This window comes from Patella vulgata, chromosome 6, assembly GCF_932274485.2.
Source record: "Patella vulgata chromosome 6, xgPatVulg1.2, whole genome shotgun sequence".
In the NCBI taxonomy this organism is placed as follows: Eukaryota; Metazoa; Mollusca; class Gastropoda; family Patellidae; genus Patella; species Patella vulgata.
In genome coordinates this window covers 62,570,973-62,715,151 of record NC_065884.2, presented here as the reverse complement: position 1 = coordinate 62,715,151, position 144,179 = coordinate 62,570,973, and the positions used below count along the sequence as shown (strand labels likewise).

The 144,179-nt window shown below is 36.5% G+C and overlaps 6 protein-coding genes across 11 annotated transcripts in view; 1 reads left to right on the top strand and 5 right to left on the bottom strand.

Moving 5' to 3' along the window:
• Positions 1-5,211, top strand: part of LOC126824466 (uncharacterized) — a 5,495-nt gene extending 284 nt beyond the window's left edge. Inside the window, exons 2-8 of the mRNA XM_050553697.2 lie at positions 589-646; positions 825-891; positions 1,494-1,649; positions 2,336-2,394; positions 3,248-3,353; positions 4,109-4,168; positions 4,796-5,211. Coding sequence (XP_050409654.2) covers positions 589-646; positions 825-891; positions 1,494-1,649; positions 2,336-2,394; positions 3,248-3,353; positions 4,109-4,168; positions 4,796-4,943 — 654 coding nt within the window. The 3' untranslated portion in view covers positions 4,944-5,211. The remainder of the gene's footprint in view (positions 1-588; positions 647-824; positions 892-1,493; positions 1,650-2,335; positions 2,395-3,247; positions 3,354-4,108; positions 4,169-4,795) is intronic.
• Positions 5,212-10,882: 5,671 nt separating this feature from the next.
• On the bottom strand, positions 10,883-20,884 carry LOC126824465 (syndetin; the record flags this gene model as incomplete). Its single annotated transcript, XM_056101801.1, has 12 exons — positions 10,883-11,320; positions 12,703-12,793; positions 13,514-13,612; positions 13,956-14,077; positions 15,248-15,406; positions 15,787-15,883; positions 16,672-16,769; positions 17,100-17,222; positions 18,207-18,322; positions 19,507-19,601; positions 20,267-20,367; positions 20,870-20,884. Coding segments are annotated over 12 exons (1,230 nt in total), but the record flags the coding sequence as incomplete, so codon positions are not given.
• A 13,716-nt stretch (positions 20,885-34,600) lies between these two features.
• On the bottom strand, positions 34,601-50,695 carry LOC126825638 (lysosomal aspartic protease). Of its 2 annotated transcripts, XM_050555366.2 has the most exons (10): positions 50,537-50,694; positions 48,666-48,822; positions 47,906-48,029; positions 47,048-47,166; positions 44,809-45,008; positions 43,884-44,006; positions 43,306-43,453; positions 42,883-42,981; positions 40,669-40,853; positions 37,387-37,540 (listed from the first exon to the last, which is right to left on the bottom strand). In XM_050555366.2, exons 1-9 carry the CDS (start codon positions 50,596-50,598, stop codon positions 40,680-40,682), a joined length of 1,206 nt encoding a protein of 401 aa, XP_050411323.1. In that variant the 5' UTR covers positions 50,599-50,694; the 3' UTR covers positions 37,387-37,540; positions 40,669-40,679. The 2 variants fall into 2 exon arrangements, with proteins under 2 accessions (XP_050411324.1, XP_050411323.1); XM_050555367.2 differs by lacking the exon at positions 40,669-40,853 and having other exon boundaries at positions 34,601-37,540; positions 50,537-50,695.
• Positions 50,696-56,186: 5,491 nt separating this feature from the next.
• Positions 56,187-88,061, bottom strand: LOC126825623 (uncharacterized protein DDB_G0283697). 5 transcript variants are annotated; one of them, XM_050555323.2, is made up of 27 exons: positions 87,523-88,061; positions 86,485-86,576; positions 86,056-86,202; positions 83,950-85,444; positions 83,190-83,326; positions 82,678-82,830; positions 82,135-82,326; positions 79,415-81,897; positions 78,145-78,271; positions 75,765-75,944; positions 74,884-74,946; positions 74,575-74,649; positions 73,778-73,918; positions 73,001-73,180; positions 71,849-71,938; positions 71,254-71,346; positions 68,557-68,649; positions 68,158-68,232; positions 65,893-65,979; positions 65,124-65,306; positions 64,509-64,544; positions 63,573-63,656; positions 62,861-62,944; positions 61,443-61,502; positions 60,893-60,943; positions 60,059-60,139; positions 56,187-59,198 (listed from the first exon to the last, which is right to left on the bottom strand). In XM_050555323.2, the coding sequence occupies exons 1-27, from the start codon at positions 87,803-87,805 to the stop codon at positions 58,962-58,964; spliced, it is 7,002 nt and encodes a 2,333-aa protein (XP_050411280.2). In that variant the 5' UTR covers positions 87,806-88,061; the 3' UTR covers positions 56,187-58,961. The 5 variants fall into 5 exon arrangements, with proteins under 5 accessions (XP_050411280.2, XP_050411281.2, XP_050411282.2 ...); XM_050555324.2 differs by lacking the exon at positions 63,573-63,656; XM_050555325.2 differs by lacking the exon at positions 65,893-65,979.
• Positions 88,062-89,147: 1,086 nt separating this feature from the next.
• LOC130013153 (uncharacterized) lies at positions 89,148-91,391 on the bottom strand. Its single transcript, XM_056101787.1, has 5 exons — positions 90,532-91,391; positions 90,177-90,289; positions 89,885-90,031; positions 89,307-89,392; positions 89,148-89,160 (listed from the first exon to the last, which is right to left on the bottom strand). The coding sequence occupies exons 1-5, from the start codon at positions 91,382-91,384 to the stop codon at positions 89,148-89,150; spliced, it is 1,212 nt and encodes a 403-aa protein (XP_055957762.1). The 5' UTR covers positions 91,385-91,391.
• A 2,943-nt stretch (positions 91,392-94,334) lies between these two features.
• LOC126824464 (uncharacterized) lies at positions 94,335-97,617 on the bottom strand. Its single transcript, XM_056101785.1, has 3 exons — positions 95,479-97,617; positions 94,814-94,905; positions 94,335-94,355 (listed from the first exon to the last, which is right to left on the bottom strand). Exons 1-3 carry the CDS (start codon positions 97,574-97,576, stop codon positions 94,335-94,337), a joined length of 2,211 nt encoding a protein of 736 aa, XP_055957760.1. The 5' UTR covers positions 97,577-97,617.
• Between the last annotated feature and the right edge of the window lie 46,562 nt (positions 97,618-144,179).

The window sequence follows — 144,179 nt, the reverse complement described above, 5'->3', positions numbered from 1 at the left end:
GGTCGAGAAAGTACCTCGGGAATTCCAGCGTGGTTTCCTATTTTCTGTGTATGGTGCGGAGGACCTGGCAAGGAATAGCAACATTTCTTCTGTTAGTGTTTAACGTCCGCTTCCACCTATGGTGATATCGCAGACGGATTCTCGTTTTTTATTATGCTTAGCCGACGCGCAGTGGCCTTTCCTGTGGGAGGAAATCTAAGTACCCGGAGTAAACCCTCGAGGTCGAGAAGGCGCCCCTATCTCCAAATCACATACGCTCACATCGGGGATCGAAACCACGCCCGCAAGCCAGTGGCGACCGGCCAGCTAGACGTCGGAGCGTGACATTAGCACCCCGCCCCCATCCCCCCAATAGCAACATTGACAACTAATCTATTTATATACCCATTGAAGTCTCGTGCATAACGTAACCAACGTCACGTGTCTAAACGTCAATCGTTACGAAACGTGAATATGACATACATGTAATTGTAAATAGCTTGCTAATATATAAAGCAACTCATAACTTTTAATAAGTCATTTTGAATATCACAGGCTAATCAGTTTGCAGAAATTCAAATAATTATAAAATACATTCACTGAATATAGGGGAAGAATGTGATATCACACGCCGATCCTGTTAGAAAAGTTCTTGAAGGACCCAAACGTAAGTATATCTATTTTTGTAATATTTTTGTTTTTATGTTAGATGGTTTGTTGTTGGGTTATGTGCATCGGAATGCTTGACCTTCAAAATCGGCTAGAAAATAGACTCACCCAGTGATATCTTAATAACCTGAATTCAGATCCCACCAAGCATGGCATTAATCTGTTTTATTTTACAGCTTTTAAATTTTTCAAGAATTATTTTGGTGGAAGAGAGGTTAGAACCTTTGACTTCAAGTGGCTCAGGTAGAACTATAGAAATAGAAATTAAATATATATTCACTCCAGCATAATTAGGTCAAAGGTTGACTCTTTAAACTCTTTAAACTTTTATCCAAATGTATCTAATGGCCAAAAGTAAGACGTTAAACCCCATTTCATTCAATCATTTCTAATGGCCAGGGGATATCAAATTTTGAACCCAAATTCCCTTTAGGTCCACTCATGGAAAAACTTATCTTTAGTTTATTCGTATGTCTCGCTGACCAGGAGGTTCGGGGTTCGATGTTGATGATGGGTGAGAAAGTTACCCAGGTTTCTCCAGTCTCTATCATAAGGATTCTTCAGTCTTGTTTCTTCTCCTTTTTAGTGGTGTAGGAGGTAGAGCCTGGCAAGTAACCCAAGTTCCGCGTACACATGGAATTGTAGGTAACATAACCCTTGTCAACTGGAATTCGATGAAGAGTAGGCTGTCAGGGCAAAATCTCCTTTATAGCACACAGTAAAGCGTATCCTCGTCTTCGTTATCCCGGTTGGTTCAGAGAATTTGGATCTTAAACCCCGTTCATCCCATTCCATATATTCCATAATATTGTATAGCTCATTGTTTTATATTTTGTTATTTAAAGGGCTGTACATACAGAAGGGTTTACAGGAGCTCATGTTGATAATGTATATATGGGTAGAGGAAGTAAGGAACTGTTGACTATGTGGACACCTTTTGGTGATATTACAGCGGATATGGGGGTTCTAGCTATGTGTGAGGGTTCACATAGATTACCTAGGTGAATTAATTATAACAACACTCCACTCTAGATACTTGCTCCATTAAAAAAAAAACCAATTCTCTACACCCTAGCAGCCCCTGCCCCTTCGATTCTCTCCAATCTGGCCGCTTATACCATCGTATAACTTATACCTCCATACCGCACACCCTTTCCTCCCCACCCTTTGCATTTACTTTATTCCCGCCCCTTCAATCCACTCCACCCTAGCAGCCGCCGAGTGATACTTTATCCATCTGTTTAACGATTTATAGTTTCACAATCAACTGCTATTTTATCAATCTATTTAATTTTCATGAGCTAAATATTAATTTTTGGGTTGAATATAAAATATTGCCTTGAATATAGTTATATACCGTAGTTTATAAGTTGTCGTAACGTCACATAAGATATTGAGTTAAAATATAAGTTGTCTTAACGTCATAGAATAATATAGAGTTAAAGATGCATTATGTAAACGTTAAATCTGTTTAATGCAGATCTTTCGGTTGATTACAAGTTGTAACGTTATACACAATATAGAGTTAAATAGTTAAATATAAGTTCTCGTAACATCATAGACTATATGGATATACAGTTAACGATAAGTTGTCGTAGCATAGAGTTATAAGTCGTCCGAAACTTAAATATAAATTATGAGCTAAATATCATAAACTTTGATGTAACCAATTTGCGGTTGTTTTCAGTTTTGCCAAATTTCAGGAGAAATACGGTAACTTGGATGTAGAAGCCGTTGGTTTAAAAGGTATTGAATTATGGGTTATAATTAATTTTTGCAGTTTTTAATTTGGTTAAATTAAACCAACATTTTGTTCGGTTTTGTTTTTCGTTTTTACTCCACTTCATCTTCACCTTAGCTGTATAGGAAGCGTTAAGTAGTACGCAGATTGGGATAGGTCGACTTACGATATGTCTACCAATCAAACTGTGATAAATAAAATTCTTCGAAATCTTACTAAAGGCTTTGTAATAGTTGTAAGGCATTATAATAGTTGTCTAGCAAAGACTAATTACGCACCATTTTTGAAACATGTTTTCAGATATTAATGGAGCGACCAGTCGACGACCACCTTTGGATATAAACAAATGTATGCTTATAGAGCTCGGCTCCTCCTCACTAATCAAAATAGGCACATCTGTCCAATCCAATTCAATTCTTTATCTGTATCTGAATCAAAGAAAATGAAACGAAATGTCCTTTTACGTCTTCCCTTCCTTCATCAACCGGCTTAATAAAGACGGGCATATATATATATGCAGTATATGCCGGGGACGGGGAGGGGAGGGGACGGGAGGGGGGGGGGTAATCTTGCCCGGACAGCGACACTTTCGCCTGCACTTCGTGAAGACGGTAACTCGGGAGTTTGTCCCATCCGAACATATTGTAATTGTTTCTGGCCAGGCCATCCGAACTGCACCAATTATTTTAGGGGGAGTGAGATTAACCTCCAGTTTAGTAAGCCATCTTCTTACCTCCCGAGCCACCACGATGGCTCCCGAAATGATTTCTTTTAGTAATTGCCTGGTGGCGAATCTTGTCTTTAAGGCGTCTAAAACAATGTAAATATTTAATATTATATATTTGCCTATATTTAAAGGAACTGGGTGGTTTACCTGTGATCCGTATGAAATAACCGATAAATTCGGTGGGCAATGGAAAACGACAAATTTTCAAGCCGGCGATGTTATGATTTTTTCTATGAGGTATGGAATTTGGTATGCTATTATCAGGAAAAGGGGCGTATTAGATAATATTTGAAAATTAGTCATGGTCATGGTCATATTACTAACAGTATTAAATAACCCGACAGTCTTATTAATTAAGATACAGATTTAAATTTCATTCTATGTATGGATTAAACGCTTACAAATATGGCAATAGCCCTCCCTTAAATTTTATTATGTATTTAAAGTCTAGGTAATTTTTCATATTATAATTTAGACCAGCGTGTACCCCACGGTAGATGATTGGGCAAAATGGCCAGGGACGACTTCGTGGGTCTTAAGTGTATTTAAAACTTAAATATATATTATTTTATAAACTTAGTTTTGCTGTCTCGGAATTTTGTTTTTATCAGCACAACGTGAAGACTTGCTGGTGGAAGACCGAAGTGTGATAAGGGATCATAATTGAACTTTGGCGTAGTCATTTATATTGAAGTTTCGTTTTGTTTTGTCTTAAATCACTTAATATAGGTAACTCCCAGATTTTCTGTACACAGCTCGCAGAGCTCGGCTAAATAGATAGCACCCCCCCCCCACACACACACACACACACATGAAACAAAGGGGTGTTTATTTAAAACTCTTCCAGAGACAATTAAAACAAATTTGAACGATAAAAATCCGAAACGAAACGAAATGGATTAATAACCTGTTTGCGGCACCAAAATAAACCAGCGTTGGTTTAAATTAGATTGAATGCAAAATATAAAACCGTTTATTTTGTTAATCTTTAGAACTGTTCATATGTCCACGGTGAATTTGACGAATTTTGCTAGAATCAGCTGTGACACAAGGTCAGTGTTTCTTTTTTTTTTTTTACAATGTTCCACCTTTAAGCTGTTGACCACCACATTTCCCTGGTATTTTCAACATGGTCGATACCTAAAGTGAAAATGTTTTTTGAATGAAGACAAAGCAAATGTTTAAATGAATTGTAAAGGGATTTAATGTCGTACTTTTCCGCACCAACCGGGGAAATGAAGATCGACATACGGCATACAGCGTGCTGTCAGGGAAATTGTGCCAAGGCAGTGGCATTTTGCATACTCTTCGTCGAACTCTTTTTTTCGTCCTATCCGAACTTCACGTTTGGGGATTTTAGTGGTGCAAAAGGGGGGCCTGGCATACAGGTGCCAAGTCGTTTGGGCGATACGAAAAATCGAGATCTCGTGTATACATTGACGTGCATTTAAAAGAACCCTTGGCAATTGGAATTCTACGAAAGATCGACAAAAACGCTTAGGTCAAGCCGGGCAAACTTTGTCTCATATAGAACATTGCCCGGCGCAAGCCTATCTTTATTAGGCCGTCTGATGCCAATGCATAATTTTATTTATCCACGGTTTTGAAGCAGTTGCATCATGGCTTGGGGAATTACTTTTATTGATCTTAATCGGTCTTTCTCGTTGTTCTGTAACTAGATGGCAGCCATTAGATGACGTGGCAGATCCTAGATATATTGGTGATTTCCAGACGCCTGGTACTAAATTTGGTTTATACAGCACAGATGAGAGTAAAACAAACAATGGTAATACAATGGAACATTACAGAATTAAATGGGGATTTTAAAGATGAATCATCCATTTCTTCCTGAAAAAATGGCCTAATTATTGAAAATCGAGATATTGACCCACTTTGATTCATGTATTTTGGCCTTGCGTTTGTTACAAGTTCGTGGTGACAGCTTGAGGAACGAGATTTCGTGGGCACACAAAACAAAACCCCAATATTTATCCATAATTATCTGAGCACAAAGATAATTTTGATTTAAAAAGACATTAATGTTTTGTAGGTCTTTGTCGTTCGGTGACGAGATTTGACTACATGGTGACACCATGAATGTTTAGATTACACCATGTGCTCCAATCTATATCGTTGAGATATAAACGTTTCAACCGTCGAACGCGTTAACTGTCCAGATCGATGGACAGTTACGTTTGATTCTTAGCGAAGGACAGACCGATAGACAGTTAAAACGTTTGTATCACAACGATTGACTAACCGATGGACAGTTACAACGTGTATATGTTAGCATGGACTGACCGATTGATAGTTAAAACGTTTATATCTTAGCGATCGACTGACCGATTGATACCTAATCGTTTATATCAGGGCCGGATTAAGACCTATAGAGGCCCAAAGTACATAAAAGATGCTAGTGTGCCCCCATAAATATGTAATTCAAAATATGAACAATATTAAACCACAAACAACCGCCAAGCACGTGATTAGAGTTTTTCTGAGATTTTATACACGTCATTATTAATATTGACAAAACAGGTAACAGTATGAAAAGACAAAAACAACGAAAAACTGATTGAAAGTTCTCAATTAATTTCTAATTTAAATATTTGAAATCTGTCATCTAACAAAGCAGATACTTGCGGTGGCCCCATTACTATGATACCCTAAGCACGTGCTTATTTTGCCGGACCTGTGGCTTGTTTCACGAAATTTTAACCAAGATAAAATCCAAATTTTAGTAATTTGATTGGATAATATTCGATTGATTTTAGTGCTTAGCCAATCAAAATTGAAATATCTACTAAAATTTGGATTTATTTTTAGTTAAAATTTCGTGAAACAGGGCCCTGCACTGGTTTATATTTTAGCGATGGATTGACTAATTGATAGTTAAAACGTTTATGTATCAACGGTCGATTGACTGCCCTATTGCTTCAGCGTGTATATCTCAACGGTCGATTGACTGATTGACAGCTATAACGTTTATTACACAGAGATCGGCTGACCCATTGGTCTCATATTTTGCATACAATATAATCTAAATATTCCGGGTGTAACTGTTAAAGGAGCGAAATCGCTAACATTTGGTACCTAGAAATTCAAAAAAGTGGGTCGCAACGCATATAATACTGTAATATGAATGTATATAAACTGATTTACATTTAATGGTTTCCGTTTTTACTCCAATTTCAAATCAGTTATGTTCGGCGAAATAAGTCAGCAATCTCAATCGAGTGCAAATTTCTAGCGTCTAGTTATTCTAGTCTACATAACTCCATTTGATTTGGTGCAATGTGTCTAGCCTCGTCCCTCGAGTCTCTCAATATAACTGGGGCTGAAGCGCATTATGGTACACGATTCGTGTGCCAATGTTAAAAAAATTATTTTATCTTAAATATCGGATATCAGAAGCTCATCTTTTCCCGGTAGGTTTACATCATCAATGTTGATTTAAATTGACCAATAATTCTTGTTTTCGATGTCGAAGATTTTGGAGGATTTTGAGTTACGGACTTAGGTCCTTTAAGTCAAATCTCATCACAACGAAAACTATTATTTTACTGACAAGTAAAGTCCTCCAAAGCGTTATTGCCTTTTAAATAAAATGTTGACTTTTTGGTCATGTGAATTAAATTAAATGACGGGGATAACATCCGGTGTTCAATTAACCAACATTTTGTTCTATATTTTGTTGAAGAGTTATTTTACTGTATTGCCCATTAGTGACACACTATTTGTTATAGCAATGTATTGTCCATTAGTGACATACTATTTGTTATAGCAATGTATTGTCCATTAGTGACACTATTTATTTGTTATTGTACTGTATTGCCCATTAGTGACACTATTTGTTATTGTACTGTTTTGCCCATTAGTGACAATACCGTACTGTGTTGTCCATTAGTGACACTATTTGTTATTGTACTGTATTGCCCATTAGTGACACACTACTTGTTTCTGTATTTGTTGATGTAAAAATGTATTAGAATATACGTCATGTTGTAAATCAAATTTATCTTGGAATAAAACATTATTTTACAAATTATTTTAATACCTATATGGTTCATTGTACACTTTAGTGAGCACTCTTCTTGTTATGTCCATGTGTTCACTTAATGTCTAAAGCCACATCTGGCTGCATTGCATCACGTCTTAAAATATTAGATTACGTAAAATGCTTAAGGTCGTTTTCGGTGACAAAATTCTATTAATTTTAAAACAGTTCATTTGACACTGAATAACCAGTACCCCGAAATCAGTTAAAACAGCCCTTAAACACTAGTCAAATTCCATTCTGCGAATCAATCCCATAATTGGCAACCAATGGAACATGCTGAATAATATAAATACTGGAGGAATTATAAATAATGTTTGATTTATAATAATTTATTATTTATACTATATATATCTGAGCTTTCTATAGTCTTTATACAATTATAATATACATACATGATCTATATAAAATATACATCTAGAATACATTCATACACAGGTCACAGTTTTATGTAATACAATTACGATTGATTCCAGGTGTCGACCAGGCAATAATACAATTACTGCTTATTATTTAGCTACTATTCTACTATTGAATTCTCTAGCCTTTATCAAGTAATTACTATTTATTACTGAGAGTGACGTTTCAATTAGGATCTTCTAGTATTTATCAAGCTATTACTGTTTATTACTGAGCGATGTTTTGACATGGATTCTCAAGAATTTATGAAGCAATTACTGTTTATTACTAGGAGACGTTTTGACATGGCTTCTCTAGTCATTATCAAGCAATTGCTGTTTTGAGAATTAGAGATACCTAGTTGAAAGGTCACTCAGTAATAAACAACAATTGCTTGATAAGGACTAAAGTTCGAAGCTTAGTCAAACATCGCTCAGTGATAAACAGTAATTGCTTGATGAAGACTAGTGAAGCCTAGTCGAAACGTTCCTCAGTAAGAAACTGTAATTGTAGTCCATAGAATTTTGTCCCCTATATTTCCAGTACTTCAATCAAGTTCAATCACTAAACATCACAGAAACAATTTATAACATAATACACTCAATCATACTATTATCTACACCACATACATTACAAAATAACTTTAAACCTGCTCTTAAACACAAAATCGGATGATATTATTTAAAATTAATTTTCTCTCTTATATATATACATGTAGATCCAGTATCCAATGAAAATGACAACTGGTGTGATTTTTCATTTTGACTAGAGAGAAAAACAAACTAGTAGTGTTCAGTGGATGAAGGGATTACACTAATTAATTGCCTATCTTTTTAAAAGGCATCTTTAATTGCAATCAAATTGTTCATCAGTTTGCATAAGCAGAAACTATACCCCAAATTTCCTCCCCCATCCTCAATTATCAGATGCAGAGTTATTGTGTCCCCAAGGCTTAGGCTAAGCAGAAATTGTTCATTATCGAACTCAGTCAAGGCATTCAACCAATGAACAACTGTGCCAACTTTCAACATTTTTGCTCAATTAGAAGCAGAGCTATTGTGTCCAAAAAGAAAGTGACAGCCATTTTAATGGTCCCCAGCTCTCTTCAAAAAAAATATGACATGATTGGTGATGTGAGTGGGTTGATAGGAATAATTCACACCTTATTATAATATTTGTATATACAATAATTAATTAATTAATATCGAGGGGATGTTACTATATAACTATATACAATTATAATATATTCCATTCAATCATGCTATTACTTTATATACAATACACATCACAACTTTTATACTTAAATATATAATATATTATCCTATTTAATTTTACCAACTTCTATACAACTTCATTACATACATACAAAACAGTTTCTAGATCGGACCATTTATATACTACCATGGAGATTTCTATGGCCTATACATTATAAAGCACAATTACACAGCCATTGTATTCCATGAAATTGTGTTTGTGTATTTTTCCAGTTTGATTATTAAACATTTTTCAGTACTAATTATATTCCATGAACTTGTCCTGTGTATTTCTACTTCTATTACTAAAGCCGTGGACACACTGGATGAATTCTTCGGCATCGAATTGCAGCCGAATGAGTGGACACACTTGTCGAATTCTCTGCCTGATTCAGCAGTAGATTGCATCACCTATCAAGTCACATGATTAAACATGGCAGCGACCATGTCTTCAAACAATCATGTGACTTCTCGACATTAGTGGTGATTCTCTATGAATTCTAAATATTGATAGCGAATACTTCCTCGAACCTCGAACCGGACACACTTGGCCAAATATATCAAACATGTTTGATTTGGCCAAATGGCACTGGACACACTAGGCAAATTTCGGCGCTGAACGATTAGGTTAGTGTGTCCACTGCTTAAATGCCTCTGACATTACCCATATGATTCTCCAAGCTAGGGTAAACTGTCTTCATTTGTACAGGTAATAGCGATTAGGAATGTATTAGTGGACAGAATCTGAAATCCCTACAAAGATTTTGTTAAAAAATTTGTTTCTGGTACTTGATGGCTGGAATTAAACGATATGTATACATACACTCAGGGCAGAGGGGTTGCTAGTTGAAGGATCTGAGCATGGAACCCTCAACTTGAATGCTCCGGTTAACATAAATTTGAAGATACATGATACATGTATAATATAAAAAAACAGAGAGAGGGAGAGAGAGAGAGTTTAAGTCCACTCACCACAAACTAGGTCATTTCAGGACTAACATATGGTTCAATTTAATTTCAATAATTTTCTTGAGTGTAAGTGGGTTTGACAGTGGGAGGAAACCGGAGGACCCGGAGAAAACCTATGAGGTTGGACAGGCAACCCAACTCCTTGTCACGATGTATAATATACACTTTAACATGCATAATATATGTCTCAGAAAAGTTCTAGATTTTGGAATAACATAATATAATTAATTTTTTTTTTTGATTTTTCATTCTGGTCCTACCATTTTCAAATAAGTCTATTTCTTAGTGTGTCAAATAAACAATATATGCACTAACAGTATTATATCAGATAACATGAACATGGCTCAAAACAAAACAATAACAAAAACAGTTTTAAAATATAGATTAGTCAAAGCATAATTATATTTTTTATAAACAAACTCCAAATTAACTTGGTCCCTTATACAACAAGGTATAAAAAATCACCTCGAATATTTTATCTTCACTTAAGGTTAGCTGCATGATCACAATAAGTCAAAGTGGGTGGGCACCCGTTTTAGGCCAATCAAACAAATTGAATAGGCCCCCCTCAGTTTTAGGCCCATCAAACAAATTGAGTAGGAACCCCTCAAAAAAATGTAAAACTTTGGAATTGAGATTTTAATGTTTGTAGCTTTGCTACAGCCATGGAAAATTGCGTGATCAGTTTTATTACATGTAAATTATTCAGATTATCAAATATGATTTATTAAAAGCAGTATGATGTATTGACCTTTGAACTCTATAGAGCTTTTTGTCCACAAGATATGTGGTGATATGTAGAAACTAGCACAAAAATAGCCTTTAAGATGTAATTCGTTTGTGGCTATAGTTTACATATATAGCTCAGTAGAATAGGTCTATACTGTCTATATAGCTCAATAAAATAGGTCTAAAATGTCTATATACCTCAATAGAATAGGTCTATAATGTACATATAGCTATACAGCTCAATAGAATAGATTTATAGCGTTTATATACCTTAATAGAATAGTTCTATAATGTCTATATACCTCAATAGGTCTATACTGTCTATATAGCTCAATAGAATAGGTCTAAAATGTCTATATACCTGAATAGAATAGGTCTATAATGTACATATAGCTATACAGCTCAATAAATAGATTTATAGCGTTTATATACCTCAATAGAATAGTTCTATAATGTCTATATACCTCAATAGATCTATACTGTCTATATAGCTCAATAGAATAGATCTATAACGTACATATATAGCTCAATAGAAAAGATCTATACTGTCTATATAGCTCAATGGAATAGATCTATATCATATAGCTCAATAGAATAGTTCTATAATGTCTATAAAGCTCAACAGAATAGATCTATGACATACATCTATATAAAGTAATGAACTATAATTATATATTGGGATACTATCTTCTAGTTTTATCTATATCTTCTATAATTCCTGATAATTTCTGTCGAGCTTTACGATTCAGATGATCTACTGTATTCACCAGGGCTAACAACTGCTTTGCTGAATATTCCTAAAAACAAGAAAAAACATAAAGACTTATTAGCTACAGTAAACAAGAAAACTTTGTGTGGGGGCGAAACGAATGTGTGACCAACACTTATATGTCACATTAATTGTATAGAACATGTACGAAAAACCAATTGACCCAAGGGCTTTAACTGCTCATTTGTTAAGAATATGTGTGCATAGGTTAAATAAAATGAAATGGAGTTTAGTGTCCTACAGTTCTGCACTGACTGGGCTAATGACCCAAGGACTTTAACTGCTCATTTGTTAAGAATATGTGTGCATTGGTTAAATGAAATGAAATGAAATGGGGTTTAGTGTCCTACTGTTCTGCACTGACTGGGCTAATGAAGACATATGCCATGCAGTGTCTTATGAGAGAAATTTTGCCCAGGCACTACAGTCTACTCTTATTTTGAATTCCAACTGTCAAGGGTTCTTTTACGTGCACGATGATGAAGTTTCTCAGGAATCAAACACGCCACCGCCAGGTTAGCGAGCCAACGTCTTACTCACTGAGCCTTCATTGCTTCCGCGTGCATCGGGAGTAAGGATATAAACCAAGGATCCTGTTTCAAAATATTGCCCTTGTCAGACATTTTTAGTTGGGGTTAATAAAGTCCAGAATGAGGTCACCAGAAGTCATTGTCAGCTTCAGGAAAAGGGACAATAAGCTTCCATTCCTTTTATATACTTCAACCACAAAATATTTTTATGTTATATTATAAACAACTAAAACATTGACATAGTAATGTGATCTTACTGAGAACGAATCCAGACAAACATCCCCCTATCAACAAACAGTTCACAGCTATTCATATGCTTCATCAAGAGGTTTGGGGCAGTAGAGAGAACAGAAGTTTCAGGGCAGTAGAGGGAACAGGGGTTTCTGGGCAGTAGAGGGAACAGGAGTTTCAGGGCAGTAGAGGGAACAGGGGTTTCTGGGCAGTAGAGGGAACAGGGGTTTCTGGGCAGTAGAGGGAACAGGAGTTTCAGGGCAGTAGAGGGAACAGGGGTTTCTGGGCAGTAGAGGGAACAGGAGTTTCAGGGCAGTAGAGGGAACAGGGGTTTCTGGGCAGTAGAGGGAACAGGAGTTTCAGGGCAGTAGAGGGAACATGAGTGTCGGGGCAGTAGAGATAACAGGAGTTTTGGGGCGGTAGAGATAATAGGAGTTTCAAGTCAATACAGATAACAGGAGTTTCGGGGCGGTAGAGAAAACAGGAGTTTCGGGACTTTAGGCCCCAGGGCAGTAGAGGAAACAGGAGTTTAGGGGCAGCACAGGGAACAGGGATTTTGGGTGGTTAAGGAAATCATACAGCTTTAACTTCTATTTGTTTCTTCGTTGATTAATTAATGGTCAAACGTGATAATAACTGACCAACCTACCTTATGATCTTGTATCCAGGACTCCAGCTGACTTTCAGGTAAATAATAAGCTTTAATATACGTCTCCACAAATTCTCTCTCTGGTATAGGTCTACAAATAACAAAGATATAAAATTACTTTAAAACAAGTTTGACATGCTCTTGAACAACCCTGTGGTGATGAACAGTTGATTCTACTGACAAATGGCTGATTCAGTCATGAATGGTTGGTTCTAATCCCAATTTGGGTTGGACTAGCTCTAGAACAACTCTGTGGTGATGAACAGTTGATTCTAGTGACAAATGGCTGATTCAGTCATGAATGTTTGGTTCTAATGACAAATGGCTAATCTGGGTCATAAACAGTTGATTCTAGTTGATTTGGGCCATTAATGGTTGATTCTAGTTGATATGGGTCATGGATGCTTGATTCAGGTCTTGAACGGTAGTTTTCCAGTGACAAACAAACTATCCACAAGAAGAAAAGAAGGCGCATGGTGAACTGAATTAGACCCTTGTGAGTGTGGATTAGAATTCGACCCTGCATCGTGCAATCACCACAAAGTAATCACTCAATTAATAAGTAATGTTGACTTAAGATCATAAATCAGAGTATTGGAAAAATAAAACAACCATTTCTGGTCACACCCAAGGAATATAATTATATGACTGATCTAGGAGACTTGTAAACGAACACACCCATGAGATATTTTTGGCCTTGTACCTATTCATTGACTAATGAAATAGGGTTTAACATCCTGCATTTCTGCCACAATCAGGCTAACAAAGACGGAAACTTGATTAGTACTAAAAAAATCAGAAGTCAACTCACTTGATATCAATAATTTGATCCACTTTTATAAGAAATTGTTGAAAATCCAACTGCATTAAAGCTCTGCCTTCATTACTACATTTCTTAGCATTAGAATATCTAAAAAACAAAAACAAAAAAACAATATTACCATATCTAAAATCATTTCAGAATATTCAAAATATCTAAAATATAACATTAAATATCTAAAAAAAATAACATCAGAATATCTAAAAAACCTACCATTTGAATATCTAAAAAAAAAACCAACATTAGAATATTTTAAAATTTAGTTTAACATCCACTGGTAGGTTATTTTGTGATGAACATATCAGTATTCTATACTTCAATTATGTAATTGTACATATAGGTGTCGAAAGAAACTTGAAAATCTAAATAAACCCAATCTGTAGTGGCGTAGACATAGTATTTTATAAATGTCTATATTATAACGATTACTTACCCTTCTACAAAGACTCTGTTAGCTAATCGTATACAATGTTCCCATAAAACATCTTTTACAACTTTAGGTACTGGCACTCTTCCTTCAATCTCCAATAATTTATTATTAAAGTTTATAAAGTTCTATAAATTATACAAAATATAAATATTACTTAGGGTATCACATAAATATAAGTCAATTGATAACATAAGTAAAATTCCTGTTAACAATGTTAGGCAAAACACATATATTTTTAAGTAATGTCTCTCTATGACATCTTAAGTAATGTATCTTTGAGACATCTGACCTAAAGTAGTGTGTCTTTGAGACAGACCTAACGTAATGTGTCTTTAAGACATTGGACCTTAAGTAAGATGTCTGAGCTTACGTAATGTGCCTGTAAGTCATGATTCTCTATGACATCTGACCTTAAGTAATGTATCTTTTTGACATCTGACCTAAAGTAATGTGTCTTTCAGACATCCAAGCTCAAGTAATGTGCCTGTAAGATGTCTGACCTGTCTGTATCTGTTAGTTGTCTGACAGTAAGTGCAACATCCTACCATTAACTAAGTAATTTATTAATGTGAGTAATGTAACAATGAGACATCCTATTGAAAGTAATGCATCAATGTCAACCCGACTATAAAGCAGTGATCAGTGACTCGGCCTACCATATGCAATGTATCTAATCAAGTAATGACATCCTGTCTTAAGTAATGGTTCAATGTGAAATTCTAAAGTTAAGTAATGTATCAGTGGCACACACTACCATAAGTAATGTGTCATTAGCACACTCTACAATAAATAATGTATCAATGTGACATCCTACCTAATATAATGTGTTTATGTGTTATAATTAATCATGTTAAGTAATGTATCAGTGTGACACCTCACTCTGAGTAATGTATCAATGTATGTATGTCACATTAACACCAATAAGGAATGTATCTATATGTGACATCCCATTTTAAGTAATGTATCTATATGTGATATCCCATTTTAAGAAATGTATCTAAATGTGGCATCCAATTTTAAGTACTGTATCTACATGTGACATCCTATTTTATGTACTGTATCTATGTGTGATATCCCATTTTAATTAATGTATCTATGTGGCACCATACCTTAAGTAATGTATCTATGTGGATCCTATTTTAAGTAATGTATCAATGTGGCATCCTACTTTAAGTAATATATCTATATGTAACATCACATTTTAAGTAATGTATCTATATGTGACATCCTTTTTAAGTAATGTATCTATATGTGATATCCTACCTTAGGTAATGTAATTATATGTGATATCCTACCTTAAGTAATGTATCTACATATGAATTATGTTGTGACATGATATCTTTTATATCCCACTTAACAGTGTTCATCTGTTGTAGAATAGAGTCGTAATCTACAGATCGTAGAGAAACATGTTTATATACAGGGCGACGTAATTCTACAGCTATCTTCACAGTCTGAAAGGAAAAACAAAGATTTCAACGATTTAACCCAATAAAGACAATACTTTCAATTAAAGGTGCTGATCGTCATTTGGCCTCTTTTTAATTCGTTGTTATTTTGGTTTTGCTTTCTTAGTAAAATAGTCAATATGAGTAGCTTATGCTTTAGCATGGAATAAGCTGTGAAAAATAAGAAATTGTCCCCAAATATGCAAATGATCATTAGAGATTTTTCAAAAAAAAACAAACCATAGCAAACATTTGAACGGTTTCAATTCAACATACTCTCAATTCACAATACATGCACTCAAATCAGATTTGTAGCACAATAAAATTTTCGTCCAGGTAACCATCTGATATCAAAACAATAAAGACATAAAAACCCATGAAATTACCTGTGTGTAAAATTGTTGTAAAAAAGCTTTTTTATTTACTGGTATCATACTCTCTAAGAATGGCTGTAAAAATTCTAGTTGTTCAGATAAAAATACCCTGTTAATAAAAAAGTTTAATTATCTTTAAAAATCAGATTTTTTAAACTGAATTCCTTAAAATATTTGAAAAAACAATGTTTTGAGAATTACAATTGGTAGATTTTTATCACTGTGAAACTGATGCTGGTCGTTTACAAATTTAAAATTTTCCAATTAAATCATATAAGTGATCATTACTCTCACCAAATGTTAGAAATTATAGGGTAGTCATCATCAATCTCAATTAATGTTTACTAATAGGAGAGTATATCATTCAATAGCCACGATCTTAAAACCTAAGTGAAATAACAACTATTTAATGACTACTGTTCAATTAGTGAACATATTTGCATTAGTAAAAATCAACTGCCCCAAAGTGAACGATATCAACTTTACAGTGTAATACACCCATGTATGTGGTTGGTAAACAGGGATGCTATTTTACCTGTATATTAAAGACATGTCCTACGCTATTTTCCAAACATCTGACCAAGAATATGCCCAATCGGACATCAAGATATGGTAAATAATATTCAATATTTCAAAATTAATTGACTGTACTGAGTACAAAACTACTACTCATCCCAATTATCGTTGATAATTGGCTGGATCAATTAGGTAATTAAGTGATCAACGTATATTGTCATCGACTAGTCAAACGAAACATGCTTGTACTCACTTTAAAGCGCTGAGTTTATAACCGAACAGATCTTATCGTGTGTGTAGGTAATGAGAATTATCAAGAGAAAATTTTAATTGGTTTCAAACAAAAGGATCTTGTATTAATGTTCTATGAAAAAGACTTACAGAGATTCCACAGCTACGATCCTCTCAGGTAAACCATATAATCCCTTTACATCGTCTAAATTTACACAAGGGGAGATAACTGCTGGACAAATTTTATCCTGAAACAAAACAAATATACATTTTGCCATTCAATGCCTGATCTTAGAAACAGTTCTTAATTCAGAAAATAGACAAGTAGGATGGAATGGAATATGAAATGAAATGGGGTTTAACGTCCTACTGTTTATCTCAGAACTGGGCTAATGAAGACGGGAATGAAATGTGAGTGAGGTGAAAGTGACCCTTAAGTGTCAAGGCAGTGCAGTGAGTCGGGGCAGTTCCAACTTCCACTGCTGCTGTCCCTCTTCTTTAAACCATGTGAACTGTTCTTCATGTACATTTTATTACTCAATTAACCACAAAAGTTGTGACTTAGTCACAATACGTACTCTCAGATCTTCCGTTTCACCAGGTATTGCTCCAGGGTTTGGTGGTGGTGCTATCATGTTGTCATAGATGCGATATAATGTGATACGAAGACGATTATTCAAAGATTTGTCGATGTTTGCACCCTGTAAAAATAAAGTTTTAGAAACAATTACAATCTGGATGTCCCAATCAAGATTGACAGCTAACGAATAAACTAAAAATCAGTTGTTTCTTTCCAAATGTCAGGCACTAATGGACAAGTACCCGATAATCTGATTAAAATACAGATCTCTATTTCGTTTCGTATTTTTATACTATCGATGGCCTAGACTACATGAAGATCTGACCGGTTGTAGTGGAAGGTCACATAAGGGGTCATACCCAGCGGCTTTTGACCCTATGACATCAGACATTTGATTAACCAATCACCGTTGCTGTTCCTAGTGGAATACCCACAGTTCCATGCACAGCACACCAAGAACTTGCCGTAACAGACCGTTTTATTTGCTAATCCCTCACATCAACCAGAACACGGGTTATATAACAACCTCCAGATCCTAGTGTAGTAATGACAAGTAAAACGAAATTTTGAACTATAAAAACAAAACGAAATAGGATCTGTGTTTTAATCAGATTGAGTACCTGTCATACTGGGGTTTAACATCAACTCGACACATACTAGGTCATTTTGATACTAACATTTTATTTCATTAATTTGATCTTGCACATCCGGGTCTTGAACTGTGAGAGGAAACCGGAGGTCCCGGAAAAATCCAACAAGGTTGAAAAGGCGACCCTAATCCTTGTCATGTACAAGCAGGGAATCGAAACACAGCACTTGACTCTATCTAGCAGGCACATCATTTGAATTTTGAGCTGGACATGTATTATAAATATCAACAAAAAACCCTGCAACTTAACAAATCTGTGGCAGACAAAATAACAGCCACTAGAGGAACTGTGCCAGACAATGTCTGAAGTTGTATCTGCCAATGTCTGTGACAAGCGCTCTATTTAATTCCAGGTTTACTTATAATGGTCAAAACTTCTGTCTACAATATATTATTAATTACCATAACTTTCAATGTATCATCCGTGCCTCTATGATAAACAGTACAGGTACTTACCTCACCGCCAAAGAAGGAGAAAATAGTGAAAAGGTAAAAATCAAACAGTTGAGCAAGACAAGTTATGACATCAAATGATATTGGTCGTAGTACGGTCATCATCTTTAAATATTTACCTGCAATAAACAAAAATCAGATTAACAACAGGTAAATTCTGTTTAAATTAGGACATACAAAAAATATATTCTGTTTCTCAGACAATCCTTACCAAAAAAATGTATCTGATGCAGGAAGGAAGTTTTTATATTTTGTCAAAGGATCAAGTCACTACTGGGCTAAATGAATTCTCACATCACATTTCATGACACTACATTTATCTCATCACATGTTTTATAGGAATGTATGAATATCTAGTGCCAGTCATGAATGTCAGGGTTGCGTACGCTTCAAATTTTTGCTTCCTGTAACTTGAGGAAAATTATCTACATGAGATAATCAATGAGATTGTTTTTATTTTTTATGTTTTGAAATAAAAACAGGTTATGCGACCCTTTTTAAGCGACAGGGAGTAATAATAATAATAGTGAGTTCTTATATAGCGTTCAGATCCATTAAAGTTAATGCTCAAGACGCATTTAGCTCTCAGCTTACCACAAGATAAAAACACAGCTAATGTTAACAACTAATAAGCAGTCGAAAAAAAAGATGAGTCTTTAATTGCTTCTTAAAACAGCTAAGCGATTGTGAAATCTTTAAAGTTACAATTTCATATTTTCCAAGAAAGTCAAAACATAATTATTTCTATGTCTTTTACTCAATAGATTGTCAACTCTCTATTATACGATCATAGGTTATCTTTCTTACACTTAAAAATCTTTACACCGGAAATAATAACACAGTTACCTCCCTTGTTTTCCTATTCTCCACCATGGAATAGCTATCTTCAAACGTTTGAATTTGAAGTTGAAAATGATATTTTTGCCAATTTCTCAACTGGCAATAGTGAATTATAGGATTAATAGGATTATTCTTTAACAAGGTAGGACTGTTTATAGATACCATCTATTTTAGGGCTTTATTTTAATACATTTTAAAAATATAGTTTAAAAATATGAAATTGTAACTTTAAGGTCAAGTGTAATGAATTCCATAGGTTTGGTACAGTGTATGAGAAGCGTCTATGAACGAATGTCTTAAGCCTATAGTTGGGTACTACCAGAGGTAGTTCATGTTGGGACCTAAAGATCTGAGGAGTAAAATATATTTTTGTATGGCTTTATATTACTTATCAGATGAAATATGTCGTTTTTATCTGGGATCCAATACAGTTTAAGTTTTATATTAAAATTAAACAATTTACCCATAACCCGTAAAACATTAAGTGTTGTGTTGGTAACAATAGGAGCTTGTTTCTGACCCCGACTTCGATTCCTGGAAATACGTCTTTTGATTTGTCTGGAAATGAATAACAAAATATTAGATCGAGAATTAAGAGAAAAAAAAAGAGATTTAAATTGATAAAAGTGTCTGGCAGAATTAGCACCAAACTCTACCAAAGATTACTGTTAATTAATTAGTGAGTGCAAAACATAAATTCATTCGGTGCATGAAATTAAACTTTGAAATCATATGAAATATAAAATAAAATGTGGTTTAACGTCCTACTATTCTGCACCACCATGCAATCTGATTAAAACACAGATCTTTTTTCGTTTCTTATAGTTCAAAAAAACCCGCGTTCTGGATGATGTGAGGGATTAGCCAATGAAACGATCTGTTACGTGAGTTTTTGGCGTGAGGTGCACAAAACTGTGGGTAACCCACTACAACCATCAACGCTGATTGATTAAACAAATGTCTGACGTCATAGGGTCAATAGCCACCCGTATGACATCTGACGCAACCTACCACTACAACCGGTCAGATCTTCATGTAGTGGAGGTCATCAAAAGTATAAAAAAAATGAAACGAAACATAGATCTGTATTTTAATCAGATTGAACACCATGGAGTGTGCTTAGGGAAATGTAGTCAGGATATCAGCAAATCACACTGTCAAGGGTTGTTTCACATGCACAACGCACCCCCACCCCCCTCTCCAACCTTTATAGAAGATATTACCTATGAGTATGAGTATCGGCTAGCTCGTCAATATATTCTTGTTTTAATTCATCTGGAACATCACTGTCACTGTCACTATCATCATAACCATCTTCTTTCTCCTATAAACACAAAAAAACAACACATTCAAAGCAAGATCATCAAACTCCATATCATCAAAACTTTATCATCAGACCCCATAATCATCAAAACTTCAAAACTTTATCATCAGACCCATCCTAGTCATCAAACCCCTATCATCAAAACCTTATCATCAAATCTACTGTCATTAAACAACTACCATCAAACCCGCTATCATCAAACCCCCTATCATTAAACCCCTTTTCATCAAAAATCATCATATTGACCTTCTGAACCAAACTTAGTTTGTGTTCTGAAAGCTAAATTATGATCATTTGAACAATGACCATTTCAGTATTTTTTAGCAACATTCTGTGGAATAATCTCCCATCAGGCACTTTTATGATCTCTTACTTGTATGCCAGGGCGTATATGCATTGACCCCAATTTTTTATTACATCCGAATGACTAGACAGTTTTCCTTGGCAAGCCCAGCATCCCACTCCACTGACTTTTTAATGTGATATGCTGATATATATTTACCCCAGTCCCAGCAAACACATCTTATATTTACCCTAGTCCCAGCAAACACATCGTATATTTACCCCAGTCCCAGCAAACACATCTTATATTTACCCCAGTCCCAGCAAACACATCTTACATTTACCCCAGTCCCAGCAATATTTACCCCAGTCCCAGCAAACACATCTTATATTTACCCCAGTCCCGGCAAACACATCTTATATTTACCCCAGTCCCAGCAAACACGTCTTATATTTACCCCAGTCCCAGCAAACACATCTTCTTTCTCCTCCTCATCAGGTTGAATATCAAATGGATTTCCTTCATCTAAATACTCCATGAAATATCCTCCATTTTTATTCTCTGTTGACTCCTGGTTACCTTGGTTACCCTGAGATTTGACTTCTGTTGCTTTACCTGACTGCCAGTTCTTCATAAAACGGAATTCCTGAAATAAATAACGAACATTTAATGACCACTCAAACGATCTTTTGCCACACTGATAAGCAGTGAATATTCGGTAGGCCACTACAATCACTGATAAGGATGACATTGATGCGACTTAATGAGACACAAATATTGACTTTTTTCCTCTGACAAATTAAATTCTAAAACATTTTTTTTATGTATTAAAAAAATAAATCACTGATAAGGATGACATCTATGCGACTTAATGAGCCCCAAATATTAACTTTTTTCCTCCGACAAATTGAATTCTAAAACATTTTTTTTTATGTATTAGAAAAATAAATAAAGATCTTTGAAGTATTTGTAGGTAAAAATTATTTCCTATTTAGAGTAAGTGGGTATTAAAATGAGTAAAAGGCACCATTCTGCCCGAACCAGTAATGTCTTATGTATGTAAACAATGCACGCGCTAATGAGCCAATGACTGACACTGACGCCGCATGATGTGATGTCACGTGTCGAAGACAGTCATCTTTTACAGAAATATTAGAAAACTATCGTAATCAGATTAATCTTTTGCATGAACAATGAACTGCAGTTAGTATCTCGTCCTGGAGGAAATGTCTTGGACACGATAATCCAGTCTGACATTATCTCTGATATGAACTGGACCCATTCTCAGGACATTGGTTATTGAATGTGATTACGGGTAACAAGCTAACTTAATTGGGATAAAATTATGTTTTATGAAAAAAGCACTACATGCAACCTTTTCCGTAATTCTAAAAATTCTAAATATCTGTCAGATGTTTGACAATAGGTGTTAAACATAATTTTTGTCTTATAATTATTTATTACTGAAAAAATTATTTATATATGTTATTGTTACAGCTACACTAAGTCTAAGAAGATCATTAATAAGCAGTAAGTTTAACTGACTCCGACCTGATATTTGATCTGGCCAATGAAGAGATGTTTTGTATCGGGCAAAACTGGTTTAAACCAATCACAGTGTAGCTGAAGTTACACTTCAAAGGGTACAGAGAGTAAAAGTGGATGTGCAGTAGTTAGATTTTTATGTTGCCATAAAAAATTAAAACTGGAACAAAATATAGATCTAATTTTAAAAAGATTGTCTCTTCATTGGCTGAGAGCAAACATTTAGCCAATAAAAAGGGTACATTCTTAAAATATTTATGAAAAAAAAAAGTCCACCCCCTCACCATTAGTTGTAGAATGTTAAAGCTTGATTTAACCGGGCATAATTCCCATCCTTCATTTTCCACAAAAACCCGTAACTCATCTAATCGGGCTCTGAAAATATAATCAAAAACACATAATCAAATATAATCAATAACACATAACTTGTCTAATCAAGCTCTGAAAATATAATCAAAACTATATATATGTTGTATAATTGGGCTCTGAAAATATAATAGGACTGATCTAAGCAGTATACAGGGTCTTTTTAGTTTAGAGATATATATGAACGAAATGGATTGTTGTGCCTTTAATGAAATTTAAATTTAATACACTTATAAACTAGTTGATATACCTGTGGTGATTTTTAAAATAATTCAAACTTTGTTGTTTTAGTGAATCTTGTAAACCTTCAGATTTGCTGCCACAAAATTGTTCCCCAATTTCTATCATTCTGAAAAAAAACCCCATAAAAACATAAAGCATACCATAAACTGATTTTAGGGACATTTATAGCACTTGCCAAAATATTGACAGAGTTATAAGGCAATCTGGAAAAAACAATCTGGAGAACAAATCTAATACACGAATATATCTATCTAACTTAAATTGTCTCACCTGCCCAAAATATCTAATTTAATTTGACTCACCTTCCAAGTATATCTAATTTAAATTTAAATTGACACACCTACACACTATATCTAATTCAAATTTAATTTGACTCACCTACACACTATATCTAATTTAATTTGTCTCACCTGCCCACTATGTCTAATTTAAATCATTTCGCCTCTGCATCATATCTATTTCAAATTGTCTCCCTTACACATTATATCTAATTTAAATCATCTCACCTGCCAACTATATCTAATACACGTATAAATTCATCTAATTTAAATTCTGATAAATCTGTGCCGAGTATATAAGTTTTAACTTTCTGTTGGACATCCTGCCAGATACGCCCTCGACCATATTCTAATTTTTGCATCACGTAACGGCGATTAAACGTTATTTCTACGTCACTTTCATCACTTCCTCCTGGAATAAAAAAATACAAAAAGGGTTATATAAGTAGATTTACACAGTAAAGTGTTTAACAGACTTTGTTTTTACCCAAAATATTTATACCATTTAGTGAAATGAAATGAAAAAGAGTTTAAAGTCCCACTCTTCTGGTCTAGTCGTTTGGATGGGACGAAATACCGAGGATCTGTGTATACATTGGTCTAGTCGTTTGGATGGGTCGAAATACCGAGGGTCTGTGTATACATTGGCATGCACGTAAAAGATCCCTTAGCAGTTGGAATTCGATATAAGAGTAGGCCTTAGTGCCACTGCACGGGCAAAATTTTCCTCATAGCACACTATATGGAGTATGCCCATTTTCATTAGCCCAGTCGGAGCAGAACAGTAGGACGTTAAACCCCATTTCACTTCATTTATTTCCTACTTTTCTGCATCAATCAGATTAGTAAGACAGAAATACGCCATATTATGTGCTTTGATTAAAATTTCACCATTACAGTGGCTCAATGGCCAGACAAGGGATCTTTCATATGGACTACAAATTTATACAATTGGCATTGTTTTTCAATGCAAAGGATGTAAGCAAGTGCAGTACCCGCTGAGCCACCATGGCCCCACACACCATAAGACCACCCTTACCCACCTGGTTTTCCTGGGTCGACATCTTCGTCATTTGTTTCGTGCCACTGTATAGTTTTATAATAACTTCTCATCACTTCCCATAATGCTTTGCATAAATCTATTAAACATGGAATAAAACTATCCATAGTTAAATTCTGAAAGAAAAAAAAAATCGTAAGTACAGTTGACGGTGAGATTTGTATATTCCCCATTTTAAAGGGAGGTAACTATATTAAAAAATTCTGGTTTAAAGTGTCCAGTAGACTTACTTATCTAGTGATTAACTTTGATGAGTGTTATCGACAATTATAAATTGTAAATTAAGTGACCATTGATTACTCAGCCTAATTTTTAAAGTTTTTTTTATGTTTATTCTTTTGTGGTTGATAATCATCCTGAAAACTACATCTAGCATTAAATAAATGAGAAAGAATTGACTGACATTATACACCATGGAAATGACTGAAATTATACTCCATGGAATTGACTGAAATTATACTCCATGGAAATGATTGTGAAATTATACTCCATGGAAATGACTGAAATTATACTCCATGGACACGACTGAAATTACACTCCATAGAAATGACTGAAATTATACTCCATGGAAATGGGATATGGAAAAAGCAGTATTTATTAGAACTACGTAAGAATCTATGCTTTTGTCAGTAACAGTTTAGCTTTGTAACCAGAGAATCAGTATTTATGATGTTTGTGACAAATGATTTAGACACAAAAACCCTCCATGAAATAAAAACACAAAAATTAGATTTCCAGCATTACAATTTTATGAAGGGTTTTCTGAAAACCAGATCATTTTCTTGACATGGGCTTATATAACCTGCTATTTTAAGCTCTTACCTTACATAAATCTAAATATTGACGTTTCTGAAAGTTGGTCTGTGTATCACCTGAGCATAGTTCTACGTAACCAAGGACGATGATAAAAGCAGTATTGTGGATGGCGCTGGCAAAGTGCATGTGTAGTTGATCCATGGCCGTCTGTATTACAGAACAAAGAGATTCAGTAAATCATTTCATCAACATAAAAAATGGCTTTAGCAACCTAAAATATGGCATCATCAAAATAAAATATGGCTTCACTAAATTAAAATCTTTCCTCAGATGTTTCTCTTTACCCCTGGGGGGAAGCAGACGTTAAGCCCTACAAAATTGAACAAACTAGATGTTTTTCTATTTAAAGACAAATTGATATCTGATACTTTGAAATAAACATATATCTTCAAATACAGATAATTCTGTCAAAGCAGCGCCAAAATAAATAAGCTACAATTTGATTTTTTTTTACTTCTAAAATTTCATGTGGCTTTGTACTTCTTTACTGTAGTTTTTAAAATGGCTTGTGCCACAAGCTTCTGGTCTAACTTTTAAACTTTTAAACAAGAGGCCTCCAAGATTTATATAGTCTAGAGCAGTGATTCTCAGGCAGTGTGCTGCGGCACACATGTGTGCCAGGAGATCTTCCTAAATGTGCCGCGTAATTTTGAACGGCACACTAAGAAAATGCAAAAAAACATGTGATCCAAATTGAGTATTCATTGGTGTTTATAGCTATGTTTTTCTATATTTAGTTTGAGTCTTTCTATGTGTCTATGACTAGTCTCTGTCTACGGTTGTATGCCGCCAAATATTTTTCATATAAATTTAGCCATTTTTTCACAAGTCCCAATGTGTGCCGTTGGCTAAAAAAGAGTGAGAACCAACTGGCCTACAGCCTCACCGAGTCCAAATTCAACATTTTACACAGGCAAATGTAATCAATCAAAGCAGTTATAACAAACAATGAATAAATAACTTCATATAAAGCTTCAATGTATTTCCAAAATGGCAGATAATAAAGCTAACGAACCTGTGTTTTGCCGAGTAAATGATAGGCCTTCTGTACCTTGTTGTAATGTACAACATCAAACCCACTACATGTTTTAGATAAAGCTACATCTAACTGTTCTTCTATCATCTCTAATGTATCTTGTAACTTAGAATTTAATTCACTGATAAAACATAAAATAAATGTTATTTATATTCACTATGTTTATATGTGTGATGCCAAGGTGGAGGATTTTGTAAGGATATGTAGTACTATCGTACTTCTTTTCTTGTTGTGTTTGTTTGTAATAACACTACAGCATCAATGGTTTTACAACTTTATTGCTAAGCTGTAATGGCTTTGAAGGTTCCTCGTTCTCAATAATAATGGCTGCTTAGAACACCCTAATTTATACCCCATAATTTCTGCAGGTCTTAGATAGCCTTGACGTTAATTTCCATCCCAAATATGGAATAAACCTCTTTATTTCACACGACTAAAGGAGGACACATTACCTTATTTGGTCTACCAACAATAGGTCAATTAACAGACAGAATTTGATGGATATCTTGACAATGGTTATGATTTTACCAAAATATCACTGTTTTTTATGTATAACTATATATTCACGTTCATTAAGTACGTGTGATTTGACTCTATAGACAGAGTGAAGCAACAATTTTTCAAAAAACCAAAATTGTCTTAAGGACCAAAGTGTTATAGATAGTGGTGTTCTCACCTAAACTTGGAATAGCAACTTTCAAGTTCTTTCACTAGTTCTTTAAATGTGCGATACTAAGTTAAAGAATTTCGCCACCATAGTGGTGTTCTCACCTAAACTTCGAATATCAACTTTCAAGGAATAGAAACCACGCCACCTTGACTCAATGACTGACCTCTTTTTTTCCCCATCTGAAAGCTTAGATACACTTTCCTTGTCGGTCTTGCTGGCACCAACCCTGATACGTGGCAAATGGGTTTGGATAATACCAAAGAATGAAGATTTCTTCTCAACTTAATATCAAACAATCTAGCTGATAAAGTGGAAATGGGCTTGGAAAGTCTCAAAGATTCTCAATTTCTTCTTAACCCAACCTTGGATTCCTCCCCTAGACATTCTAATTGAGAGTCCAGGAGCCATATTCATGAATAATTAAACTAAAATATTTGACGAAATCATCATTTTCATTGGCGGATAATTAAAATTCTAATACAAATTTTAGCTTTTAACCAATGAAAATGAAGCATTCTTAAAATATTTCAGTTTAAGTATTCATGAATACGACCCCAGTGTGATTATTTCAAGTCTACAACTGATTCTACAAGACTTTTTACCTGATACATCTGTAATGTCTGAATGTACTCGCAGCTTTCTGACATTCTAAGCAAAGTTGAATAGCACCACAATAATCTTCCTCTTCCATTAGTTCACGTAATCGTAAGTCTGTTCTTTGCTGCAAAAAAATACAAATAATTATAATACATTGTGAAGTAAATACTGTAGCCTTATTCTGAAAATCATACACGCAAGTGTCATATAAACACCTACCAGAGTTTTAATAGTATGGAGAGATTACAGTAGACTTACCACAGTTTAAATGATATGGAGAGATTACAGTAGACCTACCAGGGTTTTAATGGTATGGAGAGATTACAGTAGACCTACCAGAGTTTTAATGGTTTGGAGAGATTGCAGAACACTTACCAGAGTTTTAATGGTATGGAGAGATTTCAGCAGACCAAATAATTGATGACGTTTTCTATAATTAGCTAGTAGACCTAAACTTGCTGTCGTAAATATCTCTTTACCCCGTAAAACTTCTCTGGAAGAAAATACAGATTAACTATCAAGAAATGTTAAGTTACATGTTAATCTATATTTTAAAAAAATAAATGGAACAGGGTTTTCAACACCAAAAGGGTTAATGAATACAAGCGTACACAGTGTGTTATGAGGGATATATTTGGCCTAACAGCGGCACTATAATCAAAGTTTATTTCAATTTTTATCTGTCAGGGGATCTTTTACATGCCACCAATGGTAATAATGACCTATACGAATTACTAGACACTTTTCCTTGACATGTTCTGAGTCGTGCACCAATGAAAGACACAGAGAGAGAAATGGGGTTTAATGTCCACTCGTCATTTCGGGACTAACACCTGGTTCAATTTTATTTCAATAATTTGCTTGCACATAGGGGTCTTTAGCAGTGGAAGGAAACCGGAGGACCCGGAGAAAACCCATGAGGTTGGACAGGTGCACCAATGAAACCAAGTTGGTCCATTCAAATATCCCCTCCTAACTGTAACTTTGTTTGACAAGGGATGATAATTATATACTATCGATTCTAACCTTCGACCGCTAGCACAGACGACACTAGCAGCGTGTAAACATCTCTCTAATTCCATTACACGCTGTAACTCGGCTGCGTATGCTGGATGATTCTGTAAAATCAACTCAGATACTTTCTTAGAAACCTGAAATAACAAAAATATACAAACTACCTGCAAAATACAAATCATAATAGGTAAAGTCTTTTGACACATGGGCAATACCAAGGTGCTCATAGACAGACCGACAAATGATGGACCTATTTTCGTAATTCTCAAATAATAATTAACTTCTATTGTTCTACTACCACCAGACATTCATCATTAATTATCAACACAACACTCAGTATAATCCTCCATTTCACTGGTTGTTCAGTTGGAAATAGCAGCCATGTTAGAAATTCCGGTTGGGAAATGTAATGGGGTTTAAAGTCCTACTGTTCTGCTCCGAGTGGGATAATGAAGACGGGCATACATCCTACAGTGTCCTCCTACAACGGAAATTCAGAATGGACAAAGGCGGTATGTCCTACTCTTATGGCCAAGGGATTGTTTATGAGCATGCCAATGTGTACATGAGTTCTCAGTTTTTAGCTCCATCCAAACGACCTACTCTTATGCCCTCGGTCCTGCACCACTGACAAGGAGGAACCATGCCGGAAAATCCTGATGAAATTTATCAACCAACGCAGGAATCGAACACAGGGCCTCCAGGTTAGCAAGCCAACATCTTACTCACTGAGCCATCGTGGCTCCCAATCCGATGGGATCCAGAGCACTTTCAGTCAATTTTAAAGAACGAAATGACACGAAACAGGGTTTAATGTCCCACTTTTCTACGAGTCTAATAAATACTGACCATTTTAAGAGACACATGGAATCCATGATTAGAATGCCATACAATATCCTAAAACAAGTAGTATACACATATCAATGAATACAGTTTCTTATACAGAGCCTATTCTGACATCAGAAGTGATCTCTTGTATAAAATCATACCGTCCAAAATATATCTAATTCTTATTTTACAAATATATGAAAGATCATAATCTAATGAACTTACAGCCTGTAATTGTTTTCGTAATCGGACTCTATCTCCATCAATATCTCCTAGATTCAATACCTCAGGTAATTTCTGAAACACAAGGAGAGAAATGTAAGCAAATACTTGTGGGCCAAATATAAAGCCATCATTAATCACAAATTTAAATAGAGTTTCTGACTCTGAACCTCCATATTTATTGCAACTCCTGATTTGGGTCAAATACAGTATCTTGGAATTCTTTTCAGAATTATGATTAAAATCTCAAAACTGGACAAACTGTCAAAGATGTATTCTTACAAACCACATTGATTTTACGAGGTTGTATTATATGAGGAATCACAGAAAATAATACAGAAGGTGCTAAACTTTTTTCTTTGTGTATACTAGCACAACGGTTCCAATACCAGGGGTTAAATTTGCTTATAGTTGAGAAGAAAGTAAGTGAAATAACATTGTTATCTGCTATCATTATATGAACTTGAAATAATAAAGGTAACAACATAATTTTAAAAATTTCCTCTTGTCATTTAGCTTTATCATGGTAGAAGTGTAAACTAAAATTACTGAACAACACCAGTGTAGGTAAACAGGACAAAAGATCTACCGGTAGTTAGAAATCCTTTCATTTCAAGCATACATTATGTCCGTCTGAATTGCCAAAAGTCTGAACACAAATATGCCCAATTGGATATCAAGATATGGTCAAGCAAAATCAAAAGTCCAGAAAAAGTCTAAAAATATCGAATGGACTAATTTGGGTTATTGTTAATAATAGGCGGGATTAATAACGTGATCAAAGCAATAACCCATATACACAAACTTTGACTGACTACCGTACTTAACCCACATTATGTTGCTACTAATTGTGTGATTTCCTTATTATATTAATCCTGAACACATTTCTACATGTGTAGTTGAAAATTTGACAAGTAGATACTATAGGAAATGCTCGGTAAATATATATTTGATAACCCACCTCTAGTTCATATTGGCTTGTATCAACAGTTTCATCTTTATAATAAATATCTTCTATCGTTTCTATAATCTCTTCTTGTTCATGGGGATTACTAGGTTGCTCAGGCTACAAAAATAAATAGGAATATACATGTAAGATACACAGAGAATAGATTGGGTGCATGCATATATTGTGGTTTATGTAATAAACGTAGTGTCTCACATGACCAACATGACCAGCAGTATTACATGTACCAGTTGATAATAGTCTTTTTCAGGTTTTAATAAGATCCAACTTGTTTACTAAATTTAAGAAGCTCCGCTCAAAGTTCAATAATCATCCTTATCATACTTTTGTACAATCCTACTGCTTATTTTTAGTCGAGCACAGCTCAACGATCCAATGCTGGTTTTCCTACTAATGTCAAAAATTGATGATGATGATTAATGCAGGACTTACCTTAAATTTAGCAACAGCAATTTCTCCTACTAATAATTCAGTACTGATTGTTTCTTCAACAGGTGATGTTAAACTGTCCTGTAAAATATAAACACAAATATGTACGAATACACAACATTAGTGGGTGTGAAACAGACTGATAATAGGGGCAAATAGCTAACAAATGATATGTGAGGAAGGAATGTACTATAGTAGGATTGTCAAAAACAAATCCACATGTATATAACAAGATATTATATCAAAAACGGTTTTCTGCAATAGATGTACATACCGCAACACGTACTGCAATACAAAATATGGTATAGCGGTACCGATATTTTCACTTCTTTTTAAAAATGATTTGACTGTATGGAAAGACAATTTATTTTATTTACTTCAGTAAAATTTATACAATAGTATTGATTTTAGTCATTTTTTTGAGTTCCAAAGTCCTATCTGGCATAAATCATACTGGCATTAACTAAGCAAAAACCTATCAAAGTTTTCTTCAAGACAATGATTAATTATTGTCATTTTTATTCATTCAATTTCTTCAGCTCATATATTTCCATTTCAAGGCAAAAAAATTTTCAGCACTGTCGAGATGGCAATCATCATACAGAAATGAAAAGTATCATTTTACTCAACTTAAATAAAGGGGCATTATGGAAGATTAGAAAAAGAGCTAGCAGTTCTAAATAAATATAAAGAGTGTGAAATTATAAGCTAATCGTATATAAAAACAATCACATCAAATTTATTTCAATGTATTAGCTACATGTAGCCTACATTCTCTAAGATAACTTTTCCGTAAGTAGGCCAACAACCCTGTTTCTTTTTTTATCATAAATCATATCTTTAGTATCAGAATGTACATGTAGGCTATAGCTTACATTATATAGATGCTCTCCATGAAATACAAGGATTATCATAAAATAACTGTCTGTAGGGCTACACGTACATGTACTGCCACAAAGCTAATTCAATGCAATGCAATGAGTAATGACATGTCAGACTCCATGTTGAGATCAAAATCAATGTATTGTAAAAATAAATAATAATCCATCAAGATTCCAGAATGGCATAAAACATAAGATGTTCTTCAAACATGCAATATCTGGTCATCAGGGCAATCATCATGATAGTACAGAGTTTGATCAAACTGTCACAAATCTAATGCAAATTTATAGATTAGACTAATTGTCTAATTAATTAGTGATCAAACTCAAAGTAAAGATAGGCAAATAAATAATACATCAAAATTATATATATATGATTTCATTTCAACAGATGTATATTGACACTTTATTTCAATCAAATAAAAGATTTAAATAAAACCTCGACGAACCTGCTTTCCTATTAAATTACGTAGTTTTTGTTTTATATCCATTTTACTACGTTATTTGCATTTCCATTTATATTTGATTATAATTTTTGTCAACAGTCTTCCATCTTGAAAACAACGCCTCCTTCATTCCAGGGGAGATAATTAGTCTCCAGAATTTACCTTAAAATCTGTTTTTCTAATATATTGAGGATTTGAATATGTTTTTTTGTTTGACTATTGTTTCAGTCTATTTGTTGTTTACGGTACCCTCCCCCCCCCACCCCAATAGTCACTAATAAAGTTGAAGTTTAAGGGACTTATTATATGAAGCTTTCTATTAACAAGGGGGGAGTAACTCCATTTAAGAATTTGCAAAAATATCCAAAGTTCATGAATAAAGGATTAATTATATGCATATCATTTGGTAAATGATTTAAGAATGATTGGATTGGTGCTTACAACTGCTTAAAATTTTAATACCAGAGAATTTTTCATAGCTCTATGATTATTCAGCACATACTATAGGCACTAGCATACACCTCAGTTTGACAATAAATTTGTAATGTAATTTTAATTATTATTGTCTGAAGAGACCCATCTTTACAGGCATAAGTCAGATTACTTATATATATTTTCTAAGTCAAAAGTATGCACCCTACATTAATACTGTCAAGATTTCACATCCGCCTATAAAAGATCTTCCATGTATAAAGAAATAAATAGGGTTTAACATCCTACAGTTCTGCTCCAACTGGGGCAACGAAAGAAGGGCATACACCATACAGTGTGCTACGAGGGAAATTTTTACCGGGCAGCGGCACTATGACCTACTCTTATATCGAATTCCAACCATGGGTGTACAGGTCAATTTTTCGTGTGTGTGGCGGTGTGGGGCTGTATCATTTTTGCCCGAAAAATGAACCTACATAACTTTACCAGATAGGGCCCGAGCATATTTTCTGAATCTGCAGTTTGAGTTAGAGTTTGATTACATTCCTTAGAACTGTATCCTGTGTTTTGTTTGTGGCATCATGTCGACCCAAGTGGTCTGATGTGTGCACTTTAGATCATAAGATCTGTCATTGAGTCAAGTGGTGTGGTATCAATTCCAAGTTTGTATGTGGCAAGGAGTAGGGTTTTCTGATAAGTCATTCTGTTCTCTCCCACTGCTACAGACCCTTATAAAGTGAATTATTGAAATAAAATTGAACCATGTTAATCCCAAAATGTCAGTTTATGTCAAAAGGACATTAAATCCAATTTCTGGGATTTGGGGGGGGGGGGGGGTCCACACTTCACCTTGGTTTCAAATATTTCTCTTTATTTATGCATAGAATGTGATAATACGGCTTCAGAACAATGTCAACAAAAACTCTTGGAAAAAATATCTTTTGATTGATAGGATAATGATTTAGGTCAAGAGTACGGCTATACAGTTGTTAAAGGCCCAGAATTTGATTTTAATTAGGACTATACCCCAATTGGCCTGGGGCCCAAATTTGCCCGGACCCCAAATTCGATGGTCTAAAACATTCACAGGGTCATGCTGGTTAATTTGATACCACATGTGGGGGTGGGCGAAGCATGTTTGGCGAACATAAATACATCCACACTTTGATTTTGTTAAAACTTTGGTCATTTTGAGACTAACACTTGGTATCTTTCATTTTATCAGTTTATTATAACTGGTGTGACACATGGTATCTTTCATTTTAACGGTTTATTATAACTGGTGTGACACATGGTATCTTTCATTTTAACGGTTTATTATAACTGGTGTGACACATGGTATCTTCATTTTAACAGCTTATTATAACTGGTGTAACACATGGTATCTTTCATTTTAACGGTTTATTATAACTGGTGTGACACATGGTATCTTCATTTTAACAGCTTATTATAACTGGTGTAACACATGGTATCTTTCATTTTAACGGTTTATTATAACTGGTGTGACACATGGTATCCTTCATTTTAACGGTATATTATAACTGGTGTGACACATGGTATCTTTCATTTTAACGATATTTTATAACTTGTGTGACACATGGTATCTTCATTTTAACAGCTTATTATAACTGGTGTAACACATGGTATCTTTCATTTTAACGGTTTATTATAACTGGTGTAACACATGGTATCTTTCATTTTAACGGTTTATTATAACTGGTGTGACACATGGTATCTTCATTTTAACAGCTTATTATAACTGGTGTAACACATGGTATCTTTCATTTTAACAGCTTATTATAACTGGTGTAACACATGGTATCTTTCATTTTAACGGTTTATTATAACTGTTGTGACACATGGTATCCTTCATTTTAACGGTATATTATAACTGGTGTGACACATGGTATCTTTCATTTTAACGGTATATTATAACTGGTGTAACACATGGTATCTTTCATTTTAACGGTTTATTATAACTGGTGTATATTTTGGCAATTGATCTGCATATTTAAATCCACTTGTATCCATGCATATCCTTAAAATGTTGGGCTAATATTCTTATGCAAACAATACTTCCAAAGGCTTTAGCTTACAAATATAAGAGAAAATTCAACAAAAATATTTTTAAAATTTATTAACCAAATAAGCTATAGTTCACTACGAAAACAAAACAAATAAGGGTCCTAAGGCCACACAAAATAAATGTCTTGTTTCTCGGGCAACTGACAGCTGAAACTGTAGGGAGGGAGGGCGGTTTCTTTTTTTTTTTTACTCATTGATGGTGCAAAATAAAATTTGGCTATTGCTGAAAATTGTTGGGGCGGGAGGGCGGTCTTTCTTTTTTTTTTTTTTTTAAATGAGAAAGTCATTACTTGTTTACGTTTTTGCTTTCCGTTATATTCAACTTTATTGTACATACTTAAAACATATCAAGTCTACTAAAACACTGAGACTGAACACTGACTGAAAGGAAAATAATTTTCCATATTTAATTCACATAATTGAAATTGGTTTAAAATAAAATTCCATACGACTATGTAATAGCCCTCCATAAAGACAACAATATTTTTAAAAACTAAGCCTCTTTCACCAGGTGTATCAAAAATAATAATCATGGTAAACAGTATTTAAAACTAAATCTAGTATCGCCGGTTTATTTATAATTATTTACCGAATTCCAACCAATGATTGTCACACCGTGTCATCGGTATTGGAGATTGCCGGAAATACTGTTTCTTGGGATATTCGGTGTGTTTCTCAGGATATTCGGTGTTCTATCCGGTGTTTATATTGAATGACTATTTAAATCTAACTAACAACTGGTCAGTAAAACCATCAAATCGGTAATCCAATTATTATTTTCCGGATTATCGAAACTACCGTAAATGTGCTAATAATGACCCAGATTCTAAGGTATGCATTATGACGACTATCGTCATCGTATCGTATTCTTAGCTATAATTAATTAACCTGTTCTACGGTTCATTATTTTATCAATAGGATTTTCCAAACAAGGACCGACTGAAGCCGGCAATAATGAGCCGATTACGATCGAATGATTGAAATATTGTCGCCAATGACTTTTAACACGAATCAAATTCTAGTTTATCAGGGGAGGTAATTAATATCACGTGATACAAAATGGAGGTTCTTTCGATATCAATAAAAAAGGCAAATCTACCAAACTTCGCCATTGTTCGGATAAAAAAGACAGCATGTTCATCTGAATCAGTTTTAATACATTTGAATAGATATACATGTATGGCGGATGTAGGTACATGCGGGATATTTTTTTTACGACTTGCTTGTCGATGTGCGGGCGGGCGTTACATATTTATTTTTTTTCATCAAGACTAATAAATAGACTGCACGCGCAACCAATTTTGCGTGCGGGCGGTGCCCGAGAAACAAGTTATTTTATTTGTGTTGCCTAAGATATTTTAATTTAAATCTTTAAATTAAATAATTTAAACAAGGATACTGATTATGTATGTATGTGAAATGTATTATAACAAGGAATGTTGACTACATTTAATATCTTGTGTTGTTGGGGAATTACCAGCTTTGGACAAGAAAACCTTAGAAAATAAAATGACCTTCTTCAGTCTCTGCACCAGCTGGAGTAATGAAGATTAGCATATGCCATGCAGCGAGTTATAAAGAAAATCATGCCCAACACTGGCATCGTAATTGTAATTTTTTTTCTATACAACCTTTTCGAAACTATTCACTAGACTAAAATTGATGAAAATAGAAAATCTATTCCTTTCTATAAATAAGTCATGTGAAAAGAACACTCAACTGATTGTTATAAAACAAGGCATGTGACAAGATGTATAGAAATAATAATAAGTACACATTGGTGTAGAAAGTTTTACTCATAAAAAAAAAAGTAATTTTCAATTTACCTAAATGACTACAAAGCACAACAAAAACACTTACAAATTTTAGTATAAACCAATTTTCGATGCAATTACCAAATGTAAACCTTTATTTTCATTTCAAAATATACAAATCTATATTCAACCCATCCTATTTACAATATTTCAAACATTCATTTAAATCATAAGGGCATAAACTGCATATTTCAACAAATTAGAAGCCTCAACAATTGTTTCAATGGCATTAAGCAATTGAGTTAGAAATACATAGACAAAGTTCTATGGAATACAGTTCCTGTTGATTACTAAGCGATAATTTGACTACAATTCTCTGGATTAATCGAGCAACGTTGACATTTTGCTCCGTAATAAACAGTAAATGATGTAGACAAGCGTCTTGATATTTTATCATTGCATTGCTTGAGAATCCTAGTTGAAACATAACTTTGTAGTACAGTAATTGTTTTCCAAAGAATTATGTTCTGTGTATCAATAGATAATCCGTCATGATCCGGTTCTTAGAAAAAAATTGAATCCAGTACGATTTAGGTTCAATATTTTTTTAAAGATTTTTTTACATAAGAAGCGGATATCTCTGTCAAAACAATTCCCCTTTAAATCATCTGAAATTAAAGTCAATGGAGATATAATCCACATAAAATGGACTACTGATATTTTTCCAGGAACCGGACCAATTTGGGCTAGAGTTCTTAAAATAATACTTCATAAGATACAATCAGTGCAATGGTTTCAGTATCGAGAACAACCATGCAGGATTTCATCAAACACGAATAACACGAAGTACCCATAAAAATATATTTAAATATACAAACATGGGAAGATATGGTTGTAGAAGATAAAACCCATGAGCTTATTTCCCGAAAATATTAACTTTTTTTTTATTGGCTAAGAACCATACTATACTAGGGTTTCATATATCAGCCAATGAAAAATCAGTATTTGTCAAGAAATAGACCTTCTATACTAATTGTAACCTTATTATTATTTGATTTAATTGAGTGAATTAGCCAATCCAACTCTGTTGTTGCCGAGATCAAATTCTGAATAAAATCTTCCCAAAAAGACATCACCGAGAATCCAGAGTGGGCCAAGAGGTGCTGGAACATCCAGTCCAATAAATCCACTTAAACAGATGGTAGTTCCAGACTGGGTAATCTAAAATACAAAAAATAGATTTTGTTAAATTTAAGGGACTTGAATCCTTTCCAATCTACAATAATTGTGAAATTTGAATCCCTAAATGGTTCAATTCCATTCAGTATTTACAAAAATATGATGAATTAAAAATGTTCACAACATTTGAAATCCTCTGTAGACGAAATGAACAAGCCAGTACCACCTTATAAGTGTTGAGCAAATCTTACGAGACTCTTTATAATCCGACAGAATTCATGCTAGGAGATGATCTACTGTTAGTATTTTGGTTTTGTTTTATTCATACCCGGTAACCAATTTGAGTACAATTAAGTGTGAAAAATTAGAAAATGTTCGAATAATACACATCAGCAATCTACATAATTAAAGCTGGGGATGATAATTTCAATTCCTTAAATCTTGTTGATTAATATTTTCATGAACATGTCAGCCCCATTAAGAGACATTTGTCAGATATTTCTGGATATTAAATGTTGTGAAAGATGCATTCTATCAAGAGTTTCACGAACACGTTTGTACACTAAAAATATTTCAGTTTGTTAAACTAAAAATATACTTTTAAAAAATATAAATATATTATTCCCATCATTCAATTACTGTAAAAAAGAAATAAAAAACCAAACCAAGATATTAATGCGTTAAAGCCAAGTCACACTTTAGAAAAACTCTATGGCATAGAAAAAGACCTATTCATTATATGTCCTGTGAATTGACAAGTACTTCTCTAAATGGTTGACATTAACTCAACCGAGAATAACCTACAGGATTTATCCTTGAGGAGTCTTGCAATGATTTGTCTTAAAGGGCCAATATACTGGTTGGTTCTGGCTTAAGGCTTTACGTCCGCGTTTACCTAGGGTGATATCGCAGACATGTGATTCCTATAAAACTTGCCAGGGAAATCGTATGGTAGGCTTAATCCAGCATGGGTAGAAGACATGAGATTGATTAGAAGGCATATTCGATTTCGTTTTCTTAAATAAAAGACACACTGCCTTTTGCAAGGTAGCTTCCAAGGTAAATTTCATCCAAAGCAGTTGTTCCAGAGTGAGAGAGAGAGAGATGGGGTTTAACATTCACTCAATACAAACTAGGTTCAATTGTATTTCAATGGGAGGAAACTGGAGCACCTGGAGAAAACCCACGAGGTTGGACAGGTGACCCAATCCTTGTCACATACAACCAGGGAATCGAAACCATGGCACTTGACTCAATGACAGGCCTTATGATGCAACGCGCACACGCTAACCATTCGGCCATCCACCCACCCCACCCCCATTTCAGGACTAACGTAATATGGAACATCTTAAATTACAATAATTCAATTGAACACAAAGGTTTTTATCATTTGGAAGAAAATGGAGGATCATTGTCCATGTAACATTCTCCCTTTGCAATGAAAATTACTGAATGTTAGTCTCAAAATAGCCAAAGTATTGTATTAATGACATGCTAAACCCCTTTCAATTCAATTTCTCTCTTAAACTGCAAAATTTCATTGAATTAGTAAGCTATTATATAAGCAATATACATATCTAAATAGTTAATAACCCTAAAGAAGCACTAAAGATAAAATAAACAAAAATATTAGTAAGCATAAATAACATCCAATATTGACAGTAAAGCATAAATAGAAAAACTAGATTAATCACAGAATCTGAATCATGCAAACATCTATTTCTGTAAGTCATACATTTACAGTAAATAAAATCCAATTATTTCAAGATTAGATTCCTATAAAATTATATTTGGATTCAACGGATCTTGAAGATGGGAGAATTGTAGATATTGTACATACGTCCAACGAGATCCAGTGGATATTAAGCAATATACATGTACCAAGTTTCATTAAAAATATAAACTTTATCACATTCACAAGCTATTTTTGATGTGTTCTGAATCCTCAATAATTCCATGGATATACCTCATATCTCATAGATAAGTTGTCAGGGATTTCAACTTTGGATATAGATTATTGATTTTAGAACCGAAAATTGTATATTTTACAAATGATCGTCAGAAAAAAATGTAGGACATCAGAAAATTTAACGAAGATGGCTGTTTGCTATCGGTTTGGATGCTGTATCTCAAAAGAAATTTCCTAGGAAACATTTGTTGAGGTGAAGCCCCACAAACAACCAATCTATTTTAATTTTTCTTAAATTATATATCTTGTATTTTCTGGCATTAAACTGACCGATGAGATTTCATAAAGATTACTTTAAACACATGGGAAACAAATCCGGACCAGAATGTCATTTGACTTGATGAAAATGAAATTGGATTTGATTTAACAGCTACTACACAACACAAAGTAGAAATACTGTATGTACTTTCTAGAAATCACCAGAAAGACTTAAACAAATAAAAGTATTTAAGGTTTACTGATGGCCATTTGAGGAATTTTTAATCTCTTGCAAACTACAATACTACACTATCTAAAAGGGGAGAGAGAGAGAGAAATGGGGTTTAACGCCCACTTGACACAAACTAGGTCATTTCGGGACTAACATATGGTTTAATTTTTTATTTCAAAAATTCGCTTGCGCATAGGGGTCTTTAGCAGTGGGAGGAAACCGGAGGACCCGGAGAAAACCCACGAGGTTGGACAGGCGACCCTACTCCTTGTCACGTACAACAGGGGAATCGAAACCCCGCCAGTTGACTCAATGACAGATCATATGATACAGCGTGTGCATGCTAACCATTCGGCCATCCAACACCCCCCCCCCCCCCATCTAAAAGGAATATCAGTCCAAAATAGTTCAATTCCGTTCAGTATTCATAAAGATACGATACATTAAAAATTTGTGAAAATTCTGTATCCTCTGTAGACGATATGAAAGGGATCTAATCATCACTAAAATCTTTTGATGGGCCTCTTTTAAATCAGATTCAATCCAAGCCATGACATTATCTACAATTGTTAATTTCGATTTTATTTTCATAAATTTGAGTATATTTTAGTGTGGATCAAGCTGTGTAAAAATTGATATTTTCCCAAAAATGACAAACAGCGACTTTAAGTTGGTAAATCTAAATAAAGATATGAAATAAAAGATATTAGTAGAAGTAAAGCCGTGCCAAGTTAAATAGAGCAAGAACATGCACAGTCTGTAAAGAACAACCTATTATATAACTAATGGTTGATGGTGGTTGTGTTGGCAAAACCAACTCGGTTATTAGCCTTGTCAAATTCTGTATAGAAGGGACCAATGAAGACATCCCCTAAAATCCATAATGGACCGAGAGGGGCTGGCACATCAAGTCCGATAAAACCACTCAGACAAATAGTTTGGCCAAATTCAGTTATCTGAAATCAAGCAAATCTTTATTTAAGCAGGTAGAAATAAATCACAGAGCCTTTGTTAACAAAAACTTTTAATCATCCCAAAACTGTTATCTTACTTAGTTACCAATGGTTTCCACAGTGAGATGCTATTGTCAAAACAAGTGTTATCTTACTTAGTTACCATTGGTTACCACAGTAAGATGCTATCTAACTTAGTTACCAATGGTTGCCACAGCGAGATGCTATTGTCAAAACAAGTGTTATCTTACTTAGTTACCATTGGTTACCACAGTGAGATGCTATCTTACTTAGTTACCAATGGTTGCCACAGCGAGATGCTATTGTCAAAACAGGTGTTATCTTACTTAGTTACCATTGGTTACCACAGGGAGATGCTATTATCAAAACAAGAGTTATCTTACTTAGTTACCATTGGTACATAGTTACCATTGGTTGCCATGTAATGAGATGTTATTGTCAAAACAAGTGTTATCTTTCTTAGTTACCATTGGCAATCAGATTAAAATACAGATATTTTTTTTTTTTACTTTTGCAGGCCTCAACTACATGAAGATCCGACTGGTTGTAGTGGAATGGTTGCACCCCATGGGTCGTATGAGCGACTTTTAACCCTATGAAATCAGTCACTTGATTAACCAATCCACGTTAGTATCCCAAGTGGCTATTTGGAAATAAAGCTTTTACTCATGTTTTGTTCCACTGCGAATGTCTACCTACGGTTCCGCAGGCCACATGATAAGAATACAAATCAACAGACCACTGGATTAGTGAACACTTTACATCAGAGGGTTATTTAACAACTCTGCCAGATCCTGGTGTTGTGAAGACAAGGAACATGAAATAACCCAAACAAAATAGGATCTGTGTTTTAATCAGATTGTTACCATTGGTTACCATAAGTGTTATCTTACTTAGTTTCAATTGCTATTGTGAAAACATAGTGCAATTAATATTCTTTGTATTAAGAAGCTTCCATTTAGTTAACTTCATGGTACAAAAAATTGAAACGTTGTACTCCGACTGGGCTAATGAAGACGGGAATATACCATACAGTGTGCTATGAGGGAAATTTTGCCCAGGCAGTGGCACTATGGCCTACTCTTAAATCGAATTCCTACTGCCAAGGGATCTTTAACATGCATGCCAATGTATACATGGGACCTCGTTTTTTTGCCCCATCCAAATGACTAGACAGCTGTCTTTGTCAGGCCCTCCACCCTGCACCACTGACAAGGGGAAAGCACGTCGGAAATTCATGGTACATCAAGGAAAGGTAACACAGTATAAGTACCAAGATCATTTGAGTGGAAGCAAACTTACTATTATTATATTATTATTAATATTATAAAATCATTTAAATGGTGCAATTTTTCACAAAATGTTTTCAGATGCGCTGAACAATATATATTACTGGAAATAAGGCAAGTGTTACAGACAATTTCAGGCATCAATTCAGTCTGAGTCACGTATAAACCCTCAGGTGATGCAGATTTGTCATTTTTCTGTGTTTTAAGTACATGTCCAGTTAACAAGTCAATACTGTTGCTGATCTGCTTCGCCTTAAACCCAAAATATAGATGAAACTCTTGCTCAGTGTTAGAAGCAGAGTTATTGTGTTCCAAAGTATAGAGAAATTGAACTTAGTCAAGGGATTGATGTAATGAAACAAGTGTTATCTTTCTTAGCTACCATTGGCAATCAGTCAAAGTTATTGTGTTCCAAAACGATGGATAGATTGCTGCTTAATATACGCAGAAAATGATCAACATCGCACTCAGTCCTGATATTCATCCAATGACTATCTACACAAAGTCTGTCCCAAAATGTATAACGGATAGACAGAAAACCCATTTAATAATTCCCTGCTTTCTTTGAAAGACGGGAGACAAAAATGTTCATTAGGCTACACAATGACACAGTGGTATCCAAGAACTAGAATATTTTTTTTATGTGGCCATATTACCTGTTATTTAAATTATTTACAGCCTTGTGAGTGACAAGACTAAAGCCGACTTGTAAAATTACTTACCCTGAGAACGTAATCTCTTCCCTGTAGTGTGAAAGGTTTCCCTCCTAACATAAATGTCACTGGAGGTAATGATGGAATCTTACTGCAGTCAATCATATACTGAAATTACAAAAAACATAATAAATAACAAGTTATTAACATCTTGCAACCATCTGTCTTTTGTTTTTTCATTGACTGAACAGATGGGCTAAAAATCAAATCATTAGCAAAATCTTTAATAATGGTAAGATGTTACAAACTAGTCCATTATTAACAGCATAATTAATGAAAAATCTGGACTTGAAAACGATCAGAAATGTTGAAATATTGCATTACAATTCAATTCTAAATGATTGATCATTGTATGGCCAAATGCCATTCAAGGATCTTACTACAGGTTACTGAATTACTCTTTAAGCGTCAATATAGTTATCCTTATCTTACCTCTCCCTTCGCCAATGGTGTGGCTCCAATGGCTGCCTGTAGTTTCGTCACTTCCGCTGATGGTCCAGCAAGTAGAGAAGTTCCTGTATCAGCGATGGCAGAACATCCTCCACTACAGAATGATGAAGTTTTACCATCAATCATAATTCTAAAATGAAATGAAATAGAGTTTAACGTCCTACTGTTCTGCTTCAACTGGCTAATAAGGACAGGCATATACGACATATAGTGTGCTATGTGGGACATTATGGCCAACTCTTATATCGAATTCTAAACTGTCAAGGGATCTTTTACGTGCACACCAATGTGTAAACGGGACCTTGGTTTTTCATTTCATATGAACAATTATATGTTGTCCATTGTCGAGGGAAAGTCATGATGAACTTCCTCAGCCAACACGGGTATCGAAAACGGGACCTCCAGGTAATCGAGCCAACTCCTTACTCACTGAGCCATCGTGGCTCCTAATAGAATTTCTACAAAAAAACAACAAATCCAAAGAATAAAATAATTTATGTCTTTTTACACAAAAACCTATCTTGGTATTCCAAGCCATCAGTCACATAATTACAACTTACCCGTCCATTTTGAACTGCCAATAGCCTTGTTTTGTAACAGGGAGATAAGTAAAACTACCGTTGTAATGTTTAGGATCACTTCCACCAAATATCAATTCACCTCCTTCTTTACCTGCTGGATTTCTGGTAAAATATTAAAAAAAACCCATAGAATTGAAATTTGGTACATCAGTTTTTCGGAATACTCGTCATCAGATTTTAGCTGCCAAACCACCGTTAACTTTGATTACCAATTGGTGACTAATCCAAGCGACTAAAATCCACTATCCTCGTCCCTCGTCAACCTTGCTGGCATTATTCTTTTCCCAATTTGCTACTTTTCAGTCACAGTATATAAAGATTGGCACCATAGGTGGGAGAGAGAGATGAGGTTTAGCTATTCGGCACAAACTAGGCCATTTTGGGACAAACACATGGTTCAATTTTATTTCAATAATTTGCTTGCGAGTAGGGGTCTTTAGCTGTGGGAGGAAACCGGAGGACCCAGAAAAACCCCACGAGGTTGGACAGACGACCCTACTCCTTGTCACGTACAACCAGGGAATCGAAACCACGCCATTCGGTCATCCAACTTCCCCACCATAGGTGGACAAATCTCTCAATAACATATCACAGATTCAATGTATTTGTTCACCTCACATTAAAGACACATTATGTAAGGTTTAAACAAAGAGCTAGCCATTCATGCTATAATAGTTCGAAAATAGATAATGTAAAATGAGTAATTTGAAAATTTCATTCAAATTACTCTACTGCGAGCGAAGATATTAGCCTTTGAAGGTTTGACAAGACGTGTGCAAATATTGACTAGGAGGTTCTGGTGCTTTAAGGGAAATAAGTCATGAGAGTCATCCCCCTTAAGTAAAATTCAGTATCCATGGAAACGGTCATCTCAAGATTACATGAGAATGATTAACAGACATACCTGTCCAAGTAAAAGGAGAATACAGGTGCCTCCACAAGTTTTTGTTGAACCATATTATAAAACACTGGAACAACACGATCAACCGATATCGTATCATAACCGAGACCAAGAATACCGTCAAATTTAGCGGCAACAAAAGTTATGCCAGGTTGAGATGTTGCTTCAGCGAAAGTCTGGTTCTTCACGGTTAAATCTCCTATCTAAAAAGACATCATCAAAAAATGCTATTGAGGCTCATGTGTAATTCCTCATAAAAAAATATAGTAAAGATGTTTCTCAGAAATTTTCTTTTAATTAAAATATAAGTGAGTGTTTTATTTTTTTAATAAATAAACCCTTCAATACTTAAACCTTCCAAAACTGATAAAAACTACCAAACCCTCTAGCGTACCAATCCGTCCGATTCTTTGGGTTTGAGGTGATTGTGGCCGCAAAAGTTTCAAGTGGTTTTGAAAATGAGCTACAAAATTTTTCATGAAACTGGGGTAGTCAAGATCTTCATGTAAATTTACATGTTCCAAATGCTAAAGGGTTAAAATCAGATGAAAAGGTAGACTACAGAATCTTCCGATGTCAAAAACGAGCAGTGTGGGGAAGCATTTCGTTTTGGTACTAACATAATTATAGTACAGTAGAATCTGCATTAAGCAGCCACCCAAAGGAATTTTCACAACTGACCGCTTAACGGGAGTGGCCTCTTAATAAAATCTCATTGCTTTTTGTGCTGACATAAATATTAAATTAAATATTACGCTTGGAAGCGGTAAATTTGGCCGTCGCTGAATCTTGCGCCGAACGAAAATTCTTTACTCAAATCTCGGACATAACTTAACGGGAGTGGCCTTTAAATAAAATCTTGGTGCTTTTTGTGCTGACATAAATTAAATATTACGCTTGAATGCATTGGAAGCGGTTAATTTGACCGTCACTGAATCTTGCGCCGAACGAAAATTCTTTACTCAAATCTCGGACATAACTTCAGTAAACTTGACATTTTGTACCAACCTTCGATACTACTGTCTACCATTGTGATGCATTCCATAATATTTATCCATTTTTGTGAAGAAAATCGATGAATTCATTTTATTTTATCAAAAAAGCACATGAACAAAAAAAACATCGCTAATTTCATCACCTATTTACAGGGGGTGTAACTCTACGTAATATTATAGGAGGCTCTAAGAGAGATACTAGATGATCGTGACAAAACTCGGTACTTTTATTTTATTCAATCAGTATCAAATAATGTGTCGTTACGCGTGAAAACAATGATCAGGTTAGTCGTTTCATAAAACAAAAGATTAATTAACAGATAATCCCGGGTTGATTGTTATTTTTACATTTCTTTTTACCTGATCAGTGGGGGTCCATTTAATTAACTACTACTCACAGGATTAGCGGGAGTGTTACAAAGAACGACAAGATGATATCATTCAACAATGGCCGTTGAATGGGCTATGTTTTGTTGAATTTATTAGTAAAATAGTGACCGCTGGCCGCGTTAGAGGAGTGACCGTTGAATAAAGAGATGAAACAACAGAATTTCTACGGGGGAAATTTATCGTGACCGCTTACAAGGAGATGTCACTGAATAGGAGTGGCTGCTCATACAGATTCTACTGTATATCGTTATTTGGCATTCTTCTACAGTGGTGAGAAATGGGGTTTAACGTCCTACTGTTCTGCTCCTATGTTGGGCTAATGAAGACGGACATACGCCATACAGTGTGCTATGAGTGAAATTTTGCCCGGGCAGCGGCACTATCGCCTACTCTTATATCGATTTCCAACTGCCAAGGGATCTTTTACGTGCATTCCAATGTATACACGGGACCTCAGTTTTTGTGTCATCCGAAGGACTAGACAGCTGTCCTTGTCAGGCCCTCTGTCCTGCATCACTGACAAGGGGGAACCACTTCTACAGTGGAAGGACACACGAGGTTGGGTAGGGTTAGATCTATTTGATAAGGCGAACTTCTAGTTTGGTCAAAGGTCATGAGATTTAAACAGGGCTAGCACTAGTCCTAACCCTAACCCTGGACCTAGCCCCAATGCTTACCCTAACCCTAACCTACACCCTTGCTAACAATCATGTGTCCTAACCTTATTTACATCTCAGTGACCTTGAAGAAAATTGAGCTGGCCTTAACAAATAGATATAGCCGGTTGGGTAGTAAACTCTACTTTTAGTCTAGATCATTGGCCTCCCCTGACCTATGAAACTTTGGAGGCTACTTACTGTAACATAATCAGTACTGAGGAAACCTTTCAAAGATCCTGTACCATACTGGATTTCAAATGTGGTACCATTAGCCCGATAGGACGTTGACTTGGTGCTATCATATTTATTATGTAATACTGAAATTAAACATAGAATGCTAGAAATATTTTCACAACATTTGGAAGGTTAAAGATACAATATGGGAGATTAGATAAAGAGCTGTCAGTTCTCACTATAATAGTTAAAAACTAGATCATGTAAAGGGAATTTGCTGAAAATTTTCAGTCAAATTGATCCTCCCTGAACCGAGTATTTAGCGATTGAATTTTGGGCCTAGCCTCGATCATCATTACTAAAGTCGGTACGATAAAAAACATAGTCTCGATTATCCATTATTTGATTTAATCAGAAGCAGCAGACTGCGTTCTAATCCAGTAAATATCACAGGCTAGCAATGCCATTAATAATTTATATAACATTTCAGGCATAAAGAAAGACCTGAAATAGGCAGATTTAGCTCTTGCATAATGTATGTTTAATGAGTTGAAGCAATCAATGCCATTAATCCAAACTACAATATTGTGGAAGTAGAATATTTTAACAGGAATAGAAGGAGAGGGGTTTAATATAAGCTATGCCTGTTCCCCAATCCCTATTCAGATACAAATCTTAAATAAAAATATTGCTTATAAAAAAAACAATAATAGCAAGCAAGGAGGAGAGAGAGAGAAATGGGGTTTAACGTCCACTCAACTCAAACTAGGTCATTTTGGGACAAACATATGGTTCAATTTAATTTCAATAATTCACTTGTGCTTAGGGGTCTTTAGCAGTGGGGGGAAACCAGTTGTGTTTTGTTAATCATGTAAAACTTACAACATGCAATGTCTGTAATGTGACATTTTTTGGATGGAACCCATAAGTTTGATGACCCGGTGTCAAAAACCACTTTAAAGCTCTGTTGAGGAGTTCCAATACCAATAACACCATAGTATTGAGCCTGAAATTACAAAATGAACGTTCATTATATCTAGAAATAACAGGATATTGACAGCCCGGGAAATAATGACCCTTAGTTGCACCTTACAAAATATCAGGCATCAATGGACTCGACGGGAAATAGTTGCACCTGAGAAAATATCTGACACCACTGGAATAGTATCAAGACATTTTGAACTTTGTGTTTGACGGATATCAACAAAATAAATAAAAACACAGAAATAAAACAAATCCGTGCTGGATAGAATGACAGGCACTAGCGGTACTGTGTCTGACAATGTCTGCAACAGGTGCCAGATTTACAGTCTTGGTCGCAGTCTACTGGTGCAGTTTGTAAGACAGCACCTTATCAGGCTAGAAGACTGGGAGTTTTGGCGATACAATCTGTGGATTAACAAGAGAGAACCACATTGGAAAATCCTTATCAAACACAAATGTGTAAACGGGATCTTGGTTTTTTTATCTCATATCCATTGTCGAGAGAAAGTCATTATGAACTTCCTCGGCGAACGCAGGTATCGTACACGGGACCTCCAGGTAAACGAGCCAACATCTTACTCACTGAGCCACTACAGCTCCTTACTCTATGGTCATATACTTTGACCCAAATCAAACAGATTTCACTTATTTAACTTACATCAAGATAATTTGAGAGAGGTTCTGGATCGGGTCCACCAATTTTCATATTAACAACACCAGCATTTTTATACTCATACTTTCTCTCCAGATTTTTTATGTTAACTTTCAAATCTTCTAGAGTCCGACGTACTGATTTAAACTTGTGTAGAGGCACTCTGAAATAAGGGTTATGTTCTAAATAGTAATTTTATTTATCAATATTACATAGCAAAGAACAGTACAAAAAAATATGGGTGATATTAATTCCATTGATCAATAAAGTAGGAATACAGTAGCCTTCAATATTATTACTAAGTACAATGTACAGTACAAAATATAAAATTGGGGTTATATATGTATCATAATATATAAAACCGCTTCTCAAAACAATCATAACTTTTTTTTCTTTGTCAAATTTCCTAAGTGTCATGACCACATAATTAAAAAAAACTAGTCTGAAACTAGAGTATTCAGTGGAGATAAAGGCTGGTTCAAAATTTTACTTGATTAATTCGCTTGCGTGTAGGTTTCTTTACCTGTAGGAGGAAACCGGAGGACCCGGAGAAAACTCATGAGGTAGGACAGGCGACCCTATTTCTTGTCCATGACAGGCCTTGTGCGATTTCACGTCCACGCATTTGACCACTAGACGGTAGACCCACCCCCACCCCACATGGGTGATGTGAGGGATTAGCTAATTAAATGGTTTGTTGAGTCAAATTCTTATTTCATGGAACTGTGAGTCGATATTTGCTGCGATAGAAAGCTAAGTTGCATTTCCGAATTCCTATATGAAACATTGATGCTGATTGGTTAATCGACTGACTGATATCATAGGGTCAAACATCGCTTAATTTGACCCCTGACAAGACCTTATCTTACGTAGTTCGGATGTTAGATGTTACATCCTCAGAATTTTTTTTTGATTAACAAATGACTAAATGATGCCGTGTCTTGCAATGCCTGGCTCTGCATCAGGAACGACTGACCAGAAAAAACCAGTGGATGTCCGCAGACGCAGAGATCAAATCTGGGACCTGAATTATTGTATAAATGTGCCAGCATTTTACTCAATGTGCCACCAGGATAGCCTACTGTTACAATACATGTACATATTATCATATCGATATATTATGTACTATACATGTATATGTAGGTTAATGTTACTGACAAAAAGATAATATGATGTACGCCCTCACATTTAAAGGAGCTAAATCGCTAACATTTGGGACCTAGATAAACTGATTCACATTCAATGGTTTCCGTTTTTACTCCAATTTCAAATCAGTTATGTTCGGCAAAATAAGCCAGCAGTCTCAAGCGAGTGCAAATTTCTAGCGTCTGGTTATTCCAGTCTACATACGCCGTTTGATTTGGTGCAATGTGTCTAGCCTCGTCCCTCGAGTCTAGACTTGATACAACTGGGGCTGAAGCGCATTATGGTACACGATTCGTGTACCAATGGTAAAATGTTTATTTTGTCTTAAATATTGGATATCAAAAGCCCATCTTTTTCCGGTAAGATCACAACATCAATGTTGATTTAATTTGACAAATAAATCGTGTTTTCAATGTTGAAGATTTTGGATGATATTGAGTTAGAGACTTAGCTACTTTAACAGTTCATATTTGTCTATCCTACTGATTATAAAATGCCCGCACAACAACCTCAACGGCCTAGTTATCATATCGGTAACTTTTTTTGTTTTGTCATGTAGTGTCATGTTATGTCATGTATGACAATGTCGGTGATGTCCCACTACATCAGTACACAGGTCCAAGTCCCAGCAATGGTTGAGCTTTTTTGTTTGACATCGAAGGAAAACATTGTTTCTGTTTGCAGACCACTTTTAACGTGCAAAATCCCGAATAGTGTCATCCAATACTTACCTAATCAGTGCGTCTGACAGACAGACAGCAGCTAAAAACAAAGAAACATAAAGAAGATTCATATTGTCGACCTCCTCAATCAAAACTTTGTTACAAGTAAATCAACCTTTTATGTGACTAACGTCAGCCTTGCAATCTGGATATTCGTCATATGATCAATCACTTCTTCACGTGCCGACTACAATATCCATGTTGCCGGGCACATTTAGCCGGTTACAATGACCCACGTGATTTGTCATATGATTTTGTATCACGTGGTATATATAGATCAAACGATCTCATTTTGAAAATTTAATTCATTAAGATGCTAATTAGGTAAATGCACCGGAAAAATGATGAAATCGACAGGAAAAAAGGGTTAAATTAGAAGTTTACACAAGTTGAAATAAAAACAAATAAAGTTTTTATTAGATAGATTTTTACATAAAACACCCCTTTTCGGGCAGCATGTAAATTATACATTATGGTATGCATAATAAATACATTCAGAAAAATGGATGAAAAATACATAAAAAGTGGATGAAAAAACATAAAACAAATTAAGATGTGTTTTTTTCACGACCATGCAAAATTCGAAAAACGTGATAATTATATAAGGCTTCGGTCAGCGGATTTGAACGAAACTTTTCCAATTGAATCTTCTATGAGTATGTTGTACTAAAGTAGTTTTGTCTGAAAGTTTGTAACTGGTTTTTCCTTCTAAATAGACATTTTAATTAGGTCTAATTTTAGATACTACTTTTCTGTCTCTGTTTCCACAAAACCACGTGCGACAATCACTGATTTTATCATTTACTTGATAAAGACGAGAGTATCCTCGTCGAAACTCAGTAATTGTCTATCCATAAAATTGTACCATGTGTTAATATGTTCAGTTACTAAATGCCAATCAAAGATGAGTTTATCTTTGTTTTTTTTTATTATTTTTTTTTTATTGTACAAAATTACCATGAAGATTTATACAATTTTTTTGCAAAAGATTTTTTTACATTTTTCAAATTTGGGGCGTAATATGGTTATTTATATAGGGTTTGCCTCCGGAAACATAATAACTAGAGCGAAATCCGCATTACCCTACTAGGGTGTCAAAATCGGTGAAAGTGCATTATTTTCAGGTTCTATTATACTGATCAACAACTAAGAACGTTTGTTTGTCAATAGCGCCCAAAGTATTGAAAAAATAGACCAACAAGGCTATTCTATACATCATATCCACAATGGATAATTTAAATTTTGACTATAAGCGGCATAAAACCGACAATACACCTTAAACGGGATTAACTATTTGTAAAGCCCAAAGACAATGACACAAGAATAAACAGTTTTAAAAGAGCGTTCACAAGGTTCAATAAAGTGAAACAAGGGCCATAACTCTAGACGTAATAAACAGAAATTGCTGAAATTCAATAGGATTCTTCGTCTCACTAATTTAAATAATGCATATAATTTTCAGAAATATCGAATGATAACTTTTGACGTTAGAGCATTCACAAGGATCAATAAAGTGAAACAAGGGCCATAACTCTAGACGTAATAAACGGAAATTGCTGAAATTCAATAGGATTCTTCGTCTCACTAATTTAAATAATGCATATAATTTTCAGAAAGATCAAATGATAACTTTTGATGTTAGAGCATTCACAAGAATCAATAAAGTGAAACAAGGGCCATAACTCTAGTCGTAATAAACGTAAATTGCTGAAATTCAATAGGCTTTTTCGTGTCAGTAACCTAAATAATGCATATAAATTTCAGAAAGATCGGATGATAACTTTTCACGTTAGAGCGTTCACAAGGATCAATAAAGTGAAACAAGGGCCATAACTCTAGACGTAATAAACGGGAATTGCTGAAATTCAATAGGCTTCTTCGTTTCACCAATCTAAATAATGCATATAAATTTCAGAAAGATCGGATGATAACTTTTGACGTGAGAGCGTTCACAAGGATCAATAAAGTGAAACAAGGGCCATAACTCTAGACGTAATAAACGGAAATTGCCGAAATTCAATAGGGTTCTTCGTTTCAGTAATCTAAATAATGCATATAAATTTCAGAAAGATCGGATGATAACTTTTGGCGTTAGAGCGTTCACAATGTTCAATAAAGTGAAACAAGGGCCATAACTCTAGACGTAATAAACGGAAATTATTGAAATTAAATAGGCTTCTTCATCTCACTAATGTAAACAATATATATCAATTTTGAAACAATTGGATGATAACTTTTGGCGTTAGAGCGTTCACAAGAAATTGTGGACGATGGACGGACGGACGGACGGACCGACCGACGGACGGACGGGGGCGTCGGCAATATACGTCCACATTTCAATGTGGGCGTATAAAAATCACATTATTTTAGTTTGTTCTCTGTACATCTCTTGCAAAATGTGGGCGTTTCTTGCATGGTAACCGCTGGTTTAATTTTTGTAATTAATTAAAATTGGTATTTTCACTGAATCGAAAACTGAATGGAATCGAGTTCATATAGGACTGAAAAAATATTGTGGTTGGGCAAAATGGTTTTAGCAGTAACTAGAAATTCATGATCAGGTCTTTTTTTTCAATACCTCATTTATTTATTCATTCATTCATCATTCATTCATTCATTCATTCATTCACTCACCCATATGGGGGAGTGACCTAACGCGTGCGCTTTAGATCATAAGGTATATCATTGAGTCAAATGGCGTGGTTTCGATCCCAAGCTTGAACCTGACACCCTTGATATTCCTAGCATATGTGGGATTTTGTTTTATTTACTTTTGTATAATGTGTTGTTTCAGTTGATTTATGACGTATTTTATAAGATTAAAGTCAACAAACCATCAATTTGATTTCATCAATGTGGCTTGTCAGGTTTTTGCATGGAAAATTCGAAAAATATTATTTCAGAAATTCATATTTGCCCAAAATTTTCCGTAAGGTTTGCAGTTACACGACTGATTATTATCAGAATTTTTATACTATGCCTCTGTACACATCAAAATCACAAAACATCAAATAGAGATCATAGATTTGGATTTATACACCACAGACTTTAGTTGCATTTTTCTCAAATTGAATGTCATGTGGCTTATCAAGTTTATGCATGCTGCCACAGAATTGGTCGGTGTGAGGTTTTGCGACCCCAGCGACGACACTCTGCTTTCATTTAATGAAATTGAACAGGTTTAATTTCTCTTATTGCATAACAGATGCGAACCGTAGTAGGGCCTATGACAAAACATTATACTCATTGATTATTGGATATGGCGGCCATTTAGGACAGAGATTTAATAGAGAAAATAGTTTTCTGTGCGTAGAATGGATCTTGACCTAAACGACACAATAACCTTCAACTGTCTACTGGTAGATAAGATAATGCTCTATCGTATATAAGATTAAGATGTAGATTTACCGTATCTATCAAATACAAAGGTCATTAAATAACAATTATACACGTAGAAATAATTGTGGTTTGCGGCTGTTTGCTTATTGTGGAAGCCTGATAATATAAGCAGAGGAACCACCGATTGCCTTTTTAAGAGAGAGAGAGAGAGAGAGAGAGAGAGAGGGGGGGGAGGCGTGAGTGGGGGGGGGGGGGTATGAAAGTGTTGAGTTAGAGATTTGACTCCTTTAAGTGCTGTATCATAATCAGGGCCCGTGCGAGGTGGGGAGGGCTGATAGGGCAGCCGAGACACTTGATCAGGGACCCGGAGTCTAGAGGGGCCCAGAGGTATGCCAAGTAATGCTTTTAAAAAAATGTTGCTATAAATTAATAAAAAGAATACACTGTTACTTGGTCGTAAAATGAAAGAAAACCGGTGACTTTTATGAATGTTTGTACCTACTATAGTGACGTGGGTAGGATTAGAATCGAACTCTGACAGTCCGCTTATTTTGGAAAAATTGGTGAATTAAAAATGTAAGCGACCTGCCCGTGCATTTTCGCGCCGTACACATGAGTCCCTGTATTTAAAAACATGTTTCATTCTTATCTTATATTGCTAATTATCTTAATTCTAAGCTTGTTTGTATATATTATATATGTTCTATATTCTACTGTAACTTTAGTCTGATGATCGGCTCGCCCTAGCGATACCTATCTCGTTATTGTGACACTTGTTTATTAAAAGTACAATTTACCTATTTATCTGAGTTATCGATACAACCCCTCTAATACAGCACTACTACGGCACAGCAATACCGGCATGAATACACAATGACTATTGGGAACACTCGCGCCACGGCTGCAAGATGGGTCTCGCTGGCGATATCATCCTCGGTGGGAATGACAAGAATGAAATGAATGAAATGAAATGAGGTTTAGCACCCTACTGCTCTGCCCCGACTGGGCTAATAAAGACGGGCATACGCCATACAGTGTTTTATGAGGGAAATTTTGCCAGTTCCGCGGTCTTGCACCTCTAACAAGGGGAAATCACGCCGGAAAATCCCAATGAATTATCTCGGCCAACACCGGGAACGAACCTCCAGTCTAGTGAGCAAGCGTCTTACACTTTTATTTTCAACTGCTTTACAGGCGATGGTGTTTTAAATGCTGAAGAATTTGATGCATTTAATATAGCTCTTGCAACAGAGAACGCTAATTAAGTAAATGTTGTTTATACGATACAGGTAAATATGTTTCAATCATTACAGGTAGTGTGTTTAGTATTTCGGGTGGTAGGGAGCTACGGTGGCTCAGCGAGTAAGATATTGGCTTGCTAACGTGTAACGTGGAGGTGCCGTGTTCGATCCCTGTGTTTTCCGAGAAAGTGCATCAGGATTTTTCAGCGTGGTTCCCTCTTATCAGTGGTGCCTGGCAAAGGACAACGAATAGTCGTTTGGATGGGAAAATAAAACCGAGGTCCCATGTACACATTGACAGATATTACACCGTATGGCATATGCCCGTCTTCATTAAACCCCATTTCTTTCTGAATGTAAGAAAACCATAGACCCCGTTTTCTCATTTTTGATTAACATTAAATTTTATGTTTTTATTTCAGATTTGAACAAGATTAGATCATATATGAACAGCTGTCATATCAAATAAATTTATTGCAATTTGAATGCTTTTACTTGAATTCGTAACATGGGAGGTCAAACCTATCGGATAGGTTTAAATGAAATGAAATGGGGTTTAACGTCCTGTTGGTATGCACCGACTGGGCTAATAAAGACAGGTATATCCCATACAGTGTGCTATCCGGGAAATTTTACCTACTCTTATATCGAATTCCAACTAACAATATGAGTGCATACTCATATTTGTCCCATCCGAACGACTATAAATTGCCCTCTGTCCAGCTCCAATGACAGGGGGGTCCACTTTCTGCACTTAGGGGTCTTTAGCCGGGGTAGGAAACCGGTGAACTCGGAGAAAATCTACAAGGTTAGACAGGCTTTAGCAGAATACTTTAGAGAGATAGAAATGGGGTTTTGCATCCACTCAACCCACATTGGCCATTCGTGGACCTAGATGTATTTAGCAGTGGGAGTAAACTGGAGAACTTGGCGAAAATCCATGGGGTTAGGCAGGTGACCCTATATATAAGCTTGGGATTGAAATCATGCCAGATGACTCAATAACAAACCTTATGGTCTAATATCACATGTGTTAACCACGTGATGCTAATAAATAAACTCAAGACAAAGATTTCAAAGATGTTCTACATTTTTTTTATTTTAAAAAAAAATATGTTAACCTACAGCATAATTTAATTTTCACTAATAGAACAATAAATAATTATTATTTATAAAGTATGTCATTATTATATTCCAAACTATTCTACAATATATATATAAAAATAAATATTAGATAAAAGCTGATTATATATTAAAATTAATATGAGAAGCTCCTGGAAATCTTTCTCTAAGAGAAGATTCCTTTCGAAGTTGAATAAATATTAATATTAAAGGCCTAGCCAGTGAAAGATATAATATATTGAGTAAGTCATGAATATGTATAATATAGGAGAAAATGATTATGGTAGACGAATCCAGCAATTAAAGTTAAATTACATTCAATATTTACATGTAATATTAACTCATGAATATGTATAATATAGGAGGATATGATTATTCAAATTCGATGATTCAAGAAAATAAAAATTAAATATTTAAATCTAGTATTTACATATTAATATTTCACGAATAAATTAGTTTATCACAGATAAAGCTATCACATAAATCATTACATAGATCACAATAATAATACATTATTATGTATCACTGTTAATCTGATACCATTAGACCACACAAGTGATCATTACTTTAAACTAATGTTTAGTATTATACAAACTTTATAGTTGTACAGATATTATGGCTTGATTTTATGCTAAAAACAACTCTTACGACATATTTTATGCTTAAAAGCAAGCCTTGACATAAGGCACATGTTTACAGACTTTATCCGACACAACTTTTCACAAAACATATAATATTATAATAAAAAAGGTTGTGTGGTAATTTGTACCTGATAACGTCTACGACCGGTGCCTTATATCCAGGCTTGTATACATCGTGGAATAATTTGTACTTGACAAAGTCTGTGACAGGTGCCTTATATCCAAGCTTGCTGAAAGTCTTCCAATTTTTACTGCATGTATTTCATACATAAATACTTTACATAACAATTCTTGACCCTTTAACAGTTTCACGGCCAGCACACTGGGTTCCTGGGAATATGTTGGAAACTAGACGTAAAACAAGAGAATGTTGCTACGTTTTTATGTTGGCACGAAAATCCTGCTTATAGAACTTCTTGGAGAAACAAGACAACAAAATCCTGTTCCAGGACAGTCATTCCTCCAGGAAGAAGACCATAAAATTGTGATTCTCGATAGTCATTTTTCTAATAAGAAGACCACATAATCCTATTTCCACCGACATGAAACAACAAAAGACAACAAAAGAGATACCGTGGAAACTCCAATTTCTTAATAACGAAAGTGGAAAGAGATGCTATAAAAATAATAAACATTGCTCTTTAATGCCAAGAACATTTTGTTATAAACAACATTATATACATGAAAATAAAAAATAAAAAATAAAAATTTCATTCTTGAAAATAAACATAAGGCAAAGTTTCTGTACAGATCAGCACTTAATAACAATTTTAAAATCACCGACTAGTGGAAATCTGAAATCAGGAGACGGTATCTTGGTTCATCTTGGTTCAATATAACATTATTATACTAAACAGAAAAAAAATATGTCCCCAGTGGAAGTATTTGGTGGTTGCTCTTGGTTCAATATAACATTATTATACTAAACAGAAAAAGATATGTCACCAGTTGAAGTATTTGGTGGTTGCTCTTTTCAAATTGGTAAAACGATCTTTAAACTTCCAACACTTAATTTCAATCTGACTTGAAATAATATTTGTTTCAATTACATTATTAGACACTATTGTGTTTGGTGGATTTATCGTTTTATAAATGGGACATATTATTATTTGTTATTATTTATACAGCTCTCAATTGTATTGTGGGGGGGGGGGGGGGGATGGCCGAATGGTTTATCATAAGGCCTGTCATTGAGTCAACTTGTGTGATTTCGAATTCCCGGTTGTATGTGACAAGGAGTAGGGTCGCCTGTCCAACCTAGTGGATTTTTTCCGGGTCCTCCGGTTTCCGCCTTATTGAAATAAAATTGAACCATGTGTTAGTCCCGAAATGACCTAGTTTGTGTTGAGTGGACGTTAAACCCCATTTCTCTCTCTCTCTGTATTATAGGGAATGTATTAGGGTTTCAATAATCCAACTATATACTAAAACACTGCGTGTGCAATAAAAAGTGTGTAAACATTTATAAACTTTGATAATGATTGAACCTCTCAAAGCCAAAATTAAATGCTGGTTATATACAATTGTATACACTAATAATTATTATCATTACAATCAAGGAATTGGTGACTTTGGTGGACAGTGTGGGTTAATTTTATCAAAGTGCACATTATAACTAATCATAACAGACCATCGCTCCTATATTAGTATATAACAACTGAGTGATTATCTATAATATAAATACACAGGAAATGCATCACATAATCATCACAGTTAAAAGCTTTGACCATACATCAAAAGGCACAGTGAGTTTTGACAATGAGAGAAGTTTGTACCGAACTATGTCTGGGGAAAATTTTTGTGTCAAATATATCTAATAAATAGTTCCAATGAATATATTCTAAATAAAATATCTGCTTTCAACAAATTTTAACTCTTTAACAATGACAAACTGTTAACAACGGCTTCTGGTGTTCTTTATAGTATCAGTGCTATTGCCTCACATGTTAAGAAACACAACCTCTAATTGGCTGATAAATATGTAAATGATGAAAACTAGCCAAGAGAAGTAAAAGCTTTCCATAGTTAAAAAGTTATATTATTGTTCATCTATCGGTATTTGAAATCATCCATTGTTGTTTTTAAATGGTATTAGATTTCTACATCATTACTAGAAGTGGTAGGAAAAGCGTCATTTAATAATTTTTTCATCTTTTTCTTGGCGTCAACTTGCTGTTTTTTAAGTCGCTGAATTTCTTCAGCAAGGAAAGATTCGTTGACTAACACCCTGGCTTTAACAGTCGCTTCCTGTCGTCGTTGGAAGAGTAGACGTTTTCGATGGAATTCGTACAAAAGTAACAATTGGTCGTCTGTAAGATTCTGTACTTTCTTAAAATATAAAATATTTTAAAAACATGAATCTAGAAATGGAGGCTGATCACAGAAATCTTACAACATGGTATTTAACAAAATAAAATGAAATAAAATTGCAACCAGGGTTTTAATCCATTTTGATCAAAATATATTTCTTGATCATTTATTATGCAAAACTCAGTTCAGTATAAAGTACTAATTATATCATTCATGAAACTGGTCTAAAAAATAACGGGAATTCAACATAAACCAGGATTGAATTGCAAACTCAGTATAAAGAACCCTTCACAATTACGACCACATTATACATGTATCATTCATTCCACTAACTGGGGTATACGAAATTATCCCATCAATATAAAATGAAACGAAATGGAATGAAATGGCTTTAACATCCTATTGTTCTGCACCAACTAGGCTATGAAGACAAGTATGCTGTAAACGTATGCATGCTACTAGTGATACCGTTGATAAATTTTTAGCAGCAGTTCACAAAACAAAACGGTTCCTTGCATGTTTATTGACTGACAGTTAAGTTCTCAAGCTGGTCATTTTTACTACCTGTCAGTCAATGCTGGCAGATAGTACTGATACTAGAACCCTGCTACCAATAGATTAAGAGATTAGAGTATACACATGCTGTACTTTGTTCGGGGGTGGGGAGATTGCTTTGTGTTGTACCATTATAAATTAAATTTCATATTTCCATTTGTCTACGATTGTCTTGTTGCCAACAAACAAATCCAGCTCTGTCTTTGACACAGTCTCATAAAGTTGAGGTACTGGTCTTTATTTGGGAATTTATTTTTAATTTTACATTCATAGATTAAGAGAGAGTTTGGACAATAATTTCCGAAGTCAACAAAGTTACTTACATCAGGCATTGACTTTGCTGTTTTTCTGTTTAAATCTTTGTAACTCTTCAACATCTGGGCTTTTATCTCTGCATATAAATCCTTAAAAAGAGAGAGAAAAATTGTGCTTAAAAACGGATTTACTGTAAAGCTTTTTTAAATATCAGCTATGCAGTTGCCTCAAATTTATCAAAAAGTGGTGACCAGTGTTCAAGAAAGTAAACATGCCCTTGACTTTATTTAAAGCTAACTATCACTCAGTGAGTAAGATACTGATTCCATAACCAGGAGATTCCAGCTCGATTCCCCTTGCCTGTCGTGTAGGACAAAGGGGTCTGGCAAGGAACAATGTCTAGTCATTCGTATGGTAAAAAAAAAATCTTGTGTATGCATTGGAGTGCCCACAAAGAACCTTTGACAGTTCGAATTCAGTGAAGAGCAGCCAAAATCTCTCCATAGCCCATCTGAACAGAACAGCACTTATTAATTTAAATTAACACTCTTTGTGTATTAGTGGTGGTCGAGCGGTAGAACACTGACCCCTCAATGAGGATGATTGTTTGGTTGTGTGGGTGTGTGTGTGTGTGTAACTATAGAACGGAAAGTCACATATTGCTGATTATCGATAGGGTTCATGTTCTCAAGACTGCAATACTTCCACCAATTTCTAAAAAGATCTTTTAAGAACTATAGCCTCTACCCCTTTCACATGTTTTTGGAAAAGTGAGATAACCTTGGAACAGAAAGTCAAGGAACAATGAATATAAATACATTTCGTCCTATCTTGACCACAATATGTGTGGTTGATAACAATGAGCTCCAAATATTTGCACATCTGAGACTATATATTATTACCTGTGGCTTTTTAGTTTTTCTATTTTCATATAAAATAATCTCTTCTTCAGGCTGAAATTATAAAAAATAATATTTCAGTTAATCGCCAGTGTTGTACATGACAAAATATAAATTGGTTAGATCTCAGGGTCAGGGCTTTCACTTTCAAAATTTTGTCAGTAAAGTTTTGACGTATTTATATAACTCAAGACTAAAAAAATATGACTATTTCTGCTTTCTAGCATTAATTTTCACATCTTTTTAATACATTTAAATGCAGTTTTCACATAAAAACTACCTATTGTATTTCAAATACTTTGAAATTCTAATTTTCTGGCATTAAGATGACTGACAAATAAGTTTTCCAGTCACTTAAGTCTAGACTGGCAAATATTAATGAAACATGACCCTTGATGGAGACATATAGAGTTGATGACAAGTCTGAGAATATTTTGTGAAACCGGGGACTGGTTAGTGTGGTGTGGACATTAAACCTCTTTTTTCTCTCTCTATGAAAGTCCCTGCTGTCCAAATTAATAAAATGATATTTGTAATTTTAAATCACACTTACTTTCTGTTTTGATCGAGGATTGTTATTTTTTATTTTATCATCATCACTTTGACTCACAGTCTAAAATATAATATAATAGGCCTGATTATAATATTATTCATAGTATAAATAGTGGACCTAATGAAACTAGCAGTATTATCAACTGTGGGTTATTCACCAGACCACCATCTACTCTATGTCAAATTCCTGGAGCCACAGTGGCTAAGTTAGTAAGATGCTGCCTCGCTAGCCTGGAGGTCGTGGGTTTGCTCCCAGTGTTGGCCTAGAAAGTTCACCCGGATTTCCAGGCGTGGTTTCCCCTTGTCATTGGTGCAGTACGGAGGGCCTGACAAGGACAGCTGTCTAGTCTAGCTGTCTTGGATGAGATGAGAAACCGAGGTCCCCTGTAGACATTGCGTGCACTTAAACGACCCTGTGGCAGTTGGTATTTGCTAAAAGAGTAGGCTGTAGCGCCGCTGCCCTGGCAAAACTTCCCTCATAGCACACTGCATGGTTTATGCCTATTTTTATTAGCCCTGTCAGAGCAGAACAGTAGAACGTTTAACTCCATTTCATTTTTTTTTTTATTAAATTCCTGGTTAGGAGCAGGTGACATGTAATTATATTAAGACTGCCTGGTGACTACCATGTGATATATAATTATACTATACTATAAGGCTGACCTTAAAAATATCTTTGTTTCGCCAAACCCGACCCACAATCGAGGAGAAGGGTCGGTAGGTCGGGTTTTTTTTTCAGATTTTTTTTTAAAGAGCTAATTTGACAGCTTGATAATTTTCTGGGGGGGGGGGGGGGGAAACATTTGTCTTTTTTTATTGTCAAACAAATCAATGAGTATGACATCGGGATTTTTCGTGATGCACGACTCCGAGACTCGCACACGATTTGCCACGAACTCTAAGTGTGAAACCCCTTCAACACGTTTTTAACGATCGTGCGGGTTGTGCCTTCATTTTTCTCGAAAACGGATATTGAAAATATCTTCGTCATTTTTAAAACGACGCCCCACAGACATAGAGGCAGAATCATTTCGTGGGAATAGACGTGCTTTCGTCTGCAACCATTTTGTTGAGAAGCGACACCTATAACGCTTTCGTCTTGATCAACCAGTTTCAATAATGAATCAAACTATAGCCATAGTAAAGGGAAATAACTCTCGTGATATATTTCAGGTTGACACACAAAATAAAATAAAAAGATCGCGGAAAAGTGCAATAAAATAATTTAAGTCGGGGGTGGTTTTAGTTAGTCGGTCGCGTTAGGCGAAACAAAGATATTTTTAAGGTCAGCCTAAGATTACCTGATGACGAGCAGGTGACTTGTAATTATGTTAAAATTGTCTGATGATGACCATGTGACATGTCATATATTAAGATTACAGGTGACATAATAATTGTTAATACTGCCTGATTAATTACCTGATTAGGACTGCGTGGCGTAGATTCATGGCTACTGTCTCGCCTACGTTTATCATCAGGTCTTTGAGGTTTTTTTCTTTCATTCTTAAATAAAATATCAAAGAATACATTCACAGGTTGTAAAAAAAATGGGCCGTTTTAAATCCACGTCGTGACTTGATTTAGGGATGGTATTTTGATTATGTTTTCTTTATTAAATATTGGTTTTTAAAGGAATCTGCTTAGATTCACCATGAAGGGGAGATAGAAATGGAACCTGTTTTAAATCCAATTGAATCCAAGCCGTGACATTATTTAGGCATGGTATTTTGATTATGTTTTCTTTATTAAATATTAAGTAATAAGAGCACTGGTACATATTTTGATTATGTTTTCTTTATTAGATATTAAGTAATCAGAGTACTGGTACATATTTTCTGGCATAGTTCCCACTTGTTAGTGATGGAGGACAGTGGGCCTGGTAGGGGCTAACGTATAGTCATTCAGTTGTTCGGATGGGACGAAAAAAGCGAGGTACCATGTACACATTGGCGTCCCTGCAAAAGAAACCTTTGCAGTTGGAATTCAAGATAAGAGTGGACCATAGCGCCGCTGTCCAAGCAAATTTTTCCTCATAACACACTGTATGGCTTATGCCCGGCTTCACTAGCCCACTCGGAGCAGAACAGTAGGACGTTTAATACCATTTCATTTACAAACATCATCTATTTACCTGTTGATGTTTTAAAGACTCTGGTGAATTATCAGAATCATATACCTCATCATCAGAATATTCATTCCAGTTATCATCTTTTGGCTAATATAAAATAAATCAACAAACTAAAATATAAATAACCCATAAAACAAAACTAAAATAAAATAAAAAATAATCGGAACAAAAGTAAACAGAAAAATATAACTAATATCGAAAACAGAACCACTTAGCGAGAGAGAGAGAGATGGGGGTTTAACATCCCTTAACACAAACAAGGTGATTTCGGGACTAACATATGGTTCAATTTTATTTCAATAACACAATAACCCACAGCCTTGTATACCAAAAATGAAGTCAAATTTTAAAATTCGAGTAATTTCTAATTAGCAACAAGATATCCTGAACGGCTTATGAGATATGCTCTGAAAACAAAACAGAAAACGAAAGATCTAAGGATGGACCCTCTATAAGTTATGCCCCCATCAGACCGAGATGGAGTCCTTACTGCGCTGCTGCGACCGTACCGTGACCAGAAAATGCATAAGGTCGCCGGCAAACGTGAATACACCGCGAGAAAATGTCCCGAAAAATTACAAACTTGAAAAAAAAGCTTTGTTCTCACAGCTTTCCAGGCCAGATCACAGAACCTTGGTGTTTATTTTGAGCATGCTCAAAACAAACACCGTGGCTCAGCGATCATTGGCGACCATGGAGACCAAAGCACAGTAAGGACACTATCCCGGTCAGACGGGGGTATTACTTTGGCATGTGATAGTAAATTTAAAAAAAAGAAACCCAGAAATTAAAACAAACAGAACCTTTGCCACTCAAAATAAAGCAATAACATGATGATTTATAAGGGTTAGGAGTAGTCATGATTGTAATTCACAAGCACAGATAAAATTGTAATTTGTAAACTAACTAGTAAGGCAAAAAAATATAGTGAAAACATACCCTAGATCCATGTCTAGATTTTGATCTATCATCATCCTGAAAACAAAATTGATTTAAAGGCATTTAGTAATTTAATTAGAATCAATTCTATAGACTGAAGTTACTGAGCGCTGTTTAACCCTTTAGTACTTGGCCCATCAAAAAATGTCCGTAAATACTGCACCATAGACAGCCCAGGTCACGAAAACAGTGGTGGTGCCCGCCAGTAAGTAATATACATTTCTACAATACAGGAAGCAACTCATGTAACTTAGACGGTTGTAGGTGCTCTAAGGAACAGTACTTTCAAGTGGTTTTGAGCTATTCTGGGATATATGTATATGAAATATATCACCCTACTCTAATTTTCTACAAGGAACTATGCCAGGGATAATCAATATTTATATCTACTAATGGGTTAGAGAATCATTTCAAGGGATCTTTTAAGTGCATGGCAATGTGTACACAGGACCCTTACAAAAGAACTAGAGGCTGTTGCTTGCCAGGCCTTCTGTCCAATTTCGAAAATCTCTAACTTTCTTGGTTAACACCGGAATGAACACAAGACCTCCATGTGAAGGAGTCAATCAGTGCTTTATTCACGATGAATGAGGAGAAGACAACTATATATATCACCTGATATTTATCTCTGGACGTTGATCTATCAGAATAACTATCTTCACTATAATAATCATCACCATCATTATTTCTACCATTTCTACGTGATTCAGATATCTCACTGTCATCTTCTGAATTGGAATATGTCCTTTCATCTCTCCTTGGCTTTCTTCCATTGCTCTGTCTACTTTTTCCTTTATCCTGAGAAAGTCAAATCAACATAAAATATATGAAACATGTGCAAGAAAACGTGCAATAATGTAGCAGTGTGGTTTTGCTACTCAAAAAGAATAATAAATGTACATTTGTAGTGAGCCAAATCGATCCAAAAACATGCTCAAAGCGCAATTAAAAACAACATACACAATGATCCAAAAGTCTAATTCTCGTAACATGCCCCAAATAAGTGAGTCTTACCCTCTGATTTGAGGGGTGTCAAAGTCTCAATAAATGAGTTGAAATGAAGCGGATAGAAAATACTAAGATGGCTAATCAATTCAATGTGTCCTAATTGCTTCCCAAGATAGCTTTGAGCACAAAACACACAAAATTTTATTGCCTAAAGCAGAAAATAAAAAATTTTTTGGCAGTTTTGTGTCAAAGTTTGGACACAACCTAAATTGAATATAACAGTCAATCATGCAAAATCAAAAATTCTTTTTTCACCGTGAAGGATATAAAACTATGAATGGCTCTTTAAACAGGTAATCTTTAATATCCCCTGTGTGAATTACAGAAACGTGTGATAAATATATAAGTGACAAACGGTGAATTGTGAATTAAGTACCTTTTCTCTACTGCCATGCGATATTAGTTGACTACTTTCATTTTCACTTTCATTTTCACTCTCTGATAGAAAACTATCCTCAGAATACTGGCAATAACATAAATATATCAAACTTAATACATGCTGATGGTAGATTAATATTATATAGTTCTTCCACAGGGACTTGAAGTGATTAATAATACAGAGAAATATTGATTAAAGGTGACCAACCATTTATGTCCAATGTGTCATATATTATTCGTATGACTTCAGATGTACCTTATAATTTCAAAAGATTAAAGATACATATGTAAGATTTAGATTAAGAGCTGGCCGTTCTTGCTATAATAGTTAGTAAAATGAATATATTGAATGTTTTATTCAAATTATTTTATTCTGATTGAAGATATTAACCTTTGAACGTTTGACAAGAAGTATGCACTGATTGTAACCACCCTACTGCTTTTTCGAAGCTTAGCCTCAATTCACAATTTTTAAATTAAATCATTAAATGGCTGAACTGTTCCAATCTACATAAAATTGGACCTTCCGATGGCATCGGATCATGATTAAAATCTTGTCATATCAATAAATGTCTAATTAATAGTTTATATACCGGTAACATTTAAGGCCTAAAGAAACATCTGAGATAGGCAGATTTAGCTCTTGCATAATGTATGTTTAAATAAAGAAATAAAAAAGAACATAGATTGAAACTATGTGGTTGAAATGTCAGTTGACTGTAAAATACCATTTTGTTCAGTAATAGATAGGAGAAAATTACAGACAATAATTACACTGGGGTTTTTTTACATCATAATTGTCATGAGACCCAATGTGCCACTTGGACTGACCATCTCTGGAATGAATCAATAAATATTTTGTCCCTATCCCTATCTTTATTTTTTATTTTCTTTTTTATTAAAGTTGAGACTATACATCTGACTAATCTTTAGTACAAAGGAATCTGGTTAAAATTGACTGTGATGATACAAAGGATAAAACAATATGATGTTTCCCCATCTTTCAGTCAAAAGGTTAAAGGGGCATTATGGAAGATTAGATAAAGAGCTGTCAGTTCTCCCTATAACAAGATAATGGATTTAATCATCAATGAGCGTTAAGTGGCAGATCAGTTCAAATCCAGTAAATATCGCAGGCTAGCGATGACATCGAGAGTTGATTATGGTCTGGATAAGTTAATTAAAGATACATTCCCAGGTACAAACTCGGTGATTTGACTAAAAACATATTCAAACTAATTAATTTATCAAAATTTTGCTTCAAAACCTTCTCAAAACATTGCAATTGTCAGGGAATACACGGCTATAAAATCTTGATCAAAGGCGTCATGTTTGTGTCACGTGACACAACGGGTGCGATGTTGGAGGAGAATTCATTGCATACAAAAGACGATGTTGCCTTTATCGCTGACTATTTATTACAAATATCGAATCCTAATTAAATTCTCGGATTATCCACTGCCCGCCTCTTTTTCCATGATTTTTATCGCAGAAAGTGTTGTACGTCTAACTCTTCATAAAGTTTATCAATATGTACATCAAGCGCTTAATCTCCGCGTGCAACCTTCGACGTCACACGTGCAGACACTCCTAATCGTTGGGCTGTCGATTAGGGAAACCCGTACATTTTTGTCCTGTATGCGCTCCATGAGTGTTTTTCAGGGAATCCAGTATTTTTCTAGTAAGAGTGGATATTTCTACTTTCCATATTTACCAAAATTGCTATACTTTTATTAGAAATAACCACCCGATAAATACTTTTCTTGGAACGTAGCTTTAATGTCTAATTAATAATTTAGATAAACTTTCAGGCCTAAAGAAAGACCTGCAATAGGCAGATTTACCTCTTGCATTTTGTATGTTTAATAGTTTGACACAAGTTTCTGTCTATTATCAACCTAACAAGTCCCAGTGGATTATGAGTTTACCGATTAAAATAGATCGCAATGCATTCATGCTACCTGCAAGTTCTACTAATGTTTTAAATGCATAAGAATAATTTCTCTGAAATTATCTGAATTTTTTACTGAAATTTTCCGATAAGAATCATTCACTGAAATTTTCTGATAAGAATTGATCACTAAAATTTTCCGATAAGAATTTTCACTGAAATTTTCTGTTAAGAATTTTTCACTGAAATTTTCTGTTAAGAATTTTTCACTGAAATTTTCTGGTAAGAATTTTTCACGGAAATTATATAAGAAATTTAAAAATGCCCTAAAATAGTCAATTATAAAGCTCTAGTGTGTAATATTATAAATACCTGTTCGTCTGATTCATAGCTTCTAGGAGTTGATTTCTTACTTCCACTTGACCTGTAACTTTCTTCTTCTGAATACTGAAATCCAATTTAATATTCAACAGCAGAAATTCAGAGCTTTACTTATAATCTCACAGTAACAGAACATTCAGAGCTTTACTCATAATCTCACAGTAAAAGAACACTCAGAGCTTTACTCATAATCTCACAGAAAAAGAACACTCAGAGCTGTCCCAACTCATTTTATTAGCCAAAACAACAGCCTAAATCCAAGTAGCAATGGCTAATCCAAAACTTGTCTATTTCTTTTTCAAATAAAAATTTATTACGATAAAGAAATATTATCTAAATTTGATATCGGAAGCATCTTGGCCTGTCAATCAATATTATGGTATTACTTACATCGTTGTCATCGTCGTCATGGTGATCAGATTTACGTGGTGAAGATGTCTGACTACTTGATCGAGAACTTTCGTCTCTTTCTTCTGGTTCATTCTAAACAAATTCATACAATAAATTATAATAACAGCATTAGATAAAAAACAAAGGCCTACAGAAGATGGAGCTAAAGCTGCCGATTGTCATTTAAAGGATTTTGAAGAATCCCTTGCAAACGACAATGGCATATAGTAACTGGAAATTATCATATAAGAGAGAGAGAAATGGGGTTTAACGTCCACTTGACACAAACTATGTCATTTCAGGACTAACATATGGTTCAATTTTATTTCATTATTTTGATTGTGTGCAGGGGTCTTTAGCAGTTTGAGGAAACCTGAGGACTCAGAGAAATCCCACAGACGACCCTACTAATAATCATGTGCAAGCAGGGAATCTAAACCACACCAATTAACTCAATGACAGATCTTATGATTCAACGAGCATGCTGCACACATTAACCATTCGGCCACCCAACCCCCCAATCCTACTCCTCGCAATGTTCCGTTTGATTATACCTAATCCCACTAAACACTGCTTTAACGAAAGCAAATTTCTGTTCCAAGTTATGACTGGTCAATGGTACGATTAACAACCAATAGTTAACTGCGTTACAAAAGCATTAAGCTTAAAACAGAGCTCGAAATTAGACCAAATATGTTTACATAACGTTACGTCATGACTCACGATTTTATTATGCCCAATTAACCAGTGCATAGCAGGATATTGAAGAAAAACTAATTGCGTGACAAATGAGGCTATCAAATAGAAAACAATGTAAACAATACTGTTTGGAGACGAACATACTTTCACCGTTTTTAATACCTTAAATCGCTGTCCAAAGTTTTAGGGAAGACCCTGATTAAACGAAGAGCTGTCATGTTGCTGTACCTGGGATAGATTTGATTGAACGGGAAGAATAGACACACTCCCTCAAAAGATCAAGTATCAGAAGCCAATCCAACAATGACCAAAGAGGGATTTCTCGGGCCATTGCTTCTGGAATATGCCCCCCAATTATCAAACAAAACACTGCTATAGCACAATAATTCTGTTGTCAGTATTTATAAACATATGACGAAAGTTGAATCTCTAAAAGGAATATCAGTCCAAAGATAAGTTGCCAGGCAACGAAACATACGCCCACAGCAGCTATATTGTCCGAGCGGTCGACAAGGGTTGTCACATATTTATTCTTTTGTAGGTGATTAGGGGAATTTAATAGACAATTTCATACAGATGACATTATCATTTTCGTCGTTTGAGGGTTCACAAGGTTCTAAAAACTAAAACAAGGGCCGTAACTCTGGAAGTAATCTACAGAAATTGTTGAAATTCGACAGGCTTTTTCATTTTACTAATTCAAATAATGCATATAAATTTCATACAGATCGGATGATAACTTTTGTTGTTCGAACGTTCACAAGGTTCAACAAAGTAAAACAAGGGCCATTACTCTAGAAGTAATTAACGGATATTGCTGACATTCAATACGCTTCTTTATTTCACTAATTTAAATGATGCATATGAATTTGATACAGATTAGGTGATAACTTTTGCCGTTTAAGCGTTCACAAGATTTAACAAAGTGAAACAAGGGCCAAAACTCTAGATGTAATTAACGGAAATTTGCTGAAACTCAATAGGCTTGTTCGTTTTACTAATTTAAATGATACATATAAATTTCATACAGATCTGATAATAACTTTTGTCGTTAGAGCATTCACAAGATACAACAAAGTGAAACAAGGGCTACAACTCAGGGCATAATTAACGGAAATTGCTGAAATTCAATAGAATTCTTCGTTGAACTAATTTAAATGATGCATATCAATTTCAAACAGATCGGATGATAACTGTTGTCATTAGAGCGTTCACAAGATTCAACAAAGTGAAACAAGGGCCATAACTCTACATGTAATAAATGGAAATTGCTGAAATTCAACAGGCTTCTTTGTTTTACTAATTTAAATGATGCATATAAATTTCATACAGATCGAACAATAACTTTTGTGGTTAGAGCATTCACAAGGTACAACAAAGTGAAACAAGGGACATAACTCACAGCGTAATTAACGGAAATTGCTGAAATTCAATAGGCTTCTTCGTTTCACTGATTTAAATAATGCATATCAATTTAAATTTCATTTAAATGATGCATATAAATTTCATATAGATTGGTTGATAACTTTTGTCGTTAGAGAGTTCACAAGGTGCAAAAAAGTGAAACAAGGCACATAACTCCAGAAGAAATTAACAACATATATCAATTTCAAAACAATCAGATGATAAATGTAGTCCGTAGAGTGTTCACAAGAAATTGTGGACGACGGACGGACGGACGGACGGACGGACGGACCGACAGACGGGGGCGACGGCAATATACGAACACATTTCCATGTGGGCGTATAAAAATGGTTCAATTCAATTCAGCGTTTACAAATTGAAAATTTCGCAACATTTGGCATGCGCATCCTATTTAAAGAAGCTAGCTCCAACTACGTGTGCTGGGGAAAATTGATTGATTGCCCTTTTTTTCGCGTACCATTGATTTTTTAGTACATCTAGAGTGGATATTGTTTGATAAATGCAAATGACGATAAACATCTTTAATATCTGTAAATGAGTATAAAGATACATAGAACAAAAAAAATAACAAACCCTTTTCTGTCGTCGTGGTGATGGTGAGGGGGTTCTGTCAGGTGATTGTGGACTTCTTCGCCCTGACTGTGCATGATGTTCATCTTCCTTCTCCTAATACAAAATACAATAAATCATAGATTTTAAAATTTAAGAGGTGCTATTTAATAATAAAACACATATCCTCTTATCACACTTAAATAAATCCTTCAAGTCAATATTCAGTTACCTACAATTAATGTAATCTTTAAGAGGCATTTATTAACTGAATCGAGTAACTAACTATAACACGTAAATGTAGAAACACCAATTACAAGGTCAAAGACAGGACGATTACATTATCAGAGGATTATATATTTCATGAGCGTTGCAGCACACTTTGTAGATTCACTGATATGTGCTCTTCCTCATTTTAACCTTTTTTTTTTGTCGAGAATAGTTTGTGATATTGCTTGTCTATATTTAATTGCCTTTATTAATAGGACATTAAACCTCATTCATTACATTTTATTTCCTTACACATCTGTTACCGTGGTGGTGGAGGTAACCAAACCTACCACCGAATGCCGAATGGTGTCAACTATGTCTATTTTTTGAAAGCAAACAATTTACTTACCTTTCGTTTTTTGGGTCTTGACACTTTTGTCACTTTTTCCTTTTCAGAAGTTTGTTTTGGTGATGCCTTGTGCTTCTTTTCATTCTCATACTGAAATAAAATTAAATGGTTCAATGGTATTTCAATTCACTTGTGCGTAGGTATCTTTAGCTGAGGAAGAAATCCGGAGAACACAGAGAAATCCAATGAGGATGGACAGGCGACCAACTCCTTGTCACGCCACATGACTCAAGACAAACCTTGTAATCTAAAGTGCATGCCTTACACCATTCAGTCACCCAACCTTCCTAGTTGTAATAGAGATGATGCAACCATAACCTCAATAAGTTTTAAAACAATGCCAGGTTTAACATTAGTTGATTACCAACCAGGGCTGTCACTTATGTATTTTTCTTTTAAAAATTTCCATTATCCGATATTATTTGGGTTTAAGGTTAAATTCTTTGAAGTTCTAATTTTATGTAAATTGACCAACAGTTAAATTCTCTTGTCAGTCAAAATTTGTAAATATGATCAAAATAGGAGCTCTATTACACTGTAACCCAGATATCATTTAATCTTGTGTATCTAGCACTAATTTTTTTCACATTCATTTAATATCAAATCTTTGTTTAAAAATTCGTAAAAATCATTTAAAATCACCAAAAATCATATCATTTGTACTTGTGTCCAATTTACATGTGTTTAATTTCCTGACCACTGTTCATAAATTAATCATTATACAATAATCAATTGGGTTGTTTATATGTTAACAGTGATAGAGAAATTATACGCTTGTAAATTGGACACTCAGCAAAATTTAATTGTCAGCTTTAAAATGGACACAAGTACAAATTGGATGAATTTTGGTGAATTTAAACGATTTTTACAAATTTTTAAACAAGGATTTGATGTGGAATGAATGTGAAATAATACCCGGATTACAGTGTTACAAAAGGTCCTTATGAAATGAATACTCTTTTTTGATGTGCTAAGCAATGTTTACACAAGACCTTATCCACAAGACTGATGAGGGGAAATCACGCTGGAAAATCTGGAAGCACTTTCACAACCAAAACTGAGATCCAATGCTGCTGTCAAGGCTAATTTTTCAGACAACCCATTTCATTTCATTCTAAGTCTTTGTTTATGAAAAAAAATCCCAATATATACCTTTTCCTCTTCTCGTGGTGACATATGTTTATGTCTATGAGATCGATCGTCATTCTTCTCATCCTGTCTCCTAGGTGATGATAGACTACTTGTTGTCTCTGTGTCATCATCTGGGTGTTTTTCGCGACGTCGTTTATCGCTACGTTTCGGTGATGCACTGTGGGTCTTTTTATCATGTGGCTGAAATAATCAATTCAAGCTAAAACATGAGAAAATTTCTAACATTAGAACAATAGTAATACACTATGACAAACTGGATAGTGATGTCTACTCAGGGCCGTAACTAGCTCAGAGCAACGAGGGGGCGGGAAGTGTTCTCAGGGGTGCTGTAAAATTGACGGACAATGTGTATCTATTCTTTTGATGGTGGACAGTTTTTTCACGGGGGGGGGGGGGGGGGGGGGGGGCTGTGGCCTGTGTCTACTGTTAAGGGGGGATTAATCTCACTTAGATCACCGAGCAATAAAATAATTTTATCCAATTAGACTAAGCAAATTAAAAAAAGAAAGAGAAATGGAGTTAAACATTGGTTATTGTTTTTCTTGAAACTGATAATACCTCTAAGATAAAATTTAGAAGAGCTTTTTTTTTTGCACTTCCTCTAACATTTTTGTGCTTGAAAACGATAAGAGAATACTTGTCAAAACGTTGTGGTATATGTGTATAAACCAGTAATTGTTTTCCATATAAGTTGTGTTATATCTTTTAATATGCTTAATCAGATTTTTAAACTTGCACGACTGATAAAATATATATATATATATATAAATTAATTACCTGTCTTCGTGGTGATGTCTGTGAATCATCTTCAAATCGAACATGTTCTTTACCAGGTTTTTTATTCTTATTGTGTTGACTATCATCTGATCGACGACTGATATCTTCATCATCATCATTACGATGGAGTTGATTCGCATCCTGAAATTATTATATTATGAAGTTTATTAATAGAACTTTTACTGATTCAAAAAAATTTGTTGCATTGACAGAAAACCAAGAATATATGAAACACAACATAACCCTTAAGCAATGCACAACTGACAAAGAAACCACTCTGAGAAATCCAGGGGAACTGTATTTGCTAATAGAGGTGGCTGAGTAAGTGCAGGAGGACTGCACTACAAGCAAAACAAAACAGCCAAGTAAACCCGACAGAAATAAACAACAAACATCTAATCAAGTGAATGGATCTGGGGGTCACTGTGCTATACAGTCCCTGGCCTATAATGATACAGGCTTCAGTCGTAATGAAAAACAAAACAATGATTTAAGGATGTGGTTGGTCCTGATGATGGTCATCTCCTGAATGATGATAGTCTGCCAGTTCACATCATGAGTTAGAACGTTGACAAATTATGAACAATAAGGGCGATAATCCAGATAAAATATTCGGAAAAAGCTATAAATGAATAAATCAAGTGTAGTGATGTGTTTTCAATCAGATGGTCTCTCATCGATAGAAATGTTGTGGTTCTCATCCTATGCTTGTATGTCACCAATCAATGTGCCATAGAAATATCAAAACTTTCGATCTGTAGAGCACGGTTTTGGAGGAAGTATATAATTTATCTCACCCTGTCTCTGTGTTTTCTGCTGTCATCTTTCCAACTGTCGCTCTGAACAGACTGTATCACCTCTTCATATTCACGCTGAAAATAACAAGAATGTATCCAGTATTAGAGTTATCTACCCTGAACTGTAACCATTTACCCACATTACGGTTTTTCCAACAAGAAATACAAGAAGTCACTATGCTTCAAGGGACGTAACTCTTGCAGTCACTCAATGTCAGACCACTATTAATATTTATGTACTAACAAAATACTTCCTACATAAAACATAAAGACAACAACGAAAGCGGCATAAAATAAAAGAGATTTTACCGTGTGTTGCTGTTGATCTCTGGGACTAGATACATGGTGACGTGGACTCTCTTTAATAGGATGCTACAAAACAATATATACATAATTCAAACAACACATACATGTAGCTTTCTTTATCTTCTACCTAACCTGTACATTCATGGCCAAAACTACTGTTCACGTTAAAATCAACCGAGATATGTGAAAAGCTCACCATTTTATAGGATCGCATACTTGTTCTTTGGTCTTAGGGGCGCCACAACTATTCGTGTGACTTGATCGGTTTTGTGCAGTTCATGTTAGATGTCAAACCCTATTTCAGTCAATTTCAAATTTGATAATCCATGTTGTACAAGACAAAAATCCTTGTCATGAGCGTAAATAAGAGTTTAACATCCATGAGGTTGGACAGGCAACCCTACTTGAAATCAACCCATGCCCCTTGACTCAATGACAGACTTTATGATCTAAAGAGAATGCATTAAACTACTAAATAACCCCAAATTTTCATTCGGCCGAATTATATTTGCCTAGTGTGTCCGCTTCGTGGAAGCATTCGGTCGAATATAGAATTCATTACCCAATCACTACTTATCATTCACTCATATCGAGACGTCACATGATTGTTTGAAGACATAGACTCCGCCATGTTTAATCATGTGACATGAAAGGTAATGCAAACGACTGGTGAATCGGACGAAGCATTCGCCTAGTGTGTCCAACCATTTGGCTGAATAAAATTCGGCATAGATTGATTCGTCCACAGCTTAAGTAAACAAGTTAAAATAGGCTAACTTACAATGTGCAAATCATAAAAAAAACCAATGAGCTTAAAGAAATATTCAGAAACAAATGCCATATCAATCTCAAGTGTACCTGTTCACATATTCTGGGACACTTACTTGATAAAATACAGGTATATTAGACAAGGTGTCTGGTTGTTCTATACCACTATCGAGGGGAGGAAACTCTGGCTGTACTAGATAATTTGGCTCGGGTATATGGTGATATCGTACGGCAGGTGGCTCTGGTGGTATATCTTCATACGGATTGTATCGGGCCATCCGACTGTGAACAATAATCTAAAATAAAAAAAACATACATCAGCATTCATCTAAGATCATCACAATACTGATCAGACACCAATCTGATTAAAACACAGATCCTATTTTGTTTCGTTTTTTATAGTTCAAAATTTCGTTTTACTTGTCTTTATTACACTAGCACCTGGAAGAGTTCTAGTGAGGGATTAGCCAATGAAATGGTCTGTTATGGTGAGTTATTGGCGTGCGAGGCACGGAACTGTGGGTAAACCACTAGAAACGCCAACACTGATTGATTAATCAATGTCTGGCGTCATAGGGTCAAAAGTCGCTTGTACAACCCCTGACGTGACCTTTCACTACAACTGGTCAGATCTTCTTGTAGTATATGCCATCGAAAGTATAAGAAAACGAAACAAAATATTGGTCTGTATTTTAATCAGATTGATCAGACACACGTCATTGTGGCAGGTCGTGTTCCATTGAGCCCCTGAATCTTGATCTATGAGAGCTTTTTGTTTTCTTCGAAATGAAATTGGGTTTAACTTCCTACTGTTCTGCTCTGAACTGGGCTAATGAAGACGGGATGTTTTCTTCGAACACCTTATACTATAGTTAGTTGAGTATCACTCGCTATAATTTCCTTATCATTGACAGGGGGAGGGGGGGCATAAAGTCTATCATTGAGTCAAGTGGTTAATTTCCTCCCACTGCTAAAGACCCCTACGTGCGATAAAATTGAACCATATGTTAGTCCCGAAATGATCTAGTTTGTGTCAAGTAGAGGTTAAACCCCATACATCTTTCTCTCACAATTCCTTTTTATGTCTTTTGTCCTTGGTTAAGTAACCTGTAACTCTTAATTATCCATAGGTACACAAACACTCTTAAAGATACATTATGGGAGATTAGATAACGAGTTGGCAGATCTCACTATAATAGTTAAAAACTAGATAATGTAAAGGCAATTTGCTGAAAATTTCAATCGATCGAAATTTCCGCATAGCCTCGGTCATAATTACTAAAGTCGGTACGAAAAAAATCACAGCCTCGATTATCCATTTAATCAAGAAGGAAAGTTGTGCAGCAAATCGGATCATAATCCAACAATTATCGCAGGCTAGCGATAATGGTCTGGATATGTTAATTATTGTCTAATTAATAGTTTATATAACATCTCATGCCTAAAGAAAGACCTACAATAGGCAGATTTAGCTCTTGCATAATGTATGATTAAATTGTTTTCTTTTTATTTTGATCCACATCAATATCAGGATATAAAATTGTTTTATTTCTTAGACATCAGCAAGTCTAAAGATATCAATTATTCATTTATCCTGCTGTTTTCTTGACCTGAGTTCATCAGGATTTTCCGACGTGGTTTTCCCTTGTCAGTGGTGCAGGACAGAGGGCCTGACAAGGACAACTGACTAGTCGATGGGACGAAAATCCAAGGTCCCATGTATACATTGGCGCGCACATAAAATATCCCTTGGTAGTTGGAATTAGATATACATGTAAGAGTAGGCCATAGCGCCGCTGCCTGGGCAAAATGTCCTTCACTGCACACTGCATGGCATATGCCCATCTTCATTAGCCCAGTCGGAGCAGAACAGTAGGACGTTAAACCCCATTTTATTTCATTTCATTTTCTTGACCTGGTTATGAATCATGATACAAATCGTATCAAAGCACCTGAATTGCAATATGTACCGTATCAGGACTGCAGTGGTAATAGCCAGCACTAGTCGAGACCACAACACTTGACTTAAAAAGCAGATCAACCAAACTGACCTAGACATGACCGCATATATTTCAGAATTCTGACTTGTGAATTACCTAGACCATTTCAATTCACTCCAGTTTTTATTATCTAGAGGTAGTCTCAATAATGCATCTTGGGTTTTCTGTTTGTGAATATTCATTTTTATTCTTTCACAAGGGATGGTGGTATATAGTTTACTAAGCTTTATACCTGTTCGGAGTGGGGTGGGGGGGATAGCGCAGTATCATAATAAGGTCTCTGTCATTGAGTCAAATGGCGTGGTTTCGATGCCCTGGTTGCACGTGACAAGGAGCAGGGTCGCCTGTTCAACCTCGTGGGTTTTCCTCCCACTGCTAAAGATCCCTACGCGCAAGCGAATTATTGAAATAAAATTAAACCATGTGTTAGTCCCAAAAAGACCTAGTTTGTGTCAAGTGGACGTTAAACCCCATATTTCTCTCTCTCTCTCTGTACCTGTTCGTTTGTAACTGGATGGCCTGACATTGTGTCGTGTTGATGATTCGAAGGCACAATTTCTGTTTGTGGTAGACTAGAATATCCTGGTGCTGCTAAATACTGATTACCATATTGTGATGTGTGGCTGGAAAAAAAAAATATATAGAGCATGTCACTGGTTCAATCAGGTGTCGATTGAGTCAGAGGGTTAGATTGGTACCGGTAAGGGTTTTCCAGCATGTCACTGTCAGTATCTCCCTAGGTGCAAGGAAAAGCGTCTAGTCGTTCGGATAGGACAAAAAAAACTATTTGTGTACTTGTTGCCGTGCGATCAAAAAACAAACTGGCTGTAACAAGTAAAAAAAAAAAAAAAAAGAAAAAAACAAAGAAATGAGAAATGCGCCTTCAAATAAAAAACAAACATTGAAACAAACACTGAAATACGACTGTTTTTGACTTAGTAAAAAATATTAGGGCATTAGCCAGTTTTAAGGAATTCAACTGACAAAACAAACCTTTACAATCACATAACAGTTGATTGACAATAAAACATTGATAATCTTTCACAATACAGATAGACTTACAAAACAACTACACGACAAAACACAATGTTTACACATGTTGGTAAGGCGCCATCTTGAATAAAAGTCGTAAACCGTTACGACAACCGTTATAAGGAATTAACCGTTAAAAAAAAAACCGCGGGAAATAGCTCTCAGCCTAAGTTGCTAACTGATGTTTCGTTAATCTTTCGCTCGGCCGATTCAAAGAAGGTATCTGTGATATTAATTCAGTGTGGGGCAGACAGTATATACAGCTATATCACACAGATTGCTACAGTTGATATCACCCAAGTCATTAATTTGTCGAGAGAGAAATAACTCTTAATAATCACACGTGACGATTTAAATTTAATTCATATAATGACTATGATTACGTATAATATGAACAAATGCGTATTTTAACAGGTGGTACTGTGGGAGGGATACTCATTTTTAATTAGTGCATTATTTGTACATTTAGTGCATTTTCGAAAGAGTGGTGGGGGGGGGGCGTGAGCTGGACACATGTACGTTTGGTTACGCCATTGTAGGGCCTATATGACTCATGTTCTGGATTTTAGGACACAATTGAAATGATGTGGATATTTCTAAAAAACGTCATGTAGACCCCATCCATCCCTACATTTAACCCGTTCTTTAAATATACGGGTAGTGTGTATTATCAATTGTAAAGGACATTTAAGATCAATATCCCTAAAATTAAAATTTGACCATATAGAACTCACCTATTGTAGTAATTTGGCTGCATCTGAGTAGCTGATCTGGGCGGTCTATTATCATATAGGCCAAGCTCTCCTGGAAGTGTAGATTGAGACGGGTAATCTGGTATCAAGTGAATTTGGGAAGCAGTAGCTGGCCTCTCTTGTTCTGGAATGTGGTAAGACAGATTGGTTTCAGGAATCTGATTTGGGGCTTGATAAAACAGTGGTTGATTAGGGTAACTCTGGTAATAACTTGCTTGAGTCGGACGGGGACTTCCAAATAAAGGCTGTTGCAGTTGAGCCATTTGGGTGTTCTGTGGTTGGTGTAGTCCTTGTAGAAACTGATTGTTATGCATTTCAGCCACAGGGGGATCTGATGGTCGTTGTGTTTGAACGTTCTGTATTAAAGGAGTTTGGTATGCAGGCTGTTGGTTATTTTGTTTGGTTTGAATGCTGTGTAGGGTAAATGGATTTGGGACAGAATTTCGTGTTTGCTGCTCATGCTCATCACGAGATGGCATTATCGATGTTGTGGGAAGTGTCACGAGGCTTGACTGCGTTAAAGATTCAATTGGAACAGGTTGGGAAATTGTATCAAAACTATTTGAAACATTACTGTGGTAAGCAGCTGACTTTGAACTAGAATCAGCCTGTGTAAGTTTGGCCTGAGCTCCAAAATCTCTACTGGTTTGAGTGATCATATCTTTTTTCACAGGATCAACATAAGGCAGAGCCCCCTGTTCTTTATTGGAATTTCTGTCATTATCTGTAGCGGCTGTTTCGTGATCTGAAGTTTGGGTATTAGTTTCTGTGGTAGATACATCCGGTCCTATAGCTGTGGATTTCATCTTTGGTTGCAAGAAGATATCATTAGAATACCCTGGATTGTCCAACCCTTTATCAGAATCACGCCCTTGTGATATATAATGTCCAACCGTATTGTCACCATCTTGTTGATCCCTGGCATTGGTTGGCCTTGGAGGTGAGGTATCTGATTTCGTAAAAGTGTTTGAATTGAACGAAGGTTCTACGCTTCTGCGAGTAATCAATTCCTGGTCAGGATTTCTGTCCGCAGAATAACTAGACACGTGTCCTGGCAAAAGTTCAGGGTTGACCTCACTATCATCCACCTGTCTTGCATGCCTTGAGTATGGTACCGTAAAGTCTTGCATCAAGTGTGATTGCCTAGCCTCTTCACGATTTGCTGCCCTTCTTCTTTGTTCTTTTCTGATGGTGGAAGTAGGGATGCGTAGTCTGTTAGGGGAGTCAAATGGATGGATGTTGGGTTTATCGACGTTGGGGGATAGGTCATTGCTATAATTCTGACTAGAATAGTCATGACTGTAACTGTTGGCGGGATCGTCGTGTTTGTATCTATTGTAAGGAGTATCATTTTCTACCTCGGAAGCACTTTCTGGTGAATAGCATGGGTCAAATTCTTTCAGTTCCATTGTAGTTTTTCTCTGCTTCTTTATTGGACTCCTGATTCTGGATTTGCTCGTGGGTGTCAATCCTTCCTCGCCCTTCAGTGTACCTCTACGATGACTCCTGACTTGCTTGCTGGCACCGATTGGGGTAGCATGCATCCGGTTATTGAAAAAGATTTGGTTAGTGTGACCCTCTACGATTCTACCTTGTGGTGACTTTGGTACCAGAATGGTGAACTCATCTGACGCATCGGTGTGGTCACCACTGTCCGAAGTCGACGTTGGGTCTGGTTTCTTTAAGGTTAAGTAATAATAATCTCTGGGATCTGGATGGTGGTCCACTTCGGATCTCGATTTGTGTTTTCTAGATCTGTTCTTCTCTGGAAATTTCCCTTTAGCTAATGTGTCTGAGTGTGTAGATACCGAGGGGGTCATCGTTGCATAGGCGGTCTCTTTGGGAGTCTTCTCTGCTTTCTTGACATGGGTTGCTTCTATTACGGATTCCTTCATCCCAAATATCTGAGCCCTCTCTAAGCTTCTCCTCCTGTCGCCCTGTCTAGATCTATTCGGAGATGACGGAGCACGATCTCTCCTTTGTGATGTAGACTTTTGTATTACGTCTTCGTGAACACTTATCTGTTTTGGAAGAACTTTTTGTTGCTGATGGTTGGTAACTTGTGATTCCGGGTTTGGTATTTCCGTGGATGAAGGTCCACCATCCTGATGATTTAGACCCAGCAGATGATTAGAGAGATCCGTGTTTCTGTGAGTTGCTTCATTGTCCCGCATTTCGGCAAAATCTTTAAGGGTATTCCTTCGGGAATTTATTTCTGCGTCGTGTTTTATGTCCCGGTTTGTCCCCTTATCGCCCCGTTGGGATGACGCCAACGTCGAGTCTTCTGTGTTTGGGTTACCATTTGATGTTCCCGATGTCACTGCTATTTGAATTTTCTTTCCTCTTCCCAGGGAGTATTCACTTAATTGAGAACCCTTTTCACTACCGCGCAAAGAACGACTAGGAGTAATCTCGCCCTTTTCGATGTCAATTGTTAAATTATGATCGCCTAAAGATTCACCACGCTGAAAAATCAAACACAAGAAATGAGCAAGCAAAAGGGCAAAACAAATTTTTAATGTCATCTAAATATTGTGTTGGATTAGCGCGACATATGGACACAGATTTTGGTAGTCGAAACTATTTAGTAGAAGTCAGTAGTGTCGCCATTCAAATTTAAATTTGGACGTATGGAAAAGTATGATTCAAGTGGTAAATTAACGAAATAAGTATGTTAGTTGGCAGTAATCTCAAAAGCTCACCTTGTAAGGCAGAATGCTTCCTCTATTCCAGCGGTCCACAACATAACATTTAACAATAATAATGATGAGCACCAGGACGAGGAGACATGGTAACACTATAGCAACGATAAACAGTAGAGTCGTATTGTCAGAAGGTGCTGTTGTTGAGGCAGGAGTTACCTCCCCGCCTACTGCCTTAACTGGTCCGATAGCCTGGAATAATACAGATCAATAATCCTACTAAAGCTTTGCATCATTGGCGTGTCCTAGCACATTCTCTTTAGATTCATCAGTCTAGCCACCACCAGTGTTATCCTCGCCCTTCTCTTCTTATGGATAGTTCGGTTGTGACCGGAAACAACCGTTCTTTACTGTACCCGGGGGGGGGGGGTCTAGACAGAGTGGAATTATTTTTCAGCTGGGGGTGAAGATTACCAAGTTGAAAATACATACGATAGGCTAGTCCCAAAACCAAGAAAACTTTGTACCCACAAGACTTTAAACGCATACACAGGATTCCTTATAATAAAATATCCAAATTAACCAAGGAAGCAATTAACGTACCGAATATCCGAGTATGGCGCTCTTCTGTGCATCAGTTAGTCGGTTGAAGACAGGAACTGCTTTATCTGGTGCCACTACCTGTCCGTTCTGTATGACGTAAAACTCTGATGACACATCAGTTTGTTGGGTTGGATCTCTGTCCATACTAGTTATCTGTAAGACAAATTATTTGATTACAACAGTGTAGGCTTTAAAATCTTAAAAGTATCGCTAAAGAAATTGGGACAGGACTCTTCGAAATACACCCCTTTGGCAAAATACGTGTTTACAGTAATACCATCTGGGTGGAGCCACAGTTTCGATGACCACCAGAGTAACCAACCAAGTTGTTCAAATATAACATAGATACATGACAATTGTACAATTAATAAAGCTATTGCTGGGCTGAGAAAATATTTATCCCCAATCTCCAACCACAGAATACCCTGAACTCTAGCTGGAAGTAGATTGTGGTTATTCTTTTTAGAACTGATTCCAATGCTCATTTATCAAAGCTAAAAATAATAACTTACGGTAACTTTTGGCTCGTTTTCCACCTGTCTCTTGTATAAAACAATAGGTTGGTCTACTTCATAATCGTCTAAAGATCTTTTCCTGCGTCGTCGCCTTTGACTGATTCCCGCACCCTCCATATAAATTACCTCTAACCCTTAATTTGGAACAAAAATATAACAGTTTAAGCTATAAACAATGAAAGGCCAAGGTGACCAAATCCAAGGCGTTTTGGATTTAAGGGAGGGCATACCCGATAATTTTGAGTGTGTAAATACTTGATCATTTTGGTATAGGATAGAAAATTTTATCTTTCCAAATATATGATTTGAAGGTTCCTGATCGCCACGTGCACTTTTGAGAGAATTTCTAAGTTTTCACGGCTTAATCCACATTAAAATGTAATAAAATTTAGAATTTATTTTAAAAAAAAAGATCAACAGGGTAGATAATCGCCCGACTTGGATTCAATCGGATTAAAGATATCCTCATCAAAATATTATCAGAGAAACTCTGCCTTTGGCTTTTGTTGACTATTTCGTGCAGTTGATGATGAATATTGACAATATGCAAATCATCACATCCTTGTAAAAAAAACTTTATTGGACCATTTTGGACTAAAATCCCATTTAGAGATGCAAGTTTCACAATATTGTACATTCAAAAGTTCTCAAAAGAGACAAAACCCGTAAATGCTGGATGACATAGAGCAAAAGGTTCCAGGTTATCCAAGGTTTGTAAATATATTCACCAACCCAGAAAATATTTTAAACTTCTTACCATTTTCAATTTCTGTTTGAAACACACCATCAGTAATATTCCTGTCTACTTTTACCGAGACTTTTATAACCATCAGACTATCAGCAGAAGGAGTCGTGGGTGCGGATGTTGGTGGGGTGGTCGGAGCTTTGGTTGGTGGTGCACTGGTAATTGGTACAATGGAGGAAGTTGGTAGCATGGGGGTTGACAGTATCGTAGCCGTTCGTGTACTTTCCATGGAAAGTGTCGAGGAGGGAGGTGTGGATAACAAGATTTGAGTCGTTGACAGCTCCTCGGTGGTAAGAGATGTCGGATTAGAACGGACTTGTGATGATGGCTGTATCGGAATGTTTGGTAATGTACTTGTTTGTAACGATTCTGTTGGTATCACTTGGTTAGTTAGCAATCCGTCAGTAGTTAGAAATATCGGAGTCATTGCAATGGTTTTCAATGTCTCTGTTGACAGTAAGGTTTCGGTACTTGATAGATGGGAGGTAGTTAATACTTGCGTGGTATCCATTACGAGAGTAGACCTACTTGTTATTAACCCTGTATCTGATATGACCTGTGGCGTGGTAAGTGCGGTTGCTATTGGTGTAGATGGAATCATCGTCCTTGGTGGTTGATGGCTTTCTGTAGATTCCGAGATGAGAATTATCGAAGACGTTAAGCCAAGTAAAAGGCTGCGACTTTCTGTTATAGAGTCCATAATGAGATATCCAGAGCTGGATTCTATACCACTGGTGTGCTGCGATTCGTCCAAACTTAAACTGCTAGGTGAGCCCGTTGACATTGACAGTACTTCGATAGCAGACACGTTGGAGCTAAATGGCACCATTGTTGAGATCGACTTAAGACTGGCAGTCATTGAATCGATTGTTAACATGGTTAATTTCGTTTCAGCCTCAACAAATGAACTCAGTAAAGATGTAGAAACGACATCGGATGTTTGAAGAAATTCCGTTATTTTGGAGCTGTCCGCAGAGCCGGAGATCGGGTGAGTAAATCCAGATTCTGAAGAAATGGCCAACGATCCGGAGGACGGAAATATGTCAATGGATGTAACACTTTGTGTTGAGAGAGAGAATATGTCCAAGCCAACGGACGTGGTTGTCAATACTGTCTGGATGGTTGTGAATATGGAATCAGTACCAAAACTTGGCGACAACTGGGATGATTGCAGAGAGGACCCGGATCTGGATATAAAAAAGTAGGCTGTTTCTGTCGTGCTTGGTGTGTATTCATGGCTAATACCATCAGATATAGAACTTGGTAAAATGGCAATAAAACCTCCAGATTGTGTCATTGACGCAATCATATCCAGCTGCTGTTCAGAGTTCGTATTGACCACCGTAGGCGTCGACTGTAAGTCGCTGACTGAAAGATCAGTGTATATTGAGTACTGAAGACGCTGTGAAGACGATAGGGTATCAGAGGGTTGAGTTGGTTGTGGTGTTTTGACACCTGATCCTATGGTACTGGCATCTTTCTTTACTCTCTCAATAGGCTGAAGAACCTGCACAAAGGATTGAAAAGGCGAAATGCTTGAATACCCTAAAAGTCCCATCATAATAAATTTTAGTACAACTTTACCCTAACATCCCACCCCATCTACCTATCCAGGAATGCCCCCAAAACAACATATAGACGAGGTGCATGTCAATCCCACCCATCCCAAAAACAGAGTCATGCGTGGTAGCGATACCGTCATTTGATCATACCCACAGAGCCAGTGCAAAGCTTTACAAGTATAGCAAGAGAATCGAAAGACAACTATTAGAAGTTAAACATAAATTGTTTTTTTTTTTTTGAAGAATCCTCACAAATTTGAAACAAAAACGTATAGCATGTGAATGGAAAGATAACTATTTGAAGTTAAAAATAAAACATATTTTTGACGAATCCTCGCAAATTAGAAAACAAAAACGTAAAGAAATGTGGACGGTGGAAGTTGGCGACAATAAACGTTCATATTAAATGTGGGCGTACTAAGATAAACACAGATCCAGCCATTTTACGTCATACTCTGATTTGATACAAAACAATTGCTGTATTAGTCCGGAATAGAATTATACCCAGACCCTAGCACCCTTCAGCTCACTTTAATCTCAAAACGTATTTTTATACCTGTAATTTACTGACTGTGTTCAAGTCTTCAGCTGATAATAGGGACATCAGTTCCTCCACCTCGTCAGCTGGCATAGGCACCCCATTAACCTTGATATAAAACATGACCGAAGCTTCGCCATCAGATGATTCTGGTGACTCGTATAACTAAAATATAGATAAAGTTTTTCTTACGTTATTTATCGTAATATCATACAAATGGATGATATGTTTGAATTATGGACAGACGAATAAAGGAAAATATTGTTATTCCACTTAATGTATTTTCACAAAGTCATGGACCATCTAAAAATCTCCAAAAGATCTTCAAAAATATTCAAAATCAATCGTCGCGTATAACGTGGTTAGGGTTAGGGTTTGATAAATACTGATTCTAAGAAGCAATATTGTGTCCTAAAATATTTGTGTTGATGTCTATAATCTGCTTACCACAACTTCAACATCTGGATCCGAAACGTCTCTTTTTCGCCTCCTATTACTGTTTTTAATTCTTAGAGCTTCTAAAAATGCTGCCACCAAACCTATGAACAATCACAAAGTACATAGCAAATAATATGAAATTTCTGATTTTTCGGTACCAACCTGGGATAATAAAGATGGACATTGGCCTGTGAGTGACATTTTGCCAGGGCAACAGCGATCGTCATATTCTAATATTGATTCTCAACTGTCAGGGGATGTTAATTAATGGGATGCCAATGGTGTACACGGAACCCGTTGTGCAACCCGACGGACAAGGGGAAAGCAGACTGGACAACCTGAAGAACTTTCCAGTAAATAATAAATTAGTGACATATGCAAACTTCTTAGTTCTTGACTGTATTCAAGAGAAAATAACATCAGCTGTTCCATAGAAACCCATCCTGTTCACCATTGCTATGATAATGTGTATGTATACCGACATGCATAGGCGTACGGGGAAATTTTTGACTGGGGGGGGGGGGGGGCGGTGGTGGTTGGTGCCCAAAAAATGTAGTTAGGTTCTTAGTATGTTATATAATAATAATAAATTCGCTGTTAATTGGACACATTCAAGAACGCAATATTATTTTATACAACTTTTACAAAGTACAATTGTGTGCCCAAATTTTCCCAGCATTTGGTGCCCAAAATGGGGGCCCCGCCCCCCCCCCCCCCCCCCCCATCTCGTTCGCCTATGCCGACATGCGTCAGAGGGGAGACACAGGAGGTGGAGGGTGTCAGACGGGGCAGGCGAATCGAAGCTGTGCATAATCAGAGGTCCCATGGCAAAGGTTCATAATATATACATATATAATGCTTCGTATTTCCTGAGGGTGTTTTCTTTTCCAAAAACTGTGGATTGCTGAAGGGTTTTGTCAATGAAATATTTCCCAAGAAAAGATTTTATGAACGAGTGGAGTTGGGCACGATGGGGATATTAACACGGGTACCTACTGCTGCACCCGAAGATAATTTTCTTGCATATATATGTTAACTATAACTTACCACTTTTGAGTTTATTTGAAAATTCTTCCGACTGAACATCTTGACCTTTTGGATCGAACACAAGTCGTAGTAGATATGGACTTAAATCTTGTGTAGGGACAATTGAAGATGCTTCCATATTGGTTGTTGGGGTAGGCGAAAGGGTCTCCTGTGCGGCAATATTATCGCTGATACTCTGCATTGAACTATATACTGGCTGTGGCAAACCATCACTTGTATCAACAGACTGGGTCATAAAGGAAGTGTCGGATATATAACGTGATGGATCGTAAGTGCTTAACATGGTCTCTAGAACTAACGAACCGTTCACGGACGGTCCAGATATGTTGACTGACAAATTATACTTGGAAGAGGAAAGATCACTTCTGTAAAATGGTGAGGTGTCCAGGCTATATCGTGATGGTTCGTACGAGCTTAAAAGTGACTCTGATAGCGAGGATTCGGACACCGACGGGTTGACTGGAAAGTAATATTGGGACGATGACTCCTGCGATATGGCAATATCACTACTTGTATAATGCAATCCACTTGGAAACCCAATTGTGTTTAGAGACGAATCAACGCTGCTGAAAGAGATCATTGGTAGTATTGATGCGTTGTCGATAGTGGTCTGTGTGGGATAACTATCCTGCAAACTGAAAATCAGACTTGCGTCGCTAGACGAGACAATAACCGACTCAGATTCTGACTTCGCTGAATCAAAATATGAGAGAGGGTAGTCACTAGAAGAAATGGTGAAAAGTTCAGTCATTGTCTGAAAAATTCTGCTTTCGATGGATTCTGAATAATCAATTGACTGAGGTGAGCTGTTTTCGGGAGTTGAATATTCCTTGGGTGGTGAAATACTCAATTCTTCTGACCTATATCCTGTGGTAAACGATACCATACTTGGTGATACTTGGTAGTCAATCTGTGTGGATATGGGGCTAGGCGCGACTGGTATAAGTGGTATTGATTCATCAGTAGACGAAAGGCTGAATGACGCTGGAGTCATGATTTCGACACTTGATGATTTCGTGAAAAGATCAATGGTCGACGATTCTGATTTATCATATAGCAATGATTGGAATTCGGTGAAATCCGTCGAAGGTACTGATGAGTCATACACCAATGACTGGAATGAAAAACTCCCAGAGAATTCGGTCTCTGGTACAGATGAGTAAGACTGGGTTGAATAACTTTCTGTGGAATCTGTTGTAGTAATATCAGACGACCCTGCTTCATAATCCATTGAGTCTAAGGATGATCCATAAATACTAAAATACTCCGATATTTCTGATATTTGACTTGATGTCAATAAACTCGGGATATTTGGTAACATGCTGGTCGAGGATGAAAACAGAGATGCTTCAGCCACTGACCGACTTTCCACGGATACACCCTGAGTGTCTATAAATTGGCTAACGCTTGATTCAAGCTGCGATTTACTAGGTGATATGGTCATGGAAAGACTTACAGTATATAGCAGAGAGTCATCTGTAGACGCCAAAACAGATATTTCTCTTTCTAGTTGACTTGTTGTAGATATTACCTGGTTAACTAAGAGGCTGCTAACCACGATTGTTTCGAACTGTGATGTATCGGACACACTTGTCAAATCTAGTAGAGAGTTACTCGAGGACACTTCAAGAGATGTGCCTGGAGATGTCATAACTTGTGTAGATTCATCGGATGTGGGTACAGACTCACTTTCATGAGATGCAAAAGATGTAGTTCGCTCCGTGAAAACTTCCCCAGTGCTTTTCTCTGCAGACTGTACAACGTATGTTGGAGTGGTTTCCAACAAAGGTGTTGCTTGTGGTAGTGTAGTAGATCCCGATGTATAAATCGTGCCAGACTGAACATTGACAGCACTTATTGGTTCCAATAACTGAAAACAAGAATATAACAATCCGAAATGACACCCAGTGTTTTTAGGAATAATAAGACATCTGTCACTATCTATTTTATAAAATAAACTATACACACTGTCTGTATTCTATAAACACTTTTGCGTACATGGGATAATAGGGTAGAGTTAATCTGTGGAAACCCCCCATCCTTCATCTTATTGTAGGCAGATCCATAGTCTTGCACCATTGATGATGTGAACCATGCAGGGAAATCATGTAGAAATTGCTCACTCAGCACCTTACTCACCGAACCACAGTGGCTTCATAAAACATGAATCTACAGCAAAGATATATGTAACCCAAGTCTTCCCCTTTAACAATAGTGCTACCCCCAGTGATACAAGAGATATTCTTGTATAGATTAGTAGGACAAATAAAATATCTCTTGATAGTTAGTCTCAAAATGTCCTCTCTTTTCCTTTTATAGTGTGATATTGACTTTTAAAAACAGAAAGTGTTGCCCGTTTTACCTCAACTCCCAGGATTTCTTCCATTTCTTCTTTGGACAGCAGGTTTAATAACCCCATAGCTTCATCTGCAGATATTGGTCCATTACCAAGATCTACCGTAAACTGAGCAGTTGCTGATGTACTGGTCGATTGTTCTAAATTATCCAACTGTCATGAAGAAAAAATATAAAGTTTCGTAAATAGCTATTAAATAGAACATTTCAAACATGAGATGCATGTAAAATGAGATATTTTAATGTTGACATCAGCAGCATCGTCGTCGCCATCATTATGTGAATATGTTTCAAATTACCTGAACTTTTATATTTGATGAGCCGGTTTCGGTATCCCGTTTTTTACGTCTCAAGGCACCTGCTGGTAAGGATTCTTGTCTCCTCATAGCCTCTTCAAACAGTCTAATCAGAGCTTTGAATAAGTAAATAAAGTATAAGTCGTAATGAACTTTAATCCGAGCTATAAATAAGTCAACATATCATAAGTCACTCTAAACTTTAACCAGAGCTTTAATTGATTAAATAAAAAAATGTCATTATTAATTTTAACCAGAGCTTTAAATCAGTAAATATAGCAGAAGGTACATTAAATTAGTAATTTATAAGGGAACAAAGGCATAATAAGGTGCTTGAATTTTTATAAAGCAAACTTACAGTTGATCAACTTCTGTTTATTAGCTGGCTCCGTGTAGTCTGTATCCAGCGGATTAAACCTCATCTTGAGCAGGTATTTTTCCAGGTTCGTATCCGGTACTGTGACACTGCTACTGATTGGCGTTGTTGTGTCCGTAGAAGTAATAGCAGTGGTAAGAATGTCCAAAGACGAGACAACGTTACCATTGGACGATATGGCAACAGAAGCCATTGTTCGAACAGTAGTGGTTATATCCATGTATGTGGCTGTGGATACTGTAAAATCTGATGTTGTTGCGTTTGAAGACCGAACAATAGTTGGAAGGAACCTTGAAGGTAAGCTCATATCAATTTGTGTTGACAAACCGTCCATAGAAGTTTCAGCTAGGGTTGTGTAAGGGATGAATCCCATATCATTAGACGAGGATTCGATACCAATTGATGGATTAAATACATTAGATGTTTGTAAATTAGAGTAGTCCGGGTTAGATTGCAGGTATCCCATACTAGATATATGTACAGAGTTAGATGAAGCGTATATAATGTCAGATGCTGCTGATGTCATACCCGACACCGAGAATTCCATGCCAGAGGAGGTGTATCCCAAGTCAGATGCAGAAGATCCCATATCAGATGATGTTGTCATGCCAGATGATAAATATCCTAAGTCAGATGCTGAGTATGTCATATCAGATGCTGGGGTTACCATTTTAGATGCTAAAGTTGTCATTTCCGATACCGAGAATCCCATCTGAGATAATGAGTACACCATGCCAGATGATGAATATCTCAAGTCAGATACAGAGTATCCCATATCAGATGATGGGGTTGCCATTTTAGATGACGTTGTCATGTCCGACACCGAGAATCCCATCGCAGATGATGAGTACACCATGTTAGATGATGAATATCCCAAGTCAGATGTAGAGTATCCCATATCCGATGCTGGGGTTGCCATTGCAGGTGATAAAGTTGTCATATCCGACACCGAGAATCCCATCTGTGAGTACACCATGTCAGATGACGAATATCTTAAGTCAGATGCAGAGTATCCCATATCCGATGCTGTGGTTGTTATTTCAGGTAATAAAGTTGTCATGTCCGACACCGAGAATCCCATCGCAGATGATGAGTGCACCATGCCAGATGATGAATATCTCAAGACAGATACAGAGTATCCCATATCGGATGCTGGGGTTGCCATTTTAGATGATGATTTCATGTCCGACACCGAGAATCCCATCGCAGATAATGAGTACACCATGTCAGATGATGAGTCAGATGATGAGTAACCCAATTCAGATACATAGTATACTATATCAGATGCTAGGGTTGCCATTTTAGATGATGTTGTCATGTCAGATACCGATAATCTCATCTCAGCTGATACGTTCTCCATGTCAGATGATGCGTATCCCATGTCAGATGATGCCGGGGTTGAGACTTCAGATGATGTTGTCATGTCCGACACAGAGAATCCCATCTCAGCTGATGAGTACACCGATGAATATACCATGTTAGATGCTTGGATTGCCATTTCGGATGATGAGGTCGTTATGTCTGACCTTGAAAATCCCATATCAGATGCAGAATATCCCGTAGCAGATGATGGAGTTGTCATGTCAGACACTAATAATCCCATGTCAAATGATGAATACACCATGCCAGATGTTGAATATCCCTGGTCAGATACTTGGTATTCTGTGTCAAATGTTGAGTATCCCATATCAGTTGCCATGTCACGTGATGAATATCCCATCCTTGATATGTATCCCATCTCAGATACTGAGATTCCACTACTGGGTCCATATCCCATTTCAAATGTTGATGTTGAAGATGTTTCGTATTGGCTATATAAAGGTGAGTATCCACTGACTGATGCTGAATATTCCATATCTGATGTTACTCGTCCCATACTAAATGATGCGTATCCCATACTCGAGGACGCGTAAAGAACACTCATATATTCTTTATCAGACGACGAGTATTTCGTATCAGACCCTAGACTTTCTAGATTTACTTTAGGTACTGATGATACAGTTGTAGTGGAGCGTGTGTTAACTGGAGTATATGAATCTGATACGGGTGAGTAGTATGATGAAGTTCCTTGGGAATCCGAGGATGCGGTTATTGTGGGCAATATATCATTTGCAGTAAAGGGTTCTGTCGATGATAGTATGTCTGTGACAAAAATGTTCATCTTTGTATAGGATTCTGTCATGGACGAGGGACCTAATGATACGTATTGGGAATCAGATGATATTCCCGAAGATGACTGAGATAAAGTTAACATTATATCACCACGATTTGCTGATGATGCAGTAATTTGTGAGAATCCAGACAAATCAGAATACGTTTGGATATATCCAGGGGACGTAGACACTATACTTATTGACAGCGTTTCTTTTACTGGCGAACCCTGGTTAACACTAGGCTCAAGGGATAAAGTGTCTATTTTCACAGAGTTAAAATGGTTGGTTGATACGGTTAACAATTCCTCTGAACTAAGATTAACACCGTTGCTTTCGCCTTCGCTACCGAGACTTGGTGTAGCTAATATGGAAGCTGGAGTCGAGGAGATTGATATTTCCGATAAACTCTGAGAGACAACTGCACTTATTGGTTTGACCACCTGAAAAAAGACAGAAATAGTAAGGTTACCCCAGAGGCAAATGATCCAGTTGAATAGATTCAGAAAGTACAATAACGCCGCTGAATATTTATATGTACAAATTCAAATGTAGTTTAGGAAATACCCACAGAATTTAAATGTTGTATAGGAATTCAATGGTGCAGTACCTTATGCTATAATTTTCTTGGAGAGGAGAAATTTAATACAAGGAGTTGGGAGAGCAGAAATTCAAAAAAGGAAACCTCGACGGCGAAACAAATTCTAAAGAAGATGAACCTAGCCGTCTTCAATTTCTGATTTAAAACTGACTATAGATTTGTGAAATTTACCTTAAATCCCACGCTTTGTTCTATTTCATCATCTGACAGACCACTCAGCATATTAACAGCATCTTCAGCAGCAACAAGTGATCCACCTACACCCACTGTAAATTCTACCTCTGTCAGGTTGCTATCTAACTTGCTGACATCTGTTATCTGCAAGAATAAATATCAATTTCTAATTCAATTTCACAATAAATGTCCCCAATCGTACATTTTGATTTATGTTTTAAGTTTCCTAGGATCACATCATGTACGGTAATACAAAATTTAAAGAGGTCAATTCATCGCCCAAGATTATTCAATTGAACCATCAATCGATGTGTTTTTGAAAGACTATATAGTAAACTTACACCCGTGAACTATACTGTATAATAACCAGTTATGTTTCAGGGGAGAGTGAGCGGGTGGTGAATAATTTGCTTTTTGTCTAAGAACAGGAAGATTTATTGGAGTTCTCAACTATAAATATTTTTGCCGTATTTTACTCATAAAAGATTTCGTACTCTTATAGACTTTACCATTAATCCCCATTTTCATTATAGTTGGACGTTAAACCCCTTTTCTTTTTCATGTGTTATAATTAACAGAGAGAAAGAGAGGGACATGGGGTTTAACGTCCACTCGACTCAAACTAGGTCATTTCGGGACTTACATATGGTTTAATTTTATTTCAATAATTCGCTTGCGCGTAGGGGTCTTTAGCAGTGGGAGGAAACCGGAGGACCTGGAGAAAACCCACCAGGTTGGACAGGCGACCCTACTCCTTGTCACGTACAACCGGGGATTCGAAACCACGCCAGTTGACTCAATGACATACTTAATGATACAGCGCGCACGTGCTAACCACTAAGCCATCCAACCCCCTATAATTAACAGAGATATAAAAAGCACTGGTAGCAACAACAGTACAACACAGGATATTGTACTAATCTGGAACTTATGTACTGATCAGAGGGAGCCACAGTGGCTAAGAATGGAGGTTGCGTGTTCTCTCCCAAGTTGGCCCAGAAAGTTCATCTGGATTTCCGACATGGTTTCAGCTTTTCAGTGATGCAGGACGGAGGGCCTGACAAGGACAGCAGTCCAGTCGTTCGGATGGGACGAAAAATGGAGGTCCCGTGTACATATTGGCGTCCACGTAAAATATTCATTTGCAATTGGAATTCGATATAAGAGTAAGCTGTAGCGCCGCTGTCCGGGGAAAATTTCCCCCGTAGCACACGGCATAGCGTATGGGCGCTTTCATTATCCGAATCGGAGAAGACCAGTAAGACGTTAAACCATATTACATTCCATCTTGTATTGAGCCGGGTTATAAACAAGTAAACAATATAAACCAGACCTGAACTGTAACATTGGAGTTCTGTCCGGCTTCTCGTTTTCTTCGTCTAACCGGTGCTTTATTGCGATCTTGCGCTTCATTAAACAATAACTCAAGATCTACAAGGAAATAAATCTATAATTGATCTACATTTCTCAAATTAAAATCTATATACACTGTAATATAAGTAGTTTTTAATTGGAAACAAAACGTTATGAGTAAAAACAAATACCGAACACAATATTTTATTTGGTAGACCTAAATTCTCTTTGGGATTTCAAGGCTTACATACGATACGATATAATATAATGATCATGTTTATTGAGAAGCACCCAGCCAATTTCCAAGTAGCTGGTATCTGCACCTACATACTCCCTTCGGATGTTTATCGGATCCAAAGAAGTTTGTTTTTCAAGCCCGATACACACTTGTCAGGGGTAGAGCCCGCGGGGTTGACAGGTTTTTCTTAGTCATACAGACGGGGTGAACCGTGTACACATTTAAGTGCAAGTAAGAGATTCCTTGGCAGCTGAAATTCACGGAGGAGTTGCTGATGTTCCGGCAAGTTTCACCCCCGTGGCGTTACACACGTGACGATATTAAATAACCGTAAGTTAGTCTTAAAATGATTGAGGTATTGTGTTGACGAGACGTTAAACACCACTGCATTCAACAATTTGGATTATACTTACTAGTTTTTAGCTGCTCTCTGAATGTTGTATCATCTGTATTCTGACCACCCGAGTCTACAGTCATCGTCAACAAGTATCGTTCTTGATTTGTATATGTTGTTAATACTGATGTAGTCGGTGAAAAGACTTCCGCTGATACTGATGACGTTATTGATTCCCGATCAAAAACGGAACTCTCAGGATTGGTCAAAGAATATATTGGAGTCATTGATGATGGTTCAAGAGTTACACGTCCCACTTCTGACCCCGCTGGCATCGATTCTGTCTTCACATTCATTATTGACGTAGAAAAGTTTCCCGTTAGTTCTTGTGATGTATCAACTGCCTGTGTATCGGACATCTCAAAATTGATTGACGATGTTGGCGAGATATTATAAACAACACTGGTCGATATCGCAGTTTGTAGTCCCTCACTCGAGATATCATTGGCGAGGGACGAGACTTCCAGTGACGTTCCCACATCCAGAGAAAAGCCCTCAGATGTATCCAATAATGTATTTGTAGTCATGGGATAGCTAGAAGTAAATAAAGATGATAACACATCATTGCCATATGAAGTCGTAAGTTGGACTGATTCTCCATCTGCCGAAGAACTCAAGGAGGAAATCAAGCTGTGTGGGATCATCGTCAAAACATCTTCAACTTTCGTTGGTTCTATATCTAACGTGGATATAAACGATGGACTTGAGTCACTGGAAGTCGAGGATATTTTAAAAGAATCATCTAGTGAAGTCGCAATAATGTTTGATTCAAAAGATGGACTAGAGCTATACATGTATTCCGAACTCGTCACCGAAACCTCTTGACTGTCGGGCATAACAACAAGTGACGAACTGTTTGGGTTGGATGCAAATGAAGACACTGAAAAATCCAATATGTTTGACCTAGCACTATCCGATAAGCTGACACTAACTGCTGGGCTGAAACTGTCTGATATTGATTCTGAAGAAGTCATTGAAACACTTTGGAAGCTATTTAGCGGACTGTTCGTTCCAGCACCAAAGGAGGGGCTCTGAATAAAAGTTGGGGTTAAACTATATGACATGTATTCCGATGAAGCTGTGGACAAACCTTGGTTTTCTAACCCAGTACTAACTGAGGAACTGAAAGTTAATGAACTCGGTGCACCGGACTGTACAACATCTGGTGATAAAGTTGTAGATACTTCGATACGAACTGAAAATGTCCTTGATACACTCACTGAACTATAGTTTGACCCAGTAATGCTTTTTGCCAAAGGAGATGGTAAACTTTGATCTTGGTTTGATGTTACAGTTGATGGCGTTAATAAAACAAGGGACTTTAAACTTGCCGTCATCTCACTTGATGGTGCTTGGCTTGACGTAACAGTCAATGACGCTGATAAACTAAATGTACTTGGAATCGGCGTCTCGTCACTCGACGACGATTGACTTGGTATAACAGCTGATGCCGTCGGCATGCCAGTGATAGTTCGAGACGCCGTCTTAATACCAGATGACTCCCTGAACAAAACAGCTGATGACGTCGATAAACCAGTGATACTTGGGATCAGCGTCTCTTCATTAAACGGCGATTGGCTTGGGATAACAGCGGATGCCGTCGACATGCCAGTGATAGTTCGAGACAGCGTCTTTACAACTGATGACTCCCTGACCGAAACAGCTGATGACGTCGATAAACCAGTGATACTTGGAGACTTCGTCATTATACTGGATGATGGCTGACTTGACGTAAAAGCTGTTGACGATAGAGTGGGCGTACTTTGGATGGATGAATAGCTTGGTACAATATCAACAACATCAGCGCTAAATGCGGGCATCATATCACGTGAATAATACGATAAAACATAAATGGATTGGGACGTATCTCTGCTGTCACTAACTTTTGTGCTGGTTATGATCACAGTACTCGGGTTGATTTTGAATGAAGAAGACCGCGTTCGTTCTCCGGAACTACTAGAACTTATCTCACTATCCGCGCTATTCAATTCCTTTATGATTGATGATCCAATTCCTGTGGGTTCAAAGTTCGACGTTCCTTCTGGAAGAGCCTTCATCATGGACGATGTTGTCTCCATAACTATGTAATGGGATACAGTAGGCGATATTTGAATCATTATAGATGTTTGACCCAGGACTGATAAGGCTGAGGAGTTGGCCACCGATATTGGACCCTGTACCTGAAATGTAAAGATATACTAGATATTATGGCTTACGAATCGCCGATGTTTATGAATAGTTCAAATGCCAACAACACAGTAAACAGTGCTAATTGTTTTCACGTTTAATACCAATAATACCAATAATAATAATAGTAATAATTGCAGAAATTAAACCGAAATTAGTTTAATAATAATAATTTAAGTGCACATATATTAATTAATATCCCAACCCAAACAAGTAGAAGATTCATCATGACACACTGAATGTTTTAAAACAAATTGTTTTTTAAAATTATTACCTCAACACCTAAATAATCATTAAGTTCTTCTGGTGTCAGCTGTTTTAAGATTTCTTGTGCTTCATCTGGTGGAAGAGGTGCTCCGTCTATTTTAACTATGAAGAACACTTCACCTTTATTTGGTCCTTCTGTCGTTATCCTCTCAATCTGTGAAAGAGAGTGACGCAAAATCAACAATCAGTTCATTTGGTGACTATTTTCTTAACATCATTATCTCGTAATCCGTGTTATTACCGGGCAATTTAAATTTACTGTCTTGCACGGTGTTTCCCAAACCGTGAAAAATATTTTCTTCCCCGTTAAGTCAAAAGGATCTCTAGGAGGACTCCGAGGCAGGGGTGGGGTGGTCTGTGAAAAGTTTTAAATTGATGTATTATTCTTAATGGTCCATGTTGCTGTTTATCAAAACTAACGACTTTAGTATGGGAAATCTCAGTAAATACAGACGTTGTCGTGGATGGACTTTGCGGATTTGTGAAGTTTCCCAGGGGGTTCGCACGTGGAAAAGGGTTAGGAACTACTGCTCTAGTTTACAAATTCTATAAAAGAGATGGATGGTTTAGTGGTAGAATAAATGGACAATTGGTTGACCGAGAGCAAGAATGGATAGTTGGAAGTGGGACAATGAAAAACTGAATCAATCATTCAATCAATCGATCAATCAATGGGAGAATGAATGGGTAGATGATTAAACGACATTTATTGATATTTGCGTAGAGGATGAAAGCCTACCTCAATGGTAATATTTGGTTGTTGAGTTTCTCGTTTACTCCTCTGATGTTTCACGATCGTTTCCTTTAATATCAGTTCTAACCCTGTATCAATTACAATAGAAGTTCACATTTAAGAAATGACAGTGTACAATATATCAACACTTCAAAGGACGATGTGCAATACACATTGAATACGGTGTACAATACACACTGAATACGGTGTACAATACACGTTTAATACAGTGTACAATAGGCATTGATTTTATCACCACGTAAAGGGCAGTAGTATACTATACACGTTGTATTTGTCAACACTTAAAGGACAATGTACAGTACATATTGATATTAGGTATTGCACACTTAATGGAAAGTGTACAATACATATTAATTGAAAATATCAACACTTCAAGGGCAGTGTACAACAAACAAGGAATATTTCAACACTTTAAGGACAGTTTACCAGATCGGTTCACTGAATAATAATAAATATCTGATATAAACATATTCCACATATTTAAAAGTATAGATCGTTGCCATGGCTGCTCCGTAAAATTTACGCGCAAGTTCCGGATATGACGGGAAAGGGTGAAAGCGTATGAAGAAACAAACAGCCAGTATATAAACTACTAGGCCGTCATTGGTAAAAAAATATCACCTCGGTTGAAGCGGACGTTAAATAAAGCTATTTCACACACATTGGTAAGACGTGTGCTGCCATGAAAACCATAGTAACTAGTAACTATGCAATTGGCTGGTCTACATGGATTACAAATCGCAAGTACTTGCAGCAGTCAACCGGTGTGTGTGACCCGATCTTGTTAGGATGACTGACAAATATTTGCAAGAACTTATCGATGATAAACGAGGGAAAATAGCATTTTATTCCACAAATCTCTTATTACTACCCAATGATGTGACCGTTTCATCGACAGTCTGTTTATGTGAGACAGTCGTGAGAGAGAGAGAGAGAGAGAGAGAGAGAGATAGAGAGAAATGGGGTTTAACGTCCACTCGACACAAACTAGGTCATTTCGGGACTAACATATGGTTTAATTTTATTTCAATAATTCGCTTGCGCATAGGGGTCTTTAGCAGTGGGAGGAAACCGGAGGACCCGGAGAAAACCCACGAGGTTGGACAGGCGACCCTACTCCTTGTCACGTACCACCGGGGATTCGAAACCACGCCAGTCGACTCAATGACAGACTTTATGATACAGCGCGCGCACGCTAACCATTCAGCCATCCAACTCCCCCCCCCACCCCCCTGAGACAGTCGTACAGCCAACAAAAATCATATTTATTTTTAAACATTCAAAACCAAATTCATAACGGAAACTTATTTGATATTGCCGAAACCTTCAAACATCGTGACAATGTTAATCAGAGATCTTTTGGAGGAATTAAGTTTAATTTAGTGCCGTCAAATTTCACTTCCAGAAAGCCACAAGTTTGCCAGGGTAAATGAAAGGAACCAAATTGTAGCTAAAGTCTTCGTAGCTACTCTAGCACCAAGTGGTGATAAAGCTGAAAGATTGTTTTGTCACTCTCACCACAGTGAATAAAGGTGTTATCCTCTCGTGAATTCAACAACCTCAAAATAACTTGATTAGAAAGCAATTGTCAAAGATGGCGGCTCTAATAATCTATGATACGATTTTTAATCAGCATTTCAACTTCTCCGTGTAATTGTGGTGATCAAATCATAGTCTAATTCAGTTAATAATTAATCATTGTTCAAAGTCAAGCCTTTTTTATGCAGTCGAAATTCATACATATTTGATGAATTACCGGAGACTTTTAGTCGACTGCACGAAACGTCTGACTTCTTGTTGCCATTGGTAGTTTTGTTTTGACGTGTATTTTGTTGTTTTCCTTCAGGTAGGCCTACTCCTTGCGGTAACTATGTGTTTAGTGTTTTGATCACATCACTGTTTCTACCCACCTCAGTTCCGTAACTAGAGTTAGTACCATCCGAAAAGATCCATGTGTTGAGAAGGGGGTTGGGTGGGCCGAATGGTTTGACGCGTTAGATCGTAAAGTTTGTCATCGAGTCAAGTGGTGTGGTTTCGATTGCGTACAAGGAATAATGTCGCCTGTCCAACCTCGTTGATTTCTGAAGGTCTTCTGGTTTCCCCAACTGCTAAAGACCCCTACGCGAAATCGAATTATGGAATTAAAATTGAAGCATACGTTAGTCCCGAAATGACCTAGTTTATACGAGTGGGCGTTAAACCACATTTCTTTCCCTGATGCGTTAAGGTCTTTTAAAAGAAAATTGAAATATACTTACCATTTTTAAACTTCTCTTTAAATTCTGAAGTAAATATATCCTGTCCCATTGGATCAAATTTCAAAATAAAAACAGGTGTTTTTAAAACACTCATATCATTTATTATAACGTCACTCTTTTCAAAAGCTCGAAATGTTGAATATTGTGACGTCATTTCCTCGTTTTGTTTTTTGTTTTCCGTTCTCACAACACTTGAAACACTTTTAGACGCGATTGGCTGTTTTGTCAAAACGAGGCTATTATTGATGACGACAACACTTTCTACCCAACTGGTTTGTAGTGTCACACTATTTGAATTTAATGGCGGCATTTCGGTGGTTTGAAAATATTCTGTTAACGTATGTGTTGATTTGAACTGCGCCGAATCTGGAATAAACGTCGGTGAATAAATAGCAGGATATGTAGACTTGGTTAACATGGAATTCCATATTTCTGAAAATATAAATTTTAAAATATTTAAGAATGATAAGTGAACAATTAATTATTCATGGTCTCGGGTTATATTCCCGAAGCCATTGTTAAGAGGATTATGAGCACATATTTAAAAATAATTGACAACTGTTAAATATTCATAGTCTCGGGTTATATTCCTGAAGCCCTGGATACGAAATATGGAATGGTTAAGAGTAGACAGGCCTCGTTGCACTGCTTCAGGAATATGAAGCACGAGTCATTCTTTAATCTTTAAATGGCGTATAGTTATATTTTTTACATATGAATGTAATATGAATGTATGTAGAGAAACTTATTTACAATCAATTTTGTCATTGTGATTTCTTATCAGTTATGTTTGGCAAAATACGCAACAGTCAAACTGAATAATAGTTGTTTGCATCTGGTTAATCCAGTCTAAAAGTCAATTGCTTTTTCTACTTTTTGATTTGTGAATCAGCAATTTTTAATTACTTCCGCATTGATTTGTGAGATATGTTTTCCCCTGCTCAACACGTCTTCTCATTACAAAGGGCGCTCGAGACCATGATGACACTGTTTTTTAAATTTCCATTATATTTGCAGAGTAAGATAACCAGTGCCTTCAGAAATCAACGAGGTTGGACAGGCGACATTATTCCTTGTACGCAATCGAAACCACACCACTTGACTCGATGACAAACTTTACGATCTAACGCGTCAAACCATTCGGCCCACCCAACCCCCTTCTCAACACATGGATCTTTTCGAATGGTGGGCCTAAGCTCATTAAAAAAGTGGGCCTATAAGCCTATAAAGAGAAAAGAAAAAAAAAGAGAAAGAAAAAAGAAAAAAGAGAAAGAAAGGAGAGGGTGAAGAAAGCAAAGAAAGAAGGAAGGAAAGGACAGGACAAAAGACAGGAGAAAGAAAAGATAGGGAAAAAATGACTGACAAATAACACAAAAAAGAGAAGTGTACTACAAGGAAAGAACTTGACGAGTTTGACCTCAATATACCGAGAACCGTGTAATTCATATTTAACTTCCACTTAGTTCTTCATAAGTCATTATCGCCGAAATAATCGCCAAAAACTGAGAATAAAAGGTTTTTGTTTTTGACACTGAAGAGAATTCTCAAATTCATCTAATGATAGTGCTCTTAGGTCATTCTGTTATCTAATTGCATCAGGAAATCAAAAATTTGCCTTCTGCTTTGGTCTGAAATGCTTGGAAAATGGGTTTGCGGTTGTCAATTTTCAAATTTTTCCTGGGGGGAGACCCCCCCCCCCCCGATACCCCTCGAACGTTCGCGCGCATTTGGCGCGCTCGTGACACGCCTTCGACGCGTACTTGTGTGGGCCTTGGTCAATGACCTGACAGGTGGGCCTTCGGCACCCAAGTCCGGCACTGAAGATAACAACTTCAATATTGATTGAAATGGCCGAATATTGAATTCGGATCCGTATATAAAATTTCGAATATTATGGATAATATTAAGTTAGAGCTAATACGCCCTTTAAGCACCGGGGAGTTGGATGGCCGAATGGTTAGCGCGTGCACATTGTATCATAAGGTCTATCATTGAGTCAACTGGTGTGATTTCGATTCCCCGGTTGTACGTGACAAGGAGTAGGGTCGCCTTTCCAACCTCGTGGATTTTCTCCGGGTGACAGTTTCCTCCCACTGTTAAAGACCCTACGCGCAATCGAATTATTTAAATAAAATAGAACCATATGTTAGTCACGAAATGACATAGTTTGTGTCGAATGGACGTTAAACCCCATTTCCCCCCTCTCTCTCCCTTTAAGCACACGGGTGCAATGGCCGACTTGATCAAGACAATAATAGCTGCATTTTTATACACCCAGCAGCATATTTGACATATCAGAGGAAATTAAAAAATACCACACGCCTGCTACATCCTGATAGTCTTTATAAATAATGATAAAAAAAACGCAGGTCACATTAAAAGCCATCAAGATATGCTTCTGTTAGACCACGCTAATTTCCATTTTTGTTCCTCAAGAATATGTATGAGATTTTTTCTCCCTACTTCGTTCATATTTCTGTAAAGGATATGTGTTTATATAATTATGTACATGTATGTATCCTTTGTTTGGCTCATATATATTTTTATTATAATTTTATTTGTATATGCACATAACTTTGTAAGGTTTTGTTATGCAATAAAGTTTCTTCCTCGTCTTCTTAAGGAAAAAAATAATTTAAAAACAAAATCATAATTGTTATACTAACTCGGGAGCATCTATCAAAAGTTTTCTTCCTACTTCTTAAGGAAAACAATAATTTAAAAACAACAAAAACAAAACAAAGCCCACATTTCAAAAATAAGTTTTAAAAGTTTTAACAATGCATTGTTCGCGAGATTGGAATGTGGGTGGCTATTTATTTATTAAGACCCCCGAAGAACTTAAAGAAGGCGAGTATTTAACGCAATATCATCCACAGTCTTCGACATTGAAAACACAATTTATTGTTCAATTTAAATCAACATTGAAATTGTTATCTTACCGTGAAAAAATGGGCCTCTGATATCCAATATCTAAGATAAAATGAAAATTTAAAAATTGGCACACGAATCGCGTACCAGGTGCCATTTGTAATGAAACGACTCGATGAACGTGGTTAAATATGAGAATACTACCGGCCTGACAAGGACAGCTGGCTCGTCGTTCGGGTGAGACAGAAATGAAATGAAATGAAATGAAATGGGGTTTAACGTCCTACTGTTCTGCTCCGAGCTGGGCTAATGAAGACGGGCATACGCCATACACATGTGCTATGAGGGAAATTTTGCCCGGACAGCGGCACTACGGCGTATGCTCGTCTTCATTAGGCCAGTTCGGAGCAGAACATAGGACATTATAGCCCACTTTATTTCGTTTCATTTCATTTCAGTTGCCAGAGAATGGGAATTTAGCTCCTTTAAAATTAAATTGATTTGGCCTAAAACAAAAGTTTTATCGTCTCAAAATAATCTCGAGTCAAAGATATTCAGCATCGTGTTATAATTATATAGCGAAATTGTTATGTCTATAGCTGATTACCCAGATATAAACACACATGTAACATGTAATGTACGTGCATTATATAATGTGTGTTTATAAAAAGGGTCAAGGATTAACATGGGCGGTGTTAAAAGAATTTCATCCTCAAATTAAATATTAACCTCATATGAAATATTTCGTGGATGATCTTTCTTTTTATACAAAACGGCGCCTTATCAAAATGTTTCAGATATAATTACACTGCCACATCTCTTCAATAACAGAGTTGTTTATAGACGATGAGTTTGAAACACTGGAGCTCTGTATTTATATCACTGGGTGGTATATGTAGACTGGAAGCCACGGTGGCTCAGTGAATAAGGTGGTGGCTCACTAACCAGGAGGTTCTAGGTTTGATCCCAAGGCTGGCTGAGAAAGTTTCTAGGGATTTTCTAGCCTGCTTTGGGGAATCCTGGAAAGGAAAGTGTCTAGTTGTTCGGATTGTATGATAAATAAATGGGGTATCGTATATCATTGGTAGCACTGTAATGGTGTGTTGATCGAAATTAGTGTAGATCGTAGCGGTGCTTCCTAATGCTAGGTTTCCACTGTCGTGCGATGTGTTACGATAGGGTTGTCCCTATTGAGTCCACGATCTGGTACGTGCAGATACGTTCGGATACGTTTCGATACGACCAACACAATTTCTACGACTGACCTCAATATATGATAACTCCTGATAGGAACACCACGATCACTCCACGATTTCAATCGTTGCACGAATCGTGAAAGTGGGAACCTAGCATAAAGCCTAGCTCATAACCTGCCGTACGTACTACTAGGTGCTGTCTACGGGGAAATTAGAGACTTTTGGAAAGCGTAAATTCCTGGTCCGCATCGCTTATCCGTATGGATTGTGCATGTGATGTCATCAATGTGTGTGTATTTCTCATACGTAATACGGTACATGGCTACGGCAGCACGTATCGAACAGCTTTCATACGGAAAACTTCCGTATAACATTGTCGTCTTTTCACCGTCTTTTTCGCTTTATTTTTAGACGCTGAAATATTATATCTTAGCGTTTTTAGAATCTATGTGTATGCTAGACCACGAAGGTGTATGTTTGATGTGATTTTAACTATGATAAAGATTGGAATGTAATCATTATTTTTGATGTTTTTTTCTCGGAATTTTCATACTTTTCCTGTCTATCTGTCTGCATGCTGGTTGGTCTACGTGCTAAATTTAGGGGGGGGGGGGCCTTGCCAATCTGAAAATGATTTTATTCTATGGTAAAGGGTATAAACTTTCTGAAATGATACATTAGTGAAACCAAAAAGTTTTTAATAGCTCAGCGACGGTCGAGCAACTTCGCTCCCTCTTGGTAATTGTAGGCTAGACACTCTGTCATCATGCTATAATAGAACTAAGCTCAGCTCAGCGACGCATACGTACGCGACACGAAAATCTGCAAAAACTCTAAAACTACATGGACGCAGCGTATGACGTATAGGATCGCCTATACTAAAATACATGAAAGGTATCTTTAAAACTATATTAAATAGCATAAAGGAAAATACAACTTGACGTGTAAGTGATTGAAGTGGCCGTCTCCTTAATGCAGCTTTATTAGTTCACGTAACCCGAACAACTCACATCATAGCTACACATTGCTGACATAACACGACTAATTCAAAACAATTAGGAAATATTCTCTTATGTCACAGGTCAATTAATTACTTCTAATTTGTTAAAGGACCGAAGCATTTCAGATTTAAAAATACAATAAAATGTTAATTTTCATAAATCTACTGTTAAGCCTGTCTCTGTGTACGAACAAATTGGCATGTACTTAAAAGAACCCATGACAGTTGGAATTCGACTCAGAGTAGGCGGAAATGCCGATTTCCAGGCAAAATCTCATTTATTAGCCCAGACGGTGCAGAACAGTGAAGGACGTTAAACCCCATTTGAATATAAAATATGTTGAACAGTGAATAGTGAAAACCTATCGTCGCAAAGCAGGTCTATTCGTAATATAGATTTTATGCTAAAATAGCCGCTTTTTGTTTTTGATGCTAAGAGGTCCTGAGGTCGTTCCCAGTGTTGGCCGAAACAGTTCCTCTGGATTTTATCAAAGTGGTTTTCCCTTTGTCAGTGGTGCAGGACGGAGGACCCGGCAAGGAGCTGTGTCCAGTCGTTCTGATCGTACGAGAAACTGAGGTCTGGAGTTCAACATTTACAGCACGTTACAGACCCCCGGCTTACAAAGGGAAGTCCAAATAAGAGTAGGCGGTGGCTTCATTGTCAATTATGACATACACCATGGCGTATACCCGTCTTCATCATCCCGGTTGCTTTAGAAAAGTATGATGTTAGTCCCCATTTCGTTTTATTTATTTAAAGTTGGCAGAGAAAGAAAAAGTTTATACACAACGTCGCCATTAGCTCGATTGGTGCAGAGAAGTCAGATGTTAAACCCCATTCCATTTTATTTTATTAGAATGGAGGGGGCACGGTGGCTGAGTGAGTAGGGCTAATGCTCGGTAACAAGGAGATCTCGGGTTCGCTCCTGTTGTTAGACCAGAAAGTTCCTCGTGGTTTTCTGGCGTGGTTCCCCACGGAGGGACGAACAACCGAGGTTCCTCCTGCACATTGTTGTACACGCAATAACCATTCAGAGTCGGGATTCGAGTAGGCCGTAGGGCCTGGTTGGTGCAATCTGATTACAATACAGATCTATAAACAAACGAAACGAAATGAAATAGGATATGAGTTTTAAACGGATTGGGCTAAATGTCCCTCATAGCACACTGTATAGCGTATGCCTGTCTTCATTAAAACATTAGATACAGGAAAGAAACACGTTAAACCACAATTTATTTCATTCACATGGAGCAAATGACACCTGCCCTTTAAATCAGCAGGTCAAATAATAAAGGAAATTACACGACTTATTATCAAACATTTAACATGATCCTTGACACTGACATTCGATCTGGAGGTCATTTATGTGTTAGAAAATAAAATGAATGAAGTTGAATGACTCGCCAACCACCAATGAGGCATTTTCAAATACTCGCTAAAATATCGCAGCCTCTTGTAGTTGCTTACAGTAGCAGACGTTTCATCCAATACAATTATGAAATGAAATGAAATGTGGTTTAATGTCCTCCTGTTTATGCACTAACTGGGCTAATGAAAACGGGCAAATGTCACACAGCGTGCTACAAGGGATATATTTCCCGGATAGCGGGGCTACGGTCGGCCTTCTCTTATATCGAATTCCAACTGCTAAAGGGGTTCTTTTGCGTGCTGCCAATGTTATACTCGTGGTATACGCGGTCCACAAAGGGATCCTTCGGGTTAGCGAGCCAACGTCTTACTCACTGAGCCAACGTAGCTCTCCATTTCATTTCTATTCATTATTTAAAAATGTGTTAACATTATGGTAACATCTAGGGATTCTTTGTAAAATGAAAATGAAATGAAATGGGGTTTAACGTCCTACTTGTCTGCACCAACCGGGATAATGAAGACAGGTATGAATTCCAACTGCCGAGTGTTCTTTTAAGAGCATGCCAACGTGCACATGGAGCTTTGGTTTTACGCCCGATTTGAACGACTAGACACTGTTCGTTGCCAGACCGCCTGCCTTATAGCACTAACAATGGGGAAACCACATCAGGATCGAATAGCGGCCTCTCTAGTTTGTGAGCAGGCGCCTTAGGCACTGAGTCACCATAGCTCCCACTGGTTTTTGTAACAAGGGGCTAGTGTCAGCCTTAGAGGTCTCACAACTTTCAGCATCGTAGGGGATTTTATTCATTTTCAGTTGGGCATTTCATTGCCTATTGGCTTCAATGCGATGTGGGCCCAAGGAAACTAGTGGAAACCAGTTGGTCCGAGAGCCCAGAGCTACCCAATCCGCCATCGGTCAGGCCGGAGACTAACGGCAGAACCTTTGCGAGATAAGTGCCCAAGTGTCCGCCACATACAGACCACTAACTGGAAGTTTCCTTTGACATTTTGTCGCTTTTCTTCATTTCAGTTTTGCCAAGAAGAACTTTAAGGATTTCTAAAATCCATTACTTGCTTTCAGAGATGGTGCCTGGGGGAGTGACAAGATACTTTTATGAGGTGGTTGTTCTGATGGAACGAAAAGTCGAGATCCTGTGCATACTTTAGTAGTGCACTTAAAAGATGCGTTGGCAGTCAGAATTCAAAATCCCACTGTCCGAGCACCCCCCACCCCCCCACACCCCCTTCCTGTGCATTGCATACGCATAGAGTGTCGACTATATATAAGGGTGCTGACAAATAGGGCGTTGTCAAGTCGTTTGCAAGGGATAGAGGTCCACATGAGCACATGACGAAGACCAGACTGTCCGGCCATTATTCCAATCTCGTGGGTTTTCTCCGCGTCCTCCGGTTTCCTCCCACTGCTAAAGACCCTTACGAGGAAGCGAATTATTGAAATAAAATTAAACCACATGTTAGTCCCGAAATGACCTAGTTTGTGTCGAATGGACGTTAAACCCCATTTCTCTCTCTCTCTCTCTCCTCTCTCTCCGGCCATTATTCTCCTCTCAAGCATTGCACACGTTATCATCAAAAAAATAACCATGTGTTAGTCTCAAAATGACGTTTATTCTGTTTGTATTCTGTGGTGCAGATTTCCTGCATTGTCTGTTATGAGTTATACCACTATGACTCAATGTTTATCAAATATAATTTAAATGATTAAAGTGTAAGTACTTGATGTTATTGCTCTATTACTTATCAACTACCACTTATAACGTCTATAGCCTATACTTATACCCTGAGTTGTTATTGTAATTTGAGACATATGGTCATTAAAATGAAATAAATAAATAAAAACAGACAAGTGTTGTAAATAGTTCTATCCATTAAATGTATGCTAATTTAATTTATAGGAAAAGTTTTTATAGCTTTTACTTATATTAGTCATCAAATGAAATAAAATGGGTTTGAATATCCTAATATGAAATGGAGTTTAACGTCCTACTGTTCTGCTCCGACTGGGATAATGAAGACATAAATGAAATGAAATGAAATGGAGTTTAACGTCCTACTGTTTTGCTCTTACTGTGCTAATGAAGATGGGCATACGCCATACAGTGTGCTATGGGGGAAATTTTGCCCGGGCAGCGGCACTGTGGCCTACTCTTATATCGAATTCCAACTGCCAAGGGATCTTTTACGTGCACGCCAATGTATATACACGGGTCCTCGGTTTTTCGTTTCATCCGAATAACTAGACAGCTGTCATTGTCAGCCCCTCCCCCCCGTCCTGTACCACTGACAAGTGGAAACCACGCTAATGAAGACGGGCATACGCTATACAGTGTGCTATGGGGGAAATTTTGCCCGGGCAGCGGCGCTACGACTTACGCTTATATCGAATTTCAACTACCTAGGGATCTTTTACGTGTACGCCAATGTGTACCCTTGGCAGTTGGAATTCGAAATAAGAGTAGGCCGTAGCGCCGTTGCCCGGGCAACATTTCACTCTTAGCACAGTGCATAGCGTATGCCCGTCTTCATTAGCCCGGTAGGAGCAGAACATTAGGACGTTAAACCCTATTTCATTTCCTTTCTTTGTTTGCATACGCTATGCAGCGTACTACGATCGAAATGTTAATCGGACAGTGGTGTTTCCGCCTACTCGTCGTCTAACACTAATTGTCAAGGGTTCTCTTACGTGCACGACAACGATTTATTCCTTGTCAGGTTCTCCGTCCTGTGCGACTAAGTAAAGATAGAGAGAGAAATGGGGTTTAACGTCCACTCGACATAAACTAGGTCATTTCGGGACTAACATATGGTTTAATTTTATTTCAAAAATTCGCTTGCGCGTAGGGGTCTTTAGCAGTGGGAGGAAACCGGAGGACCCGGAGAAAACCCACGAGGTTGGACAGGCGACCCTACTCCTTGTCACGTCCAACTGGGGATTCGAAACCACGCCAGTCGACTCAGTGACAGACTTTATGATACAGCGCGCGCACGCTAACCATTCAGCCATCCAACCCCCCGCGACTGAGTAAGCTTACGTTGCTTGATGCATGACACCCGTTACTACCCATAAAGATAGTTTGGAGAATAAACCCCAAATCACTCAGCCAATCAAAAATATCTTTTCAGTTTTTATTTTCTTTTTCGATCGTCTATATCGGCTATTATGGAATCTTTTAGTGAAATGAGAAGAATGGGGTTTAACTAGTCATTTCGGGACTAACATATCGTTCAATTTCATTTCAATTATTTGCTTGCACGTAGGGTTGTTTAGCTGGGGGGTGGATGCCGGAGAACCCGGAGAAAAGCCACGATGCTGGACAGGCGACACTACTCCCTGTCGGTATAAAAACGGGTAATATAAAATAGGCTATTTGACTCAATGACAGACCTTATGACACAATGCGCACGCGTTAAACTATTCGAACACCTTTAATGAAATTATACGAGGTGAAAAGATAATTGGCAATCGTCAATAGTTAATAACCAGAGAGTAGGAAGGAGTTAGTCAAGATGTTTTTTATTGTTTGTTTACAGGGCGTCAGGTCGCTTATTAAAATACGAGCTGAATATTGAACTCTTACAGGAAAAGGTCAAAGATCTTCAACTAAGGAAAATATGTTTTAAAAAGAAAAGTCTGCTTATATTTCACATTTATTTTATAAAATATTTTGGTTTCGTACTTTAGTTGACGTCATGAAACTCGTTTAGAATAAGATAAGATTATTTAGATAACAATAGCGTTATATTCTTCAACAAGTCACGCACCAAACATAATGAGCACATTGATTTTTTTGATTTTTCGCCCAAATCATGGGATTGTTTTTCTGTATATTGTGATTTTCGGTGGACTTTTAACATGGTGACTGGGTGGGTTAATCCAAAGTGTTGGAATGGAGTTTTGTCTTCGGATGAGGCGGAAATCAGAGGCCTCGTGAACGCGTAGGCGGATATGTGTAAGAATCCTGTTGGAGTATGCCCGGGGTAATTAATACAAGCATGCGCCGTTGTGTGTGCTTTGAGCGAAACTGTGCCTGCGGTCTACTCTTGTTTCCAATTGGGAGCCTCAGTGGCTCGGCGGGTAAGAGGTTGACTCGCTAACCGGGAGGTCGGGTGTTCGATCACTGCACTGGGCGAGAAAGTTCATCGGGAATTGCCGGAGTGGTTCCTCTTGTCAGCGGTACAGGAGAGAGGGCCTGGCAAGGGACAACGTATGGTTGTTCGGATGGGACGAAAAAACAAGGCCCAGTATACACATTGGCGTACACGTAAAAGATCCCTTGGCAGTTGGAATTCGATATAAGAGTAGGCCATAGGGTCGCTGTCCGGGCAAAATTTTCCTCACACTGTATGGCGTATGCCCGTCTTCATTAGACAACTCGACGCCTTTCCCTTTCCGTGTCAAACACCTCTTACAAGCGGGAAACCAGATCGGAAAACCCCCTTTAAAATTTCTCGTCCTATACCAGGATCGAAACCGGACCTTCTGGTTAACGAAACAGCGCCGTACTCAGCACTACTCACCACTCCAACGTGACTAGCGTATAAAACTTTTAGGAAATAAATATTATTGCTATGACCATCAGATTAATCAATCACTTATTCGGTCAGTTTGATCGATTATCTTCAAACAAATCAACTTATTAACCGAGATATTAACAGGTGTGTGGGAGGAACGCATACCTTTAATTCTATATCATCGATTCAGACTGGCTTACATTTCTATACAAAAATAGCGAATATTTCAACTCCGTGGACATGGTTGGTTTTTAAAAAGTAATAACAATATTGCTACTTTAAAGATATCAATATCTAATTAAATAATAGTATTATAATACCTGTGTAATGGACATAAATCATGACGTATGAATGAAACAGGTGCGCTTATTATATCTTATTTTGTGTATATAAGTAATTGAATACTATCGATTGGTTTTCTGTTATAAAAAACAACAACAGCAGAAGCAAAACAAAACAATAACAATCTATTTGAGTCAGAAATGATGATAATGTTTGCGTGTTTAGCCAAGAATATCTAGTCTTTAATTTGGTCGTGTAAGGGCCATGGACCTATAATATTGTTCATGATGACATATCAAAATTCGAAGCCCGCCAATCGATGAGCAATTGTCCAAAAAACAAGCATGGCAAGTGTCATGTCGATCGTACCCGAATTGGCGGAGCTTTCGACATTTTGTTTTTTGAAGATTATCGTCACAAGAACAAGAAGATTACCAAGTGTATGCAACCAATTCCTGGTTAAAAAAATATAAACATTCGGAGTTCACATGTTTTTCTGAAAGCACTCAACGGTAAATCAGTATTTGTAATGTTCTCGAAAACGACAATTCTGATACATTAAGTTCATTCAGATGACAGTTAAAGAATACGTTTAAACTTTTAGACAACCTGCCCGATAAAATTTAAAATGACTTCGGTGTAGATTATAAATCGATTGTTTCCCATTGGTAAGTAATTCTAACCATGACCCAGGATTCACGATTGATGAATTTTACACATGGAAATAACCGAACTATTCGCACACCAAGTGTCCTAAAAATAGACAACACAGTCCATTCCCTCAATCACGGGAAGTTGTCAATCCGCACTGTGAACTATGCTTTCTATCCACCAAAGCAGGAGAAGTGGGCATTTTTGAACTGGACAAATATAATAAGAGGTAGACCTTGGCTATTCGTCCCATCTGATCGTCTTGCCACAATTTTCTTGTCAGCGCAAAAGGGGTCCAGGCATGTAAAATTCCCAGGGTTCTTCTCGGCCTTTCATCGAACCCGGGACATTCTAGTGGTGAGTCCAATAGGCTATCGCCCAATCAATGAAATAGGGTTTTCTGCTGTGACAAAGTGCTCCATAACTCATATCATATTAAGATTATATCGTATACATGTAGAGTTGATTATGGTCTGGATAAGTTAATTAGTGTGTAATCAATAATGTTTCAGGCCTAAAGAAAGACGTGCAATTGGCAGATATAGCTCGTGCAATGGTGTTTGTTTAAATAGAGTTTGCATAGTAGGAGAGAGACTTGGTTAGAGGAACAGAGAGGAGCTTATGGATTTGCCTGAGTGACAGAACGGCGGAATAGTTATCTTAACTTATTCATGTACCGTGTTGATGTTGTTGTTTATATTTCTGATGTTGTTTAGTTCCTGTTTAATTTATGTTTCTGTTTAATTTATGTAGCTATTTTATATTCTTGTTCCTAATGTAAATAAATACTATTTTTAATAAACTGATATCTGTTATCACTAAGATAGTGTTACACTGCACCAACCCGGCTAGTGCTTTGAGTGAAATGTTGCCCTGACAGCGGCGTTTCCGCCGCCTACGCATCGTCGAATTCCAATTGTCAAGGGTTCTTTTACATGTACGTCAACGGGTCCACGGAACCTGAGATTCTCGTCCTTTCCGAAGGACTACGCGCTGTTCCTTCCAAGTCATCCGTCCTGCTGTAATTACAAGGGGAATCTACTTCGGAAAACCAGAATAATCTTTCTCGACCACCACTGGAATCGAACCCAGAACCTCCTGTTTAGTGAGTTAGTGTCAATTGAACTGAAACAATGGTTATGAGCAATTAAATGGGGTTTAACGTCCTACTGTTCTGCCCCGACTGGGGTAATGAAGACGGGCATACGGCCTACTCTTATATCGAATTCGAACTGTCAAGAAATATTTTACGTACACGCCAATGTGTACACGGATTCTCGGGTTTTCGTCCTATCCGAACGACTATACGTTGTAGTACCTTGCCAGGCCCTCTGTCCAGCACAACTGACAAAGGGCAAGCACTCTCGGCCAAAGCATGGATGGAACACGTGAACTCCAGTCAAAGTCCTACCCACTGCATCACCGTGTCTCACATCGCATTAGCCATTGCTACACTTACTCCACAACATACGGAATATATAGTAGTATTATATTGATTGACAATATAAGTAAAAGTATACTATATAGGTAGAAAGACTAGTGTGTATGTATACATTTATATTGATATATTACTCATAACAGGTGTGAAAATATCACGGTAATATAAAATACATGATTTATATGAAATTTGTAAATATGACAGCTATAAACCATAGTCACCATACAGATCAGTTATTCAATGTGTGTGGGGCGGGGTATCATAAAGTCTGTCACTGAGTCAAGTGACGTGGTTTCGATTCTCCGCTTGTACGTGACAAGGAGTAGGGTCGCCTGTCCAACCTCGTGGATTTGTTCCCCGCCCCCAACTGCTGAATACCCCTTACGCGCAAGCGCGGGACAAGTCTATGGGGTGCGGATAGGGCTGAATTAGGAAATAAAGCCTCTAATATAATAAAATGTTATATGAGAAACCCTTATATAGCCAAATCAAATTCCAATGATTCTCGTTCGTCGTCCCAGTGTAACAAGAAATCAAATATAAGAGCAATGCTCAAAACCTATTATATCCGTATTAATGTATGAATGAACTCCCATTTCCTGACGAACTGACGGCACTATAAACATATCCATAACTGACGCAACCAGAATAAAAACCAAATATAGAGTTTAAGGTTTAGAGTTTGGTGTTGGCCAAGAGAGTTCATCGGGATATTCAAGCGCGGTTTCCCTTTGTCAGTGGTGCAGGATGGTGGGCCTGACAATGACAACTGTCTAGTCGTTCGGATGAGACGGAAAACCGAGATCCCGTGTACAAATTGGTGTGCACGTAAAATATCCCTTGACAGTTGGAATTCGATATGAGTAGGCTGTAGTGCCGCTGTCCGGGCACAATTTCCCTCATAGGACACAGTATGGCGTATGCCTGTCTCATTAGCCCAGTCGGATATGAACAGTAAGACGCTAAACCCCATTTCATTTCAATTTATACTTGAGTGTGCTTAATTAATAACATAAAATTACATATTTATGAATTTTGAGATACAGATAACTCGTTGTGACTTCAAGAGATTGGATTGCGAAACCTCGAGAGAATAATTTAGAATATCGAGCTAGCTTATATAGATGTATTAAACCTACATACCGATGTGACATCTGTCAACTGTGCGTTATTAAGACGCCTATAGGGAATATTCACCATATGTCACAATAAAAATACTAGAAAGATTGACCCCCTCAATATTGAACACTTGTGAATCTTTTGAAGTTTAATACATATCTTTCTTTTTTTTTTAAATTTAAATTTGTTACAATAATAATATAACCTAGTGGGTTTTCTCTGGGTCCTCCGGTTTCCCCCAACTGCTAAAGACCCCTACACGCAAGCGAATTATTGAAATAAAATTAAACCATATGTTAGTCCCGAAATGACCTAGTTTGTGTCGAGTGGACGTTAAACCCCATTTCTCTCTTTCTCTCCTTCTTTTCGGCACCAACCGGGAGAAGGAAGATGGATATATGCCATACAATATGTTATAAGTGAAATTTGCCCTGACAGCGAATGAATTTCAACTGTCACGGCTACTTTTACGTACACGTACACTCCGGGTTTTCGAACCATCCGAACGACTAGGCGTTCTTCCTTTTCAGGCCCTGTGTCACTGACAAGTGTAAACCAATCTGAACAACCTAGACCAGCTTTCTCTACTATTGTCTCAGTTTTGATTTCGTTAAAAAAATCTTACTGCTAAACCATCATAGATTTTTACACAGTTCCAGACTCTGACCCATTCATTATATTTTATACATAAATATCATCCCATTCGGTTTTATAAAATTAAATGAAATAGGGTTTAACGTCCTACTGTTCTGCTCCTATACTGGGTTAATGAAGACGACCATTCGGTTTTACTAATTCTGATTATTTTATATCAGTTCTATTCTAATGTTCATCTATTAAACTGACAAATGGGTAGATCTATTTCCTAAGGCCACCTCCAGGTTTGATCAAAGGTTACGAGATGTAAACAGGACTAGCACTAATCCTAACCCTGGACCTAGCCCTAACCCTGGATCTAGCCCTAACCCACAATCTCGTCAACAATCACATGCCCTAACCATATTTACATCTCAGCGACCTTGACGAAATCTGGAGGTTTCCTTCAGAAATAGTTCTAGCCCTTACAGATTGGATCCACAATTTGTTACTGATTCCCTCTATATGGGTCCGGACAATGTCGACCCAATCTCATTTTGTATATTCAATTGATTAAATAGAGTCATTTGTAACTTACCTGTTTCTGGACAGACATCCCCGAAATATCCACACAAAATAATAAATATAAACACACGTAGTTCACTGGACAATTCCATTTTTACTTCACAAGCTGATAGCATAGCACTGTGTGAATACCCCAACCTTAGGTTATTAGCTGACACTTTATTATGATCCCAACCTTAATTTACTAGCTGACATCGTATTGTGATCTCAACCTAAGATTAAATGGAATCTTAGTTTACTAACTGACACTGCATAAATATCTTATTTTACTAGCTTACAGGGTTTTAAGATCTCAACCTCGGTTTACTAGTCGACACTGTGTATAGATTCCAACCTTAGAGTACTAGCTGATGTAAATATATCAAACTTATATTACTAGCTGACATTGAGTACATATTTCAAACTTAGATTACTAGCTGACACTCTTCATATAAACACTGTATAAAGATCTAAACCTTAGATTACTAGCCGATTCTAAACAATGTATAAAGATCTAAACCTTAGAATTCTAGCTAATACTGTGTAAGGATCCCAACCTTCCTTCGTAGTTGATCCTAAACACACTGCATAAATTTGATATCAGATTTATATTATATTATTTGCTCCGGTTATTAATCGTCCTTATTTTACAATACACAAATTTCATTTTATTCTTGGTCTATCTTATATCTTCTATAAAAACTAAAACCTGTTTGTTCTCTCCTTGTTTTATTGAGCAGTTATCCCGGGTTGTTTATCAAGCGGCTATAACAATCACGACCGGATTTACTTTTGTAAGACTTTTAATAATTTCTAGTCTTAGATAGTGGTTTATGACCGAAATGGTTGTAATCAACCACTAGTAGTTCCATCACTACTTCCATGTTTGATTTATCGGCATGTATTTACAGGAAATTAAATATTGTAATAAAAAGGATAAAATCTCCTCACTTATTTCACAGAATATTCAACCACATATTAAAAATATTAATTCGTTGAAGTCGAATATTATGTCCATTGGGTCCGTTTGGACACGTCGTCTCCAATTGACATTTGTGTATACGATGGTGTGGGGTATACCCGGTAGAGCGATTTATACACAGGTAAGTATGGCCCTGTCGTTGAGGATATCGTTTCCGGATTGTTCTTCACTTAATCGATGAGTATGTTCTTTCCGAACAATATATTATTGTTACCGGGTGCGTATGATTATATATCAAGTCTCCGGTTGGATTTTATGTCTCCCGATGAATGTCACGTCTCCGATTGAGTTTGACGTCTTCGGTTGAGTGCTATGCCTTTGGTTTAGTGTAACGTCTTCGGTTGAGTCTTAGGATTCCGGCTGAGTCTGACGTCCTCGACTGAATGTAATGCCTGCTGATGGGTGTGACGTCTCCAGTTGAATGTAATATCCAGTTGAGTGTGACTTCTTCGGCTGTGTGTGATGTCTTTGATGATGCCAAACGTTATTTTAGAAACTTTTGACCCACGATGATGATATAACTGTCTTGCGAAGTTAATGTTAAAAAATCCCCAAATTTTCCACTTCAAACTTAATTATTACAAAAATGGTTATTTCCAAAGAAATATTTAACTCTTCGTTTTTAAACTAGAATTATTATCCATACACACACCATTACGTAAGTCTTCCATATTCATGACGTCTGCAAAACTTGCTGTATTTCCTTTTCTTTCATTTCAGTTATCCTATGAAATAAGTATTCTCTAAGTTTAACTTTTAAAATGTTTGTCAAATTGAAACTTTTAAAAATTTAAACTATTTCACATTAAGTTAAAAACAAATTTTCTTTCTTTAAGTAATGTGATGGTGTTCTCGCTAGCTCGCGCTACTTGGCGCCGGTCTCGTGGCTTGTGTTTATAATATAACTAACAGTAAATATATTCACGGCTACTGCTTGAATGATTACTTCACACTGTCAGACTCGACACGATATTTACACGTTCACATTAGGTGTTGTTCGCACGGTCACGCTCAACGTGATCTTTGCAGGTTGAAACAGGAGAATGTGTGCTTACTCTTGATAGAACACGCGATGCCACTTGTCACGTTTTGCTTCGGGGCTTTCATATAGCTAATTTTCAGAGCGTTTGTAATTAATAACACTATTTTTATAGGCGAAGTGACCAGTTTAGAATGTGTAGTCTTTTTCGAGACAAAAGCTTTTGCAGACTTAATGGTTAGTTTAAGGGGTGATTTACACATTAGGCCATTACATGTGTTCAGTGACTATTTGATATTTCGGGCTTGTTCAGCGCAGTTTCCTGGCAGAGAACAACGCATAGGCGTTGTGATGGGTAAAACAAAAACCGTGCATTCTCATTAACACGTTAGTGCACGTTAAAGATCCCCCGATAGTTGGAATTCAATGAAGAGTAGACGAAAACATCCCTGTCCGGGCAAAATTCCACCATTTCCCAAATTGTTGAAAAACATTCTTTTAGGTGGTCGCAGCGCATGGTGAGGGCCGCGGTCGCTCAATTATTAAGGCACTGACTCGATAACCAGGAGGTTTCGGGTTCGTACCCATTGTTTGCCGAGAGAGTCCTTCTCCTTCTTCCTTCATGGTTTCCTCCTGTGAGCGGTAGTAGTTCGGGTGGGAAGAAAAACCAAGTTCCAGTGTGCACATAATAAAAGAACCCTTGACAACTGGAATTCGAAATAAGCGTGGTCAATCATAGCACACTGCATGGCGTATTAATCTGGTAGCTGCAGAAAAGTAATACCTTAAGCCCATTTCATTTCGCAACGTATTTTCATTAGAGGTTAATCATTAGTGGGAGGGGGTCTAGGGTCGAAACATTCCAGCAAAAAATATTTAGCACAGAACGTTAAAATGTCTGTTATAGGCCCCATCCTCTCTCTATAGTCCGTAATGGTCAAATAGTTTGTTGATGCTAGGTTCCCACTGTGTCCTTACTGAGTCCACGATCTGATACGTTTCGATACGATCAACACGATTGCTACGACTGACCTCAATATACGATAAGATCTGATATAGGATCACCACGATTACTCCACGTTTAAAACCACGATTCCAATCGTAGGGCGCATAGTGGGAATCAAGCGTAACCGAGAATCGTATGTGACTTTGAAATTGGTAGTGTAAATAGGGCTTTATAATAGATGTCTATAGTGATAAAATAGGATCGATGGTATAAAACCAGCTGTTGGTAGATATTGATCAAGTTTAATTTTATAATAAGAGACGTTTCTTTATATACGTAGAGAGTAAAACTACCACTTAACACTTATATTACTTAACATATATAATATAACATGCAATAACTTCCGTATAAATGTTATAACACACATTTAACACTTTAATGTCCATTTGAACTTATTCTATCGTGTACAGTCGCGTATCTAGAATTGGACAATCCTTGCGTTTGTCGCCAATCCTCGCCCCGTCCACTACCACGAAAAAACACACTACATACATGTACATATCAAGCATACAGTGACCTACCAAGTGTTTTGCTAGCCTGGGAACCAAGGCTTTTGCCAACCGGGGAGCACCCCCACCCCAACCCCCGCCTCATCGCGAAAAAAAAATGGAAAAACATTTACTGTGTATCCGTGGGCGGCGGGGCCGCTCACCCCGAGCGCTATAGGTGTGAGACCGCGATGGGATGTCCGTGGGTCCCTCCCCCGATATATTTTGAGAACTAGAAGCCCGGAAACGCCATTCCCAGCAATCTGAGACGTAATGAAATACTTTCATTTTGTAGTGATAATTTGTGATTTTCTCCAGAATGCAAGACAGTTTAATGTGTTTATTATTTATGACGAAGCAAAGGCAATAGACAATGAATGAAAGATATGCATCTAAAACTTCAAGATTTAAAAGGGTGCGGTACTTTTTGTTCGACTTCGCGGCTTCAAGTAATCTACGATTTCTTTAAATATATATTTGTGATATTCCTTAGCGCGAATATTTAAAGTTGAATTTAATTTGAATTTCAAATCTAGTGTCAATCCATGTCAAATCACTCAATAAAACGGAAAAATTTAACCTGACCGTCGCAGATTTTGATGAAAATGGGTATACATGTTTGTTGAGCACCTGAAAGACGATATTTCAAATTTCGGCTAAATCGGAATTGTAATTTTGGAAATATGGTGCCTTAAAATCTGACATTTTTCGCAAAAACGGACGTGGTCACCACACTTTAGACCCCCATATTTCGGCAACCAAAAGGTCAATTCTCATAATACTCAAATAGACTAAGGCGACTAGATTCACGCATATTACTGCATAGAAATGTTCCATGGGAGCAATTGCGGGACATTTTGGTTGGTATTAAAGAATTTGCGGGATGCGGGACTTGGAAAGAAATGCGGGATTAGTGGTCACCCAAGGCGGGGCAAAATTGATCCTCATAGCACACTGTATTGTGTAAGCCTGTCTTTATTAGTCCATCCTCGGTATGCCCAGTGGCCCCATTCCGTTCTACATAAGACTACTGGGCATACCGAGCATAGGCGTACGGGGAAATTTTTGACTGGGGGGGGGGGGGCGGTGGTGGTTGGTGCCCAAAAAATGTAGTTAGGTTCTTAGTATGTAACATAATAATAATAAATTCGCTGTTAAATTGGACACATTCAAGAACACAATATTTTTTTAATACAACTTTTACAAAGTACAATTGTGTGCCCAAATTTTCCCAGCATTTGGTGCCCAAAATGGGGGGGGGGGGGGCCGCCCCCCCAGCTCGTACGCCTATGATACCGAGGGTGTTATTACCCAAGTCGGTGTAGAAAGGTAGGGCATTAAACCCAACCTATAGACAAAGCGCATAACTTAACGTCTTGTCGACACTTTGTATTCCAGTCTGCACTTGGGTGGACTAACGACTGTGTAGACATTTTTTGTCATGTTTGCATGCGCCACCCGTCGATACGATGAAGACAAGAGAAAAGGGGAAAGTGGCGAAGAAATAAACTACTGTGGAAGCAGACATTACATCATCAGCTACTACAAAAAATAAAACGAACACGAAGCTTACGTGGGTTATTCCCCTTTAATCTTCACGCATAGTCTGATATACGAAAATAAATTAAATCAATGAGAAAGAGAGAGAGAGAGAGAGAGAGAGAGAGAGGGGGGGGGGGTTAACGTCCACTCAACACAAACTAGGTCATTTCGGGACTAACATATTTAATTTTATTTTTATTTCAATAATTCCCTTGCGCGTAGAGATCTTTAGCAGTGGGAGGAAACCGAAAGAGGAAACCGGAGGACCAGGAGAAAACCCACGCGGTTGGACAGGTTACCATACTCCATGTCACGTACAAGCGGGGGATCAAAACCACACAACTTGACTCCATGACAGACCATTTGATTCAAAGCGTACGCGTTATTAACCATTCGCTCCCCCCACCCCATCACCCACACAAACTTTCGGTGCAACATTTTCCTCATAGCATAATGTATTGCGTTTTCCCGGTTGGTGCAGAAAAGTGGGACATTAAACCCCATTTCATTTCATTTATTGGCTACCAGATTTTAATATATATATTTTTTTTAATTCTATTGAAAAAAATGGTTAAAGTGTTCTCTTATAATTCATTAACTGACAAATCTGATCGTCGGCTTTAAACAAGAGACAGTTTTCATAACTGGTGATTGCAGAGGGTACCAAAAGAAATAAAATGTGATTAAACGTCCTACTTTTCTGCGCCAACCCGTGTTATCAATAAACACTAGAAGAAGAAACCATGTGGTGTGCCAATGAGTGAAATTTTCGAATGCCATGGTATTTTTAACGTGCTGCCAATGGTGTAAATGGGGTCTCGACTTTCGTCCCTCCCGAACGGTTGGACGCATTTCCTTGCCTACGTCCTGCACCACAAGCCAGGATGGAAAATATAACCGGACGTTATAATTCATTTCAATTATTTAAAGTTGACCGTAAAAGCAGATTATTCTTTACAAGGGGATGGAGAACAAAATGAAGTGCAATTCTGAAATTAGAAATAATTTTTCACAAGAACTATTAACCTGGCTCTTCGCCGGTATTCGCCAATAAAGTAGACAACCTCAGGATTATTTTCAGTGTGGTACAGTCTAGTCCTTCGGATGGAGCAACTTAACGTTCCACGTGTATATGTTGCGGCATGTGCGAAAAATTACCCGTGACTATTTGGTTGAATTCTATGAATGTCCGATTTCATTTGCACGGTTGATACCGAAAATTATAGGGTTTTAAATCCCATTTCATATGGAAACCAAATTTGGTAATAAAAGGACATTATATAATTAGAAAATAAATACATGTTTAATAAATGTTCCAGACTACTTCGACTCGACCCATGCCTACCAGTTAAGAGTAGGCCTAATTTTCATTGTGAATAATTGATAATTTTTATTTTACACTTATTTCTTTAAATCTCACTTTATTTCATAACTTTATTCCTTTTTTTTTCCGGCCACCTGTTGTGACGTATCTACCCACGTGATAAGAAAGCGTCAAAATGGCGACAATGAGTAGTTTATTGTTACCAAGGAATGTAAACAAATATTAATTGATGATTAACACGCTAGAAACATAGTGATTAACTGTAATATATCAAGAAGTAGATAAAATGGTCACGTAAGTTAAAAATTTAATTCTCATTATCAGGTTTTGTGCATGAGAAACGATAAAATCACGGATTTCTGAACTTGTCACGACTGATCGTGTGCAGTTCACCTGTCTAAGGGAGAGAATTCTAGTTATAACTTTTACTGTTATTTATTGTATGGATATGCGTTGAACGTTGATATCAAAAAAAGGTGATCGATTTTTAGAATCTGCCCTTAAAAGTTTCCTGCCTGCTAAAATCTAATCACCCTGTTGCATTGGCTAATGTGACGTAATACTGTACTTCGTTGTGAATCCCGTCTTCAATTAGCCCAGGTTAGGTGCAGAAGAGTAGGACGTTAAACCCCATTTCATTTTATTTTCGTTGTGAATCTTTTTTTTTAGTATACTAATTACTATAGCTCGTTTGCCTTGTATGTAGATGTTAAACCCCCAGCGGCTACTACTTGTACTGCTCTGATAACCAATTTATCACAGATTTCGGACAATTAATACGTGTGAAAACAATTAAAACAACATCACTGTCGAACATTTAATAATAATAAACTCTCTGTTAATATATCGCTTTCACTAAATACTAAATGCCTTTCAAAGATAAAAACATCTATTCGATAGGCCCAAGGCCTATAGCCTATACTGTCCACTCACAAAGCAACTTTGCACTGTTGAACATAGTTGAACTATTCATACTGTCCACTCACATGCTTTATTTATACATAAGGTCTGTCATTGAGTCACCTGGCATGGTTTCGATTCCCCAGTTGTACTTCGCCTGTCCAACCTCGTGGGTTTTCTCTGGGTCCTCTGGTTTCCTCCCACTTCTAAAGACCCCTCCAGGCAAGCGAAGTGTTAAAATAAAGTTGTACCATGTGTTGGTCCCGAAATGACCTAGTTCTTGTCACTTTATAGCAAATCTTATAACTGAAAATCTACAAATATAGCTCAATAAATATTGCACAATAAATAGTCTTGTAATTAATAGGCCTCCCGCGCCCAGTTTTTGATTGCTTTAATCAATGTGAGTTGTAACATATTTCAGAGAAAATGTGTGGATGGTGCACTCAATAATAATAATAATATAATGATAAAAATTATGATAATAGTAAATAAAAATTCCAACTGTCAAATGTTCTTTTATGAGCATGAAAGTTTTCCATAACATCCAAACAACTAGGCCCATCGCCATTGCTGCACCACTGATAATGAGAAACACAAACTAGGTGATTTCGGGACTAACATGTTCAATTTTAATTCAATAATTTGCTTGCGCGTAGAGATCTTTAGAAATGGGATGAAACCGGAGGACCCAGAGAAAACCCACAAGGTTGGACATGCGACCCTACTCCTTGTCACGTACAACCAGGGAATCGAAACCACGCCATTTGACTCAATGACAGATCTTATGATACAGTGCGCATGTGCTAACCATTCGGCTATCCAACCCACCATTTGATGAACGTTATGAAGATGAACAAGCCACCTCTCATTTAATCTCAAGTTTGTTTTTGTGCTGCTGTTGTGCAGAGATTTTGAAATATCTATTAAATATCTGTTAAACCACTTCAAAACTCTACTAAAATTCAGTATGTCTGAAAGTTTGTACTTCAGCGTAGCACTTTGATTATTCAGGTCACGATATCAAATGAACTTGAACAGAATTAAGATGAACTTTTGTGATTAATAATTCAGTGACAAAAACCTGTTCATCTGCCAAGAAAATAATTAATTAAACCTGCTGCATAAAGATTTCTGATGTCATCTCAGTTAATAGATAATTATAAGTTCAAATCATTGATCAATAATCCTATATAACATTTCAAAATGGCATTCGAGAGATTATCTTTAATGCGTATAAATAAAAGGGTATTACCGTATGTGGGGGATCACGGTGGCTAATTGGGTAAGACGCTGGCTCTCTAGCCCGGAGGTCGGGTGTTCGATCCCTGCATTGGCTGAGAAAGTTCATCCAGATTTTCTGGTGTGGTTCCCCCTTGTCAGTGATGCTTGAAAGAGGGCCTAACAAGAACAGCTGTCTAGTCGTTTGGATGAGACAAAAAACCGAGGTCCGGTGTACACATTGGCGTGCACGTAAAAGATCCCTAGACAGTTGGAATAAGAGTAGGCCATAGTACCGCTGTCCGGGCAAAATTTCCCTCATAGAACACTGTATGGCATATGCCTGTTTTCATTAGCCCAGTATAGGAGCAGAACAGTAGGACATTAAACCCCATTTCATTTCATTTCTGTATAATGTAAGTTGAAAATCTTAAAAGGATTAGAAATATCTGGGCCATATCTCTTGTCTGTATCGATTTTTCGCTTGATGCCATCAATTTGTGAGCGTTTTGCATACGTGACGCAGCATATACAGACGCAGCAGCATGTATCTAACAGCTTTTAAATGGAAAAGGTCTGTAAAAAATCGTTGTCTTTTTTCCTACATTTAGACACTGAAATGTTGCGTGTATCCTAGAACATGAGGTGTATATTTGATGTGGTTTTAAACATTATAAAAACTGGAATTTGATGATTTAAAAAGAGAACTCCTTTGGGAAAAGGGGGGTTGGATGGCTGAATGGTTAGCACGTGCGCGCTGTATAAGGGTGTCATTGAGTCAACTGGTGTGGTTTCTATTCCCCTGTTGTATGTGGCAAGGACTAGGGTCGCCTGTCCAACCTTGTGGGTTTTCTCTGGGTCCTCCGGTTTCCTCCCACTGCTAAAGACCCCTACGCGCAAGCGAATTATTGAAATAAAATTAAACCATAGGTTAGTCCCGAAATGACCTGGTATGTATCGAGTTGATGTTAAACCCCATTTGGGAAAATCGAACTCCAGTGTGAAAATCTGCCAAAACTCGAAAACTACATTGATGCTACGTATCTGTCTCTTATCTGGGCCTATTAAAGCTTTGCATGGGCTTGATCATTAAACTATTATCATTTAGAAGTTATCTTTACATGTAATATTGACCTGTTTCTATGATAAGAAAATAAAGAATATAATTTACCCCTATATAACCCTATTGTGTTGAGTTTTTTTGGCACATTGCCAGGTATTGTTTATAGTCAGGATATCACATCACATGGTCAATCCAAAATATCAATAAAATAAATACCACTATATAGGACTACTTATTTTAAACACATGTTGTAAGATCAGGGATAATAAAGTATTAGGAAGATGGAAAATATTTGATAAAAGACAGTAATGTTACATATTTGTGTGGCATTTCTAAAATAATATCCGAGGACTACTGTTACCTGGATTTAAGAAATTTGCATACTTGTCTGACAGTATTTATTCTTATTCATGAACTAGTGTAAGAATGTTTTATACTTGGATTGATGTGGTGTTCTTTTTGTGATATGGTAAGTAAAAACTGAAAACATTATCCGGGGCCCAGGGTCTATGATTTCATGGATTTGAGATCTGACAATGTTATCCACGTCTATTATTTTCTATTAAATGTGGATTGATGTGGTCTTCTTTTGTGGTGATTAAAATTTGAAAATGATATCTGAGGATTACTTTTATCTGGATTTGTAAACTACAATATTGTGAAAGTTGAATCTTTAATAGGAATTTCAGTCTAAATATGACTTTGATTGAAACCCACCTGGGATAATATCTGCTGTTGATTTTGATTCAGCAAATTTTGGTGTTGATAAAGTTGTGAAAAATAAGATATTGTCCGAATATTTGACGATTATCGTTGGTTTTTATTTTGATTATAATTTTATTTAGTTTGCCAAGAAAAAAACTTGGAATATTACACATGTTAGTCCTACATTTATAAACTGATTATTTTACAATAATTAATGTTATGCCATAATTATGGGCCTTTTTTTTGACGTATATGATTGACACAGTAGGCCTATTAGACTAGAATAAACTCATGTACCTCAATAAAAGATTATTACGATGGAGTTGAAAATCATTCAACTTATATATGTATATGGATTGAATAAAACTCATGTATCTCAATAAAAGATTGCTACGTGGAGTTGTGTGTGTGAGTTAGTTGTATTTTACGTCCGCTTCCACCGAGGTGATATCGCAGACAGGTGGAGTTGAAAATCATTCAACTTATATATTGATGGAGGTCGGAAAACCCCTATACTCGGCCACATCGACTTATACCTTGTAAAATACGGTATTATGTACAATTGTTACTCTATTCTTGGAGCATTTTCATTCATCTATTAATAAAACAAGAAATTCTTAATCTGTACAGACTGACAGTGTACAGAGAGGGCTGCTAGGTGGGAGGGATTATTGTGGCGGTTTATGGTGACAGTCCTTTAGATGTCCAGTAGGAGGGAGGGATCATTGTTAAGGTTTAATAGTTTATGATTTGTTTTAAGCCAATGGTGGGGGTCAGCTTAAGTTAACACAATCTTGAATACTCTAGATTATAATCACAACAACATATCTATCACTCACCTGTAAAGATAGACTTACCTTACCCCCATGATGATATACCTGTATATATACAGATCAGGTAAGGTTGTTATCGATCAGGGGATTATGAACACAGTAGGGTAGCTTGTGGAATCGGGGGTGGCATAAGGTACTTTTTAGGGGTAACTTTTTATCTACTATATTGGAAAAGGTTTTGTGTAAAGATGTAGTTACTCCATGATGTTGTGTAGATAAGGTATGTATGATTGTAACCACATTCAGTCTTTGCATGAAGATAAAACATTCTGTATTATTATGGATTACAAACTTGACGAATCTTACAAACTGCAATTCATTATGTGATGGCCTACCATTTGTTTACAGTAAGTGATATTATTCGAGAGATGAACATTTGACATTATCTGAGACAATCTGATTAAAACACAGATCCTATTTCATTTCGTTTTTATAGTTCAAAAATTTTGTTTTTACTTGTACGTGGCAAGGAGTAGGGTCGCCTGTCCAACCTCGTGGGTTTTCTCCGGGACCTCCGGTTTCCTCCCACTGTTAAAGACCCCTACGCGCAAGCGAATTATGTAAATAAAATTAAAAAACCATGTGTTAGTCCCGAAATGACCTAGTTTGTGTCGAGTGGACTTTAAACCCCATTTCTCTCTCTCATAGGGGCAAAAACCACTCATATGACCCCTGACGCAACCTCCCACTACAACTGGTCAGATCTTCATGTAGTAGAGGCCTTCAAAAGCATAGAAAAAACAACGAAATATAGATCTGTATTTTAATCAGATTGTACATGAGAATATTGCAAGTAATGGAACTTAAACATACATTATTCAAGAGCTAAATCTGCCTATTGCGGGTCTTTATAATTATTTAGGCTTAATTAGACCTTCATTTACATGGCAAGTTCAAAATCAACTCTGTTGACCCACGGATGGTTTGGATACAGTTTGGATTTACACAGTCGTCCATTTAAAATTAAATCAATAAATGGCGGACCAAGCTAACGTTTACTGTTTACCAGTCGCTGATGTCACTACCGGAAACTGGTGATGAAAGGCCTGCCAAGCGAGGCTACCATAGCCATTGAGCATGTTACTTGATAATCGAGAATATGTGGGTGGAGTTATCGTCTGTCAATCAAACGATCTCCAATTCTCATAGACCGTGCAGACACAATTGATGCCTATTTCTAGTCCAAACTTCCAACAGTGACAATTCCGTACAAAACAAAGCTATTTGACTGAAATTTTCAACATTTTCTTTTTTTAACATCTATTTTTGAATTATTATAGCAAGAATGACCAACTCTTTATAAAACTCTTAACTAATCTATCTTTAAACTGTTAGATTTTACTTTCTGACTATTCAATAATTAATATGATTAATGATGACAAATTATTGTGGTGGTGCAGCTAGGAGACTTATTGTCACTTGAATGAATATTAAGGTGCATTCTTGTACATTATGTTTTTAACCCATGCTACTTAATACTTTAATCTGTTAGAGTCAACCAAGCATTTAAAGATTAATATTTAGTATCAATAGATTCTATAGATATACCCAGATCTTTTGTTATAACTGGTCTTTTTGTTATATCTCAACAGCAGACATTCAGGTATTTACTACAAGTTTATTTATAGCGATTATAGTCACAACACAATAAATGATCAACTATCATACAGGTGGACAAAATGATAACAGTCGTTATTTATACGCTATACAGTTGATAGTCCATATTTATCTGTGGTTAGTTTGTTTATAAAAATTGAGAATAGTATACAAAGGATGTGGTCTAAAGAATAATTACTAAAATGATATAAGAATTATTTTCTCTCTCTAAAGAAGATAATGTTTATAATGTGTCCAAGCAAGTTAAACAAAATAATAACAGCCATTATCTATACACAGTTGATTGTCCTTATCTAATACTAGTGATTTATTTATAAAAATTGGTCCAAATCGTAAATTGAGAATAGTATACAGAAGATGTGGTGTAAGGAATAATTACTAAAATGATGTAGTGATTTATTTATTAAAATTGTTCAAATAGAAAATTGAGAATAAGATGCAGGAGATATGGTGATGAGAATAATTTACTAAAATGATAAAAGAATTGCGCGCCTAAATGAATTTTTGATGTGTCCTAGAAATTTGTTTAGTGATTGGTGTTCTAGAAACTTACAAAAGTCCAACAAGAATCATTACAAGTAAATAATTACAAATGTGCTGTCAGATTTATTCTCTAGGGAAAACTTTTTACATGTCAGAATTATTTTCTATATCTAAGGATTCTTCTCTAAAGATGATGATATGTTTAATTAATGTGTCAGATTTGAAAGTTGTTTAAAGCTACGTTCCCAGAAAAGTATTTATCAGTGGATAATCCGAAAATTTAATTAGGCTTCGATATTTGTAATAAATAGTCTGCGATTAAAGACAACATCGTCTTGTGTGTGCAATGAATTCTCCTCCGACTTTGCTTGTGTTGCTGAGAGAGGTAAATCACGTGACACAAACATGACATCTTTTGATCGATTTTTTTATAGCCAGGGTATTCCCCGACAGTTGCAATGTTTTAAGAAGGATTTGAAGCAAAATTATGATAAATGAATTAGTTTGAATATGTTTTTAGCCTAAATATATCATCAAATCACTCAGTTTGTACACGGGAATGTATCTTTCTAGAAACTTGCCAATGTGCCACAAGAATTATTCTCGTAAAAGATTTGGTTAAGTGAATGGATGTCCTAGAAATTAGTTCTGTGAATGGATGCCCTAGAAATTGGTTTTGTGAATAGATGTCCTGGAAATTGGTTATGTGAATAGATGTGCTTGAAATTGGTTTTGTTAATGGATGTCCTAGAAATTGGTTCTATGAATGGATGTCCTAGAAATTGGTTTTTGAATAGATATCCTAGAAATTGGTTTTGTTAATGGATGCCCTAGAAATTGGTTTTGTGAATAGATATCCTAGAAATTGTTTCTGTGAATGGGTGTCCTAGAAATTGGTTTTGTTAATGTATGTCCTAGAAAGTTGTCCAACTAATGAGAGAAGTGGTATGAAGTGTTCTAGAACAATTAAGGTAGCCTATGGATTTGGATACATGAATCAAAAGGAGTAGCTTTTATTAGAGAGTGGAGACGCTATATTTTGTAATGTTACACATTTTCAATATATTTATCTCTTCATTAGACTAGTTAATAGTGCAGAAAACCCCATTTCATTTTATTTCTTCAATGCTTGTTTGTTAATTGGCTGACTGATAGCAGATTTCTGGTGATTCGAAGCTACAATATAAAAATACTTCCGGTTTTCGAAGTTACAGTATTTCCGGTTTTGGAGAAAGCTCGATATTCCGACACGCTGTGTGATCAGAAATATTGTAACGATCCCGTACGATGTCGGATGTGACAGAGTCCACTGTATGTGTTCATACAATGATTTTTTGGAACTTTCTCTTATTATATGGGGGGTTTATTAACAATAATTTTAGATTAAGCATGGACACCTTTTTGTTGCTGGTGAGTAGATAAGCAGGTCAGAACAAAAAAGACCCCATTTTTGTTAATGGTAGAATTAAAGGGCATATGAAAAGTTTAATTAAAGAACCTTGCTTTGATGGTTGGTGACATTCTGTTTTTTTATGGGCTCAATATGAAAGGATCATTGAATAATATAATTTGTTTACAGTAATGTGATCTAATTGGTTGTCTTTATTTGTGGATTAAGTTTCATTGGTTGAATTAGGTTAAGAGGTCAATTGATAGTAGGCCTATATATATTGTTCTCTGTTGGTCGTTAGATAATGATCATCAGTTTTATTGTGTGAGGATATATAAGTAAAAGGGACCAGGTAGAGTGAATAATGGATGGTGTATTTTAGGTATATATAGTTTATTTTAATTGGGTTTTTGTTGTTCAGTTTATTTCTAGGTCAACCAACATTCCCCCCCCCCCCCCCGTGTCGCCAAATATATTGCCATGTCTTAAAGGGTGTGTATATAAGAATACTTTTAATGTCTGTGTGATTAGGTCAAAACAAAAGAAATAAAATGAAATGGGGCTGAGCCTGAGCTGAATGCCCTATTTTTCTGCCGAGAAAGTTCATCCAGATTTTCCAGCGTGGTTTCCCCTTGTCAGTGATGCAGGACGGAGGGCCTGACAAGGACAGCTGTTTAGTCGTTCGGATGGGACGAAAAACCGAGGTCCTGTGTACATATTGGCATGCACGTAAAAGATCCCTTGGCAGTTGGAATTCGATATAAGAGTAGGTCGTAGCGCCGCTGCCTGGGCAAAATTTCCCTCATAGCACACTGTATGGTGTATGCCCGTCTTCATTAGCCCAGTTTCAGAGCAGAACAGTAGGACGTTAAACCCCATTTCATTTCCAACTTTTCTGGCCCAGCTGGGATAATGAAGACAGGATCGAACAGCAGTCATCAAATTCCAACTTAAAGGGTTCATTAAAGTGCATACCAATGAGTACTCAACCTCAGTTGTTTATCTCATCTGAATAACTAATTGCTTTTTATTGTCAGGTCTTTCAACCTGCACAACTAACCAATTGAACTGATTGGAAAATCAGAAGGAACTGTCTCAGAAAAATTCTTGGGATTGAACCTGAAATCTCTTGGTTAGTGTGCCAGCGGCTCATTGCACCACCATTATCAGATTAAAACATATGATCTCTATTGTGTTATTGTTTATAAAATCAGCTGATTGCTGATCATCATTGATTCTATTTATATCAAAATCAATCAGATATTATTGTAAATCAATTGATTAGTAACAATGGAATTTAGATTAACCTAGATTTATATATACTTGGATAATGAAAATAATAAAGTCATTTATAAAACGAATTAATACTGAAAAACTGATTCTAAAGCGCTGTTGGTTGTTGTATTCACAGATTATTTACAGATCATGGTTTCTAAACAAGATATGTGGATGATGTTTTGATATCTGGGTATAATGACTATTGATAGATCATGTTGAATTTAGAAAACATGACTTGTTAGTCCAAACTCTCCATCAAGTTATATTGTATTGTGATTCTTTAGGTGAATAAAAAGCACATTCTCTATACTGTAAAATATCATTTACTCTTTTGACAAGATCTTATAACCTAATCAAGGGCAATAACTATAGAAATGATTAATATATTTTTGCAACTTGATAGAAATATTTGTCCAGAATATTAAAAATGAAGAACAAAAATTAAGAAATGATCAAATAGTTACTTTCTATTTTGCTATAGTTGAATATAATAGGCTTTTTAGTTTCACTAATCTTAACAATGCATAGCCATATATATATATTGAACAGATCAGAGGATAATCTTTGTTATTAAAGCATCCACAAGACTGTATAAATTGAACAAGGGCATTAACTCTGACAGTTATATGCGGAAATGGCTGAAATTCAATATGCTTCTGCATCACACTAATAATGTATACAACATTTATAAATTCTGGATGATGATAGATCTAGACTATAGCATACAGGAGAAATTGTGGATGACACATAGTTTCGATTTCAATGGGGTTTATAAAAGTTATGTTACCCTGATGTTACTAACTGAAGGTCAGAGATCTATGAAAGGATTGGTGTGCTATCTAAAGACATGAATACCCAGCAACTTATAAAATGTACTCAATTATTGTACAGCAGATTGACAAAATATTTACTTTTACCTAATTACACTTACAGATAATCTAAATCCTTGTCTTAAACATAAAATATCTCCCAGTCTAGGTTTCGAAATTAATCTCTATAGGCATATGGAATAAAGGTAGTTGGTGCTCCTTCAAATATCCTTCCAAAAAGAATCTTCTCTTAAAGGGGCATTATGGAAGATTGGATAAAGAGTTGACAGTTCTTACTATAATAGTTAAAAAATAGATAATGCAAAGAGAATATACTGAAAATTTCAGTCGAATTGCTCCACTCTGAACCAAGATATTAGTTTTTGAATTTTAGGCTAGCCTCAATCATCATTACTAAAGGCGGTACGATAAAAAACAAAGTCTTGAGTATTCATTTTTACATTTAATCATCCTTCACAAAATGTATTCCAATCTGCTAAATATCGCAGCCTAAATCGTGAAGGAAAGTTATGCAGTAAATCGGCTCATAATCCACTAAAAATCGCAGGCTAGCGATGCCATCAAGAGTTGATTATGGTCTGGATAAGTTAATGAATGTCTAATTAATAATTTAGATAACATTTCAGGCCTAAAGAAAGACCTGCGATAGGCAGATTTAGCTCTTACATAATGCTTTGGTGCTCCTTCATAATCCTTCTAAAAATGATCTCCTCCTCTGAGAGTTGATGTCTGGGTAAAATTCTCCTGGTATTGTGCATATGGCCAATCAATAATTTTAACCATATAGGTTTATGTTATTCTAACACTTTATGACCTATGTTTCATTGCATGGCAACCCATTTTTATGTGTCCAATATGTTGAGCAAGAAAGTTCCTCAGGATTTTCCAGCCTGGTTTCCACTTATCAAACCTAGTCATTTGGATGGGGCAAAAAAACTGTAATGAAGACAGGTGTAATGCAGTCTTATGGGGCATTTAAAGAGTGTAATACCTAGTTGTCTATATGGGATGGAATGTAATACAGTCGTCTTTATGAGACGATGTTAGTTTAAAACCGTATTTATTAGTTTATTGATTATATGGCGATCTATTATCTACCTGGTGACCTATATAATAACAACATACATATTACCTTTATTTACCTTTATAAAAGCCTTATTGAGACAGACAATAAAAACTAGTTATCTGTATTAACTTATATAATAGAGATAATAAGAGGATATATAAATATATTATATAGATAGACCACCTGAACATTACCATGATCTTTATAACTTTATCTCATCTCCCACATCGAGTCAACCAGTCTAAACATAACGTCTTTGGATATACAATGTATAGTAAGTAATAGTTAAACATATATTATGCAAGAGCTAAATCTGCCTATTGCAGGTCTTTCTTTAGGCTTGAAATGTTATCTAAATTATTAATTAGACATTTATTAACTTATCCAGACCATAATCAATGCTCGATGGCATCGCTAGCTTGCGATGTTTATTGGATTAGATTTGCTGTTCGACTTCCATTAATAATTTAATCATGAAATGGATAATTGAGACTATGTTTTTTTTATCGTACTGACTTTAGTAATGGATAATTACTAAGTCATACTGACTTTGGTAATGACGATCAAGGCTAGGCCGAAAATTCAATCACTAAAATCTTGGTTCAGGGTGGACCAATTTGACTGAAATTTAGAGCAAATTCCCATTACAGTATCTAGTTTTTAACTATTATAGTGAGAAGAAAACTGTCAGCTCTATCTAATCTCCCATAATGGCCCTTTAATCAGTCTTAAACATATGATGTGTAAGGCCACAGTACTGTGTCCTGTTTACATTCTAAAGTTAGTTGTGTGGTTATTAATGTACTCAAAAAATTAAAAAAAGAATTTGAAATAGTTGTCTTGTTCAGTTTTAAATCTATAAAACATTATTGAGTACATTATTAATATACCTGCACAACTAACCGCATCATGTAAACAGAGAGAGAGAGAGAGAGAGAAATGGGGTTTAATGTCCACTCGACACAAACTAGGTCATTTCGGGACTAACATATGGTTTAATTTTATTTCAATAATTCGCTTGCACGTAGGGGTCTTTAGCAGTGGGAGGAAACCAGAGGACCCTGAGAAAACCCACGAGGTTGGACAGACGACCCTACTCCTTGTCATGTACAACTGGGGATTCGAAACCACGGCAGCTGACTCAATGACAGACTTTATAATGCAGCGTGCACACGCTAACCATACGGCCACCTACCCCTGCAATACCCATATATTGTTTGTAAGGCATTTAGTGAAAGGAATACATTGTGGCCTCACTTATTTTTTTATGTTTTACTTAAATGTTCATACCCAGCTTTTTGTATGATATTATTGTTTATATTGCGTTTGATAACGACACAAGTATCCACAAGGATACTTGTTGAAACGTTGCACTATCATTGTTATCCTAGTGATTGTTATCCATAAAGTTGTGTTTGTGTTATTTCTTTGGATATGGTACCAGGAGAAGGCCTAAATGTCTAGCTCCGACATGGTGTACAGAATTGTTTAAGAATTTGGAAGATATTTCGTGGGAGTCTTCAAGGGTTAGGTTGAATCATGAAATTCTTGCAAGATTTTAGGAAGTCTGAGTTTAATTATGTATAGGTAGATAGATTGTTGGATTGGAATGTTTTGAGAATTGTAGGTTATTAACCTATAAACCTTGGGGAGCCACGGTTGGTGAAGTGAGTAAGACATTGACTCGCTAACCTGGAGCTACCGTATTCAACCCCTGTATTGGCCGAGAATGTGGCGTGCACATAAAAGATCCCTTGGCAATTAGAATTTGATATAAGAGCAGGCTGTAGTGTCGCTGCCTGGGCAAAATTGCTCTCATAGCACACTGTATGACATATGTATGTCTTCATTAGCCCAGTTGGAGCAGAACAGTAGGACGTTAAACTAATGATGAAATCATTGCAAATGGCTAGTGGACATAATCACCCTGACAAAAAACTTTCTACAAAATTTATATTCAACTTTTTCTTTACAGAACGATAAAACAGTGAAAAATAATATTGACCAATGAGAGAGAAGGATGAAGACCAACCCGAATCATTATGCCGGAGAAATCACAACAAGAAATCGACGTGCCGGAGACGACCCGCAGCACAAGGTCGAGGTCAACATCAAGTTTAGGGATACACATCAACTCTTCTGCAGCTCCCCGACAACGATCAACATCTGCCAAATATTACAATATAGCAACTTCTATTCTTAGCAATGATATTGATGAATTGTTTCTCGGGGCGGCAAGGGTGAGATCATTTATATAGTTCTTTTAATTTTGAAGAAGGTTAGATGGCCGAACGGTTGTGTGTCGCTGTTTCGTAAGGTCTGTCATTTTAGGCAACCCAGGCGTGGTTTCGATTCCCCGGCTGTTTGGACAAGGAGTTGTGGTCGCCTGTCCAACCTTGTGGGTTTTCTCCGGTTTCCTCCCACTGCTAAAGACCCCTATGGGCAAGCTATTTAAAAATAAAATTGAACTATATGTTAGTATCGAAATGACCTAGTTTTTATCGAGTGGGCATTAAACCCCATTTCTCTCTCTCTTAATTTTGAACACTATAAGTTTAAAGTTCTTTTTGATGTCTTTTCAATTTTGTCCTCCACCTTTTGAGTAGATAAGCAATTTGATTTGTCATTACTTTGGTACACTCTAACTTTGAGCATATCAACCTGTCTGTCTTCATAAAAGTAGAACCCAGCATTTCAGAGCGTGTGTGTGTGTGTGTGTGTGTGTGTGTGGGGGGGGGTCAAGTGGTCTGTGTTGTGCACTTTAGATCATCTCTCTCTCATATCCATGTGTTGAGTCTGTACAGTTTATACACGATCTTAAGTGTTCACAATAAGGAAGTACCTGAGTTTAATAAATTTATTACCATTAGATTCAGGTGTACACTGTTAATAGTCACAAGTAGTAGCTCTATCTTAGGCTATAAATTACCATAATATAGACTCAGCTGTAGGCTATAAATTACCATAATATAGATTCAGCTGTGGGCTGCTCTGGCCAGAATGATAGAGAGAGAGATGGGGTTTAACATGACGCAAACTAGGTCATAACACATGGTTCAACTTTATTTCAATAATTCGCTTGCACGTAGGGGCTTTTAGCAGTGGGACCCGGATAAACCCACGAGGTTGGACAGGCGACTCTACTCCTTGTTATGTACAACCGGGGAATCGAAACCATGCCAGTTGACTCAATGACAGACCTTATGATACAGCACGCACATACTAACCATTCGGCCATCCAAACCCCCTTAGCCCAGTCAGAGCAGAACAGTAGGACATTAAACCTCATTTCATTTCATTTCATTTCTGAGAGAAACTATAAAAAACGAAACGAAATAGGATCTGTAGTTTAATCAGATTGATTTTAAGAAATAGTAAATACAATATTGAATGATAATTTAATAGTTTTAATCACAATATTGAATGATAATTTAATAGTTTTAATCACAATATTGAATGATAATTTAATAGTTTTAATCACAATATTGAATGATATTTTAATAGTTTTAATCACAATATTGAATGATAATTTGATAATTTTAATCACAATATTGAATGATAATTTGATAGTTTTAATCACAATATTGAATGATAATTTGATAGTTTTAATCACAATATTGAATGATAATTTGATAGTTTTAATCATAGTAATCCATATATATACAATATTAACTGATAATTTCAGGATGGGGAATACGAGAAGATTGAACATATATTACAGCGTCGTAGTGATGTCATCGTTTCTATTGACGTCATCGACAAACGTACAGGAAATACACCTCTTATGTGGGCCGCGAAAAAAGGTTATTCAAAGGTATGGAATTGACATAATATCTTTTCTGGTTTTGTCATTTATTCAGTTCACTCTGTACAAAACCCTTACTTTTGTCCACAGAACGAAGTATATCATGTAAAGTGCATATTTATCGGCCATGTAGTTTCGCTTGATAGCATTTATGGATCCTATAATGAGAGGAGCCAAGGTAATTTAGTGAATATGGTGCTGAGTTCGATTCCATTGTTGGTTGTGAAAATTCCTCAGGTTGCTCTTTGGTAGTGGTGCAGGCCTGGCAAGGAAAAAGAGGTATGGCATGCACGTAAAAGAACCCTTGGCAATTGGAATTCAAAAAACAGTAGATGGAAACTCTGCTGTCCAGGCAAAATTCTCCTTGTAGTACAATACATGGCATATACACGCCTTCATTAGTCTGGTCTTCATTTTTTAAACAAATATAGCAAGATATTTTTAGATTATTATATAGCAAGAACGGACATCCCTTTATCTAAATCTTATATACTGCATCTTTAATATTTTGTTTCTCCAGATAGTACAACTGCTCATCAAACATGGTGCTGATCCTACATTACATAACTACGAAAAACTCTCAGCCCTTGAGATGGCCACATCAAATATTAAAACTATATTACTCGACTCTGTGGAGAAAACAACTGAATCTTCTCATCGTCTTCTTCTCCAAGCAGCATGGCAGGGAAATATTAAAATAGTTCGTAGATTACTGGTAAGTCAACGTGATTTAGTATTAAATGTCCGAATGGTTTAGCATAAGATCTGTCATGGAATCAAGTGGCATGGTTTCGATTCCCCCTCGCATGTGACAAGGAGTAGGGTCGACTGTCCAACGTTGTGGGTTTTATCCGGGTCCTCCGGTTTCCTACCACTGCTAAAGACCCCTACGCGCAAGCGAATTGTTGAAATAAAATTGTCAAGTGGATATTAAACGCTATATCTCTCTCTCTCTCTTGCTCTCTATTCCCCTTGATCAAAATCTTCACCCTAATACCTGGAGGCGGGGAATGGCTGAATGGTTGTCGCGTGCGTGCTGTATCATACGGTCTGTCATTGCGTCAACTGGCGTGGTTTCGATTCTCGGTTGTACGTGACAAGGAGTAGGGTCGCCTGTCCAAATTCATGAGTTTTCTCTGGGTTCTCCTATTTCCTCCCATTGCTAAGGCGAATTGTTGAAATAAAATTGGACCATATGTCCCAAAATGACCTGGTTTGGGTCAAGTGGACGTTAAACCCCATTTCTCTCTCTCCCCTAATACCTGGTTTTAGATCTATCCTGTAACCAGTTTGCCACAATTTTTAATTAAAAACTATTTTGTAATCGTATAAATAACATACAGTGTTAGTTCTTGATGACCTCAAGTCTCAAAGAAAATTCTTGTAGCATCAGTCATCAGAAGTATGACCTTGACCTTAATCAGTATGGTGATTGATTTGAGGGGATATTAATCTCTGACATATAGAACAGGCAGAACGTGGTATGACTCAGCAATATTGAATGTCGTTAATAACAATGTGACACATCCATCTGTCTATTATATTGATTATGGTTTAAAGTCAGGATTTATCTGGGGGAATTGACAAGTGGTAGTTAATAAAATAAAACCCTAAATACAAATCTTATAACAATTTCCCAATCTAACATCTATAACTTATGATAAGGGAGAGAGAGAGAAATGGAATTTAACGTCCACTCGATACAAACCAGGCTATATTGGGACTGACATACGGTTCAGTTTTATTTTAATAATTCGCTTGCACGTAGTGGTTTTAGCAATGGGAAGGAACCAGAGATCCAGAGAAAACCCTTTTGGTGTTTAACGTCCACTCAACACAAAAAAGTGGGAGGAAACCAGGGAACCCGAAAAACCTACAAGGTTGGACAGGCCACTGCTTGGGACAAACAAGCTGGGAAATGAAAGCGCACCACTTAACACAATAATTTATGATGTTGGACAGGCATCCCTACTGCTTGTGACGTACAAGCTGGGAAACAATAGCGCACCACTTGACTCAATGACTGATCTTATAATCTAGAGCATACACTTTAGCCCATTCAACCTCCCAACTTGATATACCTTATGACTAGACATTGTTTAGGGTATGCATCATCTGAGAATGATAGTATTGAATTGTTAATGTGGTAGACATATTGTTCTAATGACAATACAATAACTCAGGTGATAGATGGTCTGTTATTGATTATTGATTAGTAAATACCTTAATGATGATACACAGGTATCAGATGATTTGTTATTAATATTTACCTGTATCAGGTAAACTTTAGAAACAATATTTTGTTTCTAAACTGTGGAGACAGTTGATTATCTTTTGATATATAAATAAATTTTCTGACGTATATTATGTTTGGTTTCGAATCCCCTGTTGAACATAACAAGGAGTAGAGTTGTCTGTCTAACCTCTGTTTTCTTCCCACTGCTAAAGACCCCTACGTGCAAGCGAATTATTGAAATAAAAAATTAAACCATATATAAGTCCTAAAATGACCTAGTTTGTGTCGAGTGGACCTTAAACCCCTCTCTCTCTCTCTCTCTTTCTCTCTCTCTCTCTCTCTCTCTCTCTCATATTATGGGTTACATATGTCTACATATGTATGTAATTATTTGAAGAAAGGATTATTGATTATTGATCCATTTTAAAGTTGATTAAAGTCATACCTTGATGATAGTCTCTCACTCACCTGTGACTAATGTACAAATATTGATCCCCATTTCCTTAGACTTGTCAAAGCTTTGTTGTAAGATGTTCAAGTATTCAATGGAATAACTAACATTCTAGCCAGTTTGTACTTGAATGACTATACCAAATAATATAATACATTATCTGTTGGCACTTATTATATGTGTTATTATCATGTTTGTTTGTAAGGACCCCATTGGAAATAAACCTAGGTCTGATTTAAGCAGGTTTTTAACATTCTAGCCAGTTTATACTTGAATGATTGTACCATATAATATAATACATTATCTATTGGCACTTATGTGCTATTACCATGTTTGTTTGCAATATATACGAAATTGAATGAAATGGGGTTTAACTTCCTACTGTTCTAGCTGGGTTAATGAAGACAGGCTTACGCCATACAGTGTACTATGAAGGAAATTTTGTCCGGACAGCAACACTGTGGCCTACTCTTATATCAAATTCCAACTGCCAGGGATTTTTTACGTGCATACCAATGTGTACATGGGACCTCGGTTTTTCATCCCATCCGAACAACTGGACAGCTGTCCTTGTCAGGTCCTTCGTGCTGCATCACTGTGCAATATATACCCTAACAAAGATATATCAATACAATATGACTGATACAGGTTATAGATTACATGAAATTATAGTCTAAAAACGATTATATTATTACTCATTGTCAAATTCTAAATGTAAAGGGTTCTTTCACGTGCACACAGGATGCCATCTTAGACTCTTTAATCCTTACCAGACCTCCACCGCCACGCCAACCCTTCCTTCCACTAATCATGCATGGGCAAACTAAAGAACTTTCTCGGTCATCACTGGGATCGTACCTGGGGTTTCCTTGTTAATGAGCCACTGAACCGTGATGGCTCCCTAACTTTATTGTAAACAAATTTATCTTTGGTGCACAGTGATGCTTTCTTGGGGTTTCCTTGTTCACAAGCCACCGTCTATATTATCCTCTGATTTGTGATGGCTCCCTAACTTTGTAAACAAATTTATCTTTGGAGCACAGCTAGTGATGCTTTGCTGAGACTTTAAACCTCATATCACCTGATTCAGCTCTTGTGTTATTTTTATTTCAGTCTCAGAATAAAGTATTGGATATAAATTGTCAGAATATTGAAGGATTATCTCCCCTGTTGTTAGTGACACGTGATATACAACTGTTTGAACGACTAGCGGTGCAACTAAATCGTCTTTATAATCCAATAGAGGTGGCTATTGAACTTCTGAATCACAGGGCGTGAGTAATCATTTAATATATTAAAGACACAACAAACCTGCTGTTAGGCCTCACCAATCTGATTTTCTGTTTTTCGGGTACACCTGTAAAAATTTTCCTTCATATAATAATCTTCTGGAAAAAGTCATATTTAAAACCAAAAGTTCTTGGCATTGATGTTCAGAACCTTTTTGTTCTAAATTTTAAAACATACATTATGGAAGATTAGATAAAGAGCTGGTAGTCTCGATTATCCATTTTTAGATTAAATAATCAATGAGCGTTGAGCAGGAAATCAGATTCAAATCCAGAGAAAATCTGACACATAAGATGACATCAAGAGTTGATTAAGGTCTTTTCATGTTAATAGTTGTCTAATTAATAGTTTATATAACATTTCAAGCCTAAAGAAAGACCTGCAATAGACAGATTTAGCTCTTGCATAATGTATGTTTAAGTTTTGATATTTTAAACAAAACATCTTTCTCATGTTATTCAAGTGGCTGTTTATTTATCGAGATGCCGAAGAACAGAAAATGAAATTGGTGTGGCCTTTGCATGGTTTAAATTGATTTGGCCTTACAATAAATGAAGAGAATATAACAGTTAGTTTTGATCAGATTGTTGTTACTGCTCCCCTACATTGACCTCGGTAATTATTGCCACTTTTCAGCCACCTTGATCAAAGATGTTCTGAAAAATCCAAGTTAAAGATGCATTATGTAAGAGCTAAATCTGCCTATTGTATATCTTTATTTTGGCTTCAAATGTTATATAAACTATTATTTAGATATTTATTCACATGGCAAGCCTATAATCAACTCCCTAGAACATTTGATGGCAGAGATTTTAATGGATTAAAAGACGGTCACCATTTAATGATTTAATTTAAAAATTGCGAATCAAGGCTAAGTCTTGAATAATACGTACCGTTGTTACAAGAATAAACAATCTATGCCACATCATGTCATTACTTCAAATAGTGATAACTTCACTCAGAAAAAAGTAATTTGAATGAAATTTTCAATTTATTAATTTTTCATTATCTAATTTTAAGCGATATCAAGAACAGCCAGCTCTTTATTTAAATCTTATATAATGTATCTTTAAAAATTGTTTTAAAATGATAATCTTACGTTTTGTAGTGCCATTCATATGACTGATGGTGATGGAAAAACATGCCTACATTATGCTTGTTCATCCAGAGCAACTGTAGCAACAGAGTTAGTGAAGACATTGATAGAATCAGGATCAGAATTAGGTATGGTTGTTATACTTTTACAGAAATCACGACAAGCTAGGAAGATTTATCTCCAAATCCTGACATAGTTTAATTTTAGTGATCATAATGCAATCTAATTAAAACACAGATTCTATTTCGTTCCTTTTTTTATAGTTCAAAATTTCGTTTTACATGTCTTTACTACACTAGGATCTGGAAGAGTTGTTATATTACCAGCGTTCTGATTGTAGCGAGGGATTAGCCAATGAAACGGTCTGTTACGTCAAGTTCTTGGCGTACGTTGCCAACCACCATATAAATCACCAGAAACGTCAACGTCTGACGTCATAGGGTTCGTTCGACCCCTGACGTGACCTTCCAGTACAACCGGTCAGATCTTCATGTCATAGAGACCATCGAAAGTATAAAAAACGAAACAAAATAGGGATTTAACGTCCACTCGACACAAACTAGGTCATTCCGGAACTAACATATGGTTTAATTTTATTTCAATAATTCGCTTGCGTGCAGGGCTCAAACTAGGAACAAATTTTAGGGAGAAGTGACTTCTCCCTACAGACAGAATAGGGAGAAGTGAGGGAGACATTGGGAGACTTGAAGGAGAGGTCATATTTCATGCATTGCTGCAACCAATCTTACCAAGTCGTTACACAGTCAATATGCTAAATAAATAAACAAACATTGTTTAGATGCACACATTATTTCAGTATGTCATCATACTCTTTATACTGGTATCAAAATTACTGTGATAATAAATTACATATACTAGTAGGCCTACTAAGACAGACTTGTCTTTAGCAATACAAATAAGATTTGTGATATCCCTCTATCAAATACATCAATATTTATACCCTTTCGTGCCTAAATACATTTAATTACTAGTTCCTGTCTGGGTCTATTGTGTGATTGTTTTAGCACCTTTCACAATAGGATAGTTATATTGTTACGTAGTAG

Bases quoted from the DNA above. Each gene is read 5' to 3' on its own strand.
- LOC126824464 (XM_056101785.1), bottom strand. From the start codon at position 97,576: ATGATTCAAATATCGCCTACTGTATCCCATTACATAGTTATGGAGACA. The intron at 94,906-95,478 runs GTAAGTATAATC...ATTTCCTTGTAG, and splicing joins CAGAGAGCAGCTAAAAACTA to ATCTTGAGTTATTGTTTAAT. The intron at 94,356-94,813 runs GTTCAGGTCTGG...TGTTGCTACCAG, and splicing joins GACAGAACTCCAATGTTACA to TGCTTTTTATATCTCTGTTA.
- LOC126825638 (XM_050555366.2), bottom strand. From the start codon at position 50,598: ATGAATCTTCTTTATGTTTCTTTGTTTTTAGCTGCTGTCTGTCTGTCA. The intron at 48,030-48,665 runs GTAAGTTAAATA...TTGTAATTTCAG, and splicing joins CTCTCTCAAATTATCTTGAT to GCTCAATACTATGGTGTTAT. The intron at 40,854-42,882 runs GTAAGTAATTTT...GCTTGATTTCAG, and splicing joins GAAGAGATTACGTTCTCAGG to ATAACTGAATTTGGCCAAAC.
- LOC130013153 (XM_056101787.1), bottom strand. From the start codon at position 91,384: ATGGGATTCTCGGTGTCGGACATGACAACGTCATCTAAAATGGCAACC. The intron at 90,290-90,531 runs GTAAGTTTGCTT...ACTTATTCAAAG, and splicing joins TAAACAGAAGTTGATCAACT to CTCTGATTAGACTGTTTGAA. The intron at 89,393-89,884 runs GTAAAACGGGCA...TCTTGTTTTCAG, and splicing joins AAGAAATCCTGGGAGTTGAG to TTATTGGAACCAATAAGTGC.
- LOC126825623 (XM_050555323.2), bottom strand. From the start codon at position 87,805: ATGTTAAGCACTTACGATCCATCACGTTATATATCCGACACTTCCTTT. The intron at 68,650-71,253 runs GTTTGTTATTTT...GAATTTGTTTAG, and splicing joins CACCACGACGACAGAAAAGG to AATGAACCAGAAGAAAGAGA. The intron at 63,657-64,508 runs GTATGTTTTCAC...ATTTTATATTAG, and splicing joins AATCTAGACATGGATCTAGG to CCAAAAGATGATAACTGGAA.